Below are 115,075 nucleotides of genomic sequence, written 5' to 3'. Positions count from 1 at the left end.
CCGTTGTGATCAAATTCTACCATACTCTGTGCTGCCTGAAGTTTTCTGGCCGGTCCTTCCGAAGCTGGCCCAAGCCTCTCCCACTTCTTTCTGCTGAACTCTCTCCAACTGTACTCCCCACAACCGCTTCTCAGGGCTAACCCGGAATTTAACAAAAAAGGAAAACAGAAAACCGCAGCTCTTAAAAAAAAGAAGAAAAAAAAAAAGCTTGAAAACATCGCTGGCATCACGCAGCGCCATTCAACCTAGCCCCACGTTCTCACCAACGTAGTTGACACCCAGTATAGTCCGACGACATAATCCACACCCTAATCCCCGCACGTGCACCATTTCCACTTTTGTTACTCGCCGAGCGAAGGAGCGAAGTATTTTCGCACGAAAAGCAAAATGTTTCGATGCGGCCACGTACGCGTAGTGCTCACTTTAGAAATCCACTTCTGGGAAGTAAAAAGAAACAATTTCGAGCGTCCCAAGAGACAATTTCGATCCCAAAAAGAAAATCAAGTCTGAGAATGATCTCGGGTCGCTTTTGCAATCTCAAGTTGGAATCCATTCAGGAGTTTCTCCAGGGATTGCTCTCCGAGCAGATACGAGCAGATACGAGCAGAAGATCGCATTCGTTCAGCCTTTCGCAGAGTCGTCTGCTATTTTATTTTCTCTGTCGTCTGCTATTTTATTCTTTGTGTCGTCTGCTTCGCTTGTTTTCTTTTCGGCTAGTAACGCAGTGGACGTTGGAGGACCAATCGCGTTCTTGTCTTGAGTGCCGCCTTACCCAACTCTTTCGAAGCATCTTATCTAAGGAGAGCCTGTCCTAATACCTTGATTAGGGTGTAAAGGCCTCCGTCCCATAACATTGGGAGAAACTTCGCGGAATGGCGGCTTGTTGTGTGCGATAGTGACGAGAAGAGGAACTGTAAAAGCCTGTATGCGTTCGTCCGTACAGACGCAAAGGGAAACAGGGCGGATAATTGGTGTGCAATGTTCCATAAAGTGGGTGACCGTTGGGATTTGTTGCGATAATAAACGAGAAAAAAAAAGAATGGGGGATACGAAATATTGGGTGTATATGTCAGGCCATCAATCCGGCGGCTCATCACTTGGTTCATGAAGTAATCCTCCCAAAGAGGGAGAGAGAGAGAGAGAGAGAAATACGTGATGACGATGATATGGGAGGAACATGGGTTTCTCCGAAATTGTTTGTCGCCAGTAGGTAAACTGCCGGACGATGTTTGGTCGGCGAACATCCTGGAGGCCCTGAGGCATCCTGATTATCAAGGCGACTTACTTATATGACGTTACGTGACTTACTTATGGCTCACTTAGGCCACTCTCTTCCCCAAGGATACCCTCCGGAATGTGTATAAGAAAAATTGCAATGTTGACGAAAACGATGGGAGCCATGAAAAACGCTAAGGATAACAACAGATTTTCAGGTGACAGTCTCGTCTAGCTCTGATCTTTCCAGAAACCAGTTACGTACATAATATCCAATACTAAAAAGATCCACATCCGGCTAATGCTAGTAACTGTATAGTATATACAATTCTCGCGCAGGTGCTCCACAAATATTCTCGCATATGTATTACGTGAACGTGACGTTCACGTAAGTACGACGCGGTTTTGGTTAAATAAGTCAGGAAATACACTCGTGATGTATATGACACGGTGTCCATAATGGTCATCATACACCATCACAGACATCATGGAGGATGATGCGATGTTGAGAGTTATATGGGCTGCTTATGTGATATGATGCTGGAGTGATTGCTATATGATGGCCTGTGAGGTGATGTCCAAGCTGAAGTTGAATTATGTGTTTTTGAAGTTGATGTCCTATTATGGGTTTTGAAGATAGTCGGTTCTATGAGGTTGATATCGAATGATAGCATTTGGAGTTGACGTCATATATGGTTATAATGTTCATGTCGAATGGTGGATTATGATGTCGAGGTGGTGCGATGGGTTGCAAATAAGGCACGAGGCGAGGCAGTGATGCTGACGACGGTCCATGTGCAGGGGTGACATATATAATCTCTAACACACACATTGATGTGACGTCGAATTAGTTTCTACAAATGCAAGTATGCTTTAGACGGTGCAAAGCATGGACGGGTAGTGCGGCTTTTATGCGGGTAAAAAGGTAACACGACAGAGACGAAAAATAACTGAGTGTGAACTAGCGTTTTTATACCGGGTGTCCCACCGAAAAAGAACCAGGGGCTAAAGAAAAACGGAGTGCTGGACACAAATGGAACCAACTGTACGTGTTTGGCAGTTGTGTGGTCTATCCAAAAATATTTTTTTCATCACCCCTTGTTAATTAATTAGCGGTAATTAATTTTCTAACTTTTTAATTATAAAAGCTACGAAGTTGTTGCAATGAGAATATCTGATCTCTTCGGTCGCCTGATACCAAAGCCGTTTTCAGAACAAAAACTGTTCGATAGATCGTTCGCAAAAAAATCGTGAAGGAACACAATTTTTTCTTTATTTTGTTCATTGCGCATCTTCGAAGACGCGTCTTTCTTTCACCCCCAGTGTGAGAGAGTAAATGAGCACAGTGCCGCCTCATGCCTCGTAGATGAGTTTTAATTTGCGGAAACAACAAATGTATCGGGTGACTCTATCGCAACTGCCCTTATCTTGGGTTGCATTTTCTGTTTTCTTTTACTCTTTTTCCAGGACGCAAGAGGCGATTTTTTGCGAACGATCTATCGAACAGTTTTTGTTCTGAAAACGGCTTTGGTATCAGGCGACCGAAGAGGTCAGATGTTCTCATTGGAACAACTTCGTAGCTTTTATAATTAAAAAGTTAGAAAATTAATTACCGCTAATTAATTAACAAGGGGCGATGAAAAAAATATTTTTGGATAGACCACACAACTGCCACACACGTACAGTTGGTTCCATTTGTGTCCAGCACTCCGTTTTTGCTTTAGCCCCTGGTCATTTTTCACCCTGTATGATGTGGACACCCTGTACACCCTGTACAGGACACCCTGTATGATGTGCGCGTGAGTGCATCCCGCGGACAAGCTCAGCGGTACAAGTTCACCCCGCAATCACATGCACAAGTAGTCACGTACAGCCTCGGTCAACCTTAATAATAACAGTGGAAAAAATTTCGGTCTCACTTCCCAGCGCGATAACAGCCATCCTTGCGTTAAACTAACAGAATAATTTTGTTTAATTAATGTTTCCTCGTGTCCCTTAGGGTTACTGCAATCACGCTCCGGAACAAGACCACATTTTTTTCCCAGCGTTATTATTAAGGTTGACCGGAGCTGTACATCGTTCCGGAACAAAATCCTCGAGCTGAGTAAAACTATAGGACCGCGTCCTTCGCGAATGCGACGGGAATTGGAAGACAATAGAGCCACATTCCATGTCCGCCCCTTTCCTCCCTATAGTTTCTACATTCCTATAGTACTTCCTTATACGTGGCAAGGGAATTGTTTACGACATCGACACAGGGAGAGCACTTTGGCAAATAAATTCCCCCGACAATCGCTATGCTCTGAATAGGAACGCCCGAAACAGAATGAGAATGACATATTACATTTCACGTTTTTTTTGTTTGGTCCGCACGTACCGCGCATTAAACGGGAGAAAAGGACGCCCGAACTCTTTTTTGGGAAACGCCTTATATCGCGATATCTCATGCGCGTTCAAAACAGGATACAGGAAGAAGTAGAAGAAGAAGAAAATATTTTCAGCGTGCCATCGTTGTCAAGTCAATATATCCTTACATAAAGTCCTTCGGTGCACTTAACGGCGCTTCGCGTTGGTTTTCTTTCTTTTTTTTTTCTTTTCTTGTTAAATGTGAAACCGGATGTTTTGATCGCGCTGAATAGCGAAGGAATTCCCGTTGGGAACAGATGGAACGGGTGGAGGGGGGGACTCAGAAAAATGGGGAAAACACGAAAGAGAAGAAAATCGCCAGACACGTGCGGTGACGTCTTGGAAAATGGCCCTGCGAGATTGTATAACTTTTCTGCTACCGGCCTCGATGGATTTCAGATTCAGATTCCAGATTTTTGTTATTATCCCAAGATGTTTACAGCGTACATTGATAAGAAGACTGAGAGGGCTAGCGTATTTGTCAAGAAATGAAAATATACTTCGATATCGGCTTTTAATTTCTTCTCTGATGTACTGAAGGGATACTGTGCGTAATGACGTTTCAGGTCGTGCAGAACGAATAGTGCTCTATACATTACAAAATGAAGCATGTACACATTGCGTAAAATAATGACTATGATGTGGTTGATGTATATGGATCACAAGTTTCATCTTATCGTTCCATCGAAAAGATGTAGTGCTATCACGCGAATACGAAGAAAGAGAGGCCTGGGTGAATCGGTTAGTTATCTTTTTGTTTTCCACGGCGCTGTTGATAATCATATAGGGGACTCGTGACGTCAGGTATCTTTTCTGTTGTTAGGTACGGTTAAAAGAAAAGATACACGAGGAGGCAGAAAGGTCTTGTGCGAAGTATTTCTTTTCAGTAAAGCGTTGGCTGTATTCACACGAATGAATGCGCACACACAATGGGTGCGTTAAGTAGGCGAGCCGGAGCGCGAGCGTTTCAGACCCCACTCACTTAACGCGATACAAGCGCCACTCGCGCATTCAAGAGTGTGAGACTTCGTGCCGCTTTTCGCGTTCCCGTTTCAGATGGGTGCATGGAAGCAGACGACAAGCACCCGGATGCTTGAGATTTCTGTGACGTACTTCCTGTTGAGCGCCGGTAGGGCGACCTTCGAAGTGTGGGCTCGGAAGCAAAATATGGACTTCCTATGTTGCGCCATGCTTCCATTTCGGGAAACTGTAATATTTTTATAACTGTTATCGTGCTTTTCTATTAGTGGACAACTTCTACACGGATATCGGAGGTTATTCGCTGGAAATGCAGTGCTTTAATGCAGACGTCTTCACGTCATATAAGGTGATCTTCAGAGAAAACAAAACAAACACAGGTACGGAGACTTTAAGAGATTGATTGGTACTGAAAAGAGTAAAAAGACTTCTAGCATGGCATATCACGTTACTTTGTCTCGTCAAGTAAGAGTAAAGAAAAAGAAAAAGCCAGCGGGCATTTCCAGCACAGAATAGTGTCCTTCGAAGCCAGCTGCACCACAACGCATATCAGAAGTAGAGATAACGGACAGATACAGAAGCAAACCACACACAGGGAAGCCCACAGTTCGTCATTCACAACGGCTTTCATCTGAAAAGTCTTTAACCTTCGAGGCATTCAGCGTTATCTGTGATATTCGCGCACTTTAACGAGACCGCACAGATCATGCTGACAACCCAGTGAGTTTCTCGCTGACTTGCCACAATTTTTGCGCCAACACTGCGTCTTCAGATCGTGCACTCGGCCTGGCGACACGGCAATCCATGAAGTACTTTCCAGATACGTTCTGGACTTCGTCTGCGACCGCCAGGTGGATGGATGTTTGTGCGCCCTCTTGCGGTGTCTATACGATCAAAATCAGACAGCCAATGAAAACAAAAAACGGATGTGTGACATCACTCTGACTTACTTTTCCGAAGAAGAAGAACAAAGTGTTCATGACGAGGTTGAAGAAGCCCATGTAGGTGCTATTAATGTCTGTCTTGACGGCACCAGGGTGCAGGACATTGGCTGTGACTCCTGCAAGATGAACAAGGAAATCGTTAATTAGGAACTTGTTAATTAGGAACTCGTTAATTAGGAACTTGTTAATTAGGAACTCGTTAATTAGGAACTGAGTAGATTCGCGTAGCCACGCTGTACAATCTCACCCGTTCCTTGCAACCTCCTGGCGAGTTCCTTCGTGAAAAGAACGTTGGCCAGTTTAGTGTCGCTGTACACCAGCATGGGAACCCTGTAGTCCTGGTAGTGCAATTTGTCCAGGTCCAAGCGACCGAAGTAGTGCAACAGGGAGGACAGCGTTATGATGCGACTGGGAGCACTGGCTTTCAGCTTGTCTGGAAACAATGCAATGTTATTATGTGATCGTCTACCGCGTGAAAGGTCACGGGAATATGTTGATGTCTATCCACTTTTATCCGCCGAGAAACGTGTTTCCAAGCGCGATGTCCTCGTGGAGGAAAAGTCACGTAGTCAGGCGTTCGGTATGTACAGAGCGGCAGGGCGCTTTACGCTGCTTCCTTGCGCACGATTTATGTTGACGAGACGATTTACAACACGAGAAGTGTTGGTGGTGGTTGTCGCAACCACCACCAGCGATGTGTTTGATTACAACGACTAAGGGCCACGACGCCCACGTGTGTTTTTGCGGTCGTCCACTGTAGCGGAGCGCGCACCTGCTGCCTACAACTCTTCCGCATTACTGCCTAACACCAGCAGCGTTTTCAACGCCGGAGCAGCGAACTCCGTTGAAGTTGACGCGGCCGAACCTTGCATGTTGAGTTGAGCGTAGCACTGCAGAATTCCGGTCTCAAGCCTCGTAAATGCGTGCACATGTCTCCGTCGGAACACAAATTTGGCCAACAGAGAAACTGATGTTCTGAGGCTGGAACAACATAGAAGGGACAGATACAAACAAAGCCTCAAATTGCCTAAGAAATCAACGAAAAGTTGGTTTCTTAGACGTTTCTCTCCAACGTTTCTCTCTTGTTCAACAGGTGCCGCTTGCGTCGATTTCCGTCGTATGAATGTGTGTATGAGTGAGCAAAAAATGTAAGAGTGAAAGGAGGGTGAGTGAGAGTGAGTGGCTGATTTGTCGTCCCTTCAGATGACGCACCCCGAAAGTCGCTGGAGGGGCGTGTTAGCTTAGCTCAATTGGTAGAGCCCTGGACCGGTAATCCAGAAGATGTGGGTTCGATCCCTACAGCTGGCTAACCTTTTCAGTGACTTTCATCTTTCATCATCTTTCAACAAATTTGGCGTCCGCAAAATAAGTACACACGCGCAAAAGATGAGTTTCATCGCCAGGGGCGATGCTCTACACCATTGCTGGTGGCGATGTGGGGAGTGAAATAATGAAATAAACTACGAGCGCATTTCGGAAGAAAATGTATAACGTAAGTGAACTGAGGGCTCAAGCTATGGAATAGTAAATAATTCTCTCTTTTTTTCCCCTTTCTCTCTCTCTTTCTTCTTTTTCCAGATTGCACGTCTCTTGCTTTATGGTACCTTTAAGGAGACGGTCACGTCCGGAAACCCATCTTTGAAACCGGTACCACCTATGTTACGGCACCGGCAGAAAATCTCTCCGGCTAATTTTTTTTCGTCCGAAAAGCGCTTAGATATTAACTAGACAAATTTTAGAGGTCAATGCTGCTTTCGCGGAAGCCTTTTCTTCGTGCTTTTTCTTCACTGCGAGGGATTAGAAAGGTTGACTTACCGAGAAGAAGATTTGTGAGCAAGAACGGAGCCAAGTGGTTAGTCTGGAAGGTCTGCTCGAATCCGTCTGCCGTCTCCACTCGGTCGGGGAAGGCTTTTTTTTCGGACAAAGAGTAGGACATAGTAAGAAAACACCTGATACACTCCACTTCAAGTATAGACGAACAAAGAAGAAACTTTGAAATAAAAAAAAAATTGTCTGCGTCTGTAATGAAGCCGTGTTCCAGCTTCTGTGATTCGGTCGTTCGCGTAAGTTTTCAGCTCGTCGTTAACCAGCTCAGACAAAAATTTTAATCTTTTGCTGACTGTCACGTCACAGCACGGTCATATCAAAGGAGGTCACTTGCACCCCTTCATGCGAGTGCTCCGATTGACTGGGATGAAAAGCGTTCGCGGATCCGCGCTCGAGAGCTGCAGTGAGAAGCGGGTTCTCGAGAAGCGGCTGGCAAGTCCTCGCGTCGGCGTCCGCCTCTTCGCGTCTGGGCTTCCATCAGCTCCTGTGGCATAGTGGTTAACATGGTCGCACCACGCCGAGACTGTAGGGGAGGTGGCACGGGTTCGAGTCCTGTCAGCGGCTGTGCTGTCTGAGGTTTTCCCTGGGTTTTCCGAAGACTTTCCAGACGAGTGTCGGCACAGTTCCCCCTGAAGTCGGCCCAGGACGCATACTAACCCCCCTGTCCCCCACTCCTTCTTGCTGTCCTCTCTCCATCTGTCCACATCTGTACGCCGCTCATAGCCACAGTTGCTTCGCGGCGTTAACATGGAATCAAATCAACATTTGATTTGCCTGTCTCCCGTCCCCCGCTACGCGCTTCGACATAGAACCCGCTCGCCCAGAAACCGAGGGTCTGGATCCGCCTCTGGCGCCCCCTAGACCAGAGCCACATATTAAAAGGGAGTCTGGCCATTGGGAGGAGTCACAAAAAGAGGCTCGACCTGTCAATCACAGTTTCGCTCCTCTGATTGGTTTGCTTTTTACCAAGGGGGTCGCCATGACACCATACTGCCACCCAAAGTGGCGACGAAAACAAACACAGTGAAGCGGGGATTTCGTGACAAAAAATTTTCACAGACTAACCTGATTTTACGCTGCAAATGTACATCCTAATATAAGTTTCTCGGAAATCGGTTTCAACTTATGCTCATCCATCGATATCTAACTGAAAATAATACGTTTTGTCGCCGGTGTTAAGCCTAGTGAACACGGCGATCACGTCGAAACCATAACAAAAACGGCGCTGTGCTGTACAATCTTATATTTAATTGCTGGATTTTATGGATATAAACATCCTTGCCTCTTATATTCCAACTATTCATGTGGATTTCTTTAAAAATCATACCGACAACAGAATGTGTCCCAGCTGCCGGCAGCGGTACAACGACAGAAGCAGACGACAATTCCCGACGTGCCTTACGCTCCCTAGGTGGCGCTCATCAAATTTGCACCAACAATCCACTACTTTTGCAGATTACGAGAGGTATCCATGTCAATCCCATCCAATCCACTTGCCACCCAAAATGGCGCTGCCCATGTTGGATAAGGGGGCATTTAGTGGGGATAGGCTGATTGATAGTGCTTCATATTTCAAGACTTTATTGGTCGGAAAGCTGAAAAAGTGGGTGGAGCTTCAGGTATAGGCATGACCCATTAATGGCCAGACTCCCTTTTAATATACGGCTCTGCCCTAGACGTGACTCTAGCGCCCCCTAAAGAAACGCATGTGTGAATGAGCCTTTTTTTAACAGTTGTTCCTCGTTCCTTTTATCTCTCTCCCTTGTGTCGCTGCACAGAGATGGAACACTCTTACTCACGGACGATTCCAGCATTGTTGATGAGGACATCGAGTCGTTCTTCATTCGCGATGACGTCATCGGCAAAGGCTCGCACCGACTTGAAGGAACACAAGTCCAGCCTCTTGACGACAACGGTGCGTCCCGTGTCGTCCAATATTTCCCGCGCTGCTACGGACGCCTTCTGCATGTTCCTACACGCCAAGATGACACGTGCCCCTCTCTTGACCAGATCCTTCGCTGTTTCTTTGCCAATGCCTGGAAATAAGGGAGCCCAAACTATATTATTCCTAGCGAAGTCGCTCAGATCAGTCATCGAATCACTCTTTGCCGAAGATCGAACTCACGCACCCGGTAATATGGCGTATACAGGGTGTTCAAAATTAAGATTTCACTAGCACTTTATAAATAGGCGAATAAAAAGAAAATTGGTGCTATTTTTCTGTTCCTTGAGTAAGAAACAGGTGCTACATAATTAGCAGCAACTGTTTCTTACGCAAGTAGCGTAAAGTTATGATCCGGCTTCCTGTCATCGCTGTGTTTAAGTAACGCTCGTGAAAGCTTAATTTTGAACACCCTGTAGACGCAAAAAAGCTGGTGGACGAACGACGAACTCCACGTTGAAATAGCATGAGCGTGGGCGAAGCAAACAGGGACGACACAGATACAGACATTGCATCAATTTAGAACGCGGATTTTCGTTCAAATGCATATTTTTTTTTTTTTTTTCTCGACATTTTAATCTCGATATGATATCTGGACGATGACAAAACGCTTTTGGTCTTGGTTTGGGGCCTATTAGAGTGCACATAAATGCGTGTTTTGCATATTATGGCATAGATCGCACGTGCAGTGCTGGACAAAAATTTACGGAACACGCTCCGGCGCCTTCCTTCCTCAGAGTGACATGCCACCAGCGAATGGGACCGTACGGACTTGCAAACACGTGACTGGGTTACCTAGCCGCATGTCTGTAAGTCCGTCGGTCCCATGCATTCGCTGCAAGCGTGTCACTCTGAGGAAGGAATGAGCCGGAGCGTGTTCAGTAAACTTTTGTCCAGCACTGTACATTACATATTTTGTAAAATTTTCATATGGCCAGGTGCGAGAGCTTTCGTCCTCTTTTTATTTATTTATTTACTTATTTATTTATTTATTTCAAGGAAGGTATATTTCAGGTTCTGGGAAGACTTCGGGTCCCCTTTCGCGGAAACTCTTATCAGAATATAGGATATTTTAGTTGTTTGCGGCGGGTGTGGTGTTCAGCCTCCACCCCGGCTGCTCCCCTGCACTCTTAAAACTGAACTTCACCGCATTGCACGCTCCGATCCAACCATCATCTCGAATGATTACGTTATCTGCCATGATTTGTTGAAAACGGGAGGCGTACGCCATTTTTGTGACAATTATGACCAGCATAAGTGTCACAAAAATGGCGTACGCCTCCCGTTTTCAACAAATCATGGCACATAACGTAATCATTCGACATGAGGGTTGGCTAAGAGCGTGCTATGCGGTGAAGTTCAGTTTTAAGAGTGTGTGCGAAATACGGGTATGTTCAGCATCAAATCAGTGCTAACCGCACGGTATTCACAAATCTTCCAGGTTTCTTTTTTTTTTTTTTTTCGGCTCGGCGCTCAAGGATTGCTCCTTCGCCTGGCATGGGAGTACACATGTATACGTTCGCTGCATGTATGACAGGCTGTACTCTTCGCCTTGAGCAGTTTCTTTACCGTTACGAAGACGGCCCCCTTTCGCATTTTTACTCCGCTCCGTGATGCAGTGCCGAAAGCAGAGCTTCACTCGCATAATTTATGTCTCTTGCGCAGGCAGTGCTCTTTGTTGTCTGCCTCTGAACGAAGGCGGCTTTATTTTACCGTGTGACCCGTAATAAAATGCTCAAATTTTGTCAAATATGCATGCGACGCCTGGCTGTCATATACGAAGAACAAGAAAAAAAATATTACAGATATTCGGGGTTTTTACTGCATATTTTGAAGATTCTTCGTGCATGGTTTCACGCCTATACCTCGGGAGATTTTTTAGTGCATGTTTGTCCCCGTTCTATTCACCATATAGAGTTCACGAACTCGAGCTCAATTTCACTGACAACTAGGCAACGGTGCTCGTCCCACTCAGGGGTTGTCGACCTTTTCATAAAGGTGTTCGTGCGAGGACACAACCTTGTCCCAGTCAAATGACAGAGAGCCTGGACGACGGGTAGTAACGTAGTTGCAAGCCACTATACATACTGAGCAATTAATCAGTAACTGTAATTAATGGCTCTTCTTCACACACACACACACACACACACACATAAATGGGATGATGATGTGGTGGGTAACAGAGTAAAATTCGTGTGCATTAGACAAAAAGGCATGATGTTCTAAATCAGTGTTTCTCAAACTTTTTCCAGTACGTGACCCCTTTGAGTACTATGAACCTCCCACCGTTATCAACCTTCCGAAAATTAACTTTTTTTCAATGACGCAGATACATTTACATTCTAATTTATTTAAAAGACATCAACCACAAAGAGAGCTACGAAAAATGCTTATTAATGTTTTTTTTTTTTTTTAAACAAGGTTTGATTTAATCGTTACGGTGGTATGTGTGGCTCAATAAGGCATATCGCATGTCTGCTTGGAGTCTAGAACCCTTCACGACCTCCAGCAAAAGGCTCATGCGACCCATTTGGAGGTCATGACCCGCAGTTTGAGAAACACTGTTCTGAAGTAATTGTATCTAGACAGCAGCTAGTTACAGCTGCTTCGTAATTTCGTGTTTGTCTCTCTCATTTTAGAAACTAGTCGCATTTTCCTCCACTGCCCATCGCTGACTGGTACTCAACATGAATGTTATCCCCGAAGAAGAGTCATTAATTACAGTTACTGGTAAATTGCTCAGCAAGTGGTTGCTTAAAGGGGTTGTGACACTTTGATAGATGTGGTTTATTACATCACGCGCACTTTGAATTGCACACCAGAGTAGTGAGGGGGAAAAATATTTTTCTACGGTGTCGTACTTGGGGAGATAAGCCCTTCAGCACACGCCCACAAATCCGAAGGCGCCCGTGACTGGCTTATACTGACTATATGACTGTATGGCTATAATTGGCTCATACTGGCTCGTATGCCCCCCCTTCAATGTGCGGACTACATTTTCCACTGGCGGAGACATACCTTTCTGATTGTATAGCTCTTAAATGTTACGCGGCTTAATCTTAAGCGAAGCACGGAGGTGATGTGTCAACCTACCAGCATTGGCCCCAGTGATGACGACTGTTTTTCCCTTCATGTCTTTCATGGACGTGCATCGTCCTAGTGTTAGGCGGCTGTAAAGCTTGCAAAAGAGACACACCAAGAGGAGGCAGGACACGATGAAGCATAGCGCCCCGATAACGATCCAGAGGCGGATGTCCCGTTCCGACTTACTCAGAGCTGTGTCCAGCAACCTTGAGTAGCCAGCCTGAAAGCAGGTATTAGAAAAAAAAAATACAATGATCGGCTTAGTTAATGGAGACCACGTCGTTTATTTTGCTGTATACAGAGCGATGCTGGAGGCAAAGAACATGAAAACCAGCGACAGAGCAGGAATAGAGAGTTTTAGAATCGTCAACCACCTGGAGTCCCAGTCTGTGATTAAAAGGTAGTTTTAGCGTACTTTCGCATATAATTTTGTCGCGGTGAAACACCCCATCTCATCGTCATCATCTATTGTTGTTGTTGTTGTTGTTTGTGGAGGTCTCAGGCCCATAAAAGTACTGAACACCCTTATGGGGGCTATTCGTATGAGAGGTCCATGAGGGATTTGGACGTAGAATATCCTTGACCAATTTAATTGACATAATTTATTTAATTAACTGATTTAATTGACAAGCTCTAATTAATTACTCACATTAATTTCATTTGATTAATTAATTAATTAACTTTTTTGTCGAAACTAAATAAATACAATTAATTTACACCTACAACCCGTAACGCCAAAACCTTACATAAGATTTTTTTTAAATTGTTGGGGAGATGCAATTAATCTTCTCGGCGATGGTTGGTGGTTTTCGTGGATGGGAGATTTTTCACAATGTCTTCTACTTGAGGCCACTAGATAATAAAATATATCTTATGCGCGAAGAGGGCGTTCATCTCCTATATACTATAAACAGCTCCGGCGTTAATCGATTTACGCATATTTCAGATTTGACGCTTTGTGCCTGAGCTTTTTCATAACGACAAAGGTGAGGCAAACGTCCAGTGTTGCCATGGATACACTCCAATATTGATCCTGGGTGTACGTTCACCGTGCGTTTAACAGCGTTTGCATCTTTGTTTAACTTTCGTTTCCTTGTGCTCAGCCGGCTCTGTTCATTCATGCAGTCTCCGGCCCTCTTGCATCAGCACCGAAGGCAATCCATCCGGTGATAATTCGATTGGATCCAATCTGCATACGTCCTGAAAGAGTGCCGTAGCATGCGAGCGAGAAATATCTCGGTCAGTGAGCTGCTAAACATAGCCAGGGACATGAAAATCGAAAAGCAACAGCTGCCGAGGGTGTAGGAAGGGTTTACTTTCCTCCAGGTAGGAAGCGGAACAGTGTTACGGGCGCTTGCTTATTTCCTTCTCGGTGTTGCGTCTTCTGCTATGTTACGCAGTTGCAGACGACGGTTATTTCTGACTAACTGTCCGATCTGTGAATGGGATCGGGTTAGATGTCCGACTCAGGTAGATCATAAGTAGATCACCGTGAAGATAAGCCTGATAAGCCTCAACCATTTTGTTCGCCTGTTTTCGTTTAATTTGGAGCTTTCTTGCCTCGTCTGCAATGTGACGGTGGTAGCAGACGACAACATTTCCACGTTAGTGGGCGATCAAGAAGTGGGAGTGAGATTACCTCTGTAGTGACGCCAGTGAGGAAGGAATTTTGTAATATTTTAAGAAAGGCAACATGCGGTGTAATAACGTCGGTTTTGTACATAATTATTTGTAGATGCGCCTCCTGTCTAATTCGAAATGTACTCTCGTGGAGTACCAGTACATGTGAAAACGTGCCAAGGCTGGTTTAACATCCGGTAATAAAAAACGAACAGTTGTCACAGTTGGGAAGCTACTTTGTTTGTCTTACGAGCTCAGTGAACGAAAACGCTTCCCAAAGAAAGCTGACACACTTTTTCCGGTTTAAAAAAACCTAGCTAACTGATTTGACCTGTCCTTCCACTTTCGATAACCGCTGACAAATAGCTCACTAGCTTTTGACAATTTCCACCGTCAGAAGAGGATCGACGATGGCAATTCATCATGGCTGTCAACCAATGACATTGTTCTCCATCGGCGCGTTTAACAATGCAGCATCTTTATTGGCATTTCAGTCGATCACGTGACGATCGAGTGACAGTGAGTGACAGTCTCCGAAGCTGTTTGCGTCCTTGTAAACTTTCACATATAGTAAACATGCGTGAAGTGATCTCTAGGTATCTGAAATGTATCGTCTGAAACTTGATCCAGGATTGTACTCGCCAGGACATCTGCGTGGCGCTAACTAGATGTTTTTGTTTTGTTTTTTCATGCAACACATCGCAACTGTTCTTATAGCGTACCGGCCATGCGAGAGGGACCGATAACAATGAGCATCGTACGCATGATGCATTAAACAGTAAGAGACTGACAGTAAAATAATGGTACCGTGATATTACACCTAAGGTTTGTCTGCGCAGTGTGGCGACATGTTGCACGTGCCACAGGGTAGGACTGCGGATAATTTGGACCACAGTAAACTTGTCAACTTGTCATCATTACGTTTTAGAAACAAAAGGAAGCTAATCAGTAATCGAGCACACAACCAAATGTTACGTCATGTTTTAGAATATCTTAGAAAATGATATCTACACCTACCTCTCTGAAAAACCCATCCGCTGGGCAATAATCTAATCCGACCGTGTCGCGAGTCCTCCGTGCAATCAGATCCATCCTCGCCGACGCAGAAGCTCACCAACGAACCTGTCGTCTGCTATAAAACCCGGTGTCGTCTGCTAGCTGGAATTCATTTGCGAACGCTGTTCCAAACCCACGTCGTCGTCCGAGTAACGTCCAACCGGAGATTGTAAAACGAGAGGAAGTGTTGAGTACTTCCCTTCCTCAGGAAGAAGGAAAAAGCTATAGCGTCACCCTCTGACGAGGCCCCACCGGTCCTTTCACTTTCAATGACCTGCAGCCATTACAGGTGAGGGCAAGAGAGGGAGAAGGCCCCAAAAACTTCCTTGCCGGGCGATTTTTTTTAGTCGCATAGAAGAGCCATCCGTTTGCCTTCAGGAGGCTCACATGTGTGAGATTGAGAGTGTGCAAATTGTTTTAGAAGCGTGGGGCTACAGGGCGTAACGATGCATTTTATAAAGGGACTGTCGTCTGCCAACTTTTGTTAGCAGACGACACTGTAGAAGTAATCGCTCAGCTATGGGAGATATTGCCTGTCAGCTCGTCCAATTTGAGTCACACTTGGCCAAGAGATCAAACCGAACTGACAGCGCTTATACCATCACCTTTCTGAACGCGTATGTGAAAGAGAAATATATGGGCTTATTAAGGAACGGCCATGCAATGCCGCTGCAATGCGACAGTCAGAATTACCCGCTACATCTCGTACAACCGGAACTCGTGAAAGAATAGCGACCAATGTCGCCTTGTTGAAAACTCATCAAAGCGTGCGCACTTGAACAGCAACAGTCAAATTTTCAACCCGACTCCCCTGAGTAAGACTAATAGGATACTAAGTAACACGATAAATATTTGGCAAATCAGATTACCAGACTTCGTTGCCGTCAACAACTCCAACTTTCACAGATCCGCGAAAAACAAAAGCACGAACTTGCGTCTACTCCGAGAACGTGTGCACACTATCGAGCCCACTGCACAACAGCACTGAGACAAAACCACAGTTAATCGCACAATTGCAGCCCCTTTTCCTTACATTATACCACATTTGCATGACATTATGGCAGGGAGGCAGGAGACCTTCCAAACTTTCATGAAGGCCATTTCTGTGAACGGTTCAGCTTACCCTGACAAGATCAATCACTTCGATGCAGCGTCCATTGCGCGTTCATCGTTTCAAGTTTGCTCTCAAGAAGAAGAAGAAAAAAGTAAAAGTAGATGTCTACTTGAAATGACGTCGGTCGTGCTCAACGAAACGCTTGGCACATGAAGCACCGTGTCTCTTGCAGTTTGATTAATAATGTCTTCATGGGTTTCTGTGGAAATCAGGGAAGCAAAGTATATGCCGCCTACAATTATTGATTTGCACGCATTGGATTCTTTTTTCCTGAATATTCAGGAGTGCAATGCACGCATGATGTAATGGGCCATAAATATCAAGGTATCATAACCCCTTTAATGTGTCCACAATTATAGTTTAAACACAGTTACAGTATGAAATTTTACCTCACTGCCCCCCCCCCCCCCCCCCCAGACGACGCATATATAGACGCATGGTTGAAATGCCGACACTATGCATGGGAAGTGAACGAGTCTAACCAGAGTGCGATCAAACCGTGCCAGTGCCTTCGGGCGTATGCATATTATAAAATAGCCGGCTGAGCGAATGACAAGGAAAATGTAATATATTCCAACATCTTCCTCTTCCATGACGAGATTCAGCTTTTCAGCTTCAACGACCCTATATTTAAATGTCCTGAGTCGGCGTCTTCCGCTACATTACTAAGCCCTAGTTTATGAAACGGAAACTGCGCAATAAAATCTAAACTTGGACGTCTCATAAATGGAATGCGACGTTTATTTTACTGCTAGCAACATTAGAATATGCGAGCACATATCAAGACTCCAGTGCCGTCCTCGGAGAACGTTTTTTTTATAAATCCTATTGCCGCAGAGCATGGAGTCCCAGAGTACGTCTTATTGGTGAGCTTTAGTATACTGTATACACTGTCGCCTTTTACTTGTGTCTTGCGCGGCAGAAGCACCAACGCTATCCGTTACGTACGCAAAGGCGATAGCGTATGAGATACTAAAACTCACTATTACGATATACGTCGGCTTCAACGGTATCACTTCATACCAAGGAGAAAAAACGGCAGTCTTGGGAAAAGTTACTGTAAAAATGTAACTATGCTCCAGTTCCAGCTATACTGCACCAAAAAAGTAATTAGTTACAGATAGTTACTCCGAGCAAAAAGCAACTAGCTAAGTTACTGTTAAGATAACCTCGTTACTCCACAGTTATACTTTCCTTATTCTGAAGCACTCAAGTCCAGTACTTTTATTCCAAGTTATAAGCTAGGTGGACATGTACGGTATAGAGCACTCTAAAAAAAAAAAAAAAAAAAAAAAAGGTGTGTGTGAAAATGTGGTAACTTCTATAGTTACCACCTAGGTCCAACATAGCGTCTGATAGCTGCGATTCTGTAATATGGTGGTAAAATCAACTACCATATATCCAAATTGCTAGAAAAAAGGCGTACGCCCCCATCGCTCGCAGAATCAGAAGCGGTAACCGTATCATTCGTAGGTATAGCAGGTAGGACTTTGCAACCTTTTAGGCGCAACATATGCGAGAACTATCACCTCCTGAAAGGTGTAACTGCTTCAAACTTTTTTCTAGGAGTAAGCATGTTGACCGTGAACAATAACTGTTGCCCAAAGTTTGTGTCAGTAAGTTCGCCCTGCAATACTGAATGACGTCCTTACCTGAACTTAAAGGGACCATGAAATGATTTTCGAGAATTCTGAGTACTCTGCAGGGAACCCATCACTGTCGTACACACATCGACTTTTAACCGTATTCAGTACTTAACTGCTTAACTGCTGCAGAACACCAGAAAAAAAAAAATAAAGAAAAACGCGTTTTCCTGGTGATTTTCCTACCCTCAACGCCAAGTGGGTCAAAAATAACATTCCATCATCTACCTATCTACCTGTACTTACCAAATGTTTGTTACCACAGGAAAGTTACACTTGGGGTACCGACGAATAAAATAAATAAATAAATAAATAATTATCGCGCTTCGATTGCTTCAGTTCCACCATTCAAATTATTCAATCACTGACGCCATGTCAAAGCTTTCGGAACGAATGTTGTCGCCGCCGCGACACGCTGTTGTTTCTGAATAGTGGTGATATGCCATTCCTTTCCAACTACGCGAGCAGTTACGTGAGCCAGAAATACCGGTCGGCAACAGGCAGTGAAAGGAAATGGAAATAGTTCCCAAAATTAGAGAGAAATATAACTTACTATATATACTTATATATATATACTCTCCGAGGGAGCATGACTAATTGCAGTTAGAACTCACTTTCTGAGTACCTAACTATATTAGTTACTTGCAACGACGGTACTTCCAAAGACTGAAAAAGACGTCTCTTTTCTCGTCTCGTGGTCTTTTAAAGCTGGAACATGAATAACATGGAGATCGTCCAGCATGCAGAAGAAGCAGCGACCATTCACTTTTTTATATATAAAAACACACACCAGGTTTGAACTGCGGAATGAGAAAAATGAGGTAAAAAGTTACGATTATGTGAGAATAGGAGATGATTACATTCCATCCAGTCATCCCGGCGGTCGACAGGATCCTATACTGACAGTGATAAGTGAATGGGTGCCCCCTTATCCTTTCTAATATCGTGGGTAGCTGATCCACCTAAGTGAAGCCAATTTCGCTGGATCTACCTGCAGTCACTCACCCAGGAGATTATATAAGAAATTTTGCTGTTGATTACATCACGTCTTTGTGGCTCAGCGCTGTCCGAACCTCCATATTTTTTCATCGCCATCGCTGTCACGTTGTGACGTCTTTTAATGTTGTTTAACCGAAACATACAGCACGTGGCGATGTGATTCCTACTATCACCATCATCATCATCATCTATGCACTCGTCCACAAAGGGACGTAATTCCAACAGTCATGAATGCTGTTCTTTTTTCCCTTTTTTTTCCCCCCGCACGATATGACATTTCCCCCCAAACCTTCACGTTCAATAAGTCAAAGATCGGAACGATTTCCCCAAGACCTCAGAGTTGCTGAGCCGTTCCAATCTGTGGGCGTATCCCTCCGTTTCATGTGAAAGCAATGGGAGTGAGCGTCCGAGGCGTCCAGAGAAGATGTGGGTCAACGAGGCCAGTTACCCAAGCAGAAGATCAACTTTCGCTTTCCGTGCGAGGCTACCGGAGAAAGAGCGACGTTTTTAGCTCTCACCGGGCCGAATGAAATGGCTATTCAAAGCCGAAGGACAAGAAGTTTCATTAACTGTCATTCTTTAATTGAAGTGTCTGTGTTGCATTGCCTCAGCTGCAACTAGAGGTGCGAGGACCCGAAAAAGATAAGTAAACAAATGGCAAAAAAAAAAGTATTTTCCTATTCGTTCCCTGTTCGAAGAACTGCTCGATATTTACAATCCCAATGCTTTGTTAATTTTTTCCCCTTTTTTATTACACCGTGCAAAATATAATCCGCTCTTTACATATATGGTACACTTATGGTATATGGTATGGTATGGTTCGTACACTTATGAGTCTTATTGTCACAACAATGAAAAGTTATGTAGTTTTATCTCTAGATGTTATTATTTTTTTCTCGTGTTAATTCATCCTGAAAAGAAAATCGGAGAAAGCCGTTAATCCACGTCGGTAGCCCCAAATTACCTGGAATATTGCGCCCCCACGCGCATAAACAAATTTATGCGTTTGCTAGTTGTAGATAAGCTTGACGCAAATGGTCAGATTGACGTAGACTCGCTATATTTCGTATGTATGTCGTCAATAAACAAAATCTATATTTATAAGCTATATTACAATGCGATTTGTTCTCTAATGTTCGCTAATCAATCTATGCTAGCGTGAAAATTTCGCGTTCTGTAATGTTTCCGAGACCAAGTTTTTTTTAAATAAGCTTTTTTTTCCCAGCAGTTCAAAATGTTCAAGAGAATTCGGTCGCAACTATACAAAGTCTCAGTTATCTCTGCAGCGAAATATGTAAAAATGGTGACAGGGCACATCTTCTGCTCACCCTATTTCGCCTGTCCTCCATCTCGTAAACTGCAGGTTAATAGTATATGAGAAATAGAATGTACACAAACTAATCTTATGAAAAGCTCAGCAGGGGGAGCCTGCAGCGCCACTGTACAGAGTATAGGTATTGAACGACCCTCGAGGAAAACGACGTGTCTAATGCTAGTATTATGACACCAAATCTCCCCGCGTCTCCGCCGGGATACGAACACGCAACCTCGGCATTAGTAAGGGGAACATAGCTTTTTACCATTCATCCATAACGTTTGCAGACGCGGTGAGACACAGAAAGAACGACAAAGTAGAGCTCATTTTTTGAACATTTATCGAAGTTCAGCAAAGTGAAGTAACTGGAAAGGATGATGCCGGATTTTACGGGGCAATTATAATATGCTTTCAGGTGCAGACCAAAATCAAGGAGAAGCACAGCTCTCCGAGTATGATATTTAGTCCAATTTATGCATCAAGAATATCACGCATACCTCAGTAGTATTTCCATTTTCGGATGTCCAGTTCCCCAGATGCGGTGCCATGATTCTCCCGACTGTCTCACGACGTTCACTGTGAGGTACCCACAGACTGCCTCGTTGCTTGAACCGAAATCCTTCTGGTATTAAAACTGAAGGCCATTTCCTCACCACGCGAGACACAATGGCACGAATTATGTGTTTACGCTGACTCTTGTTCAACTCCCGCAGGGCTTCCTCGAAATATGCTGCCCCTGTAGCGTAACCTTGGAAGAGGTCCCTGGCTGTCGCACGAAAAAGGATTAAAATTGAGCAGACGACAGAGACACGTGGTTTCATACACCTCAAGCCACGTGACCACCACCGTCTGCTACTACAGTGGTGGACTTCGTTGTCGTTTCATATCGCAGATGGGCTGATCCAGTGCATTGCAGTGGACTACATCATTGATCAATTTGGGGGGGGGGTGTATGTATGTAAAAAAGAAAGAAAGGAAGAATGATCAATTAAGCTTGCATCTAGCACACTAGGTGATGGGTGCCGCTACGTCCACCATTGCCCGGTGCGTCAGCAATTTGTTGGTAGGGTACATGCTGCACGGGTACACATTACCAGCGCAAAAGTAATGTACAGGCTGACCATTATGGTCACATTTATTAGGGCCACCTGGAGCATTCCAAAGAGGAGCCGGCTTGTTCTCACAACCTTACCCTCAGGGCAGCAGCACAGATACACGAAGTAAACGATGCATGTCGGCGTTATTCTACTTCGGGAGAAAGAAACCACAGATGATTGGACTTCGCGAGCTGTCATCAGTGGTTTTGTGACTGTGGCATGAAGCTGAAGGACAAAAATGTCGCTAGTGTGCCTTTGATTGACCTTGGCGTATTGCTCCCAAAGAGCTACACACTGCACTGTTCTATGAGCAAATAAAAAATCGCTCTCAGTCGATATTCAAACCCGACAAAACAATATTCAATGCTATCAGCATTTTTCCGCTCCTAACTTAGGGCACAAGTTCTGAACCGATAAAACCTCCAGACACAATACATCAACTGAGCTTCACAACAAAGACACTTTGCTGGAACTTTCTTGTTTTAAACAACCCTGTTGTTACCTCTTTTCTAATTTAAAAGAGCAGTGAAGACACCCTCCATAATCTTTCATTTCTCAATGCGGCGTGTAACGCAACATGCGATACTGCGCAAGAACGATGATCGCGCGCGCGAAGTTTGAATGAGCGCTCTCTCGGAATCCCTCAGCATAGAATCCGTAGCAGACGGTGGGTAATGAGACTTCGCGGCTGTTCCTCACAAAGCACAATGTTCGACACCGTGCGACGCTCTATTTGGCCATTTTTCTCTCCCCAAAAGTACTTACATACTAAATAAACGAGTTTTATAAAGTAGCATTGCCTCTGCAGCTGAGGAAGCCACAGCGGCAAAGGCACCATCGTGACGTACGTTCGAAGGGCGAATTAGGGAGCAGCGCGCAGACGATCGGCATTCTTCCCGAGTTCGTCCGCTCCGCTTGCTAGGTGACTTGCAGACGCTCGCCGCTCAAACAGCACAATGTCGTCAAGATCATTCCTCATTGGTCGGTTTTATTCTGACGTTTTCTCGTATTTTCTGAGAGGGGGTCCAGCCATACCCTCAACATTTGGCGTCTGCTCTTGCTATGGATTCTTTTATCGACAGTGATCAGCGAGGAATAAAATACTGCCATAGTTGATGGTCTATGGCGACCATCCCTTTAAATGTTTTTTTTTTTTCGGCTTGACACTAAATGCTTAACTGGTGTGTTCAGGGCGCTTTTTTTTTTTTTTTTTCAAATCTATGTGTGCGGTGATGAGGCACCGTAAACACAAACATTGTGCCAGCTGCATGGTTACTGATAGACAGAACCAGGGTGTCGAACCGCAAAAAATACGGGTACGTTTCGGGTTCGCGTTGCTTGGATTTCGTTCCGGTTCTGTTCCGGCTTGGCCACGCCAAAAATCGAACCCGTTGAAACGCTTCCACTTCATATGTAAACTAAAACCGCTTTTATCAGGCAATGCGTGGGTAACAGCTTACTGCTGCCGTCTGCATTGACGTTCTTCGTGGCTAAGTACTCCCCTTTAGCGAGAGAAAGGAAAAATGGGTGAACACTTGCAAATATTGTCCACGCTGATGAAGCGTGTAGTCATGCTACTTTGTCCACCAGATCTTTTTTTTTTTTTTTTTTTTTTTCACGCACAGTGCCAGCAAGATACGCTTATAGGAAGCCTAATAAGATGGACTGCATTTTACATAGACGACGGTACTTTCCGGCACACTGCATTCGCAGCGTGAATCGATCTGAAACCGTACTGAAGCATGTCCAAAATAAGTCAGCAGCCTTGTTCTGCCCGAGCTCACAGCAGTGTACCAATTAATGCACAACACAAAGGCTATGTGTCACGACACAATTGCATTACCAGTAAGCAAAACTACATTTACTTTTGAAACCCCGACCAAACAAACACGCACCATTCTGCGTACGCTCCTTCTCCACTTCTCATGTTTCTTACTTGTTTCATTTCTACTGTTCACGTGTAAAGAGAAATGTTGAGCGCTTTCTTAATCGCATATTCGTCCTATAGAGCTACACAACTGGCCTACTTCATTCGTCTGCGTTGCGCCTCCTCTCTGAAGAGCAGACGCCGCAGCGCGTGCGTGAGGTGCTAGCAGCTGCGCTCACAAGGACGACTGCACTTCAACGCGTTAAAAAAGACGCTCAAAGCACACTTACTATACGTCCTCGTTTGACTGCTAGGTGAAAACTTGCAAAATCTATGATATGGAGACCAATGGGTCCTCATTCGGGGATTGAGAGGCACTTGAATTCTTGTGCTGACTTATTTTATGTCTGAACCGTTTTGGTGCGAACCGGTTACATCTATTATTTTTTCCAGTTCTGCTCCGGTTCGTGTTCAACAGACTCCTCAAAATTTCGGTTCGAGTTCGGTTCTACACCCTGGATAGAACGCTTGATCGATGGAGCAGAGTTACAAACAATGCTCGAATAAGACATTTTGATTCATGTTAAGTGCACATTTTGTGTGTGCACGGCACTGAAGCAATGGCGTAACGTGTGCGTGGGGGGGGGGGGGGGGGTACTTCCGAGTGCAATTTTCGAAATAGAAACAGTGCAACTGTTTATCACTAGAAAAAATCTCAATTTTCTAACAGTGGGCACTGCTGGAACGGTCTTCTGGGCGCCTCAGAGATGGAAGCGATCGAAGCGAGGCTCGGTATACCGCGCCGTTGTAAAATTCTATCCTGTGTGCTTCGGCAGTCGACTGTGTGCACTGAGAAAGCAGCACATAAACACAAAGCATTTTCTACTGGATGGGGGGGGATAGTACCCGATGCATTCTTGTTCGGGGGGTGCAATTCGGATCATTCCTGTTATGTGTCTTGCTTCGGGGTGCCCCGGTGGCACTGAGAACCCATGCTATGCCGCTGCACTCTACAATTTACCAGTTTCAAACAAAGAATGTAACTGGCCCAAGTTCTTTCTCTTTCTTGTAACATATATTTCTTTCATATCCAATCCAATTCAATCAAACTTTGTTACAGATCCTTTATTTGACTGTACTTTTTTTTTTTTTTTTTCACACAGCAGGTGAGTTTCCCACCACTGTCGAGGGAAAAATGAGAGGGGCAGCAAGATTCGACTGCACTAAAGACAGAGAAATTGCAAAATATCACTCTGACGAAAACAGCCTGGGAACATACACCGACAGCTCCACAACTGGAAACAAACCACCTAAAAGCACTAGAGAGATAGAGAGAGAGAGATGCCGGACACCATCGAAATAACTTATTGCTCAGTTTCCCAAATCCAGACACCTCTGCTAGGGCTTGTTACTGGGAACAAACTAAGAAGAGTATATTATCCTATCGTACCATCTGTGGAAGAAGCTGCAACCGTCCACCAATCAAAAATAGAGACTTCATCTGGTCGAGAAAACGTTTTTGACGACACTCGAATTATCAAACTTTTGCCGAGCAGAGGGGGCATTAGTGCAATACAGCTTCGGAGTATACCTAACCGTTTGTAAGACACCCCTCCATTATGCAGATCTTTATCGAAGAGAAAACTTGCACTTAACTGAGGTAGGTTCCAGATTTCCACTAACAAAAGTTGTCCCACTGCCGTAATACCGAAACAAACTTGCGTCTAATATATACTGTGGAATCCGAAACAAATTATGATAACCTTGTATAGAGTAAGAAGTAAAACCACCATTCTCTTCTGCTACAAACCCTGGTTCCCACTGACAAGAATAAAGATTTCCTCCACCCCTATCTCCATATTATCACATGAGTAGAGGGCTCTTATGTCTTTCAACTGTGCGCTTTCCTCCTCCGTAAGGGCCTGTGGTGATGGGAAGTATGTACGGTGACGGTAACGGAATCTTTGTTTACGGCGCCCCGTCCGAGGAATTGCCTTCGCCGAAGTCGCCAAAGAGCAGCTCGAGGGCGGCCTGGACGTCTCCCTCGGTCGCCTGCAGAGCGCGGAGGCTGGCTGGGCTGTCAGAGATTCCCATGTCGCGGAGCTGCTGCAGCTGACTCTGCGTGAGGAAAAGACTGTTCTCTCCACAGTTCACCTATTACCTATGTTTAGAGCCTGAAGTTTTCGGGAAATATTTTTATTTCAGAATTCGAGGGGTAAAAAGCCAGGTAAATAAACATAAATTCATGCAATTTAGGGTGGAAAAACTTTCACTGTGCTAAATTCGGGGAGAAATCGGGCTCAGTTACTCAAATTAACTGTACTGGTTTGGTACAAACAGTGTATGTAACTGCATTTGCTGCCAAACACGTTGGTGTGCATTCCTACAGACGTCTCAGAGAGGGCAATTTGCCGGCTAAAAATCGGGTTTCACCCTAAAGAGGCAACCTTCAGTTCGGGGTGCAAATTTGGGGTATAGTTGGGTTAAACCCTAAAACTTCAGGCTCTACCTATGTTATGATTCACATACAATGAAGACCTGTCACGCTGTCGTCATAGCAGGCCGTGCATTGAAGGGTGATGTGGATGATGCCACAGGATACTGACAGGTAATGTCGGAAATCTGGACGCGGGAAGAGGATGCGCTGCTTACTCGGCAGAACAGAAATATAAACCTCATTGTAAATGATTGAGATGTGCGTGAAATTTTTTCCAGGTCTCAGGCATGCAGATATATTTTGTAAACAAATCGAAAAATGCGAAGTGAACAGCTGTTAACTCTTTTTTTCCTTGCTACCTGCAGTAGTGGAAGTTGATTATCTTGAAATAATGTTGCATTTCATGAAATCTGTGTACTTTGCTTAAATGAAACTTCCGATAAATGGAACAATAGTTCCATTCCCTTGGAGTTCTGTTTAAGAGGAGTCCACTGTACTTCCGATACTTAAAAAGTCGAATGAAAGATAAGTTCTTTAACGTGCACGAAGCAGAACATTCGGTTCTGGTCACGCGCAAATAAGCTCCACCTTCCAGACATTCTTTCGACGCATGCGCCATGTAGGGAACGGCAGATGACCTTCATTGCCTTTGTGTAGTAGAAGCAGTACAAAATATTGGGAGTGGGGGGTACATTCTTCCGCCAAATTTCTGGCACTCGGGAAGCGGTATAAATCCTAAAAGCAATGCATGTTTGAAGCGAATTGGAATGTCCCAATTTTTCGAGTCTGAATTATCGGTCGGCGACTGCGCTACCGAAGGTCTCCTACACCTGCCCGATACTGATAGGCATCGAACTTTACTGAGATCGGTTTTCTGTTTCTTTCTGGTTTGACACAAGGCGATGGTGATGCAAAGCGTCGAGTAAGAACAGGCTTTACTGGGTGCAACTGAAAGACACATGGCGCCAATAAATAGAGCCTGAAGTTTCCGGGAAATATTTTTTTCTAAATTGAGGGGGGGGGGGGGGTAATACAGTAGAACCCCTTTATAGTGAAGTCGTCCGGACCATGAAATATCTTCACTATATCAGGGTCTTCACTATATCAGTAGTTCACTTTTTTCTGGCATGTATGACCCACAGAATGCATGTAAGCAGCAGATATTGGTTGTAATGCAATACACACACTTTATTTACACGAAAACACATGATAGTGAATACATTTGGAGCTATTTGAAATGTTGCAGTAAGGTGGTCTGCACAAGATTTTGCCTGGAGAATGTTAAGGAACTTTCAATCCTGCCCAACATTTTGTACTCATCCTCTCCAACATCCTTAGCATTTAATGCTCTTCTAATCACATCAAGTGCTGCTACAACCTCATTGTAACTAGGGGGCTCTTGAGGCCCTTCACTGTCTTCCACTTCCATCTCACCCTCAGCTTCTGAGGCATCTAATACCTCCTCACAGATCTCACTGTCTGACAAAAGACCTGATGTTGGCACTTCCTTGTCAATATCCACAAAGTCTCCAAATGTACAAGGCGCATCCAGTTGCAGTCGTGTGGCCAGCAGCACAAAGTCTTCGTCATCACTGATGGTAACATCACACACAGGTGCTGCTGCACAATCATTGTTTACTCCCGCTTTCGAAAAGCATGCCGCAATGGTCCCTTGGGTCACAGCGTCCCACGATGATGCGATGTAGTGCATGGCTTTGAGAAGGTCAACAGTCGCCAGCTTTGTAGAATCCACGTTCTCCAGACGAAAGAGCAGGTACTGAACCATCTTCCTCCGAAAATGAACCTTCATTGAACGAATAATTCCCTGGTCTAGTGGTTGAAGCATACTCGTGGTGTTCGCTGGTAACAGTTGCAGCTTTATGTTTGCTAGTGGTGGTGATAAAGTTGTAGGGTGTGCTGAGCACCGATCGAGAAGCAGAAGTACGTGTCTGTTCTTGAGCCGCAGCTTGACGTCCCAGGCACGAAGAAATTCCACGAAGATCTGCGACGTCATCCATGCTTTTGCTGAGCTCTTGTAGTGCACGGGGAGGGACTTTATGTTCTTGAAAGCTCGCGGTTTCTTGGACCTGCCGACCACGAGGGCCGGTAGCTTTTCGCTGCCATCCGCGTTGCAGCACAACAGAACCGTGACACGGTCTTTGCTGACTTTTCCACCAGCGCTTCTGCTACCTTGCAGGTTGTAAGTCTTGTTTGGCAGCTGCTTATAGAAGACTGCCGTTTCATCACAATTGAAAACGTCCTTTGGTGCATATCCTTCCAAAATGGTTGGAAGCATTTCTTTCCACTCAGCGACTGTCGCGTCGTCAACCGCATTTTCTTCACCGCATATTCTGTGGAACGATATTCCATTGCGTAATTTGAATCGTTCAAACCATCCGTTCGAAGCTTTGAAGTCTTCATGTCCCAGCTTCAACGCGAGTTCTAAGGCCTTCTCTTTCATCAGTGGGCCGCACATGGGGATGTTCATTGCGCGGGCCTGACAAAACCACTTTAACACCGCCGTGTCAATGTCCTCGTAGGGGGATGCCCTCAATCTACGCCTCTTTCCATTGCACCCACCTGCAACAGCGTCTTCGATAGCTGCTCTCTTCTTCACTATGCCGGACACTGCCGCTTCAGAAATTTCAAATTTCTTCGCAATATCTTTGCGCTTCAGTATTCCGGCGTCCACGTCGTGAAGCAGCTGCTGTCTTTCGATGATGGTGAGAACTTTTCTCTTTGACATGCTTGCAACGCTACACTAGCTCAAAATGCACCGCAATGCACGGCACGTCTGACAAGACAAAACAAAACAAAATGGCGAGCCTGGCTGGTTGGGTGTTGGGTCATGACTCATGACCACGCCTTTTATCCTACGTCATTGATCACGCCCAACTTCCGGAGCACGGCGGCGCTACGTGAGTTCCGTTTTCGACCGCGATGGCGGAACGAGCAATTTTTTCGGGGAAATTTCGGACTTTCGGCCGACTTTTCTTCACTATACCCGGTTCTCGGGCAGAAAAGTCTTCATTATAAACGGGTTGCAAATACATGGGCGTCTATGGGCATTCAATCGGGACCGAGATTTCCCTTCACTACATCCGTTTCTTCACTACATGCGGGTTCACTATAGCGAGGTTCTACTGTAATCAAGTAAATAAACATGTGCACTATATTCATGCGAATTCGGGTGAAAAAAACTTCCAGTACGCTAAAATTTGGGGGAAAATCGGGCTCAGTTACTCAAAGTAACTGTAGCGGTTTGGCACAAACTGTGATGTAACTGCATTTGCTGCCAAACAAGTAAGTTATTGCATTCCTACAGACGTCCCAGTGAAGGGAATTTGCCGGGTAAAAATCGGGTTTCACCCTAAAGCGTCAACCTTCAACTCGAGGTGCAAGTTCGGGGAAGAATCGGGTAAAACCCTAAAACTTCAGGCTCTACTGCTAATACAGAATCAGGAGAACCTGCATGCTTCGCATAGATGGAAATTTTGCAACGTATTAAACTGGTCGATCTTTATGTTGAGCAAAATGCATTTTCTCATGTGTTTCCTCGTGCGACAATCACATTACCTGATATGTGACTGAAGGGTCTGTATCTTCTGCCGGTGGAGGTGCAGCTGCCACATTTCCGGAACTTGCAGGTGGCACCTGTAAACGACGGAGACAGATAAAAATCAAGATAAATCTGCGCCCCGGAGACAGGAAAGCGTGAAAAAGAATGATAAGCACGTACCACACAAAAGAAAAAGCACATCTATCTCTGCAGCGGGAAACAACCCGGGCGAGCTAGGTTTCTCCCCTCCCCCACTTCATGAACGCCACGCTCGGAAGTACCAACAAAAGGTTAATAATGTATGACTAATGTATGTGTTACATCATGAAGCTGCGAATCTACCAAATATTTACATGTAGGGGAGACTGGGGAGAGTTTTCACACGACAACACACGACGAACACTAAAGCTCTAAAGAATGCAGGTGTTCATAATGTTTATTCAACTTTCGGAAATCTTTTCACAGATTTTCAGCAGAATACAGTGGACTCCCACTAAACAAAAACTCAGATAAACGGAAATTACGGATAAACGGAACAATAGGGCCACCTTTGGTTGGTTTCCTATATATGCAATGATAGAAATCTTCGGATAATTGAAACAACCCGCTTTACGTACTTCGGGCAAACGGAACAAAGTGTGGGGTAACCGAGATGCCGCCGAACCTGGAAGATTACCATTCACGTCTGACAACCCGGGCGGAAGTCATAGCCAGTGCAATCCAATCCATCAGTCACTCACTCATACAATGTTAGGCTTAGCTCGCGTCCATATGTGTTTTCACGAAGTCTGTCAAGAAACAGCCACATGAAGGGGTTTCGCTTGCGTCAATGTTGCGGATAATTTGGGGACATGATCGCGAGAGCAAATCAAAAATAGAAACCGTGAAATTTGATATGCCAAAGTCAACGCTGTCGCCATAGCAGGCCGTGCATTGAAGGGTGATGTGGATGATGCCACATGATACAGACAGGTAATATCGGAAACCTGGACGCGGGAAGAGGATGCGCAGTTTGCCCGACAGAACAGAAAGCTAAATGTCATTGTAGACGAATGAGATGCGCATGAAATTTTTTCCAAACAGATATATTATGTAAACAAATCGAAACATGCGAAGAGAACAGCTGTTAGTTCTTTTTCTCCTTGCTACCTACAGTAGTGGAAGTTGATTATCTGGATATAAAGTTGCATTTCATTAAATCTGTGTACTTTGCTTAAATTGAACTTCTGATAAATGGACCAATATGTATTTCCATGTTCTGCAGTTAAGTCCACTGGGAATGGAAGACGTAGGAAGCATCCTGAAGCCTCAAAGCTCGTAATAAATCTCTAAATTTTGGATGCTTCCTACGTCTTCCATTCTCAAGCATACCTTTGTGAGTTCGACATTCTTCATTGTTTTCTTCGTCTACATTTAAGTCGGCTTTTGAGGTAAAGTCGCGGCGAGTGTCGTACGGGTCAGTTGTCCCGTATGAGGTGGGGTAAGTTGTCACGTGCTTCAACTGGTAGAGGTACTGGTATGGAATGCCAAAAAGCACGCTAACAAGAATTCTTCTTGAAAATTAAATGGAAAAGTTGCGTGATGCCTTTAGTGCGTCACGGTTTGGAGCCCAAAGAAAAAGGAGGAACTTGAAAAACGCGTGGTAGTGTAAATAAGACATGCCCGCTGTCAGAATATCTCAATCAATGAACCAATCATTTGTGCAAAGGCGGAATAAGGCAACTCAGTAAACAGAACCTCCGATAAACGGAACAGATTTTCCTGGTCCCTTCTTGTTCCGTTCAAAGAGATTCCACTGTACTTCAGTGTCAGCTACAGGTTTTATCCACATTATCCGAGAGTCTATCCAAAGCTGCTCACCTGCAATGTCATAGGGCCTGCCGAAAAACTCTCCAGCGCGCTCTGCATCGCGTTGCTGAACATCTCGGACGTGATTGGGTTCCTGGGAGTAGGGGGAGGCGCCCAAAGCCTAGGGGACGGAGGCACACGCGGGCTGCCAGTGGTTGCGGGAGGTGAAGATGAAGACGGACTCCCGGGAGTTGCCGTTGCAGCCGCCGCCAGGGCTGCAGCCAGCTGCTGTGGGGTGATCCGGTTTGGAGATAGGCTCCCAGACCCACTTGCCATGCCCTGGGTTCAAGAAGTGTTAAGTGTTTGTAAATTGTGTCAAAGTCGAAGGGACTCAAGGGCCTTAATGCTCGCAGTGAGAAGAAAGTGAGCAGCATAACTCGGTAAAGAGGTAACATGTTTTGGAGCTCAAAACTGTTCACTGTGCTCATGGCTGGATGAGCAACATCAAAACCATTGTGACATATCCTACAATACTGTGCAGGGAGGTGAATAAGATTGTTGGATTGTGCTTGAGTGTTGGATGTGCCTTCTGCTATCAGTCACACCATCCAACTAACCACATAATGTAATACATAATGAGATAACTAAATCAGACAGGTACGCTGACAAGCTCAAGGCAGCCGGCTTGTTGCAAATTTCTGTCAACCGTTTAATAGAAACCATCTACTACTATGAAAAAAAAACTAACAAGCAAAAATGGGAAAAGTCTAGCACTCGCAAGTGAATAAGATAAGATAAGTAAGGAATATAAATTATTTGAATGTTTTGATCTCTTTAAATCCTTATCTTACTATGAAAAAACTACACAGTAGTTGCAAACTTCGTATAGCTTTGCACGAAATGCTGAGTTTGCATTAATACACGGATTTAGTTTGCTTAGTATGTGCTGACACCACCAACAGGAGTCTGAACATCCATTCGTTTGTTTCATCATCGGTGTCATAACCATTAATTAAAATATTATGGTCCAGTAAGATGCATGCTGGATGACATTCGGTAATAATGCAACATGCCTCAAACAAGATTCACCAAACATTGCACATGAAAGATATTTGCACACCTGTTCCATTTCAGCCCCACCCATGTCGTCGTCATCACTGAGAGCGTCCAACGAGTACGAAATCGGCGGGGGGTCTATCCCGTTGTTGGCGGCGGGTCCGCCTGACGCCCCTTCCGCGTGGAAAGATACCGCGATCTGCGTCGCGGCCTCAATCAACGCCGGGTGTTTCTCCACCATTCTGGAATTCCAAATTTGTTTACAGCAACACGAGACACCTCAGCTCGGTACCTAAGCAAAGGTGCTAAGGTACGGAGAGCACCTACTTCTTTAGGTGAGCAGGACTGGCAAGGAGCATCATCAATTCCGGATCTTGCAGGTACCCTTTTCAACATGCAACAAAGACGTTCCGTCAACCTCCCATCTCTCCTGGAGCGTGACTTTGTCACAGTACTCAATAAGAATGAGCTGTTGGCAATCACAACAATTGGCAGCACACTGCAACTCACCGACTGCGATAGGATCGTCTGCCAATGCAGGTGTAGCTGCCATGACACCTTCCAGGACCTCCGTTTTCGTGAGGCTCTGAAGCTGCGAATATGTTACAATAAATTCACCGGGGCTTATATTCCGGTGTTGCTAGACACCAGTTAATCATTTGCTGGTACAGCTACTAAACACTTAGTAAATTTACTCAGGATGCACTAAAATTAATTTCAATAACAGTATGCAAATGTAACGTACTACATTCCTGAATGCAGGCTTGGCTATTGCTGTGCGAAATGCCAGTAACATATCTTCCGTAATGTTGAAATTCGTGTTGATCTTTTCTGAAATATAAGCGAACGTTTCATAATTGCGTAACCATTTGGTCGATGCTTTCATGACCGACATTTTTGTTACGAAAAACAGTTTGAACAAACCTGGTTCATGATGCGGATAAACAAAAACAGTCATTCCGCTCTTAATACCGCTGTCTTCCAAGGTGTCATCTCCATTCAAGCTCCTGCCGAGGAACACTAAATCTGCAAGTTCAAGTGAAAATGAAGTAGTTGCTTAGGTTCATTTGTCGCTGTTCTTCGAAACATGTGCACTCAAAACGAGGACACGAACCAGCAATTAGGCAATGTCAAAACGCTATATCATCCTACCGACGACATATGCGTAGTTTGTTTTTCAACATTTGCCGAATGAATCAACAGTACGCCATCGCGGGAGTTAACAGCCTTCGTCACAGTCACAACGCAATTAAATAACACACAAATAGTAAAGTTGCGGGGGTTTCTTACGTAAGTCTTCCTTTTTCTTCTGAAAAATCTCGGCAACTTTGGTCTGCAGGGATAACACTTTCTCCTTCAAGTTGACAGACGACAGCTTGTGCCTTTCGAACTTTGCAGATGTCTCCGGCACGAACGACACATAAATAGCGCACTCGTCCGCCATGGTATTTGGAATTCGGGCAAGACCTATATATATAAGATAGCGAAATCTCAAGAACGCGACGCAAATTCAGACACACAAAATGCTCGCCGCCGGAGAAAACACAAACACAGACGGCCTTGGCCGTGCGCAAAGGGCAATGCGCCTAGATGGCAGCACCGGCTCATACCATTGTGTTGTGTTCACCGTGGTTGTTCCCTGTTCCGTGCCACCAACGACACCCGGATTTTGTATCCAGATAATATGGCTCATCTTGTTTGCATCTTTGGCAATACAACGCAGCAGTGGCACGAATAAACTATGCAGCAGTACGGTGTACGGTGTCAAATCCAACTTTTCTTTTCTTTTTTTTTCATATGGGTGCGCATGGTTTATCTTTCATCACTGTCAAGCTGAGCAGCGACTGCTGTTCTTAAACGGAACTTTGGCTCAGAACACTTGTTTACCTTGCGACGATCGAAGGATGGGTTCGGTCCAAGAAAAATTGAGAAACTCTGCGCACAAGACGGCGCGTGCACTGGATAGTCGCTGAACTATACCTCGAGCCTTATTTGCAGACAGCTCATGCTATTTTAAGATCATTATCACAGCTACCTTTCTTGTCCAGGCTTGTCCTAGCAGAAATTGTAACTGTGCATGTATATATATATATATATATATATACACCGAATGAGAAATAGAATATCCATTTCATTTTTTCTTAAAATCAAATCAAACAAAACCAAGCAATAAACATCCTAAAAAATCCTAAATCCTTGCTGACACTGATCACACTCTTTCTTTCTTTTTTTAACTGTGCGTTTCAGCGAACGTTCTGTTTGACACGAAGTATTTAAACGAACAAGCACACAATACATACCACAGAGAGCAAAGTTACAATTCCCTAAATGATTCTTGTCGACCGCAAAGTCACTTCTGGGCATTCTTCTGGAAGATTCTCATGGCCCGATATCCCTCTGCAGTGCCTTTTTTTTTTTTTTTTTCGGAACCGCAGTGCATTCGCAGGAGAAGTGATATATTACCTGAAAATAGAAGTCGCCTGTCACGTGGACTTTCCCTTCTACAGTGTTGTTGAGTGAGGAACAATTGAGGGCAAAAAATTTTGCTCAGAACGCATCAAATGTTCTTAGCGTGATCCCTTCATGACAACCGGTCAGAGATCGAGACGCGGATACCCATTGTTATGGGTTTCCCCAGCACCCCCCCCCCCCCACCCCCAAGAAAAAAATCTTGCAACAATCGCCCAAAGTACCTTCCAGAAAGGCAAAAAACGAAAAGAAAAAATGGCGTAAAAGCAGCAGATATGGGCGTCACGAGATGAAATTCTTGGGAATAACCCTGCTTGTTACCCATTTGAAACGGTTGAGCAGATGTCAACTTTACGTGCAACATCACGGTACAATTACCATTACCAGGTGTCAAAATGGTGCACAGTCAAGTGACCAAGAGACCGTGCCTCACAGACAGGCCTCTCACTATCGCCTCCTCTATACACTGTGGATCCCGTGAGGGCCACAGGGAGTCCAACGGGGAGCCCATGACGTCACTTTGAGAGCCCACAGAGAATCGAATATCATTTGAATGTGATTCCTTTCCGCGATTTCGCGATGTATAGCATGAAAGATGGCCACACAGCCGAGTAAATCTTGTCTGCGATAAGCAATAACCTTTTCGAGGTGAACGGCATTACCTACGGCCCTTCGAATGCTCCGTGGGAGATTTCTAATTGCGCGCCTTGACGCAGTATAATTTCTGTCTTGTACAATAATAATCTACCCCAACGCCGAAACATTCGGTTTAGGTATCGATCACACTGCTGAGGGTCTAACAGAGTCTATAAAAACCTCGATCATGCTGTCAGATCGCTGGCCTTCACGAGTTTGCCGTCGAAGTGTTGCCTCGACGTGTCGTCTGTGGATCTATGTGAGATCCGTATTTAAGGCCTAGTGAGATACACACTTCGAGATATAGAACGAGAACCACACTCGTTGGATGGCAGTTCGACACATGGCATGTACGACCGCACCCATTGGACAGGATTGGACTGCAGTAAGGCTCGCTGACGTGCTCCGAGGCCTTAACTAACCGGTTTTAACTAACTTAACTACTGTATAACTAATAGTTTCACCGCTTACCAAGCAGTCCAGCTTTTCACGCTCTTTGTCCCTAAACAGATGTCAGTACTCATTTTTTATTGGACCAGAGATGGCAGCTGCACCCGTTTCTCAGCGTTACAGTTGTTCCCTTGTCTAATCAGCTCGCGTGGCTCAGTGGTTAGCAAGCTGGCCAAGTCACGTCGAGACTGGGAGGTACCCGGGTTCGAATCGCGGTGCCGGCCTGTGCTGTCCGGGGTTTCTCCTGGGTTTCCCTCAAACGCTGTCAGACATATGTCGGAACGGTTCCCTTAGACGTCGGCCCAGGACGCACATTCCCCCAGCGCATCAGTCGTGACGTTGCCATTGCGACTTTGCCGACAACGGCAAGACCTTTCACCAGCACTACAACAAGTCGTGACTTGCTCACCTCTTTCACCACTACCGTTACCTTGTCTTGCAGAGCATCGCGAGGCAGGTCACCCACGACAGCAGAATCACAGTGCACGTCCGTAGGAGATCTATAGCAGTGCTGTTCCTGCCCGTTGTGCTGCACACAACAGCAGGGCAGCAGGGAAGCATAGGAATAGCCTTGTATAGAAAGCGGTAGGCTGCTTGCAGTTTTCCAACCATTTAATTAACCATTTAACCACATATATCTTGGGGGACCCAACCGGTTGAAAGACGCGTTCTCCGCGATCCAAGCACAGCTACCCTGCGTCCAGAGCTATCAGTCACAAGCTTTAGCTGATTTACTCAAGGTGGCTTTCTAAATGGGCATTTGGAAGCACGGGTCCTAAGCATAGGCAGTTGTCTTGGCAGAGACTATTCGAGTGCTCCGGTGTTCAGGAGCTCTGCCTCCCTAGCCTAGGTAAGAAAAACTAGGACACACCGAGTCAGTATTAAATAATAAATATATTTCAATGTTCAGTATTTTCACCGCATAATGTCACAAAACTCGTCGCAGGACGATGATCAGCATGCACGAAAATCTTCGTACATCCTTGATAGGTGCCTACTACGTTGTTTTCCTGCTAGTTTTGAGACGTGGCGCGCAGTTAGGATCAAATACGTGCTTCCTACAATACGGCGAAAACATGACTTTTGCACGTTCATTTTTGCATCTTGAGACCTGTGGAATCTTGTGGCAGCTGATGTTCCTGTCGAACTCAATTTGGCAGGGCTCGACGAACCTTAGCTTGCGACGGACGGGCGGTGCGATTTTGAAAGCTCGAGGCTGGACTGATCTTGTAAGGTCCACCAATACATTCCTTCAAAACAAAACAGAAAAAGTTATGAGCTTATTGGTGTACTGAGCTTATACATTGGTAATCCTCCATGCCGGGTTGTTAGTGCTCTGGAGACGCAGTATTTTGAACTGTGCCCGCCAGTGAACATTTCACCCTTCCACGAATTTTCCAAAGAACCCGCAATAGTTCGTAGTTTCGGATTCTCCAACAGTGGGTGACGTCATCGACAGCCTTTTAGCGACAAGCAGCTACGGAGGACACGGAAATACGACCGTGGAGGAGCAATGTTGTCAGAGGTGTGGCGCGACCTACGACGTCATACTTCTCAAAAATATGAATTTTATGATACTTGGACGTAGACAAACAATATTTTGAGAGAATACAATTGCATTGAGCACGCGCTCGTTTCGAGTGTACGGACTAAATCTCGTGTCTTCAGAATCATACCAAAGTTGTTACTGAAATATATTTTCTATAAATATATTTTCTATATATATATATTTTATATAAAATATACTGAAATATATATACCGGGTGTTTCAGTTAAATCCCCGGGCTAAATAACTCGCGAACGGGTGCACCAATCCACGAACTTTCTTTTGTACAAGTATCTGCCCGATACCACCTACAAGCTGCACACCGTGTGAATGAGTGGGAGGCGCTCATTATTAAAATACAAATACAAACGAGTTTCGTAAAAAGCGTAACTTCTAAAGCAGGGCGCCGTCGGCATTAAAATGGGTACTACCCCTATTGGGACCTTCAGTGGACACATTTTTGGGAAAAATATGCCACCGAAGCGGGTCATTTGTTGCAGTAATTAATTGGTTTCAGTTTACGTATTTTTGTCGCGGCTGGTCGCGGCGAAGCGCCAAAAGGACGCTGTTTCACTCCCTTATCCATAAATGAATTACGTCCTTACACCAATGAATTACACCAACGAAATACGCTCTTCGGAAGTTCGTGGATTGGTGCACCCGTTCGCGAATTATTTAGCCCGGGGATTTAACTGGTGTTAACCTGGTATATTAACCCGGTATATACTTCGTCTCACTTTACATTCCTCCAAAATATTTTTTGCTCTACGTGACGCGAAAGCTAGAGAAAATTAATTTTCATTTTCGAGAACGTCATGTTAAGCGCCGACCGAACGCACAGGGCTTTCGTCCGGCAACGTCGTTGCCCTTCGCGTCTTCCGAGCGGGTTCACTTTTTGCACGCCGTTAGCGGAGCCCCACGTGAGATATCTGACTGCTCGGACCTTCGAGAGAACACGAAACAGGGAGAAGACATCTCTCCCATCTTCCTCTCTTTCAATCAACCTCACGTGACTTCTCCACCACGTGACGCTTCCCGGACGGCAGTGTTGTTGCTAGGAGACGAGTGCCCTCTCCAGAACTAGAGTCACTAAATAGGATCTAGTGACTCTATCCAGAACAAGACATCATTGCAATTTGTGGGCTTATGATGAAGTCACTCGCTCGTCGCGTCATCGAACCTTGTGAAGGATCAGCAGATCTTCAAAAATGCACAGCGTTCGTAAACAGGATTGAAATTTCCCTTATGGAATCCTTGAGGCACCTTTTCATGGACTAAGAAAACGCTGAGGGTTCCTGGAAGCGCAGGGATCCCCCAGGGCTGCGTGAAGTGTTGCATATTTTAAAATGAAATGCCTCATTGTTCGTACCACCTTCAGTAGTACTTACTTTTTGAACGGTATATCGCACGACTCGTAACACGTGATGTTCGTTAATATGACAATTCCCTTTATGGCCAAAACCCCCGGGAACGGCCGTGGTCATATATGAACGAGTTTGGTCGCGGTCTAGTATAAGATTTTCTCTCCAGGAGCGTGTGCGAGACAACTCACTTTGGAATGCACTGCATTGCTTCCATCTTCGCCTTTTTCTTCTTGAGACCCTTCTTCTTGGCTCGGTAATACTTGTCGTACGCCCTCTGCATTGTCCCGAGGTCGCGCACAACGTCAGTAGCCAAGTGGCCCAGTATACACAATACGAATATGACGATGAAAATGAGGGCGGACATGAGCAGAGTGTTCCTCCGCACTTGGCCGATCGCTGCATCCACACAGTTCCGGCTGTAGACGGTGGCCAGGGCTTCATCCCGCCCCATCGTCAAGACACCTTTGCCGCAATACTGATGTTTGAGAACAGCCTCGGCGGTGTCCTCGTCTTCCGGGACTATACAGCAGGAGTCAGGAACGCTGCACCGTTCAGGGCTTGGATTGTCTTGGCTGCAGTTGAAGTACATGTTCTGGTTCCAATCGCGGAAGCCGCTCCGGGTGATACCGCAGCATCTGAAGCTACTTTGCATCTTGTCAACGATAGCGCGAATTTTTTGGTTGGTATTGTAGTGCTCCACGAGCTCGATGCTTATGAGGCCTTCGACGGTCTGCGAATGGAAATTTTCATTATTAACTCTCGCATTTCGATCTGTGCTGTAGATGCAAACTGCGGTCAACACCGTTTTCACTGAACGAGACCTGGGGGCTTAGTCGCTTCATCGTCGTTATGGTCGTTACAAGCTAACGAGTGGCGGGAAATTCAAAAAGGTGGGCACGTGACACACTGCGCGTGACGTGTAGCACGGCCTCCACGTATCGCGCAAAGAGCGCCGTGCACGTGTTTTATCACGTGCCTACCTTTTTAAATATCCCGCCCGCCTTTTTGAATTTCCCGCCACTCGTTAGCTTGTAACGACCGTAACGACGATGAAGCGATTAAGCCCCCTGCTCTCCTTCCTCTAACTGGTAACATAGAAATGACACAGAAAGCGTTCGACTAGGAATGCCAGGACGGTGAGAGACCCAGCGACGTGGGGAAATCAGATCGAAAGTATCTGGTTGAAAACCGCCAATATCCCGAACAGAAACCACTGTTCTACTGACAGGAGAAGGACAACCTCTGTTCCATACACATGTGGTTACGTGAGGACTTTGCTTAGGTGCCTATGAGGCTGAAGACGGCTAACGGTTTTTGTATATGTCGAACAATGAGCAGGCCTTCCTCATACCCTCGTCATTTCCAACACATGAGATTCATGCTGAATATATTTCCTTCGCCACTATTAGAGAGACCAAGTAAAGCCGGCAGAGGCCCGGGAAACGGTTCTTGCGGCTTCGACGCTGTCTTTTTTTCCACAGCACACTCTTTCTCCACAATGATGGACCCTTCCCATTCATACCGTAACAGGTCCAATGCACCGCGGCGCGTCTGGCGCACCGTCACATCGGAAGCCACCACCATTCTGCTCCATTGAGACACGTTATTATAACGTCCTTCTGATCTGGTGCTCGGGTTCAACGACAGTAACTTTTACGGTAATACGAGTATCATAAGTACTAATGTGAAATCTCTTTCGGCTCACCGATGGGGATGCGACGGGCGTAACGATGAACACGAGGCCCGTAATCAAAATCAGCCACATCATCGCGCACAGCATGTAGCCGTACACCTTCAACAGTGTCATGTTCTCGCGTAGAGTCCCGATGAATCCAACAGACGCCGTCAGGAAGCACAAAAGCCCCAAGCCGATGCAAGGGATTTCTAGGTTGACTACGATGGTCAACGCTATGTGGCCGGGGACAACGATGACCTCGTCCCAGTGGAGCAACAGTGAGATGGCCTAACGAGGAGAGGGCGGTAATTAAAGTACGTAATATGAGATGTATATGCTATAGGTACGTAATATACATTTAACTGGGATCCCATCCAAGCCTTCCCTTTTTGTGTGTCCGTGACACATTCACCCTGGACCTACCGAAAAAAGTACAAGGACATATACACGACGTTCTAATTGTGCGGCGGCCCAAGCCAGTGCGATAACTGGACCTTTTATCGTCCAACACTACCTCCCCCTGGCCAGAAACAACTGGTGTCGGGTCGTACAACAGCGCCGCCAACCTAGTAGACTGGAACAACTACTATAGACAAATATCAATAAATCGCAAGAATGCCACGTTTAAATATACGAAGGGAGTTGCCTCAGAACAGGAGGGCGGCTCCTGTCCTGAGGCAACTCCCTTCGTGCTTCTCTACCGGTTCGCTGGATTTCTACCCATCTATGTTTAAATATAGTTATTCCTACAAAAAAGGAAGAAAGAAAAGAAAAAGAAAAAGTCGAGTATGGTATTGTCTGGGTAAGAGTTGAGCGTGGATCAGTTGAGTGCGGTATGAGCGTGGTCGCCCACGTGGAGTCTACAAGGCAAGCGCGGACTAAGTCGTAATAACGAATCACACTCCGCACGGGATTATGGTACAGTGAACCCTCGTTAATATGACCCCCGATAATCCGACATACGCGTTTTACGACCGTATCCCGGGGAACAATGCAGTGAAACCTCTGCAAATCCCTCCGTTAATATGACAATTCGGCATAATGACCAAAATTTTCTGGAACGACCATGGTCATAATAACGAGGGTTCACTGTATTGACTCTCAAGACGATGCAACCCTTGGGTGGAGCCTTCTTTCCTTTCCGCGGTGGACTGGGAACGCGAATGAAGACACCAAAGGGACTAAACAAGTGACATGATTTGTCTGTACCAAGAAGCGACCTTCGTGAAGGAATACGAATACGTCTGTGCGAAACCGCGGTGTTCTCCGCCCGCGCTGTTTCGCGGTTTCGCTATGTCTACCAACGTCACGATTACGTCATGGTGGCCCTGGCCAGAGTCGTATATAGAGTGAGTTTGGACATCTTATGATCCTTTGCCGCTTCATGGGAGGAGCCTAGCTGTTTTGACGCTAGAGTCGCCGTTGCCCCGCCAAAGCAGCCTGAATCCAAGCGAAATCCGCCTATCAGCCAGCAGATATCAGCCAGCATTTTGATGCAGTCCACCGCCTAGTCGACAGGTGCTTTTATCGCGCTCAGTGTAGTCTACCGTAATCGCCGGCTTATGACCCACAGGCGCCTGTGGCAGGCCTGTGGTAAGGAGGGCTTTGCCAAAATGAAAGGATTCAAGGGCGAAGGGTTCTCGAAGGGCTCTGGCGCTTGCTGCTCGCCATCGCTATCTTGCGGACCCCACTAGAAGCACTCAATGATAGTAACCACAGCAGGGGTGACATAAATACGTCATTTTTGTAACTACTCTCGAGCGGGTGCTTTTTGCAAAACCGCGACTTTGTCCTGGCCACACGTCATAGAACACGTCATTTTGAGGTGTTTACATGCCGTTTTTTTACTTGCCCACATATTCCCGTCGGAATAAAGCCAAGGAATGAACATATTTTAGCAGCGTAAACCATACGATGCTTCTTCCGCGGCATAGTAGCCGATTTCTCCGTATAGTGTAAGTTGATCGCATCGGCACAGTGTCTCAGTGCCGAGTCGCCGTCGTATCTTTGGAAGTGGTGACATTACGAGTGGAGGCATTACGAGCACAATACTGGGCATTTAATGCGAGATTATCAACAATAATAATGGACGATTTCCATATTCGCGTCGCCTCTGGCGGCGGAATGCCAAACGTGATATTTCCGCCCAATAAACATAGGGACGTTCGGAATGGCACGTTGCGTGGTAAAGTAGCAAGAGAAGATCGTAAGAAGAATGCGAAAAGAGTGAAGGCGTACTGTACTGATTACAAGTACAAAGCGTCGTCAAATCTCGGCCTCAAACGTTCGCGTAACCTTGAAACCGATTATCCCTCCCCCCTCAGCCCAATGAACGTGGCAGCCGTCCCCAGGTGGCTGCGCGTGCGCATAAGCTTACCCCGAAAAGGTCCATTATCGGGATCGGAAGACGTTCAAAACCGTGCACAGAAACAGTACACGCTTTGTTTACAAACGATTTGGCCACCGATCACGGGCGCAGCCATCTTTAAGGTCACGTAAGGGAAGTGCCTGCCCTCGGTGTCCTCCTATTGGCCCGCATCCTGGAGGCGGAGCCTCCCTCGCTCCTAATCAGCAAACGCAAGGATAGTGCACTTCCTTCCCTCCCATGTCCCTCTTCCACGAGCAACATGCCGCCAGCTTAGGTAGGCAGACCGCTCGTCTACTCAACGGTCCCCCGACCCCCAGGACACAATGCGGACAAGAGAGTCCGCAGACGGCAACTTACACATCCTGCAGCAAGGACGCCTGATGTCAACATGACGACGAAGTTGCTGATGAGCAGTGAGTAGCGGTGAAACCGGTCGATGTCTATGACTAATGTGGAGCCCTCGTCGTCGTCCTGTTCCTTTGACCCATGCGGTTGTTTGGAACCTTCGGGCAAAATGAGAAAGTAAATGGTGAATACCTCACGGACAAACTGGCGCAAAGGACCTCTACCCGAGAAGCGACATCATGACGTTGGTAGACAGACTGAAACCGCAAAAAAATCGGAATGGGAGGGCTGGGTTCCATAAACGGGCACTTCCCCCCCCCCCCTTGCCTGACAGTGCCTTTCGGGCGCGACCTTGTTCGCCCCTAGCGTCGAGCGTAGTTCAACTCTGCCAAAGTGGTGGCGCTGTCGAACACAAGACGTCGTTTGTTTACAGACAGGGAGAGGTCTATTAACCAATACAGCATAGCGACAATTCCGACCCAATCCAATAGACGTTGTCGCAAACTCTTATGATGCTGAGAATCACCGTGGCAGCGTATTTCGCAGCCGAGCAAACAGTCCCCAGTCTCTCATTATTGCGACCACACGCCCCCGTGACTGGCGGAAAGGTATGGTAGCTATCGGTGACGCTACTGTAAAAACGTACCGTATCCTCACACCCGGTTTGTTTTTCTTGTTATCTAAAAGACCAGGACGCTCCCTTGCATGCTGGGTAAAATTTCGCTTACGCGGAACACAACTAATCCCGAAATCAGTAGAGGGAGTCAGGCCGTTCCCACTGTCAGTTTGCTGGTCTCCGTGTCTCCCTCATCGCGAGAATCGCGTGACAGTTTGACGGTTCTGCTTGTACACCGCATAATGGTACTCCGTTCCTGCTAACCGTCTCCTCACTGGCTTGACATTGATACTGGCGACGAGATTTATACGACACTTCGAAGTGTTCAACCCGAAGTCATCTGGTTTCACCGTGTCTGTTTGACGCGTCTCACAGTTCGTACCCAGAGGCAACTGGTCGTCATGAGTGGAACTACAGATTCTCGTCGGTCAGAGAATGTATCGTTTTTATATTTAGTCTAAAAGGGCAGTAACATTTGATATTGAACTACACGTTACCTTGCGCCGCAGGACGACGACCCTCCATGCTTGGAAGGAAATTGAGAACAGGTCTTCAGCAAAATTGTTCCTGGTTCGGACCAGCTTGATCGGTTTGCTCCTCGTGCCGACTGAATTATGTCCATCTATGTTCACGCAATAACCATGCATAACGAGCGACCACGAGGGTCACGTGCTCGTGCCCTCGTCCTTTCCTTCTTCTTCTCCTACCAATCAAAAGATTGCTTTCCGTTCAGTGAATTGCATAATGTCATGTTCCATGTGTGTCCTTCTTCTTCTTCTTCTACCAATGTGTCCTCTGTGGCCCAGGGATTACCTTGGCCAGGTCCTCCTTCACTGAATGTACTCCAAATATCGCACGGTTCTCGTGGGGTTGCCGTTTTTTTTTTTTTTTTTTTGCGCTCGTGTCTATTTTCAGCCATAGCTTGCTTGTTCCTTCCCATGCTTCAGGACCGCGACTGCACTCATGCTCTTGGTACCGGCGAATAGCTGTGCAGTCCGGTGCCATAGGCCCGTTTCTCTCTACTTAACTGTGAATGCAAACTGTTGTACACTCGATGACGTGGTCAAGACAACGTATATTTTCCGTAGCTCGTGACAGTATGAGTTGATACTCGCGAAAGGGACAGATATGATAAGTTGTCCATCAGTACATGGACGCACGCGCGGACATAACAATTACGTACTTCGAAAAGTGGCCAACAACTCCTGGAAAGCCCGAATAGCAACTTCTGCAAGTGTCCGTCTGCGTGTTCTGAACTGAAGTCTCGTGTCGTTGGCGTTCACAGGATTTTTTTCTAGGGGAGAGCAAAGAGCTCCCAAAGGATCGCAAAGCGTGCAACCAATAGACATTAAGCAATAGAAAGACGACGATGGAAACTTCCGATATGCGTTGGCTGCGGTGGATAAGATTCATGTCGTTATGGCGATATCTGAGTATAAATGATGTCAGCACGCAAGTAAGGATCTCGCAAGTTTCACAGCTGGTCCTGGAGCGCCAGAAGAGGGCCACGATGCTCCCTCGCCTCTTCGCGGGACACCCATGACCTTGTGTAAATAACACCATTATTATAAGCGCGGCTCACTTCCGTGGCAAGCGCATCCTGTCCCACCTTCATATGGACCCATTGAGTAACTCTCTCAAAGAGATTTCTCGGCATAACCTGTATCTAAGTCGGCACAGTATATCCGTGTACTCACACGAGCGACATTCCCCGCGGAAGACGCGAAAAACATCATGGCTTCTGAGCGCGAGCGCTCAACGTCCAGTGTTCACGTACACTGCTGACCGTGGGGAATATCCTGCAACACCGCCGCAAGATATTCTGTAGCAGACGACAGGAAAGACGCTGACGGTGTCGTCTGCGGAGTGTCGTCTGCTAACTGCGCAGTACGCCACTCCCGATATTCCGCACCGTGTGAATACTCACGTAACACGGGACGGAACTTCGTTTCTGTGAGCAGTGGTTCCGCTTTTCCTTCCACTAGAATCTTCCGTGCGGATGTCGTTCGTGTGAATACACAGTACGCACCACTATCACCGCGACAAAGGAGGACGAAATAGACGAATAGCACGCTGTTTCTGCTACCGCGACGCTCGAGGCACGCCGCTCGCGGACGCTTTATTCTGTTCTCGGCAAGCGCTGGACTCCATGCATTCTAGAACCATGGATTCAAATGCAGGTGGCTCTACCGAAAAGTCGGCAAAGAAAGGTAATTCCTTGAGCACAGTCCGACCGTGAAGTAAGCACTGCTCGATCGTGTAGGCAATATAGCGCAAAAGTTTGCTAAAACCGTCACGAGGACTAACGATTGCTGCGTATATATCAAACCGTCACTGTCTAATACTGTTGAGATGCGAGCAATATTGCCATTATTTAACGTTAAACCGAGCATTTTCGTTTATATCTACCAGTCAGTCTTCAGAATGCTCTTATCTCGTATCCTGCACATGGAAACCATAGCCAAGCGCCCTATCTCCAAAATGTCTGGCGTAAATGCCGTTTGATTCGTGTGCGTTTCGCCATGTGAACTGATACACGTGCATCTATAGTAGTCGTATGAACATCGAGGACGCGCTGCCGTAATACGTATCGTTACCGTAAGGCATCGGCGCTCGATCATAATGAATGGAGATGTGCGCGGTTGCAGTTGAATCCGAAGGTTTGTGGATAGAAATGCGACGTCTTGAACATTGCGCTGGTGACTCGCGGATAACAGCGCGTATCCTTTCGGCCCGCGCAGACATCCGCATTTATAAGCCGATAAGATATCCGCAAACAAGCATTAAAGGTACCGTGCACAGTACCGCATTAAAGGAATAGTGTGGTAAGGTAAAGGGATGCGACCTTCGGTCCTACTTCGGTCGGAGGAGGCAACAAACAAGTGCTCATTCGTGGAACCCAATCCAGCCCTCCCCTTCCGATTTCTTTCGGGTTGTCTGTCTACCAACGTCATGATGACGTTTCTCGGGTAGAGGTCTACTTCGATCTTACTGCAGCTCATCACGTTTAACGTTTTGATTATCTTAATGGCGCAAGCGTCATGAAATCAAAGTGCAAAAAAAAAAAAAAAAAAGCTGTCACGACAACGGCGAAAACAAGTAGGCGAAAAACGAGAAGGCGTGGTTTCGACATGCCTCCTCATTGGCCAAGAAGACAACGCTCTCGGGAGCTCTCGCGAACGCCGCAAAAGTTCGAGAAAGTTCAGCATGCCGAACTTTTTGTCTCGACGTCTCTTCTCTCGGAACGCCGGATATGCGTGTCTGCTTCCGGCGCCTGCAAGCGTTGTCCGCAAGGTGGCGATGGCGAGCACCCAGCGCCAAAGCTGTTTATAGAGAGAGTTTGGCCACTAGGAGGAGCCTAACTTGAACCGCGTCATGCGACGTCACGGCTGAACGACCTCCCTCGCACGTATTATTGTTATCCAGTCATCAACTGGTCGCCGACGCCATGTTGATGCAAAGCCTTGTTCACGATACATAGGGAAGACACGCGCGTATCGCGTCCCTTCGAGAGCCCTTCGTCCTTGAATCCTTTCAGTTTGGAAACAAAGCCTCCATATTGCAGGCGCCTGTGGGTCACTCGTAAGCTGGCGATTCTGGTAGATTACATTGAGCGCGACAAAACGTCTACCGGCCGGTGGACTGCATCAAAATGGCGCCTACCTGCTGGCTGATAAGCGGATTTCGCTTGGATTCAGGCTTTTCTTGACTCTGACATCAAAACAGGTTCCGCCCGTGAAGCGGCAAAAGATCAAAAGATGGCCAACCTCTCTCTATATAAACCGTTTTCCCGTGGACGCCGCCATATTGAAAGCACAGCGCAGTCTAGCCGGGGGAGCATGTTGGAAACTGTTTACCGCGCATGCCAGAGAGAAGGAAAGCACACGTGTCGTATGCTTCCTCCGTGGTTTCCTCCTTGCTGGAGTGTGCTGGGTGCGAAAGTGCTCGGAGCGAGGCTGGCTGGAAAACGGTGTATACGGCACTGCTTCAATCTCTGCCAACGCCCCCTAGGCATCACGATTGAGAGCGCGCGCAGTACGTTGGATCCTTGCGTTACCGTTCCATAAACTGCTCTTACTGGGCAACTATGGATGGCATAATTTTCCTGAGCATTTCATACGCAGTTTGTACAATTCTTTTCACGTAGGTTCTTTCCTATAAGTGCTTTGGCCGTAGACGTGCTCATACAGATTTATTTCAACATGCGCGGTTGCGGATGCAGTTGCGGCGGATCACGCATGCGCGTGTACAGTGCGGATACTGTTAACGTTACCCGCGTTCTCCTCTAACCATGGTCTTACACAGACTGTATATTTCTCATACTTCTTTTTAAGCAGCAAAGCGTTCTAAAAAGGAGAAACCTCTGGAGGAAGTATCAACACTCATAATCGACATCAACCCCTGCCATCGCTACACTCTGCTCGTCCTCAACCTCATCATCATGTTGTTCTCCGGCATCATTACTGCAGGATCCGTAAGTTCTCATATTGAAGTTGCAGCTCTGCAAAATGAGTCCTAACATATATCCCTATTGTTATCCACATTCCCTTCTTGCCTGAAATTGCTCGGGAATTATGGACGCTTCGATTGGTTCACACATCACAGTAGTTCAACTGGAGTCCTTGCACCTAGTCCTTGCACCTAGTCCTTGCACCTAGTCCTTGCGCCTAGTCCTTGCGCCTAGTCCTTGCGCCTAGTCCTTGCGCCTAACCCGTGCACCTAGTCCTTGCACCTACTGTGCTTTGCGCTATTTCGTGGTGCTTAGGCCTTACGCCAATAGCACGTGATGCGCCGTGTATATTCCATACTTGCGACTGCCAACAACTAAATGTATATTTCCTTCCGCTTTAGGTCTATTCCCTGATCATGCGGTGGAACGATTTCATGCTGATTAGAGATCCCATACTCCTAAACCTGCTGGTGAACCTGGAGATCCCTTATTTGATCCTGGGATCTTTGGCCTTCATCATGTCAGCGATCGGTTTCATTGGCACTCTACGCGAAAACCTCGCGCTGCTTCAAACGTACAACAGTATTTTGACCTTTCTCCTGATCGTTGACCTCGTGCTCGGATTCACCTTCGTCGGTGTGCCATTCTTCGCCAGAGGGGTAAGTCTGTCAGTGACGAGCTCGAGACACTCCGGCAATATGAGGGGTACAGAGTATCGCATTCCTTTTCCGCGCCGTTCGGAGTCCGCGATTGGGCCCAATCGTGTCACGTGGTTTCTCCTTACAAGAACTCGACGTCCATGTTGAGTCACCTCCATGCAAAACCGGTTTCCTGGGTTGCGAGCTGGCGTTCGCTACCGGAAAAGGGGGAGATGGGGGTCCCGTATACCTCTACCCGAGAAGCGTCATCATGACGTTGGTATAGACAGACTGAAACCGAAACAGATCGGGAGGGGAGAGCTGGGTTCCACGAATGGACACTTGTTCGCTGCCTCCTACTGAAAGAAAAGTAGGACCGAAGGTCGCGTCCCTTTCAAGAACCATCGTAATCTCCTGAAGACCGTGGCGTTCGGGCGCGACCTTGTTCTCCCTATAGCGTCGAGCACAGTTCAACTCTACCAAACTGGTGGCGCCGAGGCAGAGGTATAAGTGGACATGTAAAGGGTATATAGCTGGGGAAATGTACATGGAGGTAAATTATATGAAATTGAAGTAGTCGAAGGTAATTAACAGCAAGGAGGTATATAAGGCAGACGTATTTAAAGGCAATAGAACTATACCCGAGAAACGTCATGACGTTTCTCTGGTATACAGGGTCTGTGCAGAAAAACATGACCCGCATTTAGGCACATAGCTTGTTGCCTACCTAACTAACGAACTTCCGGTGGCGCACGATGGCGCATTTATGCGTGCGAAATCTGTAGAAAAATTATGGAAGCCATACTCAGCTTAAAAAATAAACGGAACAACGAAAACGTCGGCTTCAGAATAGGGCAACATGGTTGACAACAGGGTGTATGTGAAAGGGCAACATGGTGCATGTAGGGGAGTTGTGTTCAAGTACCGCTAGGGGAGCTATCGGTGCATAAATCGAAACGATGTCCCACATGGATGCTCATCGGCAGTACCCCTAGCGGTGACTGCACATAACTCTGAGACGGAAATGCACTACAATGCACTGTCATGACCGCCCTATTCTAATGCATGGAAGCCCATGTTTTCGCGCTCTGTTTATTTTTTTACACTGAGTATGGCTTCCAGGATTTTTTTGTAGCTTTCGCACGCATAAATACGCCGTCGTGCGCCACCGGAAGTTCCTCGGCTAAGTAGACAACGAGTTACATGTAAAAATGCGGGTCATGTTTTTCTGCACACACCCTGTAGTTCTATTGCCTTTAAATATCGAAACAAATCGGAAGGGGAGTGCTAGGTTCCATGAATGGGCATTTGTTCGATGCCTCCTATTGAAAGAAAAGTAGGACCGAAGGTCCCTTTCAGGGACCATCGTAATCCCCTCAAGACCGTGGCTCTCGGGCGCGACCTTGTTCGCCTCTAGCTTCGAGCGTAGTTCAACTCTACCAAATTGCTGTCGCTGTCGAACACTATGACGCCATTTGTTTACAAACAGGGAGAGGTCTATTAAAGCAAGAAAGTTGAGTTTAAAGGTAAGACATATGCAGTTAGGACAAATATGAAAGTAAATTAAATGTGATTAATGATAATTAACGGCAATTAAAGGGGAATTAAGAATAATTAAGGAAAACAAACGTACTTAAAAGAAATTAATTGAAATTCAAGATTACCCCAGGTATCCTGCGTTTACCGTCGGTAATTAAAGGGTAACTGAAAATAATTGAGGCTAATTAAAGGTTAATTCAATGGTCTTCAATGGGCTCCTGGAAGTCCAGTATAGACCGGAGGGGAAACCAGAAGTCGGGTTAGATCGGAAGTGGAGGCTGGAAGTCAAGTACAAATGGGAAGTGAACAACCGGAAGTCTGGTTTAGACAGGAAGTGGACAACCGGAAGTCTGGTTTAGACTGACACCCGGATGCCCGGAAGTCAAGTATGGTCTGGAAAAGGCGTTTAATGCTAACGCATTTCTCTCTCATTTACCTCTAAATCGCCACCGATTTTTTTCATTCTGATAGTTAAACATTAACATCTGACATTAACTAAACGAATTTTTAAGATCAGCGCTGCCTCTGCGGCTGCAGAGAGGCTCCAGCGGCGTGACGTTGGGCCTAGAGAAGAGACCTCCTTCTCAAAGCGGTGCTATAGGCTGTCGTCTATATGCAAGACATGCTGAAGCATCTCAAACTCCAGCTATTTCCTGTATGGCAAATTGTAAAGATAAACAGGACCCATAATGTCCATGCTCCTGCTGGACACCTAGCGATGTAATTTCTTCTCGTCCAACAGAGCATCAAGGGCCTCTTCAGTACACAGCTCATCATTCACTACCGAGACAACGAAGACTTCCAAGGCCTCGTCGACTACGTTCAGGCAAGGTTCCAGTGCTGCGGAGTCACCACGAAAAACTTCCGCGACTGGAACATGAACGTGTACTTCAACTGCACCAAAGATAACCCGAGCTCCGAGCGCTGCAGCGTACCGTCATCGTGCTGCAGGGTGTCGGGTGACGACCCCGCCATCAGCGCACTGACGCACCGCTTTTGTGGTGGCGGTGTCCTGGCCATGACGGATTATCAGGCGTGGAATGTCGTCTACGTTCGAAACTGCGTGGACACCATGGTCGCCGTGATCAGAAAGAACGGCATCTTCTTGGCGACGATTGTTATTGCCGTGCTCATGGCTTTAATAATAGTGGGCAGCATGGTGAGCAACGTCATAAGCGAACTCAATACGTTGACGAAAGTCTATAAGAAATACTACAAGGCGGTTGCCAAGGGCCTCAAGAAGAAATTGGCCAAACTGGAAGCTATGGAGGACGCACCAGAGTGAGTAGATGTAGATTTTTTTCTTCTTTTATTCATTATTATTTTACGCTCAGTGTTGGCAACTTTCCCCATTGCACCATCTTCTTTTTACGGCCGTGTGCGCGTCACGACGTCGTGACTTAATAAAACGCAGAGCCTTCATGCTCTGGACTTATCATCTAGGACAAATTATCACCATGTCACATCAGACAGTAATCAATCGCAAACTTGAGCAAATTCGTTGCAAAACGGACAGGTTGTAACACTTGTTGAAAACGAGGGACAGCATGTCAACGTCCTGCCACCCCTCGAAAGAACACGGGTCAGACCCGATACTGATTTGCGATGTTCGTCGCCAGTCGTGCGCTTATCGGAGCAAGGTCACGGTAACGGGAGATTGGTTGGAAATTGCGTATGCCGTACACAGTGCCGGAACAAAGGGGGGGGGGGGGGCGATCGCCCCAAAAACGTCGGTTTATACATTGGATTTCCTTTTCTCCCTTCCCCCACTACGCGCTTGGACGCAGCAACCGCCCGCCCCCCACCCAAACCCAAGGGTCTGGAACCGCCCCTGACTCTACATATATTAGTACGACGTATATGCAGTCCCCGAAAATATCTAATGAATTTTAGGTAATTAGTCGCTTAGTGAGTTGTACAAAATGTCAGTTTGGCCTTGTTCCTGAAAAAAAAAAAAAAAAGCGTTTTTCGTAAAGATCTCTCACGCTTAGAAAACTCTCCGCTATAAGGGCACGATATCGTAAGTCTTTACGGTTCGGCTCGACTAGTAGCGCTAACAATCCTTGTCAGATAAAACAACGAGCACAATCTTGCAGAGGCTACTTGGTCGACCTGGGATCTCCCGGTCGAGAACGCAAGAAACCCGTTGCGGTGGCCTTGCCCAAGGATCGGAAGTGCGTCCAACCCTGCAGGACTCCAGGAACTGAATTCGACAGGGCGATCAGTTACGGCGCCATTCCACAGATCGGAGCCTTCTGCAACGAACGCGCCCGACTCTTGGCTTCGTGGGACTGTCCCAGGCACAACGTGCGGAAGTACAGCCATGTGTACGACCCAAACTGCGCCGCGTGCTGCAGGATGGAGGGACATCATACGCCGGGCACCCCGCGTACGCCCCACAAAGGGCATCATGTAGAGCACGATCCACTATAAAATAGCTTTGAATCTCGCGCGATTTGCCTTTTCTTGTGATAACTGGAACTGTAGCAACATAACGTACGGTTCGGCACACGGAGTTCCCAGCATACCAAACAACAACAACTTTATTTTGAGATGGAGAGTCGGGAGGTTCATCACCAGGGGCGATACTCTAACCCCATTGCTGGTGGGGATGTGGGGAATAAAATAATGAGCCCCTTCACAATAACGATCGAAGTCCGATGGTGTCCAGAAATGGCGAAAGAGCTTTGAGCGCAGATCGTTGTTGGGCTGGATTGGGCCAGGGACCAAGCAATTTCGACAGGGAGAAGGGGCGAGAGTCCAGATGACTAAGGCTCTGAGAGTGCGGTTCGGGAAGGTTGGTAGTGGGGGCAATGAAGAAGAATGTGCTCCAGATCCTCAAGAGCACCACAGTGGCAGCAGGTGGGAGAGTCAACTTTTCTCAAGCGGTAACGCCCCCAGCGTACCAAAGTCTGTGGCGTCCTATGGAATGTTGGGAATGATGTGCCATACATATTCAGAAGGAGCATGGCACACTATGTAAGATTGGGATTTGTCCGACTATTCATGATTATTTTTTAAGGTTAGCTTCGCATCCTATACCCTAAGGTTAAGTTTACTCTGAAAGAACTCCAAGGAAACTCTTCTTGCTGCACGTATGACGCCCCCAACATACTGCTTCGTGAACCGTTGAATATGCAAGTCACGCAGTAGTTTACCCACCCAGAACTGTAAGCTCTGGGTGGGGAGGGGGGGAAGCAAAACAATTGGGGGTGCAGTTACGTAACAGTGGTACAGTCACGCATACTGGATGCTTGTTCCTTGAACGGTAACTACCGGATCGAATCAAAGCCTTGCAATCAAATATTTACGAAGACTCATAACGCGCACACTATCGATTTATTACCACGCGGGCGCGTGCCATTAATTGGACAAAAATTACTCCGACGCACGATCGATCACTCTGCGCCCAAATTATAGGGAACAGGCGTGTCTGGCCCGTTCCTGTGAAGAGGGACTTGCACAGTTCTTTTTTCTTTTTGTTTCCATGTCTTGGGAGTGTTAGAATTCCGTAGGGGGCTGCTGTTTTCTTTTTCCTTTTTGCGCAGGGGGGTAGGGGGGGGGGTGATTATCTGGTTGTGAACGAGGCATCCCCGCGTGACCACGTTGCAATACCATCAGAGGAGGTATAGCATCTGTATTGTGGACTTGTGTACAGAACAGTACTCATCGTAAATGGAGGCCACTACAGCGTTGTTACAGTTGTCTGTTTGGTCTCCACTATCACTGTTCGAAATAAATGTAACCGGAAGCCTAACCGGAAGTGGACGGCAGACGGGAGGGGAACTCTGTTCCATCGCCGCCCACGAGCTACTAGCAACGCTGCGGTACAACGTACGACCTACAGAAAGGACTCCAATGTCACAGTAGTTTTGTCCGACACCTAAAAGCGAAACGTTCCCCCCAAAACATTATTCTCCACCGGCAAGATTTCCGGTGGACGGGATCAAACTTCAGATTCACGTCTTTCGGTGTACTGTAAGACCCCTTTTAATGTGTTATTATTAGGAGTGTCAAAATGAAAAAAAAAAAAAAAAAAGAAGCTATGTATGTCTGTGAGGTATAAGTGGACATGCAAAGGGGATATAAATGGGTAAATGTAAATGATCCGAAATTGAAGTGGTTGAAGGTAATTAAGAGGTAAGAGTAACTGAGGGTAATTAAATTAATTGAAGATAATTAACGTCAATTAAATGGAAATTGAGAGTAATTAAGGCAAGTAAACGTAATTAAAGGTAATTAAGTGAAATTCAAGATAAACTCAGGTGACCTGCGGTTACCTTCATTAACTAAAGGGTAATTCTAAGTAATTGAGGATAATTAAAGTTTAATTAAATGGAGTTGCATGTAGTAATTGAAAGTATCGAACCGGTAGTCGAGTTGGACCGGAAGTGGATACCGGAAGTCAAGTATAGGCGGGAAGTGAACAACCGGAAGTCTGGTTGAGACCGGAAGTCAAGTACGGATCGGAAAAGCAGCTTAATGCTAACGCATTTACCGCTAAACCGCCAATGATTTCTTTTTTATTTTTCCCAACCGAAATTTTCTGTGTACCAGAGAAAATACATATACTCGCATCCTGTAATCTTCGCGAAATCTAGACGCTAAAGTTCGTAGCTTGTCTGCCGTTCTTTGTAACACGACTGAGATTGCCCTTACTACGTTTAGAGGGACTGTAAATTGAAATAGAACGACCATGTCTTAAGCTGCCATCGTGTCAAACTTGGCAGCGTGATAACAAACGCAAGTCATCACTTCTCAGTTCTTCATACTTTTCGTACTAGTAATTTTTGACACTTCCAGAAACTGAAAGGAAACAAACACAGAACCAACCACGAGCGCCTCAACCTTGAAATGGTACCCCCCCCCCCCCCCCGCCCTAGCTCGAAGAGGGCCCAATGATGTCGCTCTACGTGCAATAAGGGAAAGAGGAAAACGGGGGAGCTGCGCAGACAGGCTCTCGATAACGGGTTTCTGCAGGGTAAGACTTCGAAGAAAATGATGTGTCCACCTGTGTTCATTTTCCACCTGCAACACATTTAAATGCGTGCTCTGTAGATGGTACCGGAAGGACCTAGTTCATGTTTAGCTCAAAACCGCTAGAGGGTGACTAGAGGTCTGCGCAATTTTCGCGCATGCGGTGTAGAAATTGTCACTTTATGCGGGTCGCGGGTACACCAGCGTTTCCCGCATCCATGCCTTGTACGAGGGTGATTCCATACGTTTCCGGCCCAAGGTAGAAAATGCGCGCGAATTTGAAAATGCGATTAAGGACGCGTGGCGCCATCTGTTGGAGGGCCGGAGCACCACCCTCAACCCTCTCCATGCTTTTGTCGGTTGGAGAGCAGCATTTCAAACAGCCAGGGTGCACTCTTCAGTTAAAATGGAAAAAATCGAGTACCGCGCTGTGATAATATTCTTGACAAAACGCGGCGCCGCAACAAAGATAAAGTCTCCACACCTTCCACACCGTCTCCTTGGCGTAGAGCGCAGAGCCAGCTTCACCACCGCCACCACGAGGAAAAGCTATAAGTGAAAACAAAACTCATTCTGTAGAGCTTATACTATCCACCAAATGTAACCTCTTGTCCACATCTGCTTTGGAGGATGAGTAGCGCGGCTCTATGGGTGCCGTAAGGAGAACGTCAACTTTTTCTCATGTAATATACGTGCTGACGCACATGTATTTACATACTGAGAGTGTTAGCATGACACCATTGGATCCTCTAGGATTCAGAGAGGTAAGAGTAACCTCATGTCGGTACATCTGACACCCTGCACAGACAAAGGCACTGCTGTTCAATTATACAAAATTTATTTATGGTACATATTTACAAGGAGATAACCCAGTTGGGATGGGGAAATGGGGGTGTGTGGTTGGGGCTGCAAAGATAAAATATAGTACAGCTTTACAAGATCATAGTAATCCGTATAAATTAACTCTACAAACATAAACAACGCCTTGTTGGAAAGGGACAATTAAAGCAAGCTCCTCACTCGGCTAACGTAGGGACAAAGGCTCTGGACAACAAAAACACACTCTACAAGTTGGCTGTGTCGCACGTGGAGATATCTGTTGACGTCTGCAATACTGCTAAGTGCTGCAGGAGTATACTGGTGTGCATGTATATGTTTACTATCAAGAATTCCAGTAGGTTTTTTCAAAAAGCAGCGCTGCCTTGGCAATTGCGGCTCTGTTAGAAGCATCCAGTCACACGTAGCTGAAGCACACCAGCACAGATAGCCATTCACAGCTACTTAGAAGTACTTCTAATGCGCAATTACGTTGTCCGAATGCAGTCGCACATGTTCAATGAATGCGCGTGCGGCGCCAGCTTTGCTCATGTGTGACATGTATCTGATTCTGACCTTCTACGACTGCTTCTGATGAATGAACACTGTTAATCCCTACTTCAGAAGTAGTCATTACTTCAGTACTTCGATTACTTCACAGTACTCCATAAGACATTAAAGTATGTTTCGTAGAGCACAGAGAAATGAAGCAGTGATCACAGCCGTCCCATATATATGACTCTCTGAGTGCTTCCCAATTTGGTGCAACTGCGCACACGGCATTTGACTGTAAAGCGCTCGAAACAGATAGTGAGAAAATAAAATTACTAGAAAGAAAAAAGATCTCTATCAAAACACAGATCATTACACCTTGAACTGGTGCAGACTGATGTGCAGAAAAAGAAACAGACATGAAATCCAAAAATTCACTTTTACACTTCAAGCAGATTGCACCGTGGACCAGAACTTCCACGTACGACACAGCCACCACTTCCACTGCTTCTCAGCAGTGGCGCCACCAACTATCTCGATGTTACCGGCTTTGGCTTTGGCTTGACTTGGCCAGCGGCTCGACGCCTCCGCTTCTGTTCCGCCGGGTCGAGGCAACGCAGCAGAACGAGGCGGTTCCTAGGAACGACACAGGGGGGAGACCGCAGCAGCGTCGTCACCCTTCTGTCTCTTTTTCCCGCTGGAATGTGTGACGAATTTAGCGGACGCTTGGCTGGAGGCAGCACCGGGGCGGCAGAACCTTGCGCCGGTCGCTTGACGGGTGCGGCTTGACACAGAGGTCCGACACTGTTGTCAACAAGGGTGCTGGTCACAGCCTCACAGCCTCCAGTCGACGCAGGAACGACTACGGGTTCTCTCTGCGATACACCGGTGTTGCTCGAAGAAACCCTCATTTTCTTCCCAAATTTGATTCTGGCAGCCCTCACGTCTCTACTTGGTCCAAATGCGAGCGCTTTACCGCGACTGCTGTTCGGTGGCGTCCCACCCCTGCTGGGTGCCGATATTCTGATCCTTTTGGGGCAGCTCGGTTGAGGTGCGACCATGTTTCTTGCATGACAAACTGCTTTGACAGCCTTGAACACACTCGGGGGCAGACTGCGTTTCGACAGACCGTCCCTTCCACTACCGGCTTGCCTACTTGCCACGGCGCTCACCGAAGCCTGGATATATTCTTGGCTGCCGCTTTTCCCGCAGCAGCTATGTACACTGTTCCGACTGACTGTCCGCACAGCGCTGCCTCCAGCTATGCTTGCAGGCGGAAGCTGACCGAGAGAAACCCTGTCCCGGAACGGCGTCGAGCAACTTGCCGTATCGGTGTCCGCCGCCGCCGCCAAGCTGCTACGACGGGCCGACATCTTCCCCGCTAATACCGTAAGCAAAGATTCCAAATCCAAGCCACAATTATTCGCCGGCAGGCTTCCCATCCCGGAAAGGAGTCCCCTCAGCAGACGCTGTCCAACTTCAGCGGAAAGCATCAGCTTGTTCTTTGTGTTGGAAGAGGTTATGACTAGGGTGCTCTCGACTGTAGCCATGCATATCCTTCCGGGAGGTATGTTCGACGTGCTGCCATCGTCGCACACTCCGTCGCCCCGGAGGAGCTTGCAGATGGCAGCGATCATGGTCTGCTCGAACTGCGAACCCGTCGGATTGCGGAGTTGACAGGGTAGCAAAGACTTGGAGTTTGTGCCGTGGGATAGGGTCCGTTGGAGGATGTGTTCTGGCGTCGAGAGGGGGAAAGCGTGCCGTCCGTTTGTATTGGAGCTGACTAGATGAAGGTAGGATCTGGCAAGGCCACACACGTTGGAGCCAAAGTAACAGGTGAGTTGGAGGTGCTCTGTGGGAGCCGGAGAAGGTGCGTCGGAGATTGGTAGGAGGCTTGCTGTGGGACCCTGGACGTCGGGTATGCTGCGGACAAAAGGGGGAGGTTATCTGCTTGAGCAATTCTTTGCAGCAGCATAAGCCTTTCCTACTGCAAGATATTTTTTAAAAATGTTTTTGAATGTTTTACGTTTTTAATGTGTATATTTTATTTTGTTTTGATCTCTTATTTCTTCACCCAGCATGTACATTTTTACCATTACGTGCGTTGAGAGCCCTAGCCCTGGCCTCTGGAAAGACAAGCCTATGTCCATGCTAAAACTGCAATCACAGTCAAACTTTGAAAATGGTTCATAGGTAGCACCCTGTATTTTAGGGTAAAGCCCAATCTAACCTGTTTTTACCCCCCCATCCCCAATTTGCATCATCATCACTTACGGTACACCCCCCCCAAAAAACCCGAGAATGAACTTTCGAATTCGAATTCAGCCACCAACACGGGCATTGGCCACTCAGCACAGCTGTTCCGCATATTATGTTCATTTAAAATGTGTGAAGTGCATTTAAAAAAATTATTTTCCACCCAAAAATCAGCTTTTTCACCCTATGTCACCCGATTTTACCATTTTATGGCTCCTGAAATAAAACCAGATTTTTACCCCCTTCCCACCGATTTAAAGACAAACAAACATAAAACCCGAAAACACAGGACCCAATGTTGGTTGCAGCAATGACACATTAGACTATGATCCAGTAGGTGCCATGTCGGCCATACCAAGAGCTCCGGTGGACCAAATTTGACCTGCCACTGCTTTAGCGGCACTGTTCGTAGTGTCCCTGTAAGCCATAGATTCTCAAATTTTTCACTACACAGGACCCGTCAACAACTTTTAAAATGTTTTTTTTACTTTCGTTACAACCCCTTTAAGATGAGGAGCAGACCAAAGTCCCAGCTGCAGCCTCAGAAGCCACGTGGACAGCAAAAAGAAAACAAACAAAAATATTATGCTACAGATAACACTGAAGAGACAACAGAGGTAGAAAATACTATTACTACAGTAGACTAACTGGTAATTCAAACCTGATGAGATCACAAAATTAGGTCAAATTATCCAGTGGCTGAATTAGAGGAACGGTATGAAAAGTAAACTCGCGATGCAGATGGAGGTGAAATTAATGGCATTAATGAAGGCAGCTTTGTGGTGTAAAGGCAAAGCACCCATACGCTGTGCAAGTGCGTCTCTGCGCATGAGAGGAGGCAGTGAGAGGGAAGAGGGAGGGCGACGCCTTAGCCAATGGGGCTTCCCGAGTGGAGTAACCGGGAGAGGAGATATGCGCAGAATGCTTGGTTACTTGCGGAGTGTATTGCAAGTAACTGCTGTGAATCTGCAGATTCACAGCAGAGCATTTCGGACGTGCGTTGATAAAATTAATACTGGTGTGTATTTCAAGAGTAGGACAACGGACATACACACAAAATGACACCACAAGCATGTACCTACCATGCATGCGGCACCCTTGCGAACGAAGCATCAAACACTTCGGGGGGCACTGTAGGGCCAAAACACATCGCCGACGTCTTCGGGGTGTTCCGCAGACCCGGAACCACCGGGAGCAGCCACAGTGGCTCGTTCATCTTCAACACTTGCATCAACCTTCGCTTCCAAGCCGTACCCCTCTTCGCTTTCCTGACACGACCTCGCCGACCTACGCACTGGCTCCCCAACGTCGTCGTAACCGTCACTTCGTTTGACGGTGCAGCGGGCAAAAACTTTGGCTCTTCAAGATCTTCCACACTGTACACTGGTTCAACGAGCGTTGCACAGGACACAAAATGATTACTTGTCGTCACTTCTTCCGCCTGCGGGTCGAGGCTAAAGTCGTCCACGACGGCGTCGTGTCCGTAACGGTACAAGAACCTTTCAATCAAGACTTCCAGCGCGAGGACCTGTGAGACCTGGTTCGAAGACAGGTCTGTTGTCAGTTTCTTCAGCAACCTGATGAGACGAAGCAGAACGGCCCGCTTCGAGTGAAATGCTTCTTCGACCAGACGTCGCGTCTGATCATCGGATGATTCCAGCATGCTGAAGAATTTCCCTAGGTGCGTGACGTAGTCTTCTATGATGTCGTGCACGGTCGCCCTTCCTTTTATGGTCTCGATGATGCTGAGCGCCGTGAACAGGTCTATTTCTGCCACTGTCGTACGATACATGTGTTCACAGGCTCGTGCGTTTGGTAAATTAGAAGCTTCTGTACATGGTTCGTTCGACGAACTGATGCTCTGTCGTTCAGACTTTGTCTGTTCCGGTTTCAATGTGCATGACTGGAGCGATGGGTCTTGCTTTGAATAACCGTGGTCCATGTGCGTGCTGTGCTGGACAGTATTTTCTATTTTCACCGGGATTAGTTTTATGTTTGTATGACTTGCATGCTCAAATGTGCTCTGAACACCTGACATTTCGTCTTTCTTGATAGCAGGGCTCGGACACTGAATGTGTGTAGGGGGCTCCACTGTGCTCTTGCTTCTCCGAAGCATGTTGAGGGATTGATACGGCACTGCGTTGGGGCTGCTTGTATCCGGAGATGTCAAAGACTCTCTGCCATCTGGCACACGAGGAGGTGTCCGAGCAGTATTAAGAAGCAGCCGAGCGGAACACCGCTTTGAAGGCGACGGACTTCTTGATGGCGACTCGGCAATCCTTGCGGCAGATGAAGGTCTAGACTCGTCTGAACTCAACAGTGCAAACTTCTGCTTCCCGCTTGCAGTGACAAACTTCTGAATATGAATCACAGTCGAAGGGCCATTTGGAGGCGTGGAGTTGTTTTTTGTGGGAGCGGACCGAACGCTCTTAACTGTCGGATTTTCGAGCCTCGCATCTGTAGGTGGACTTTCTGACGGTCCAGTTTGCTTTAGCTCTGGACGTCTTGTGCTCTCCTCTCCGGATGGGGTAAGCACGTGATTCTCTCTAGCTACGTGAGTCCTACCACTGCTGCTCTGGGAAAGTTGCTTCGATGCCAGTGCACTGCTGACACAGTTTGTATCATTTGCCGTGGCATCGTTTGAAATTTCGTGTTGGCCATTTTCCACAACAGCGGGGCTGCAATCCCTCGACAGCCGCCTCTGCTGAGATTCCAGGATGGTTTTTCTGATACGAGCAATGTTCTTGATACTCTCCGCGACGTCTTCCCTGTTCTCGAACAAGATCGGCTTCTTGGATGAGTTCACCTCTTCCACAGCCTTGCTCGGCAGGGATGACGCCCCTTCTGGGTGGGGCTCCATGTTTTGCTGTTCCGTGCCTGGAAACTCAAGCCGAAACACACCCGTCTGGTTGAGCTTCGGCAGAATCTCCATTTCAGCCCCCTCGTTTGATGCGTTCTTCGGCGCCGCTGACGGATCCTTCGCTGAATTTTCTGCCTGGCTCTTTGCAGGACATGCTGCTGAGGACGGCAACAAACAGTGCCGCGATCTGTCCAGATGTGACCGGCTCGCTGGTCTGGCCACCAGTGTCTTTCCCATCAGCCGACTCCGTGTGTGATCCTTCGAGGATGCATGGCACCTGTCCTCGGAAACCTTCTTGTCCCTCGCACACTCTTTCTGCGGCACCGCGTCCGCTCTTTCTGTCTGCGTTGAGAGCTTTTGAGTTTTGCTCCTCCCGCTCGACTTCTGTGATGTCGCGATCTTCTCGACGACTTTCATTATTTGTGATGACGACGAGCCTTTCTTTCCCTTCAGCGCTGACGCTGATGTGTCAGATTTTTTACCTAACGATCCACCTGGTGTTTGAGGAACCTTGGATGTTTCCTTCATGGACAGGTTCAGGACTTCCTTGAAGAACTTGCTCTTTTCGGAGTCGCCTCTCTGCTGTTCGAAGGCACCTTTCGACGCGTTGTTATTCCAGGAAGATGGCGCATTTGTAGTCTTCGGTGTCTCTTTTAACCTCTTGTTGCGCGCATGTGCGACGGTCAACGGTATGATCGTTGCTGGGTTTGGGATGTACTTGGGGATGATGAGTTCTGTCACCGCCTTCTTTGGTGTGCTCGGAGGGGAGGCCTTGACCCTCGCGGGGCTGGCCTCGCTCGTCTTACTGGAAGTAGCGCAAGCCACGACAGCAGATGCGGGCGTCGACTTTGCCGTCTGTTGAGCTTCGACTGGTGCTTCCAGTTTCTCGATCTTAACAGGGTTCGATCGCTTGCGCCCACGTCGCTGGGTCGTGCCTTTCTGCGCTGGATCTTCCGAACCGTCAGCTTTCGGTGCCTGGTCCTGAGGGGGACCGCCCTGGCGGTCCTCAGTGCATTTTACCTTGTCCACGCTAATCCATTTGTTCTGCTCCTTCACCCAGTCCTCGACCGATTTTCTCTTGCCCTTCCGAGATTCTTTTCGTTGTTCGCCTGGCTTTGTGGTGACGAGCTGCTTCTCTTTGTGATCTTTCAGTTGTGACACTTTCAAGGTGACCACGGTTTTCTCCTTGGCCCTGTCGTTCTTGCCCGCAGCGTCTCTCCGAACTGGCGTGGCTACTTCCGAAGCTTTCTTGACGGGCTCCTGCACTTGCTTTGAATGATGCAAAGCCCTCTTATCTACCTTATCCTCTTTAACCTTGGAATCACAAGACGACGGCGACTTATCCACCGTAACGTCTTCGCAAAACCCCGAATCGTGCAGACCATCCGCGGGAACCGTCGTCGCAGGAGCACGCTGCAACTTCTCCACCTTGAGCGTGCAGGTTTCGTCCCGTGTGACACGGAGGGTGATCTTCTCGGGCGTTCCCGAATTCCTCGGCGATCCCAGCGGCGAATCGGACGTCGTGGAAACCTCCTTCGAGTTTGCCAACACACTTTCGTTTCCAGTTTTCCGGCGCTTGCTCTTCCGCCTCCCCTCGTCGGAGTCGGACCTGTCGCCGGGGTGTGCCGCATCGGTTACTTTCGGAGGAGAGTCCGTCTTGGGACTCTTCTGTTCCGCTTTGTCCGAAGGAGGGAGTATGGGCTTTATTCGCAGGGATGTTATCACAGGGATCGCTGGCTTTGACTGGATCTCCAGGGCAGCCTGCGAGGCGAGCATGTGCGCCCGCTCGATTTCCTCGTTGAGGCTGTTCACCGTGGCCAACTTTGGTCTGCCACGCTTCTTCTGCGTACCGTGGAACAGGGACGGGTGCGATCGGCTCAGGGTGAGGTAAGTTGGAAGAGTGCTCGCAACGGTGGTGGTGGTCGTCGTTACGGGCTCGGCAGCATCGGACGACGAAACTGCTTTTTCAGACGGCGTGGCATCCGCCGGTTCTTTTGTGACGCTCGGAACATCAGAAGGCTTGCTCAGCTGCTGACTGTTCTGATTCACATTGTTCTGCACGTGCACTGCAGACGTTGTGCTGACGACAGGGCTGCTTTCCGTAACCTTAACTTCCTTAGGCACCGTTTCACTCTTAGTCTTGTTGAGTGCTGTCAAGGCTGCAGCCCTCATAGCATTCAGCTTCGCTTCAGCCATGTCTGCGGCCCTGCTCACGCAGGTCTTGACAGGCGGTGTTTCTCGCTTGGTATTCTCGGTCTCTCTCGACGTGTCCTTACTGGTGCAATTCAAGGACTGCTTCTTCTCGTCGGCGGAGTGTTTTTCGGTGGATAGCCTCCTCCAAGACTTGAAAGTGTCGCATCCTACCCCATTAACGATGGCAGTATTCACGGGGGTCACCTTGCTCTCGGTCACTGTGGTGCTCGATATCTTTTCTGTACTACAAGGTGTCGTGTCCTTGACTTTTACCAGCGAAGGTGCAGGCATTGCAGTGGTTACGGCAGCAGGGACGGCCGGCGCAGCTGTCACTCTTTGATTCTTCGAAGGTTGTTCATCTTCTACGTCGTCGTCGTCGCATTTCTCGAGAGTAGACACTATTTTTGCGATGTTCGCCTTCCAAGAGTAGCTGCCAGAAGTACGAGCGCATCCAAAGTTGTCGTCTTCCACTAAGCTCACTTTCTCAGACGTTGACTTCTTGGAAGGAAGGGCAGTTGTTCCACCGTTATCCGCGACGGATTTCGCTGGCAGCTCTTCCTTGTTGCAACGCAGCAATTCCGGGCTGTCCGCTTTAAGGTTTTCACAAGTGCTGGGTATTGCTTTGCACTGCGCAGCAACGGGTGCTTGTGGAGCCTGCGTTGTGGTCCCTTCTGGCATGTCGCACGTCGCTGCTTCATGCTGAGCACTGGAGCTTTGTACTTTGTCGAGGTGCTTGGTAGCAGGTTCCACCTCCGCTGGCTTCGCCTTCGGGGCACTGATAAATGCGGGCTTTGGGGCTTTTATAGTGTCCGTCTCAGTGTTGTCACTTTTGCTGCGCTGGCTACCGCACTGACTTTCTGTGTTGACAACACTGAAAGAAACAAAAACTTGTGGTGAACACTGTGCTCTTCTCGGCTTCTGCAGTAAGTAGTACTACTGGCTGCACAGCAACTTTTGGGACAGAACGTCTCACCTGTTGCTCAGGTACGAAGAGTTTTTCGACTGCTCGCAAGCATCTGTGGAAGACGGTGCGCTAAGACGGGGTGGCCCTAGGCTTCCACCAACGTTCGCCCCTGTGAACGGCTGATCCAACTGCTTCGCGGATGGATCCCATATCCAGAAGGACAGCTCAAGTGGTGCGTCCTATCATTAAAAAAAGAAGAAAAAAAGAAGAACAACACTGACGTCAGTCATGTCATAGATTCCCAAAGAGCGGAATCTGGGCAGGCGGGATGGCCTAAGTGATACGTTAGAATACAGCGCAATCTCCTTGATTCAAACGCTCTTTGGTGCCCGTTTCGACAACGTCAGTTAAGGGTTGATCCACAATCAGGCGTCCCTTAACGACTCGACCCTGTTTCTCTAACGTTGGCTAGCGTTACTGGAACTCACCTCACGTCATCAACTAACGTTACTGAAAAAAGAATTGGCGGCTAACATCAAGTTTAAGGGATGCTTGATCTCGGTTTAAAGTTAATCGGCATTGCTGAAACCAGGCCTCAATATATGAACCTCCAGGTGACTCCAACTAAAGCTTGGGTACCGTAAAAATCATGCGCATGTGAATTGCACGCGTAATTCGAACGCACAAACGTGCGCTACGGTTTATGAGAAGAGAAAGGAGCGAATCACCTTAATGGTGTGTGCAAAGCAAGTAAGCCTTCCTGTTGACTACATAGCCAAAAAAAAAAAAAAAGGCATGGATGATGTCAGACATTTTTGTGGACTGGGATCATGCCGGAGCTTGTGAGTAAGCTGCAGACGATATTCATAGAGTCTGCTGCTCAAGAAAGTGACGCAAATGTGTATAACAGACTGCTTTCGGCTCTGAGGTGTTTATAATGCTTGCCTCTAAATAAATATTTTGAAGTATGAATGGGCCTCTTATATTTCCGGCATATATGACTGCAAACGTACGGCAGGGCCTGGTGAGCCATGATGTCTGTCGGACGCAGCTAACACAGTAAACACTCATAACTAAAACAAAAAAACTGAAAAAAAAAATCTATAGAAATCTATATAGAATTTGAATAGAATATTTGCATGGAATACAAACAGCAAGCGAGTGGGTGCTTGCTCTTTGTTTTCCATGCAAATATTCGATTCAAATTTTATATAGATTTCTATAGAACCTTATTTCTTTTTTTTTTTTGCAGTTTCTTTGCCTTAGTGAGCTTTGTCTTCTTCTAAGCGAGTGGGTGTGAGTGTGAGCGAGTGAGTGAGTGTGAGCGAGCGTACGAGTGAGTGTGAGTGAGTGGGTGTGAGTGAGTGGGTGAGTAAGCAGGTTTGAAACAGGTGCATTTCGGCCAATGCAGCGTGAGGCTTCGAGTGAAGCAATAATAGGAATAAAGGAATTTCATTATGATTAGAGCCTGAAGTTTTAGGGTTTAACCTGATTCTTCCCCAAATTTGCACCCAGAATTGAAGATTGCCTCTTCAGGGTGAAAACCAATTTTTACCCGGCAAATAGCCTTCAACGAGGCACCTGTAGGAATGCACACTAACTTACTTTGGCAGCAAATGCAGTTACATCACCATTTGTACCAAACCGGTACAGTTAGTTTGAATAACTCAGCCCGATTTCTCCCTGGAGTTAGCATACTGAAAGTTTTTTCACCTGAATTCGCATGAATTCAGAGCACACGTTTATTTACCCAATCCCCCCCCTCCCCCCAGTGGACTCCCTTTACCTCAAACTCCACTTTATTCGATTATTCGAACAAATCTTCAGTCCCCTTTGGGTTTGAAATGATGGGATTGCACTGTCATTACACGCAATACAGAACGTGTGCCTCACCCTTCTCCAAGAGTAGATGTATGCAATATCCATCAGTGTGTACTTGCTCCAGAGAACATCATTCATGTAATAAATGTCCACCTGGAAGAGAATGTCACATCAATGCAAGATGTCATAAAATAGCTAATGGTAAGAACCCGAAAGTTTAAAGGAGCACAGAAAGCGCTTCAGTCACGACCATTTTTTTCAAACCAAGCAGTTAGCCCGACTGCTAAAACGCACCATCCGAAGTGATTCATATCGCGGAATTCGATTTTGAAAGTCGCGACAGCGCGCCACGGTGGCAATGCCCGCAACTACCCGCCGGAGTCGTTTTGACGTCGTCGTGGTGCAACCCACTAACTGGTCTGCTTGTTGGGAGAAGCGTCGTCTGCTACACGGAGAGAGAACTGGGGGTAGAAACGAAAAAGAAAAGTGCGATTGGAGCACAGCCTCTCTTGTAACCAGGTCCCCCAAACTCACCTCGGAAAAGTGTGCAACGAAGAAGGCTGCCACTAGATACCCCACTGTTGCCGTTCCGGATCACTTCAGCATGCTAAGTTTAGCAGCAAAATGTTTTTGTTGTTTCTGCGAATGAATCTAGTCATTATATGTCCAAATAAAACGCGTATAACAACTTTCTGTGTCGTGTTTCACTTTTTGGTCCCGTTTTTAAACGTGTTGAGCGATCGCAAGGGATCTAGTGCACGGCTGCGTGCATCACATAGCATACCTGTCGTACCAGGCGCCGCAGGCGCAGTCGTCCGTTTCTCCTTCGGTGACTTGGCCTGGCTTGGATTGCTCTTCAACTGGATCTTTAGCGCGCTACAATCCAACACAAGCCAACGTCTGGTAACAATGGGGTATCTAAGGTTGGCCTCCGGCATTGCACGCATCGGGATAGGAACAAATACACGGGAAAATGGCGACCTTGGGGGACCTGCTTGTAACCCTGATGACATCACAATCCTCCTCCTCCTCGTTTCGGCCTGCAGAGCGAGTCGAGCGGGAACGCGCGCGTCGATGTTCGGGGGCGTTTTTTTATTCCAAGAAAAATACTGCGTACAGAGAATTTTTTTGCGTTAGTCGTCACGTCAAGTTACATCCTTTCGTAATTCGCCAGAAACGGAAAGTCTTTTGGATGGCTTTCTGGGCTCCTTTAAATCGCTGAACCCCATTACAGTTGAACCTCTCAATAACGAACGTCGATTTAACGAAATCCTCTGTTTAACGAAAAATTTCCGTTGCACGAACGCATCCCTATAGACGCCAATGTATTTTTGCATTCGATTTAACGAAATACATTCGTTTGGTCACCTCTATTTAACGAAATCTCTGGGCTCTTCTGCGCGTGTCTTTCCCCTTCACCACGAAGAAAAGGAGGAGAAACCTTCCCTCTCTGTTGTCCTTACGCAAGTTTTCGTTGGTTACTTCGGTTGTCACGTGCCGTAGGCACGAGCGTGCCGACATGTGCGTCTCCGCCGCCGGTAATCGTTGCGCCGACGCTGTTTCGAAACCGGCGCGAGGGTCTCTTCGCAGCTGTTTTCGGACAAGAAAACACGCATTGCTGACATCTCGCGAAGTCTAATTTGCTTGTGTTGATGAAGACGACAGTACGTTGCGGTTTTGTGCCTTTTCATTACTTGTTTTTGTTCGCGCCGCTGATGCTGACGGTGGTAAAATGGGCATGATGCCGCTGCCGTTCAAGGTTCCATCGGCGCAGACGTCTACGTGACATGTACGCGTTTCTCGTTCTTTTCGGCGGTGTACGGTTGTTCTTTCCGGACGTCATGAGTGAAAGTGAATCAACCAAGAAACTTCGATACGCGATCGCGTAGGAGAAAGCAGTCGAGGTCATCCGGAGTTACGAAGGTTATGAGTGCTCAGAACGATATTGTGCACAAATTACGCGTTACCTAGCGTTATGTAATGAATAAAGCTTGATATTTTGTGCCCTTCTTACCTTAGTACCTGTTTTATGACAAATGACGTTTTGCGGTACGCGCGGCGCTGGTAGTGCGGCGGCCATCTTTGTTTAACTTGGCGTGTTCCATTTAACGAATATCTCCATTTAACGAAATAAAGAGCCAGCATTTACAAATTCGTTATATAGAGGTTCAACTGTACTGACCCGGCACTTAGACCCAATGCTGTATTTCATCCTGAGAAACTTCTGCAGCAGAGCAATCGTCACGGCCGCCGGACAGTTGAGGTATCGCTTTGGAAGCTCCTGAAAGAGAAAGTTCCCGTACGTAAGCACCTACAGAGCGGAAACGCGACAACTTTCTTCTCACTTTGAAGGGTGGGTCTTGCTTTTCAAACTTAAGCTTGTCACTTTTGAACATTTGGTCGCTGCTGCAAGAAAACCGACCTTGTTCGTGATCACATCATTATTGCACAAGATTACAATTGCACGCAGATGGTGTGCGCACAGTTCTGCATGACAGGCGATATGATGACTTACAGATATTTGTACTCCAGAGAGAGACTGATCGCTTCGTCGGGACTGAAGATAATGCGTCCCTTGCTTGAGTCATCCATTTCACCACGTTCTTCTGGTGTCAGCGTAGTTTTATCACCTGTGACGAGCAACACTAGCATGTCAACTGAGGATCAACTATGATTAACATGGCCTTCTAGATGCCGAGACATTCCCATACCAATGAGGGCTGTTCCAAAACCAATCTTCCGTTGAAAGCATAGAAAATTGTGTCACTTAGAAAGCTACATACATAACAGCGTCAACAGTGACCACCCAAGGAGTACGCATTTGGCGGATCTCAGTTCTACAGCAAAAAGTAAAGTCTCTTTGCAAACTCCGCATGGTATCGTTGTAACATTATTCTGGCTCCTGGTGCCCTCAATTAGGTCAATATGGTTGTCTCACAACACTGCTGACAGTCGCTAATTCAAACTGCAGGGGACCACAGATTTTCGTTTGAATTACCAAAGTAGTGCAATTAACAGAAATTTATCTACACACAAATTGCAAGACAAAATTATTTTGTGCATCACAACACATCGTGCTCCCAGAAGAAGAACCGTCTCTGTTCGAAATATCGGCGTCTCTCGTCCTGAGGCACTTGCCTTCACATTTCCTTTCCGGTTCACTGGTTTTTCTACTTTTCCGAGACAAAATTATGGTTTCTTATGTGGGTAGTTGCATACATACAAAGCATATTTTTAACACCCCCGTCAGTTTGGCACATTTAGAGCACGAAAATGCCGAGGCCAAACCAGAAATTCGAGACAAGGTCACGCAAGGCTACAGCAATACGAATAAACAGCAGCAATGACAAGGAATCTTGGCAACACTGTGCTCTTGCAGAAAATGAATTGCACCATAAATGTAGCAGCTGGCAGGAGCATCAGCAAACGCAAGTGCCGTACGCATGCACATTTGCTTGGGAACTCCACACGTAGGTCTGAACAAACTGTCCAGCGGGGCGGCGTTTAGTTAGGACCTGAACCCCCTCCCGGTTCAAATCAGCAAACACAGGGTTTAACCCGACGTTTCCCCCAAACCGGCTGAACCAGGGGTATATGAGGTCATCACAACTAACACAGAACATTGGAAACTGTGTTGTAAATGCATAAATATGCTCATACAAACTGTCAAAACAGAGACCTTGCTGCCTCTTTGATGCATGGACTAAATACATATTGATACTCTGTCTACTTGTATGTCACGTGTATTATGCAGAGTACACCGAAGATTTACCGCCTGATTCCATCCAAATCAACCAGAATTAGGTTGAATCAGGTTCAGTTCAACCCGATTACACCCGAATTATTGAAGCAAAATATGACCTGATATTTACCCCCCCAATGTTGCTGAAAAATACGTCCCGAAAAAGTCAGGCCCTACATACAGTATAACAGCCTACATACAGCTGCAGCCACCATTTTGCTGGGGCAACCAGTTTATTTTTGCCCCTCAATCGAGGACTGATTTTGAAACAGCCTTTGCATGGAAGGATTCAATCAAAACAGAAGTACCGTACCTTTGCTTCTGGAGCTGTAGAAATCTCGTCTCCGTTTCATCTCCCCTGCAGAAACATATCATGTGGTTAGTCACAGTTTCGGTGCTCGAGAAGGACATGCCGAGGATGACCTATAGGCATAACCTACTTTGATATAAACCAGGAACAGCTTTGTAGACTATGTTTTGAAGAACATCGTCCTTCCTGAAACAGCAGAAGAAGAGCGTGCAGCTGGTGAGAGGAGATACAAGTCCGCAAACGCATCCAGAGCAGATGAAAACAATGCCTGCATTACTTAATGGGAGGAAGATAGCAAAGTGAAGACAGAGTAGGATAATCCTAGGATAATAAAATAGTGATAAGGAAGATGGATTTATTGTATGTTTGGAGAGATAACGGCAGTATGAACTCTGAGTTTAATTTACAGTCGTAAAAATGTTTGATAGCAATTGTGTCTGGTGTGGCTGCAAAGGTGTGTGTCTTTCATGTGGCACTGTATGTCTATGCAAGTATTTGTAAGTAACATTTGAACCAAGACCAACAGTCCCTTAATCCCTTAACTTGAATAGTATAACACTTAACTCTGCTTCACTAAATGGAGTTATTGCCACTGAAACATTCATCACGTCACCGACTAACATTTGTAATCCAGAATTGAGTGCTAACTCGAAGCTTTTGGCGACCCTCGATCTCGGCTAAAAGTTAACCAGCCTCGGTGAAGTGGGGCCTAAGTAAAAGTTCACTGAAAGGCTGTTGCAACCAATGCCAGTAGCACACATAAGATGGCTGCAGGTCTTCACCACAAGTCACGCGAACGTTCCCTGCTCACGTCGCAGAGTACCCTCCTCCTTCTCTTACATGCTCCTCCAAAGAGTGGAGGTTTTTTTTGAAGTTGTATGGAACGGAGGCCTCTCTCTTGCACACAGGTCTCGACATTCTTTCGCAGGATCGCTTCTTGTTTCATGAAGGACATGTCACAGCGAAAAAGAAGGGGAAAAAAAAAGAGAAAGGGCCACCTCGCTGTCCCTTTAAGAGGACAGTTGCACCCATACCAGTCGATTTCGAAACTAAAGTGTCATTTCATTCCTCGTGGACCATTGACGGCGGTATCAAAAATGCCACGCAAAACAGTGGCGTATTTTGACTGTTATTCAATGGAATACACGACAAGAGCAGACGCCTGATGTTGAGAGTATGCAGGAATTCCTCCTATGGGAAAACGAGCAAACGTCACTCCCTAAGGACCAATCAGAACACGGCCTTGAGAAAAAGAATGCTGCGGGAGTACGGGCGTGTTACAGAGTTACGGCGTGTCTGGTTGGCGCCTTTCCTTCTCCAAGCACCGCCCTCTCACTCCTCCGCTTAGGGAGCGGCATCCCACCGCAGGAGCCTCTGCAGCTGCGGAAGCAACGCTGCTCTTTAAAATTTCTTCCCTTAATTTCTACGCACTTTTGCGGAGGAAAAAATTTGCCAAATAGATTGTCGGCCGATGCTGAACACAGTGGTATTTGTTTTCTGGATGCGACCGTCCCTTTAAAGATGGGGTGTCCGGACAAAAAAACGCAGTTGAACTGAAGGTGCGATCGGAATAGTGGGTGCCTGAAATACGTGCAACTGGAATATTTCGTTTCGGAACGGTCGGAATCTTCAGAAAAATGAATTTAATCGGATTTTGCAGCCGGCCGCGCTCTCCCGGATGAACTCGGACAACAATGTGCGGCCCGACGACACTGGAGCCGGTTATGAAGGCAGGCTGTCTGTCACAAAATGCGGTATTCCGACTCGCAATCTGCCGCCGAACAGTTGCTAGAAACAACTCTGTTCATGCTTTCAACAGTGCCGGATTGCCTTGAAGCATTACAAGATGGCCAGAGGCAGACGTAGGAGAAGAACAACAGCAGCAGCGTCGGCCGGGGCAAACCATAACCAAATCAGACGACAGAGCAGTGTCCCTCAAAGTTCCCATGCTGCTTTGCGCCGGGCGCTTGGTGGCACACACATCTTTTTAAAATCATCTATCGGGAGTCTCACTGGCAATGCCAGTTACATCATCGGAGGCGAAGCAGGGAAGAGCTGTTTCAACCGGAAAAACAAATTAATTTTGAGAACCATTTTTGGTGTTTTCTTCTTGGAAGGCATCTCCAAGTGGACACCGCATTAACTTTATAATTCCCGATTCTCCGCGGCTTGCTTCGGAACATTTCAGGCCACACGTACAACATAATTAATTTCACGTGCTGAGACGGTGATTTGTTAGGATGTTGGGAGTTAAGGGCATAGGCGCAGCTCAAATGGGATACAATTTGGACAAATCAAGTGAATGGGACCCAAAACCTTACAAAAGGCTAAGAACGAGAAAAATTCTAAACAACAAAAGGCTTCAAGATGCCAACGACGCAAGGAATGCCACTAGTCACGCCGGGTAACTTTTTCCGTCTGCCTCTCTGTCTCCGACCTTATGCACGAACAGGTTGCGAAAACTACGACCGTAGGAAGCAGTCGGCAAAGGACTCACTTCAAATGCAAATCCAGCTTCATCATGGAGATTCGGAGGTCGCAGACAGGGCAGGAGCTCTCCTTTTTGATCCGCTTCAAAATGCATGACTTGCAAACTGCATGAGACGAAGCACACATTCAGTTTCCTGGCACGCAGATTACAAAAAGCTCCTTTCAATCGACAGCATTACTTAAAATAACATACAGGGGATTGTAACAAAGATAAAACAAAAAGAACAACATTTGGGAGCTAAACTATATGTCACAGGACAGGTTATGCACTAAACTTGTGCACAAAAAATGCTGCTTGGTCCAGTCTTTCTGTAGAAAAATGTGAAAATGTAAAAAATACTGTCATCTTAACATTTCCCATGGCCTATATGACCTGCAGAGAGACCTGTGGGAATTTGCATAGCATTGTAGCTGCGTGCACTTTGTTACGATATTTACTTCAATATTTCCAATACAATGTTTATACTTAGGGAGTGACTTTTTCGGGTTAAATGCCTTTCTCAGATTTTGGGGGTAAAAATCAGGCGCTATTTTTAAATCTGTAATTCGGGGTGAAATCTGGCGATAATTGTGCCTTTCGGGTGTTTTTCTTTCTCTTCTTGTCTATTAAGTCCTTTCTTAATCTCTCCTTTTTTTGTGTGTGTGCTTTTTTTTTTTTTTTCGGGATCGTGACCTTTCAGCGGTAATCCCCGAAGGCATAGACAGTGTTGACATACATGGGTGTATTGCTGGGAACGTAAGTGACCCATACATGTCTTACACGTGGCGACCTTTGTTCATCTTCGGTAGAAACATCACTTGAGGATTTCATAGTGACTGGAATTCGGGGAGAAATCGGGTTTAACCCGAACTGGTCGGAGTTCGGGGGGGGATTAACCTGGCGGAATCGGGTTTAACCCAAAAAAGTGGCTCCCTATTTATACTTAGCTGCTCTTGGGTAACTTCAAGGCATGACATAATCCATCATGTTTAGCAAACAGCCACAACGATTTCCCCGCAGCTCAGGGAAATGCCGGAACAGTGTACTGCCAATGCAGCATTTTAATGAGCTGTCAACGCAGCAAAATTTGCGCTACAACTCTTAGCATTCCATACGACCCACAATGACGTGGGCCAACAGTATTGTTAAAATAATTAAATAAACACATAATCGACAAAAGTTTCTGCAGCTGCAGTAACAGCGGAACTTTTTACGGAGCGGAAGAAATGCCCCCCTTTGTCCCGTTATAACACCGTACTACAGCTGACGAAACCGACTCACAGGAGTGTAGGCATTTGACGATCGTGACGGCGTCGATGAGGTATCCGTGGCATAGTGAGCAGGTGAGGCTACTGCTGAGGCTGGCCACGGACGGACGCTCAGCAGCCGCTGCCCTCTGATGGGCCTGCCTCGCTGTCGCCATCCGCTACTCCACTTGCCACAACCTTTAAAGGAAAGCAAGGCAATCTTTTACAGATAACAGATAATCAAAATACAAAAGGTGAATACAAAAGTACAAATCAAAGAATACAAAAGGTGCACCAACTGTGTTTTCAAATGCCAATGAGTTCTATCCAGCATGGGCTTGTCCTATCAGTCTGAGTAAACACTGCCTGTTTCAACACAGCAGTCTGATTTGTTTAATACGAAAGCCTAGGAAGTACACTGGGGTCAAAATAACCCTTGACGATTTTCACAGTAGTTAAAACACACAATGCGCTGTTTTGTGAAGCAACTGCATTCCCCAGCATACACGGCTAGAAACAGACGCCAAGTTAATCTAACGATAGCGACACTAACTGTCTAATTCTTTGCTTTTTAGTACTGCACGCGCTGTTGATTGGCTATGAATTCGTAAAACATATAGATTATACTGAGTTAATACAAACGCTTCAGAGACTACGTAGCGACCAATACCTGTCCGACTTAGTTGCGACCCTCACTAACTGCAATATGCGAAGCGAAGGCTCTTTCCGAAAGCTACCAGGCCAGAACAAGTAATAACCTGCCGTTCCATTCATCGTAGCATTCCAACCACAATGTCAATCATTTCTTTGACGTTCAACTTTAATGAAACGATCATACACAGCACACAGAAACGACTGACTGCCAATTACGACGAGTGTAAACAATTTAATTAGGCCAGCTTCAACCCCAACATACAAGTAGTAGACATTATGTAGCACACACGCAACTGCACCTATACAAAACCCAATATCATTACATGGCGACAGTATGATGTTGAAGGCAACACATGCCGGTTTAATACAGGAAAGGTCGAAATCAAAAGCGCCTGCACGAAATCAATACATTACCACGTCAGCTATGGTGCTGTATTTTGGCCGGTATTTTGAGCATGTACATACGAACGACCGGTTTAAGCGGGCAGAAGTGTTGTCCGGGGATTGGTATTGCTATTCAACACGACATTCGGGTACTTACCTCATGAAAAATGAAGCGGAAAGAGACAGTCCGTGCGCTGAGACTGCCGTGGGAAAACAGCAGCCATTGGTTCGCATCGCTAGGCCTAAGCTACGACTTCTCGATTATTTGCGTTTTGCGAACTGGAATCGACGAAAAACTTGCCTGCTTCTTGCCACGCCGGAGCGGCTCACTTCAAAGCGTCCATTTCAACAAATTACGTTGAAATTCGACCCGTTTATCGTCAGCCATAGCTGTTTCAAGCCAAACATCAAGATCATTTAATTTCCTTATGGCAGCAGACGGCGCTGCTGACGCAATATTTTCTTCTCTTTTACTTTCTGCAATTAAAAACGTATCAACATCCACATGTATTTTTAGACCGCTTTCGCGCATTCAAATAACGGCAATATTATTTAAACAGACCAAGAAAACCAATTTGATGTTGTTTTCGCCAAAATTACTGCACTTTCGTACCTCTCTCGTGTAATGGCATTTTGTACACCTTGTTGCCATGGTTACAGCGTCTGAGCATCGATTTTCTCGAGTGGGTGGCAAGCATGGGCGGTGCATTCATTCGCTCCCGGTGGAGATTCCAGTGCAGGGGATGGTTATCTCAGCACTGAATCATCGGCTAGCCAAGGGAGTTGGGGATCTATTGCGCCAGGACGTTGCTGGCAACGAAGCTAAGCCGGGCCATTAACTTTGCATACGTGTTCCATTTCTTTTTTATGAGAGCTAAAAAAAGAAGAAGTTAGAACACGTCACTTCCAACAAGCACACGCTTAAACTCACAGTGAAAGAGGACTATACAGAAAAACTTAGTTATTTTAGGAACCAGTTGTCGTCCTGAGAGCAGGAGCAGATTTATACCCCGATGCTGTAGGCTCGATCGATATTTACTCAGCTTTCTCAAACAGACGATAGAATCCATGCATGTAAGTGATTGCGTTGTTGTAAAGTGTGTATGTACAGTTCGTTAGACGAAGAAATGGCCTATACAATATTCAAATGTAAAAGTCTTAACTATAATGGTGAAACTATATCTTTCTTTGTCTTCATATGCAGGATCAAATCACATTTTTAGCAGAAGAGGTCCACATCAATCGAAATGAGCAGATTTGTTTGCTCACGTTCAACAGATTCCTTTGAGCGCCTTTTATGTACTCTATATTGCCTTCAAAACAAATGTGATGTTGATTGGCAAAATTCCGTCGCTTACAAAACAAATTTTGTCCTTTTACTCCTGAGTGTGTCGTCTGCTTCTCTTTGAACATCCATCTCTCACACGAGACCATACAATCTCACTCCCATCGTCAACCTCCATGTAGCATAAAACGCTGTCGGTATACCTAAACCAACCGGTATAGATGCCACCAGGAAAGGTCACACGAACGCTATATCACTCAACGGCTGTCGTAATGCCAAGCATGCATCTCTCAGCTTTCCATACTCCTCTTGTTACCATGGCAACCTTCCGCATGAAAACCCTCCCGTTCTTCCTTACATCATTTGGAGGCGATTTTTCTCAGGGCACTTCACTCTCGCCCAGCTCACACACAATACCTCATTCACCCTCCCCACATCACGGATTACCTCCTCTCCCTCGAGCATGACTTCTAAGCGACACGCGGGAACCTCACAGCGTCTTTGTACGCCGATTAAAGAGCAAGAAAAGCTCCTTCACGCATGGCGTACTGCAGCTGTCGGGGTACCAACGAACTTTTCCCGAGATACTTGAATGGCACCACGAAGGTGTTTTTTTGTCCGATGGACTTCATTCTTGAAAGGTGAAAGGAAGTGCAGGTTCCCCGGTCAGTGCAGTGCGAGAGGAAAGCAGACGAAGATGTTGGCCAATGAGAGCGTTGAAAGCGCTGCGCGCAGTTTCGAACGCCGATTTGGGGGCTGCTGATTGGCTGGCGTCAGGTGCATGTCGTCTTTTAGTTAGTTCATGGAGCGTTTCGGGGGGGCGACTGTTAGCGTTGATGCGTGGCGCAATCCGAAGTGAATTGTGGGAGGAAATTAAAAGGATGGGATTTTTATCTGGGGAATGGGGTTAGGGGAGAATTGCTGACGCAAGGTGAGGGAGGTGGAGGGAATGAGATGGAATTCGGTTTGCGGTGTGGGTCGCATAGGGGGAAAAAGGAGAATGGTGTTGCAGACAAAATGCTGGCTTCTCACGAGCGCACGGAGCATAATACTGAGGAGAGAAAGAAAGAGCAAAAGGAATAGCATATGCACAGCCATAAGCTATGTCACAGCATTGTATACCTACGCCACCTACGCTTGATCGTTAGCGAATGCAGACGACACACGGGACAACACGGTGGCACCCGATTAGAGCCTGCACGCGCCGTCTGACTTTTTCTTCGTGCGGGTGCGGCAACATTGGTTGTACAATATCTGTGACGTCAGCAATTCGCGAAAAATCAGTGGCGGTGTGTACGTGCCCCCTGGAACCTGAAGGTCACCTGTGGAAATTGTGCGCTCTTTAGTCATAGGTTGTCATGATATTTCCCAGATGCCATCATATGAACCGCTGAACATCTGCACAGTCCGCAGTGACTGTCTCCAGCAAAAGAGGTGAGGGGGTTGCATGTTTTGCCCCCCCCCCCACCGGAAAAAATTCTGGGAACGCTCATGGTGGCCAGCATTATATGCTGGGCACCGGTGCTACCTCAGAAAATGAGATGTTTGTGAACACCGTAATCATATAACCAGCCCCTGAAGGCATGTCCTCTGAGGCTCTGACGGGCCGGAAGTGTTTAGTGTTGGGCTAAAGCGTTCTCAAGCAGTGGCGTAGCCAGACCTCAAAGGTAGGGGGGGCTCGATACGAAAACTCCCCCCCCCCCGCTAATCCTGTATCGACAACACACACATACTTGTGCACACTGCAAACTGAGGATTAAAAAAGGGAACGAAAATAGTTGATTTAGACGTTCACAGTACGATTACATGTATAGGCTGTCATGACCAATGAAGTGGTGTCACGAGATTGGAAGTATTTTGAAAAGCTCATACTTTGAAAACCATTCAAGAGTGCTTCTTAGATAGACGCCATGAACTGCAAGAACTTTCGCGATAGTCACACTGGTCCCCCCCCCCCTCCATATATTATGTTCTCGAATTTGCACGATTTGTGTGGGTCGCTCCGTGGCAGGTAGGGGGGGCTCGAGCCCCCCCTAGCCCCCCTGTGGCTACGCCACTGTTCTCAAGATCTCGCAGTACGGGTGTTCTCGAAATCAAATGAAAATGGGTTTCATTCACTAGCGTTAGGTCAGCACTGCATCTCGGTATATCCCTCCATATACCAGTTTTGAAAATCATGTGGTTATGGCACCATATTCTATAGAAAGACATCACACCCAGAATATTGCTTTCTCTGAATGGAATGCTGAATCTCAACTCCCGTCTGACCACTTTTCGTGCTATCCGAAGACATTGTCGAGCCCGTTGAAGGCTACAGTTTCGCGTGTCTTTCAAACCTGGTGGACGATCCCCGCCATGATCAGCACGTTGTGCAGAGGATCGCGGAGTCTCATTTTCGCTCCGTTACGCTATGTACTGACATCGAAGTGGAAGACCATCCCAACAACACCGAATGTCCTCTGGATGTCTGAGGGATATCCATCGGACGTATGAATTCGTTAGGACATTATCCTTACATCCGGAGGATATCCGGTGTTGTTGGGGCAGTCACAGCACGGACGCGACACCCCCATAGTCTGTAATGCATGTCATCAAGTAGGGAAGCTACCCATAGAGGCCATCCCTTTTGCATCGACGGAAACTCCATTTCTCATATACGGAACAGCAACGCTCTCACAGGGAAATCGCTCTTTGTACGTAAAAAATGCATTTCGCGCACAAGGGGCATATGTATCGCCAACGGTAGGATGGTACAGCTCCGGTCAACCTTAATAATAACACTGGAAAAAAATTTCGGTCTCATTCCCCAGCGCGATAACAGCCACCCTTGGGGCACTGGGGGAATGTCAAATGAACGAAATCCTTGCGTTAAACTAACAGAATAATTTTGTTAAATTAAGATTTCCTCACGGCCCCAAGCGTTACTGTAACCGCGTTCGGGAATGAGACATTTTTTCCAGTGTTATTATTAAGGTTGACCGGAGCTGTACGAGGCACAATGCTCGGCCACATGGGCATCGTTGTATTGTTCACTGATCAGAGTAATCACAAGGATAGTGAGCCAATCTTCCTTATAGGGACCATAAATAAATAGGGACCATGTAGAGATCCCCGCAAAATATAAGTTCCCGGTGAAGAATGGGACTCAAGGAAGATTTTTTTCTGTAATATACCCGAATTTTGCCATATTGCATAAAAAAAAAAGAGCATCGAGCGAACGGCCAACTGCCCCCTACAAGCGGCCTGACGTCACTTACATCATTCGCTATCTCCAAGGTTGCACCAAGCCAGTGCGCCAGCGCCGCAGACTTGTACACGCGTCACCGAAAACAAAATGAACCAAATACGTTACTCGTTATTCAAAAGCGAAAAGGAACGCGCATAGGACGTTGCAAACAGCCAAATTTAGAAAATATTTTTTATCTTCATCAGTTTAGTCAGCAAGATTATCCACACTGAAATTTAATTTCAGTAGCGGTAAGTGCTCCAAGGGCCTAACGGGCATTTTTGCGTGGTTTCTCGAGCGCATATCAGCAGCGACACTGTATACAGGCACTCAGCAGAAGCGCTCGAAGTAAGGGACATCTTCGTTGGACGCATATTCTGCAGGACAGAAGACACACGTGTCGGACGATCCTGTCTAAATGGCAAACAGACAATGCGTCTATCAGACTCTTCTAACCCAGTCAGCAGAGAAGACACTGGTGCGAAGCACTATGCTTCATTTCGCCGTCAACCAGTAGGTGCATGTAGGCATAATCGGTAGAGCCAAAAAATATATGTGCTTACCTTTAAGCGCTTCTTTGAATAGACGTCTACCCGAGGAACGTCATCATGACGTTGGTAGACAGACTGAAACCGAAACACATCGGCAGGGGAGGGCTGGGTTCCGCGAATGGACACTTGTTCGCCGCTTCCTATTCAGAGAAAAGTAGGAACGAAGGTCACGTCCCTTTCAGGGAGCATCGTAATCCTCTCAAGACCGTGGCTCCCGGGCGCGACCTTGTTTCCCCCTAGCTTCGAGCGTAGTTCAACTCAACCAAATTGGTGGCGCTGTCGAACACCATGACGCCATTTGTTTACACACAGGGAGAGGTCTATTCCCTTCATACTTACTTAGAACCCCCGTGTCGGGGAACAAGTCAAAAGACGACACAACACACAGGCACAGACTGACGAGCAAGGATTTATTATTGCCAAACCTGTTTTATATCCTGAACCAACAACGCCCTCTTCCGCAAGGTTCCCAATCACACCCACAGCATGTCTAGTGGCTTTATCTTTATAAAAGCTCAAGACTTATCTTGCGTCCCTCCTGTTCGAATCTTCCAAAAACTTCTCGACTGGAGCAGTTATCAGAACTGAAGGCACACTAACGCACTTGGACCCCGCATTTTTTGTATACTTAAAGCTTCACGATATAATAAAGCACCGCCCTTATTACTCTTACATAAAATTTTTGTCTCATGGAATTTAGCAACACAACCTTGGCAACTTTTTAAATGTTCAACCAAGTTTCCATACCCCCTGCTAACCGAATAACGATGTTCCTTTAACCGAACATTAATGCACCGGGATGTTTGCCCAATATATTCACGCCCGCAACTAAACGGTATGCGATAAACAACCCCAACTGTACAGTCCACAAACTGATTTTCATGACTTATAGAGCACCGAGGTATCTGCTCCTGATTTACCTTCCTATTAAGACGTTTTTTTTAACGAAAGACTACTTCAACACTGTACTTGCCGAACAGCCCAATTTGTAACCATTGCTTATATTTATATATTTATTGCTTATGCACTTATACAGGGTGTCCCACAAAACGTGTCATTGAATTATAATAAAAAAACTACACCACCTAGAGTCATGCGGTCAATGGCATTTGTTCTTACTGGGTTTTTGCCACCTCCTCATGTGAATGTCGTGTAACGTAAGTTTAATTATGTAAATTTTTGCGAGCTTAAGTCGGAAATTTGCCTAGTAAAGGTCACGTTTTTACCCCACCAATGTGAAGAGCGTGTCTAATTTAGTTAAATTAATGATAATTGACAGTGATATTCAGGAGCTGTCCCATCGGAAAAAATAGCCGAACATCATGCTCTACGGAGGTCGCACAGAATAGCGCACGATGAATTTTTCAGCGCAATCTTTGTCAGTCCGACGAAAGGAGGTTGGAAACCCAGCCCTCCCCGACATCACAGAAAGAGATAAAACAGGCACGGCTTATCACGTCCGACTTTCGCTGGGATAATGCTTTCCCTCTCCCAATTTTTGGAACTGTTACTTTTTCTATATCGCTCTGTGGGCTGGCTTCGGAACCTCCTTTCGTCGCACTGAAAGCGATTGCGCTCAAAAAGTGATCGCGCGCTATGGTCCGGTGCTCCGAAAAGCATGATATTCGGCTATTTTTTCCGATGGGATAGCTCGTGAATATCACTGTGAATTATCGTGAATTTGAGTGAATTCGGCACGCTCTTCATTTTGGTGGAGTAAAAAAGTGGCCTTTACTTGGCAAATTTCCGAGTTTAGTTCGCAAATATTTACATAATTAAACTTGGAGTACATGTACGTGTGTGTTTCACATTAAAACTGAAAAACTTATGTCCAAGAGTGCGCGTGGTTATTGGTTAATGAAACTGTCGCGGGCCGTGGACAACGACGGAGATGGTCACGCGTCTGGAGCACCAGTATCAGTTACACCGGGAGGGGGGAGCACTGCTCCAGGCGCGTGGCCCTCTTCGTCGTTGTCCACGGCCCGCTACAATAATGCAGAGGAGATGGTGCTCCCCTACATGAGCCCCGACCGGCGATGACGCTGATATGCCACGGACAGGCGATGACAGTGGTCTATCTCCAAGGCCGCGCCGGAGGAACTGTGGCCGGCGCTCCAGGCGCGTGATCATCTTCGTCGTTGTCCACGGCCCGCTACAAAACAAATAAAATTAGCATTAAAATTGCACGATATGATCCTATTCACTTGTTTTGATATCCTTACTTCTAAGCACAAAAAATGTAACCCAAAAATTCTAACACGATAATTTGTCTTTCAGATTGCCTATTTATTTGGAGCGTGCCAAAAGCCGAGTAGAAGCAATCTGGACAACGTGAAGGTGGCGTTGAAGACGTCGTCGAAGAACGAGATGCAAGCACGTTGGTTGTGGCATTCAAGGACGGATGAAGAAGAAGATGGCCCGTCATGCATTCATTATGCCCGCCATACATTCATTTACTGTGCGCTGAAATCCTCGTAAAGTGGTCTCTTCTTGCATGTTGACGCCTGGTCCATATGAGAATACAGCTGCTTAGTGCCTCGGCGGGAGTTCAGCGAAGTCTATGCTGCAGTTCGGAAGACTCGACCGTGTCGGGCTCACGTCGCAAGTGATCTGCATAGGCTAGTATACCTTATGTGCTTCGAAAGTTCCTTGAAGTTGCGCAGACAAGGACTACTAGATCCGTCGAGCAGTGTATGTAAGTCCACTGCACAGTGTGGAATGACGCTACCTAGCATCCATCCTGGTGTTGTTATATTCCAGCTGGGGGTAAGTCTCCCTGGGCACTCGGTTGCCCTGCGACGTAAAACCACGGAGGTGGCCACCAAGAGATAAATCTCAAGGAATATGTGGTATCATCCCAGTAGTGTACTCATGGACGGTTTCGTTGGGGAATTTGTTCCCGATGTGGTTCACTTGTACCCTTGTTTTGACGCCGCTGAAGATTTTGAAGCCTTGTTGTAGCCGCTGAGGACTTGCTGTGAATAGTATCATGTATCGATATTGTCACCATCGATTTCCTCCTCTACGAACGACTACTATGACATGCTCTGTTTACTGAAGCTGGTGTAGGCAACTTGGATCATATTTTCCGATTTTGGAAAAAACGGGGTTGCCAGCTCGATACCTCAGAGATGTATATGACGAGGCAAAAGCCGTTGTAGTGCAGACAAGATAGACTCTGGCACCCTGGTTTGACGCTATCATCAGCGTTGAAGCTGTCGAAGAGACTTGCTGAGAACAGTGTCCGGGTCGTACCCATACCGTCGTCGTCGATTTCTTTTTAGCAATACTTGCTTGCTGTTCTCCCAGCTATGCCCAAACAGCTGACTCTGTTTTCCGATGCTAGTGGTTACGGCATGCACCATATTTTCCGAGTTCGTAGAACTGGGGCTGCTATATAGCTCTGTTAACGCTGGGGCGGCATAGTAGAGGGGATGTTATAGTTTCTGGTATCCCGATCTGACACCAGAACAGTGTTGAAGCTGCCGAAAAAGTGCCGCGAACAGTATCAGGGCACGTCTATACTGCTGCCAAAGGTTCTCATTTTCTTTTTAGCCGTACTTGTGCGCTGTTCTCTCAGCTACTTCTCTTTACAGCCAGGCCTGTTTCCTGAAGCTCATCTAGGCGGTGTGCACCATATTTTCCGAGTTTGTAGAAACGGGAGTTGCTCGATCAGGTACCTCTGATACGTATGATGAAAACATTGCAGAGTGGAACCCTGACTTGACGCCGGAACAGTAATGAGGTCGCCAAAGACTTCCTGCTGACAGTATCAGTTCGTATCCATTCTATCGCCATAGATTTCTTTTTAGCAGTATTTACGCGTTGTTCTCTCAACTACCCCTGTACAACTGGCTCTATCTACTCAAGACGATGTTGACGGTGTGTCTTGTTAACTTGTGGCAGAAGTCTCTGAAATGCTCCGTGCTCTTTGTTGTGGATTGAAGTATGTTCCATATGCGGCTGCTTCTGTGGTAGATCTGTCTTCAAAATAATGGCAGCGGTGAAGGCAGGATGGCTCGTGAGAGCCAGAGCCTGCAATTAGTCCCCGGAGACGGAGACCTCCGGGGTCCAGGAGCGCCGCGTGGAGGCTGCAGGTTGGACTTTCGCCCCCTTGACTGCCTTGTGGAAGATGGGAGGGTGATAAGATGGAAGAGATGATTACACGAAAGGATGATACGACCACAAGGCAGACATCAAGCGAGCGACTAGCGGATGTAGAAGCCCGCGACGTCCCAGATACGCGCAGCTGTAATGTCGTCTGCCTTGACCAGTAAGCGCTGCGTAAAGCCGGCGGCTGCCATTCGGTCCAGGAGGAAGACGTCGGTGACTAAACGACGTATCCTCCACTCGACGTCTTCGTTGGGAGGCTCGCACAGAAGCAGGCAACGGGTGATCCTGCATACGTCCATGTAGCCGAGCTTCTTGGGGTAGCTGTGCAGGACTTTGGCGATCAGTTGGAGGCAGCCTTCGGTGATGTCAGGGCTCGGGCTCCCGACGTGCTTCGTCAGGAGGGCTACGAGTTCTTCCATGCAGCCCTCCGTCTTGGAGAAGCGGCGCAGGTTCTTACGGACTTGCGGAAAGACGTCCGCGGCGCCCCTCTCCAGGTTCCAGGCGATGGCCTCGAGGATTGCGAGCAAGACGCTCGGGTCGATCGGCTTGCGGCGAAAAATGCGCGAGAACAGCCCCATTGTCTAACAGAGTCAGAGTTAGGAGAAACTATAGCGGTTTTTAGGGTTGAGTCGTACCCCGTACCTCATCATCGTTTCTTGCGTGACTGTCACTCACTGTTTTCAATGCTTGGAGTCCCTGCAGTGCGCGGGATGGTTTATTTTGAAATCGTAGACATATGAGGTATGTAGATTACATAGATGAACGTGACGGTATGAACCGCCACCTGACTGAAGGGGAGTGAACGACGACGATGTTCATACGGCGACCCACAAGGAAAGCTCAAAATCACGTTTTCTTCTTCTTCTCCTTTTTTTATTATAAAAGCGACACTGTTGTTCTCGCATGTTCCCTTATCACTGCTTCGTTGTGGTACGTACACACACACACACACACACACACGTGTGTATACATACATATACATATGTGTACGTGTGTATATATATATATATATATATATACACATACATATAGATGGAGCTCCTCTACACGAGTCCCGAACGGCGACGATGATATGCCACGGACAGGCGATGACAGCGGTCTATCTCCAAGGCTGCGCCGGAGGAACTGCGGCCGGTGCTCCACGTAGAACGAGGATTTTCCACAGTTTCGCATGTTATGACTGCACAGTGAAGTTAGGTATCAGGCACATCTTTCCAGTACCTCATCCTCATGTTTGTGAACCGGAACACACGATATCACTGATCAGCAAGATTGCTTCCATGTCCCAATAACTAAAAAAAAAAAGTTATTCCTCACAATTACTAGTGCATGCATCGATGTTGTTGTGATGTTAGGAACCTCTCCGCACCTTGTCTTTGTGCTTTTTCGGTGCTGGGCAATGCCAACCTCCCCTAACGCTGCTGGGCTATCCAGTACACTTAACGGTCCTTCTTTCTCTTCTTCTTCTCTTTTTTTATTGATAGAATTAAAGATTATGGAATGGGGTTGCCAAGCCATTCCAGGAGTGGGAATTGATCACAGCTTTCCATTCCGAGGAACTGACAGAAAAAAAAATTCACGAATCTCCATTCCACGGAATGGAATGAAATGGGTGGCGCCTATTCCGCAACCCTGCTAGGGTTAATTAAACACCGCGTGAAGACAGAAATTGAGGAGACTGTAGAACATCCGGACCCCCGTCTAGATCCGCGTCTTGTCTGGTCACATCATTGCAAATATCGACGCGCACGTGACCATATAAAGGTGTCCGCGCCCAAACTGTTTGTAAACAACGCTATTATTGTTTCTGCGCGTTGTTTTGTAGCTTCTATCGACCTCTGTGATTGATCATACGTTTATACGGCAAGTTGCCAATGAACGATATTACGAAGGGCTTCTCAAAGAGGGGCAAGTGGTTAAAGGCGTTTTTTGTTCACTTAACCGTTCAGTTCCCGGCGGATGTCAGTTTTTTTTATGTGACTTTTTGTATTTTGATGCCGCCGCACTTTTCCTGGTAGGGTTTTTCTACGTGTGCATTGGACGTTTTTGCTGTTAATTACACATTGGTTCTTACGAAATGCTAAATATCGATAAAAGGAATATAGAAGAGCATACCGATAGGGCAGCAATGTTACACGGGCAGTCGTGAACGTTGTTTCATGGAAATATTTGTCAAGATCAACAAGCTTCACACGCAGCCCTATTGAAGAGGAGCAAAATTAATGAAGACGTCATGTGGATCATTGACTTATCGATTGTTAGTGCGTATGTCATTGCCAATCTACCATTCGGAAAGATTCATGTCACTAAATCACCGTCTCATTACACCGACGAGACAGTCTGTTCAAGGTGAACACATTGTAGGAAGACACCCAAGAAAGAGCTATGAGAAATGAGGCAATAACACGGGTTTGCACCGGGCTGTAGTGGTATGCGACACCAGTCACACCCTGACACCGTCCTGCATTTTCGCATGGTGTACGGGAATGGGTATGCCTATACAGGATGTAATGGGAAAATGCATGATTACGCTGCATACATCCAATCTGTGTGTCACGCCACCTGGGTATATTTATATAGCTTTCCTTCCACTCTTCCTCTCTATAAACAGTTTGCCGAAGAAGGAAGGGCACACCATATAGGTACAACCACTACCGTACAAAACGATTTTCATATCGGGAGTGTAAGATGTACTGTGAAACTGAATGAGATGCAGACGCATCGCTATCGTTGAGTGGTGGCCTGTAGCCCGCGGCGCGAGATTCCATCGCCTTTGCTGGTTAGCATCCCCGGCGATCTGACGTACCCAATAAAGCTCTCACAGTTTGGTGGAGATGCGCCTGATCTTCGCCTTTACTCCTAATCTTCTACCCTGGAGCTTCGCTCGCGCAGGATAGTGCCTACAATGTCGCCACCGCCTTCCGCAGTCGGTGACCACCCGACACCTTCGGGCGACTCTGCTGGGCCTTCATCACCATTCCTCAGGCCCCGGGACCCACCGTCCTTTTCGGGAACTGACTCTCTCGATATCTACGAATGGCTCAATACCTACTATCGGGTCAGTCGGCACAACAAGTGGGATGATGCCACAAAACTTAACAACGTCGTGTTCTACATAACCGACTTAGCGGAGACGTGGTTTCTGAACCATGAAGCGGATTTTACCAACTGGATGGCTTTCTCCGCTGGCATTTGCGAACTCTTCGACCGCGCTGCCTATCGCAAAGCCGATGCCGAACACAAGCTTTCGCATCGAACGCAGGGTCCGGACGAAACATATACTTCGTACATCGAGGATGTCATCTCTCCTTGCGCCAAAATCGACACTAACATGCCCGAAGCTGATAACACTGATCACCATACCCTTTGCTGGCTCTCTACCCTCAAAGACCCCTGCAGACGTCTTGGGCGCTGGATACTGCGGCTGCAAGAATTTGACATCACCATTAAGTTTAAGTGCAGTCGCTTGTACTCGGACGCTGATGCCCCGTCCCGTTGTCCTCTGCCACTATCCACACCGCCTGCAGCACCCGACATTCTCCCGGACAACGCAGATGAGTCGCTGTCTCCCCCCTGCTGACCCCTAACCACGTATGTACGACCCAACATTCCTCCGTGCGGAGCAAATGAAGGATGCCTCTTCCTCCCGCATCATCTCCCACTTGGACGGCAACCGTCCTTTCTCGGACCATGCCGTCATCCGCAAGAGCAAGAACTTCACACTTCTTGAAGGCGTTCTGTACAAGCGGAATTTCTGCCCCGACGGCAGTCGATTCCTATTAGTCGTCCCAAAAAGTATTCGTCAGCAAGTTCTCCGTAGCCTTCACGACCATGCTACGTCCGGTCACCTCAGGTTTTATAAGACGTACGAGAAGGTTCGAAGTCGGTATTTTTGGCCTCGCCTATACACTTCCGTCAACCGCTACGTCAATGCATGCATCACATGCCAGCGTCGCAGACCCTCCCCTCCACCGCCAGATAGGTTCCTTCATCCCCTCCCGCCTCCCGACCAACCTTTTGAGCGAGTAGGCATCGATCTTCTCGGCCCACTACCCGTCACCCCCTCTGGCAACCGTTGGGTCCTCGTGGCAATTGACCATGCCTCCCGGTACGTGGAATCGGCTGCTTTGCCGTCCGGCACATCTGAAGAAATTGCGCGCTTCTTTATACTCAACATCCTTCTCCGTCATGGCGCGCCACGTGTTATTGCCAGCGATCGCGGACGTTCCTTTCTGGCCACGCGGCTTCAAGACGTCTTCTGCGCCACCTCCGTGGTCCACAAACCAACGTCGGCGTATCATCCCCAAACAAATGGTCTCACAGAACGATTTAATCACACCCTTGCTGATATGCTTGTCTGCTACGTGTCCGCTGCCCATACTGTGGTGTCGCGCAGAGCCGATAGCGCTCGAGTGTAAGAAGCACCATGATGATCGCTATCAATAAAGGATTCTGGAATGAGATGTCTGGCTGAGCGGACACAAGACATACCAACTGGGATGCCAATCTACCTTACGTCACCGTCGCCTACAATTCTGCTGTGCAAGCAACAACTGGATTTAGCCCTTTTCGGCTCGTTTACGGCCGCGACCCTGTTTCCAAACAGACACCCTGTTCCCGTACACCGCGGACACAGACCACAATAGCACTCTCGCCGACGCTGTCACACGTGCAGAACAATGCCGACAGCTAGACCGTTATCGAACGTTCGACTGCCAGGCCCAAGCTAAACGGAGATATGACGAACGTCACAAGCACGTTGAATTCCGTCTGTGCGATGAAGTGTGGTTGTGGGCACCAATCCGTAAACCAGGGCTCTCCGAAAAACTTATCTGCCGCTACCTGGGCCCATACCGATTCCTATGTCGTGTTTCGGAAGTCAACTACACTGTGGGACCTATCAATCCACCACCCGACCGTCGCCATTGGGGCACTGAGACCGTCCCTATCCCACGTCTCAAGCCCTGCATCGCCCCTGACGTCAGTTCGGACCTTCGCCAGGATGGCTCCGTCTCAGGCCCGGGGAAGATGTGAGACTGAATGAGATGCAGACGCATCGCTATCGTTGAGTGGTGGCCTGTAGCCCGCGGCGCGAGATTCGATCGCTGGTCAGCATCCCTGGCGATCAGACCGACTCAATAAAGCTCTCACAGTTCCACTATACGAAGCAGTGATAAGGGAACATGCGAGAACAACAGCGTCCGCTTTTATGATAAAATAAATAAATAAGTAAATAAATAAAAAAAAAGGAGGAGAGGAAAACGTGATTTTTTGCGCTTTCCTTGTGGATCGCCGTATGAACACCGTCGTTGTTCACTCCCCTTCCGTCAGGTGGCGGTTCATGCCGTCACCGTTTCTCTCTGTAGTCTCCATGCTTCATGTTGTGTCCACGATTTCAAATAAACCATCCCGCGCACTGCGCAGAAAGCGACGGGCTGTCGTTTATTCTTTTGTGGTATATTCGTAATACGTCTTCTTTTAATCTATATTTTACAAGCCGGGTCTCCAAGCGTTGAAATCAGTGAGTGACAGTCACGCAAGAAACGATGATGAGGTACGGGGTATTTCGACCATAAAAACCGCTTTCTCCTAACTCTGACTCTGTTGCACAATGGGGCTGTTCTCGCGAATTTTTCGCTGCAAACCGATCGACCCGAGCGTCTTGCTCGCTATCCTCGAGGCCATCGCCTGGAACTTGGAGAGGGGCGCCGCGGACGTCTTTCCGCAAGTCCGTAAGAACCTGCGCCGCTTCTCCAAGTCGGAGGGCTGCATGGAAGAACTCGTAGCCCTCCTGACGAAGCACGTCGGGAGTCCGAGCCCTGGCATCACCGAAGGCTGCCTTGAACTCATCGCCAAAGTCCTACGCAGCTACCACAAGAAGCTCGGCTACATGGACATCTGCAGGATCACCCGTTGCCTGCTTCTCTGCGAGCCTCCCAACGAAGACGTCGAGTGGAGGATTCGTCGATTAGTCACCGACGTTTTCCTCCTGGACCGAATGGCAGCCGCCGGCTTTGCGCAGCGCCTACTGTTCAGGGCAGACGACATCACAGCTGCGCGTATCTGGGACGTCGCGGGCTTCTACATCCGCTAGCCGCTCGCTTGATGTCTGCCTTGTGGTCGTATCATCCTTTCGTGTAATCATCTCTCCATCTTATCACCCTCTCATCTTCCACAAGGCAGTCAAGGGGGCAAAAGTCCAACCTGCAGCCTCCACGCGGCGCTCCTGGACCCCGGAGGTCTCCGTCTCCGGGGACTAATTGCAGGCTCTGGCTCTCACGAGCCATCCTTCCTTCACCGCTGCCATTATTTTGAAGACAGATCTACCACAGCAGCAGGCGCGTAAGTACTGCTAAAAAGAAATCTATGGCGATAGTATGGATACGACCTGATACTGTCAACAGCAAGTCTTCGGCAACCTCATTACTGTTCCGGCGTCAAATCAGGGTTCCACTCTGCAATGTTTTCATCATACGTATCAGAGGTACCTGATCGAGCAACTCCCGTTTCTAGAAACTTGGAAAATATGGTGCACACCGCCTAGATGAGCTTCAGGAAACAGGCCTGGCTGTAAAGAGAAGTAGCTTAGAGAACAGCGCACAAGTACGGCTAAAAAAAGAAAAGAAAAGGAGAACCTTTGGCAGCAGTATAGACGTGCCCTGATACTGTTCGCGGCACTTTTTCGGCAGCTTCAACACTGTTCTGGCGTCAGATCGGGATACCTGAATCGATAACGTCCTCGCTACAATGCCAATTTCATCATACGTCCCGGCGTTAATAGAGCTAGCAGCCCCAGTTCTACAAACTCGGAAAATATGGTCCATGCCGCAACCACTAGCATCGGCAAATAGAGTCAGCTGTTTAGGCATAGCTGGGAGAACAGCAAGTAAGTATTGTAAGTATTGAAAAGAAATCGACGACGACGGTATGGATACGACCCGGACACTGTTGTCAGCAAGTCTCTTCGACAGCTTCAACGCTGATGATAATAGCGTCAAACCAGGGTGCCAGAGTTTATATTGTCTGCACTACAATTGCTTTTGCCTCGTCATATACATCTCTAAGGTATCTGAGCTGGCAACCCCGTTTTTTGCAAAATCGGAAAATATGATCCAAGCTGCCTACACCAGCTTCAGTAAACAGAGCATGTCATAGTAGTCGTTCGTAGAGGAGGAAATCGGTGGCGACAATATAGATACATGATACTATTCACAGCAAGTCCTCAGCGGTTGCACACCTCCCTCAGAAAAATCCTGGATCCAGCAGTGCCAGAACCTGTCGCATTGCGTTCGCCCGGCACGCTACCGTCTAATGACTGGTATGTCATACTGCATATCCGGTACCTCTTTGCAGATGATAATGGTTCCTGTGTGGGATTCCACCCGCAGAGGAAGACCGCAGTAGTTTGACTCAGAAGACGCCTTCCTGTTGTGTCTGTCGGCAAATTGCAACCGATGTTCGTACGCTGCCGCGTAGGTGACGTCCATGAATCGAAGCCCTGTTGGTAGCCATGACAACATAACGCCACCAGTACAAGCATAACATTTACTTCATCACAAAAGTGATTAGGAGCAGACACAAAATGTCCCTTAAGATGACCTTGCTATAGCATATATCTGCTCCCGTACCGAAGCAGCAGTGAGCACACGCAGTATTGAAGCGAGACCATTTGCTTAACCAATGAATTTCTGAACTTCGCACAGTAAAATGTGAGCATGTAACTCATGGTATTAGTACCAATGAACGTACATTAATTAATTAGATAAATAGTATAAATTAAGAACGTTTACTTCTGTGTCGTCTGCCCCGTAGAAAATGATGCTTTCGCTACTGTGGTGGCTGCAGTGCCTTTTCTTCCAGGGGCAAACATTTTAAATTCATTCGTTTGGAAGTGCCCTAGTTTGAGTAAAAATGACAACGGAAAGCGGAAGAGAATGACACATTATATTTCGGCACGAGTTAAATTCCACGGGTCAGCTCTGTAATACGAATCTGAAGACGTCTGTGATTGGCTTATTTGGACGCATGATTCCTCCGAGTCACATCGTAATGCGCCTACATGCTTCAAACTGTTCCTTGTATACACTGATCATGTTGCGCAAACACACATGTCGGGAACGACACAACAAGAGCACATTTACATGATTTTAATAAAACCATGTAAAATAGTCGCGTTAACAAGACATGTGAATTCAATTTCCCGTCAGCCTGGCGCCCGCCATCTTCTTCCGTACTCTATCCTCAACGTGCGGTCTACATTATCGGTTGGCGGAGATAGACCCCTGTGACTGTAGCTCTTATGTCGTCTCGGGGTACAAGTTTAACGGAAACATGTACACCACAATGACGTCACGAGGCGTAGGCAAAGGAGGCCCAAAGAAGGCATTACCGGTACGGCTACTGTACTCGAACACGTCATGTGGCGACAGTGGCGCTTGTGAATGACACTTTAAAGTCGCCCCCCGATGTTTGTAAACACATGAAAGAGGGTGCGCCCGAGGCGCTTCCTGTTCGTAGAACCTCAGACGCGTGTCCATGTTGGCGAGGTTGGGGGAAATGGGCTCATTACTTCCGGGTATATGTCACAGTCCAGGATCTCGTGCAGAATATAACAGCGCCATCGCTTCCTTTTTTTTTTTTTTTTTCGACGTAATTGCGACGCGATATTATATGTCCCTCCACAGCATAATTATCTTGCCAGGGGCTATAGTATAGAGCAACGACAAACAGAGTCAGGAGAAGACACAAAGAAGACCCGAAGGAACACTAACAGCTTTTCGTCTGGGGATGCTGTGCGAAGGCGTGGTAACGCGTTTTTTGTCCCACAGGGCGTTCTTTGTTAAGCCACGAAGCGAGACGCTGATGACCGGGGAGCAAACCGCTATCGTGGCCTTCGTCAGGACAATCAACTCCCCTTGTTGTTTCAAAAAAAAAAAAAAAAGAATGAAAGAAAGAAAGAAGAATGTCGGAAAAAGAAGGTATCCGAGAAAGGTCGCCCAAAAACACAGCCAGACGGCCAAAGGACCGTGGCAGACGACGCGCGACGTCGGCGACAGTATCCCTGGTGGCTTCCCTGTTGTGGGGGGCAACTATTTAAATGTAAAAAAAAAAGAAAAGAAATCAAACAGAGAGCGAAAAAAAAAAGGACGAGCGTATAGTCTGCAACATTGTCCTGTGTCCCTTGTGGCGGCTTTGTTGTTCGAAACTCTATTCTGTTGCTTTGAGGTTACACTGATGATCGACTGCAAATTACATGCAGGTGCCACATTGAAAGTTTCATCCAGCGGTCCGTCATAGTTTTTCGGGGTAAATGAAAAATAAAAAGAAAAGGAACAAGAACAGCACACGCACACACACACAAAAGAAACAAAACATCAAACAAACAATCAACAAGAAAAAAGAAACAAACGGCATGATCACATGCACTTTCGGTTTCTGTATTAAGAGAAAATAACCCGTAATCAGCAAATTCTAATCATAATAATTGTGAGAAATCAGCAAGTTCTGGATCGTTGGATCGTTGACTTGAATGTTTGGCAGAAACAACAAGAAGCAGTCATGTGACAGCATTTTTTAGCTTTTGCTTAGGCCCCGCATATTGTTTTTCTTATTTTTGTGTAACTGCGTCTGCTACAAAGGACGGAGTGTCGTCTGCAGAGAATTCACTTTACGGATGGATCATACCTCATGCTGAAATGCACTTATCAAAGAGATGTATCCAAAGTACAAGGCAGAAGACAGAGATACAACTAATTTTCTGATGCTAACGAAAACCCATTTTCCTTCCAAATAAAGGTACGCGAACAAACTTTGTTTTAAAAGGCGTCCGCTATCACAGTAGCGCAGTCTAGACTCCACGTCTGCCATATAACAGTAATCTTTCTGCAGCGCTTCGTATCGGGATTTTCATATTTCGGGACAGAAATGATTGCGTATCTTGGCATATCTTCAACCTTCAACTTTTACTTTACTTTACCTTTAGATGTTGATTTGCTCCTTATGACGACGGCTATATCTCTGAAACATGCATCTGTTCTCAAAGCCTCGACGACAATGTATACATTTTTTTGCAAAAATTTTCAAGAACAACGTTGCCGGTTTACCACAGCCAAGCGATAGGTGTTGTCACGTGAAGTTGCGTCCGTCGCCACGCCGCTCGCATTCTCGAAACAGAAGCCGAAATCTCTTTCCCTCCATTATCTTTTCGTCTGCAACAATCAACTGGTATTTCCCATATTATGTAGTGACTCACACGAATGATATTGTCGCCAAATATTCGTCAGGTAAATCCCTATCCCAGTTTATCGCTCTCATTTCTCTTTCGCAACCTCCTGTAACCTGTGCTCGTGCAGGAAGTTACCCATCCCATGTGTTTCCCCGCTCCCCCCCCCAAAAAAAAAACACACACACACACGCATTGTTTTTCTCACGAAACTTCACCACCTTCCCCCTTTCTCACTGCACATAAATGCGTATACACGCGTGACAAAGCATCTGACGAGAGTCACACGGGGTGCACGCGCATTCCGCGGGGTGTTCGAGAGTGAAGGTAGCAGCTATTCCAAAGCTTTGAAAATAATCTCCTATTCGTTATGGAGTGTGCGCGGGTTTTTGGTGTTGTCCTGCTGGTCAGCGTGGCAGCTCAAGCTGGTGAGTTGGGCAGTGCATTATGATTCTTTTTCGGTGTTATAGAATATATATATATATTTTATGATCTCGCAAGCCAACTGCCTTTAAAGGTGCAATAATAGTGCAAAAGTTTCTCCTCGCAGAAGGAAAGTTGCAGCTACCTTGACACTAGCCCAAAAGGAAAGGGAATCATTCCATTTCCATCTCCTTCATAAGAAGGCTTGCAATGCGGAGCTGGCCGTCATTGGTACACTCAAACGATTCCACCAATCATCACGGGTGATCGTTTGAAGAGACCGATCCGAGGCATATCCGCATTGTCCCGCTTCTTTCAGAACGTGAGGGAAAGCCTAAAGTGCCGTTTCTCTCGCTGGGACGACGCAACGAATGAATACCCGTTCTTTTTTGTGATCGTGCCCATCCCGATATTTTTTATATCGCAATCAATCAATCGATCGTTGTGATCGTGTCAAGGCAACGCCATCTTTCATTCTCGAGGGGAAAGTTTTGCGTGTTAATGTTCCTATAAAATATATGTTTACGGCGCATACATTATTATTATATTTGAAATATTGTGAAGGCATTTTATATATATCGTACTGCTTTGTGCATGGAGATGGATGATAAATGTGATTTCACTGTTGCTCTCCACATTTCAAAAGTACCTTTAAACTGTGCATTGAAACTGTGCATTTCGTATGTAAAATGTTAACATTTCCACAAAGCACAAGACGACTTTGCTCACTGCATACTCTTTGGGCATATAGCGATTGTCAACGAAATCTACGTTAGAAAAATATTCACTGTGGACACGTTGTTGGCTCGGCTGCCAGTGTTGCTTGGGGTAATATGGAAACCGCGGCAAGCAAGCAAGAAAAAAGAAAAAAAAATCTTGAATTGAATGAAAATCCTGTACCAAACTTTTACGTCAGTAACGAAAACGAAGGTCACAAATAGTCCGTGACTGTGTTTTTGTCGGAGGATATCCTTATGCTGACAGACTCTTGTTTCTTTGTTTCTGCGATGAATATCGGCAATGAAAAAAAAAAAAAAATCTCGTTCCGGTTGAACAGATGCAGTTTTTCCCCCTTGCAACGGGTGCCCTATGAGACGAGTGGTATTTGCGGCGCCATCTCTTGAGACCCATCCAAAGCTCATGCAGAGAAGTTCCAATAGGGTCGAAATAGATGGCGCGTCAATACACTCCTCCCTAAAGCCCCTAAAGTCCCTTCCGGTTCCTTCGTCTCCTCCTTCTGCCTTGCGACGACGTTGTTGTTAGTAACAGAGAGAGGGAGATAAATCTTCCTAGACAACAGCAAATTTATTTTAATGATGAATGTGGAGTTTCATCGCCAGGGGTGACACTCTACCTCATTGCTGGGTTTCCTCGTTTGCGAGCCCTTGTTGAAAAAGTCCAAGAGTAGACTGTTCCAAAACCTGGCTACGAACATTCAGTTGAATGTGTTTTCGTAATACAGTAAAAATCAATAGCACCTACCCTTTCGAAAATAGCAATTAAAAAAACAATAGCAATGTAAAATAATAGCAACCGAACGCAGCACAATACTGCATAGGTAAGGCGGGGCTGCGTCATAGGTAAGGTCAGTCTTCACACAAGGGCGTGTATATAGGTGTGTCACATAGGGCGACAATATTAGCGAGGCTATAAGCTCTATTTCATTCGTCATGCTGTCTATCGGTGGCCTCCATCCAAAATATTTTCGCAGTGCGGTGTATATTGTCCCTGCGGGACCAAATTAACAAAATCCAAATTAACACAAATAACACATTAACAAAAGCACTTCGACAAAGCAGCCTCGGACGGACGATTCCGATCGTAACCTGTGACGTCGACAGGTCCTCGCACGTCCTACGTCGAGAGTCACGTGATCGGCCCTGCCAGTGAAACAGGTGACGTCACGACCGTGGCCCTCTTTTCATTCTCTCTTTATTTTACGCGCTCTCCGAAGGGTGAGGGATTTTGGAAAGGTGTAAGGAACGGAGACCACACGCACGCGCAGCAAGTCACCTGCACTCGCTAATATAGCAAAACCGTGAGGGCCACCTCAATGCAAATTTAAAGGGGTTGTGAGACGCATAGTTGCAGTTAATTGGATCGCGCATGCATTCTACTGCACGGCAGACTATTGACGAAACGAGAGTTACTCTTCCACGCATCGTTGTTGGCGAGACACAGCTAGGAACGTGAACACATCTTCACGCCGAGCTCTGGCGTAGGAGGAGCAACAGCCCCGACAATTCCTATTGGTTCTAATAAGCGCGTGACCTCCCCCACGGCCGTCACACCACAGTCGGATGAGTTTATTATTTTTTTCTACGGTTGTATTACCCCGCTTTTCTCTAAAACTCGGAATAGAGAACATAAAAGTAATATGCGTGCGAACTAGTGTATACCCCACGTTGGGTACATATCCCCGATCTTGGGGGAAAAAACAAACGAACAGAATAGAAAACGTAGAGTACGCGACAAGACTACAGGTTCAACTCGATGCAAATAACCCTACCAAGTGCAGGAACGTCCTTTAAAGCTCTGCATCTTCTTCATCAGAATCATACATACATAATCTTGTTGTGTTCCAGCCGCTCAATGCCCAGGTGTAGAAATCGTCCCGCGCAGCGGGTGGGGTGCCAAGAAAGCCACGAGCGTGAAGCGCATGCCCAATCCTGTCGCCAGATATGTTTTCATCCACCATACGACGGGCGCTGGATGCAACAGCAAGGCCAGCTGCAGCAGACTGGTACGAGGATATCAGTCTTTCCACATGGGAAAAGGTACGGTGCACTCTGAAGCTCTTTCGTGGCCGTGGTCTGTGAGCTTGCATGGTTTCCGTCTCTGCCGTCTCTACCGAGACAAGCCATCTTCAGCCGCATAGGCAGCCACTGGTAGCCAGTGAAAGCTTACGTTTGAAATCGTCTGCGGCGATAAGCTGAAGCAGACGAGATCGCGAGCAGGCCTTGTGTATCTATAGTCGTGTTTAACATAAGAAGGAAAAGAAATGTAGTCCGTCAACTACATATGCCGTTGGAGATCAGGAGACGGAATAGCGCGCCAGGAGAAATACTGCAGCGCCACCACGCGCCATCAGTAGTGGAGCGCAATTTCTGGCATTACATTATCTGGCGCAGGGAGAGAGCGTGAACCCCCCTGTGTCCAGCCATCTTATCTGCGGCGCAGTAATATTTTGAGAGCTGGCGGACAGGTGGCGTAGCCTGGGAAAAAAAAGGGCCTGCTTATTTCCTCCTCTCACTTAGCTACGGCCACCGAAAGCACTGTCGTGATTGGCGGGCCCCTAATGACTACGTCACGTGGCTTAAGCGATCAGGCTTTGTTAATCTGGGTGGCGTTGTGCAAGACCATAAACTACGTCACACTGACGCATTGGCTCTGATAGTTTCGAGATCGCATAAGGTAGAGCCGCCTTGTTGCCTCTTGGTGTGCTGCATGATTGACGGCTGCAACGAGTAACTAATTACGGGCTTGTCTTGGCTATTGTTTTTTATAGGATGGAGCGATATAGGCTACAACTTCCTGATTGGCGGAGACGGCCGAGTGTATACCGGACGTAGCTGGGGCGTCGTGGGAGCACACACAGTCGGCTACAATAGCAATGGGGTTGCCTTCTCGTTCATCGGAGACTATTCTGGGAGAGCACCCGACGCGAAAATGTTAAACACCGCCAAGAAATTGCTTGCTTGTGGTGTGTCAAAGGTAAGAAAACGCACTGAGTACCACGCAATCGCAAACCGTTCTCAAAGTTATTGGTAGCATTGACACGGAAAACATTGCCATGGTACGACGGAACAGTCCTTGTTACAATATCCTGGTGCAATGGCGTAACATGAGGCGCAATCATACCTTTGGTACTGCATTTGGGAAAGTGAAGTTCTCGGAAAAACCCTCCTTTTTTTTTCTGACTACGTTACTTTTCGGGGAGACCCGTCAAAAAAAGAAAAAGTTCATTCGAAATGATGTTTATGACGCTGGCTCAAGCAAGGGGGAAAAATATTGTGGTTCTTTAATTGCTTAGCACGTTGTTTGTACGCAGGGTCATATCAGCAAGAACTACAGCTTGCACGGACACCGAGATGCCAACCCAACGTCGTGCCCCGGCAACAGGCTCTACAATATCATTAAGACTTGGCCAAGATTCAGAGGGAGTCTACGGAAGGGATAGATAAAGTTACAAAGCCATTGCTAAAATGGCTCATATGTAATGAAACAGGTAGGAAGGCACACAGGCATCACAGGCCGTCGGGCTATCATCGGGGAGTGGGCGAGGAACGGTCCGACATCGTCGGCTCCCGGCGCTCCCGGTGTCGGTTCATACGACACTTTGCAACAGGGTAGCGCAAAATTAAGGTAGCGCCCCGATGATGTCCCGACGGACATCCTATTCACTCCCCCCACTGCCGGTATTTAAAATATACATATACATAATTTAAATAATCACAACATGTTCACAGTGAAAAGTTTTGTTGATGACACTGAAACAACTGTGAACTTCGCGTGTATCAACAAGATGCCTTTTCTTACATTGGGGTGCTTGCAATGGGAGCTTGTTATTGATATGGATATCTGAAGTTTTTTTACACAAAAACAGCACAACATACCACATTGTACTTCTTGTAAGCAAACATCACGGCGAGATATAGGTTCATATAGGGAAGTGCGGGGTGGATTCTGAAAGATGAACGTAGCTTGACGGGTCAGGATTACACTGTTCAAAAAAAAAAAAAAAAAGAAAAGCACCACACCAGACAACACACACTACTTTTGAGCACTGGCCAATAGACTTGCCGTTGTCAGCACAGCATGGCATGCCTCGGTCTGCTTGAAAAATACCACCATCACTGAAAGAAAGGCTCTGAAGCAGAAATCTTGCGGTCGACCCTTCATCGATACCCTCGATCAGACCATTGATTTCTCTCCGCATGGCCTGTAATATGACCATTAGAAATAAATTGGCATTATGCGTCATATCACGCGGACGGATTAATGCAGAATAGTTTATTCACTAACGAATTTGATTTTCTTTTAGCTTTAATATTTCACACAACCACGAAAACTTATCTTGAGCTGAAGAAGTTCATGCTCCCAGTTTTGTAGGCACGCAGGAGTTTCAGTGGCAGGCAGAGCAGTCAAGCTAAAAAAATGGTCACATTTCGTAGTCAAACACACTGTACATGCGCTTCCACACTTTAGTGAACCGAATTTTCCTCAAAACCTAACGTGTTATCCGAAAAGCAATGCAAAAAGCAGAATGAAGCACTAAAGCGCATGTCCCTATAGTAACTCGCAAAAAAGAAAAGAAGAGAGATTCAAAACATGAAAACTGTAATATTCAGCGTTTCTTTTTCATTTTCTCTCGGCTCGACTTGCATCCCGGTAGCGATTTCTGCGCCGAGTGGTGCAGCGACACTGGCAAATGCAAGACGCCAAAGCAACTACCGAATCCGAGCCCAGACAATCCAGTTCTGTGATGTGAAACAGCACGAGCGCACAAGTTGCTGTTTTCGTTGTGCCTATTGTTTATTTCTTCAGTTGATCTGCGTTTTGTTGTGTCGTCTGTTTGTGCCATGTCGTCATACCGGAACTTCTCTCAGCCTGTGGACTCTAAGAAGGAGGAATTCAGGAAGTACCTCGACAGCAACGGTGTTCTGGACGCACTGACACAAGCCTTAAAAAGCCTGTTTGAAGAAACTGAGCGTCCAGCCGACCCTTTGGAGTATCTCAAACGTCACTTGGCAGGTGACACTCCACCGATGGAAGAGACTGTGAGTGCCCTGAAACAGGAGCTCAAAACCACAAGGGAAGCATTGAATGCCCTGCAGGAACGCTGTGAGCAAACCAAAGCGGGCGACGCGTGATGTTGCATGTTGTGGGACTCTAATATGGCAAAAATAAAGCCACTATTGTTCCGACAGAGAGGAATGGACGTCCACAATGATTCCGCGTGTACACAATGTAGCTTCAGGACAACCAGTCGCATACCAAGTTGAGAACACAGGCAAGCAGATGTGTTTCACATAAGGCGGAGTAAACTGCATGAAAGTGCCTTCCGCCCTTAGTAGCATAAATGTATGATAGAGATTGAGAAAAAGTGTGACAAAATTTTATTCAAGTGACATATGTAACGAAGTGAGAGCACGCATATGCTTCACAGGCTTTCAATGAGTGCTTATGAGATTAGGATCCATATATGTACTGTATTTAATATGGATCACTCGGTAACGTATCCTCCCAGGGTTATGGGTTAGAACAAGGCCAGGGTTGCTAACAACCAGGTGACATGGTAAAGTCGTTTATGCTCATAGTAGTTATTGATGCATATTGATGGGATGGTCTTCTAGAGTACAACCGTTACCCTGAGCACATATAATTGAATTCTCTGTCACCGATGATGCAACGGTGCAAATTGTCTTGCCCCAAAATGCCATGGGTACTAAATTAAGAAATTCAATCAATAAGAGCTGCATAGCTTCCTGCGAGCTGTGCTGGCAACGACGACATCCACTGTTCCTTCCGAAATAGTACTTGCTGGCTCGTCGTCGGCTGCCATTCGTCGGAACACTGCTCCGACGTTGGTGAGCCATAAATGTCGACAGTCTCAGGACAGACACACACACACGTTTGAGATGTTGTGTGTGTCTGTCCCTCCTCGTCCCTCGTGTTCGGGTGTCAAAATGGGCGACATACGTGACGATGATGCAAATCACGGGGTAAAAACGGGTCTTACTGGTTTGAACCCTAAAACACAAGGCCCTATTTATGATGTCCTCAGGGTTTATTAGCGGTTTGTTGGTCTCTGTGTGAATGCGAGAGTTCACGGAAGAAAATGTGAGAGATAATGAATGTGACGAGACTGAATGTGTGTCCACGTCTTTCTGAACGAGAGCGCAATGTTTGCATAGTGTACCAGTGACACACATTTTTACAGGCAACAGAGAGGTGTACGGTCGATTCCAGTCACCAGCACTCACGGGCTTATCGTTAGCTGCAGTTCTTCACAGCTACCTGAGCAGAGAGCTTAATGCTTGTTACCAAGAACTCATTACCTTGTGTGCTTTGCGTGAAGCAAACTTAGTATTAGTAAACTAGTAAATTTAGTAGTTGAGAGTTACGGCCTGTCGCGTGTTTTCGTCCTGTTCTTTGTTGCCATTTGCAAGAATGAAAAGTAGGCATGTATATACTGGGCACTACATTCGAGCAAAATGCTTTTCTGCCGATGCAGACCTGGAAATAATTGGGGGGTCAGTTCCGGTACTGTCGAGTTCTGAAGGAAAGAACCTGGGAAGGTGAACTGGAACATGACCATTCGGATCATCTTGAATATTGAGGTATGCACGGATGGAGAAATGGATGTGTGTCTTCCATACAAACTCAACTTGTCTGTGTTGTCGCTTTTCGTCCCCGAGTCTCGGGAGTTTAAGTTATGGATCTACACCTTGCTCATCGCTCTACCTACACTCATCGCTTGCTACCTCTTTATCCTCTCGTTATCAATTTAGGAGCCTGCATGTTGTGCACTGATATGCATACATGCTTTTAAAGGTGCTGCAGGCTGCACTTTGTGCATGGAGACCTCACACTGCTGCGGAAAATTGGATGTAACCTGACGGGGGCTAGAATTAGTACAAGGGTTGTGGTTGGGAGGATTGATGTGTTGTACATAAAAGTTATATTTATTAATAGAAGGTTATGAGCCTGACGATGTGCTGCAAAAAACAAAAACAAAATTCAGTGTACATACAGGGTGAATGCTCAAAGTGAACAGCTCATAATACATCACTGGCTCTAAAGTAGTTCCATATAAGTAGGGTTCCGCATTTTTGGTTTTAACAGAAAAACACTGAAAAAATGTACGCAGGTAAATTTGTTCACCATTCTGTTTTTACCGAAGAATACAGGGTACAAATGAATGTCCGAGAAGAGATTGAGGGATGAATCGCTGCACACGTTCAATATAACGAAAGAAAATTAGCTCTCCTTTCACAGTTTAGGTACCACCACCTCACTATGGAGCAATAAAGTGTACCCTTTGTGATGTCTCACGCGGGCTATTTTTTAAATTGATTTCAGGGTGGTAGCCAGAAAATATTTCGGGGGGAGGGGGTGTGGGGCTTATATGCGCACTTTACATGGGGGAGGAGGATTTTCCCCTTGTTTCCCTCTCCCAAATGCACTATCAAAGGTACGGTTTTGGGGGGTTGAACAACCTAAACCACCCCTCTGGCTACTCCCCTGATATATATGTTTTTTTGTTTTTGTTTGAAGGCTACGCTGAGACACACATTTTTGAAATTACGTTTCGATTTATATTCGCCGAAAACATACGCCGAATCGCACCCTAAAATAAAAACCGAAAGCGCGAAACCCTGCGCATGAGCCACATAAGTAAATATATTAAGCACACGGGCAGACGAATCCTCTGATCACAGAACATCTTGCAGGAGGTGGTGTAAATGCATTAAATCTCGGAAATATTGGTGTGGGTTTCCGTAATAACAAAGTAAAGAACGACATAATTTCAAGTACCACAACCTGCGCAGGCTACCGGATAACTAGCGCAAAGTGACAAACACGGTAGCACCCACCAAAGATCGCCAACGAAGGTGAGTAACGTATTTGTCGATTCCGTAGTGTATATTGTGCATGCTGCTCCGTAACATTAAAATTCCGAAATACACGCTAAATAAAATTCTTAAATGGGCACCTAGCGCCATCTTCTGGAATGGGAGCCAGTTTTGAACGTACGACTTGGACAGCTAACGGCAGGTGGTGCGCGTTGTCCCCCTGCCTGTGTAAATATGCGCCCATCGCGCTTGTTTTTCCAACAACTTGTGTTTGTTGAAACATTTTCCAACGTGCTTTGAGGACGCAGGATACTTTCTTCCGGTTCTTTTTAACGTACCCGTTTAGTGTGTCAACTAGGGGAATGCACATGCGGGCTAATGAACCATGCACACGGCCCAGGGCCTGCACAGCCTGTATATGCCGCGTGTTCTGGACTGGAGCTTACAATCGTGCCCACAGCTCCACAGGAGCTAAACTAATCCTAAACTAGGTGCGGAGGTCTGAAGGGAAGGGAGGTGTTAAGGACGTGCATCGTGCAAGCGGGCCCAGATGTGCATGTGCGGCAATTTTGTTGACACAACCGCGCTGCTGCTTTCGTTCCCACCGTTTGGTACGGAAGTGACGTACAATTTTGAGTTTGTTCTACAAACCTGGAAAAGAAAAAAAGCTGAATGTCAAAATGCGACTCCCACGTACGGAGTAACAAATGTATCGTTTCATTCGTGAGTTTCCGATTTCTGGTTTCAAAAGTACGCCATGTATTCTTTCTGTGAGCCACAAAGAGTGGAGTTCCCTGGACTTATTGTGTTCTCACTGCTAGCAGACTGGACTGTGTATTTTTCGCCCTTCAACGCCCACATGTATTCTGTGCATGGGACAGTTTCTTTGGTCCTCAGTCCAGTCAAAAAAGGTTGATATCAAAGACACTATCACTCGTCTCGCACTTATGGTTCCCACGTCAACGTCACACGCTTTCATTTCCACTGCTTTGTCTTACACTCGCTCAGTGATTTCCCCAGAAATTCACTGCGGGAGGGGTATGCTTGGTGAAGGTGAAGGTTCTTGTTCACGGAAAGAATCGTGGCACAATGGTGACATCTTTGCACAGCTTTCCCGTTTTATTTGTACATGTTATTACGTTAGAACACAGTACATTAGAATGCATATTCATTATGACCGGCATTTCTACATTAAGATGCATAATCACACGACCGACAAAGAAAAAAGGCTAGCACCTTGTCTCACGAAGCTCAATGAATGTCTAGCACCCTTAGACGAAAAAAGCAGAATTCCTCGCTTGATTGAGTTGGGCGTAAATGGTTCTTGATGATCCACATTGAGTTTGCGTGCCCGCACGCATTTTTGCTCGTATATGCGCGCAATATATGCATTGAACACTCACTTTCAAATATTTTTGAACAAATGCATGGTACGATCATCTGCACGACTGTGGTCCTACAGCCCAAGTTTGACGGTACAGGATTCGCAGGTTCGCTGCGCCGGACTCTCTACCAGAACGTGTTGGAGGCCGAGCTGGGTGGGGTCACCTGAGAAATTTCAGGAGGGGTGGATTGCAAACATGCAGGGGGGTGTAGGGAAATCCCTGCACTCGATGCTAGGCTGAACAATATTTGCAATGACATTGCAGATGATCGAAAATAGGCTGTCTGACATCTCCGTCAACAACAAATCCTTCTTGTTGTTTTCGTTTTACTTTTATTTAACGGCGAATGTGAAGGACCATCTTGAAAAGTTTAGCAACATTCCGCACCCGTCGTTCGCTGGAGACAAGGTTACTTCCGGTTCGAGACGACCCAAAATTTCTCCACCAGCAGACGACACGAACTGACAAGCAGACGACAGGAACAGGCGATCTGGAATGCAGTGAATTAGCACACTTCCCCTGAAATACACGCCTCTCTTTTTTTAATAATTAAAATCATTACGTTTTGTGTTGTATCAGTGACAGTTACAAGATATTTTGGGGCACGACTAGAGGCGAAGCGAGAAATGAAAATATGGACGCATGACAGTTCGTCTGCTAACGAAGGCGCGGAGCTGCCTGTCATCAAGTTGACGTTGCGATACGGTAGAACGGGTTCTAGAAGTATGAGAAATCTATAAAAAGAGGACTTTGAACGACAGCTTCTGTCACTTTTCGCCGACCAAGTACGTGAAACCGTCACATTTTTCATGTTTTGTATATTGGAAAAAAGCAGAAGCACAACCGGCGCTTGTGACACAAATACCACGAAGAATCAAGGCAGACTAAGTATAGACTCCATGTTTGATTAAGTCCTAAATAATTGTGAAACCGGTATGAAATGTAAACAATCGTGTCTCCGATAAATATTACAGCTGCTTATGCACGTCGGGACAGGAGGACTTCTTGCAGACAGACAACTACACACCGACTACTTTCGAGTCAGCAAATTGTTTGCACATATGCTAGAACTGGTAGAAACGAATATTGCTGTCAGTCTGCCCATCGTATCGCTCCCGAAAACAACTTCAGAGCTAAAAGAAAGCAATAAACAAGCAGTAAAATCTAGTAAATATATGCATCTAGGCAAGACGAAAGTCAGAATATCCATGCTTCTATGTGGAAGCAGAGTGGCAGGAACTACATTCGAAAGAAACCCGTCTTTCATATTACCTAACAGACGTTAAACAACTCCGTCTAAAAAAAAAAATCCAAAAAACCCACCTGCCCACTACTTAATCACACCCTCACAAGGACCAAAAGCAACGAAACATAAACCGAAACTAAACAATAAATCTGCAGACACAATATCCGCCATCTTCCATCAGGCTCTCAGCCAATTAGCTTCGAATCACGACTGGCAAACCTAATCCGCGCATCGCGCCATCCAATCCGCGGCATGCTGCTCTTTGCTCCTTTGTGTACAGGCTACACAACCCCGGATCAAGAACAAATAATCGAAGAGCAGAAGAAAAACCAAAAGCTACACGGCATTAGGCTCGTCTATACAACGAAAGAAGCGAGTGCGAAAGGGAATTGAGCTGTCCTCGCCTGCTTGCTACTCCGCCCACAACAGGATTGAAGTTTTGGTTTATCAACCACAGAGGTAGCAAAGAGAGAGAGAGAGAGAGAGAGAGAGAGAGGGAGGGAAAAGAGTACTGAGAAAGAACCAGCTATGGGGGAGGGGAGATGCATGCGTATGAAGGGTACGGAACAAAAGACGTAACTTAGGCGCAAATCCTCCAAGAGGGCTGGTAACTTTCTTCGGACGATTGCAGTCAATTTTTCCAGATTAGGCTTAATGCTCGTGAAATGTGCAGGTGTTAGCTTGAATTATGCGGCTGCAATGGAGGTTCAGATCGAAGAGATTGCCATCAAAATAAAGTTAGTTGCTCAGAACATAAAGTTCATTGATCTTGATGCAGGTTAGCACGCGTATTGAACGCTTCATTGATTTGTCTGATTGTGGCACTGTGCCAGCTTTTACCGCGCTCGGGAACGACATTTAACTAGTACGAATTAACGTGCACCAGTTTGTTTCCCATTGGCATACATGGAGGCATTCTAACATATCCCCAAGCTACAATGGTATCTTCAAGCCATTTTGCTTTATATCTGTCTATTAGCCACATCTTTCTGAAACAAAACAGATTCAACATGATTGATCTTGAGTAGGGTACTCAAGATACGTACGTAAGTAGCCTGCCAGCCAGGAGCTGACTGCCTGCTCCAGTACGATATGAACGCTATTACAACTTCAACGAAAGCCCACACCATAAAACCTCACACATCACAGAAACTAGATGTCTGTTTCCACACCATCGCAGAAAGAAAATAAGCAATCTCGATGCGGGCACGCACGGCGGGACTGTCGTGACTCAGAGTTACGCTAATCTCGACAGCAGTCACTCCATCTTGCGGCAAACAAACGAAACAACAAACGGGTGGAAGAGCAGATGTACAAAAGCAGACCCAACAGAAACGAATCCGGACAGAAACAAGCATAAAGAAAGCAGACGATATAGGTAGGAGGAGGAGGAGGAGGAGGAGGAACGCCATTTTCTTCGCTATTTAGAATCGTGTTTCTGCTAACGCGTTCCGTGCCAATTCTGCGTGTTGCAGAAGACGGGATTGAATATGTTTCGGGTGCAGAGGTGCACACCAGAAAGGAAGAAGATACGTTTCGCGTTGTTTCGATCGTCTGCCCTGTACAGTGAGAGAAATCGTGATTGTTCTTCGAATCGTGACAGTGGCTTGTGGAACGTGAAACACGTGGCGCGTTGCAGACAAGGTTGCCATTGTCAGCTAGCGGCGTACAATTATAGTTTGTTTGAATGCGAAGTATACGAAGGTTGTTACTACAGAATGGGAAACTGCCTAATGTTTTGGATTAGTTCAGCAGGAATGAGAGGGAGAAAGGTGCTGTGGTGAAAAATGCATGATTACAGTTGTATCCGAGAACGCTATATCGCGATGTGGATACGTATCAATGTACAAGCAGTCCGAGGAAAAATAATGGTAGTACGGATACAATGTACAGGGAGTTCAGGGAGAGCTGTTGACGTACCTCAGGTTACTTCCAGCATCTCTGCAACGGACGAAACGAAACTTATCTTTCTGCCGTGTTTCAACGTTACACAAAGTGAAGATACATAGCTTCATCCGTGGACACCCTGTAGTTGCTGTTGCGGGACTAGGATTCCGTCATAAATGCAGAATTGGTTGTTAGCCCAGCGGCACTGCAGGCGCTATCTATCCTATTCCAAAACTCCGTAATGATAATTCGTAGATTTGTTATGACAATTATGACCGTGATCAACGTCGCAGTGTTTTATTGCGCCGTCTGGCGTTAACATCCATGCTTATCAGCGCGGCCCATATTTAACGTTCTCCGTTTATAAGGCAGCGTGTCCCAACAATTTGTGTCGTGCTGACAAACCATACCTGGGTAGTAATGTCATTACTGTAATCAAATTACAGTAATGAATTACTTTTTCTGGTAATTTATAATGTAATGCATTAATTTTGACATTATGTAATTTGTAATGTAATTTAATTACATTTTGCGCAGTAATTTTAATGACATTACTCATTACATTTTTACAAAATAATCGAGTCTGGGTTCTGTGTTGGCACTTGGCAGAAAGAGAGTTGGTAACTGGCGAGTTAAAATGATTCCAATCGGCCACAATATATTTCCACATCATCAACATCGTTACGATTAAGCTCGTAGTAATGACTTTGTAATGTCATTACTTCTTCGTAGTAATTGTAATGTAATTTCATTACACTTCAATTGCAGTAATGAGTGATGTAATTTAATTAAATTCTAGCTGGAGTAATGAGTAATGTAATTTAATTACAATTTAGAAGTAATTTACCCAGCTATGTGACAAACTTACTGTCGGTATTGGGCAGATTCGATCCCGCATTATAGATCTATCAGCGTTAGCAGCTGTTTCCAACCAGTTCCATTCATTTGTCACGAGGAAATTCCTGTTATGCACGCGGCTTTACAGCTGATAGCCATTTGTCCGAGGCTTCATTGGAATTTTTTGCAAGCGTTATAGTCATGTAGAAAGAAAACTAAAAATTAAGCAAAATCTTGCCTCATGAATTTTCAATGCCCTATCGCGGCAGAAACCCCGCCATTTCTTCTTGTGTCTGCTTCACATTTACATCACCTCACACAGGCGGCGCTGCCTATAACGATACGACATGCCCATGCTGACGTTATGCACTAATCGTCTTCTTCTGCATGTTGGCGCCACCTCTGCGTGGTGAAATGAAAGTGAAGCGCACACAGGAGAAAATGGCAGCTTTTGAGTGAGATTGGCCATAGAAAATGCATGGAGTAAGATGTTGCTTCATTTTTAATTCTTCTTCTACGGGACTATAACGCTCACAAAAAAATCATAAAAAGCTTCAGATAAATGGCTACCAGTCTGCAAAATTTGCGGTTGGTGAAACCCCGTCTGCTATTCTTACGATGCGATCGAAATGTGTAACGTTCGCTAGGCTACCCCTGTAGAAATGAACTACACAAAGTCTGACGGAACCTTAATGGAGCATGGAAGGTCCTTCGAACTTGTATTTTTCTACCGCGTAATATGGACATACTACGTTCAAGGGCTGTCACGCAAAATACCTTTGGGAAGTGCGAATTTCCAGAGAAAAATAGTTTGTGAGAATACGTGCAGCTGCGGCGATCTCACCCAGGTACCCTCGCGTGTTGTGACGTCAGGTCAGCCGAGCAATTTTATTGGCTGCCGAGGACCGTTTGCTATGGCGACGCGATCGGTCGACTGATTGGGACGGGCGACGGCAAATACAAAAGCAGAGAGATAGAGAGAAAAAAAGAAAGGAGCGCACCACACTATTGGGCGGATGACGTGACGTCACAGACTGGTAGCCTATAGGGAAGGAGCTTTTCTGACACGCAAGATTGAGAGCTCTCATGTGCTGTACCAACACCACCTAAATTGAGAAAACCTCTACTCCTCGACGTGACGAAGCAACTAAGAATCAGCCAATCAGGATCGAGTTTTCAACGGTCGTAGCCAATCGCGAACGTGCTTTCAGAGGTCGTAGCCGTGGAGACGAGCCACCGTCAGCCGTATGGGCAGCCACTGTCGTCTGCGAGTAATGAACGTCCCTGCGTAATAAACGGGAAAACAAAATAAAACGCAAGACGGTCCCATATTTTTCTCGAAACTGATGTTCTGGAAAGCGTGTTGCACTTTTAGTGTACAGGTTCAAATTTGCGAAGTTAGCTGCAATCATTTGCGAGTTCTTGAATTCGTAGAACTGCGAATTGCGGTAGCAGACGAATTCTGACTTTGGTATGTCCACGTATAGAGAGTGAGGGAGAGGGGATATTAAGCAGGCTTTCTCTCTCTAGGTGGCGTTGGCTGTGCTCGTGTTTTTGTGCGGATATGTATCCCAAGCTTGTATTCCTAATTTCTGCTTCTCCTGGCGCATTTTCCTCACGAGTCCTTCGATGTTTCTTTCAAAAGAATTGCGATATTATGCCCCAGGTTATGTAACAGACAGTTAAATGTACGGACGGTGATTTACACAGACATGAACTTTCACTCCCACTTTTACACGTGGATTCTCCTTCACGTATGTTGTTCCTGAGCTGTTCGCTGGGGGCAGTGCACGTATGCCTCACTGCACGTCGTCCACCGCGCAGAACTTCATGGCATCATCCATGTCTTGGGCCATCTACAACGATTCTAGACCTGGGTTGCCTTGCAAGCAACAGTGGGTGGTTCCACAGGCCTTGCTCCTCTGGTACATGATGCTATTGTAGCTTCATGTATCAGAGTAGCAAGGCCATTTAGTATTTACCATTATTATTCACGTGCAGCGAAGGGACGTGCCATTATTCTGCAATAGACCCATGGGCGTTCCGGCACACATGGGAACGAAGCAACGAACGCAGCAGCGTCCCGGTGTCGGTCCCGGTGTCGGCCCGTACGTCCTCGTGAGTCTCGGTTAAGCAAACTAATGTGAAGCGACCTTTGACTTGGTGGAACTGCAAGCGGATGTCAGAGCTAATGTCAGAGCAGGATAGATCCAGAGCCGACATATGTTGTATACCTGCGTCGCTTCCTCCGGCAATGGCGACACTATTCCACCGATTTCAGCTCAACGTCCCCTATAACGAACGCTTCTTACAGCGCGCGCAGGAAAGCAGCCTCCCCCAACTGCTGCCCTACCACCTGTGTGGTGCTGTGGCGTTGTAATATCCTGCGAACGCCACAGCACATGATGACGCATCCTTGGAAGTCGCCGGGGGGTTGTCTGTTAGCTAGCTCAGTCGGTAAGAGCCCTGGACTGGTAATCCAGAAGATGTGGGTTCGAGTCCTACAGCTGGCTTGCCTTTTCAGTGACTTCCTTCTTTCATCGCTACAACAGAGTCCGCCGCCTTTTGCTGTCAGAGTTGGCAGCACTGGACAGGCGACTTTTTTTTTTAGCGTTTCTATAAAGTACTCGGGCCGCGGCACTCCGAAGTCATGGAACGAGAGTTCGGCCCCGTGATAAAATATTTCGGCGATATCGAAGCGGACAAAGGGTTTCGACGCGCGGTGTCAACACAAAACTGTGGCGACACATCTTGCCGCACACACGCTACTTTACTCAACTCATAATAATTTTCTACTTGTACATTCTTTATGTTGCCGTCACGTCATCATCCCCACCAACCCCTGGTGGACTGTGCTATTAATCACATCTTAGCGTTACAAGGGACCTGGAGTAGCCTGTTCCACACCTGTGGAGCCACAATCTTAAAGTATATTTTAAATCCGATCCAATCCAAGTTTTACAGCAACGGTTGTAATAGACGCGAGTATCGGCATCACGAATACCGAAACTGATTCGACTGTGGCATTACGACGACCAGCTTCGCCAATGAGGGGACACGGGAGAGATCACGTGCTTACGTGAACCAATGGGCATGGCGTAGGCCTCTGATGCCAGAGCTGGTCGCGGAAGTGTTTTCAAGGGCTTGCATGTCACGAACTACGACACATTGAAAATTATTATTTTTTTTTCCTGAATGCTCACAATGTGTGCGTGATGCAATCAACCGCATCTATCAAAGTGTCACAACCCCTTTAACGGCTTATTGCATCCTCACGTTCGGTACGATACAATTAATTACTATTACGAAACCCAACAACGCGAAACAAACCTCGAGGAACCACCGGCACCCCAAAGCAACCAATCCTGTTGGCAGTCCTCGGCGCAGATAGAAAGATAATGTTTCTCCGACGCCCCGCAGTCATGCACACAAAGAGAAACGATCTCAGACACCACAGAGGCCGCTTCATTGGAAACACAAAATGGCGGAGGTCACTTCTCCCCTTTTGTTCTTGCAAGCTCCAAACTTCATTAGGCAGCTGCACGACGATCGACCCTATTCACTTCCAAACGAACAAGTTCATTTGCGATCTCCGCGTTTAGCAGAGAGCCGCCTCGCGGTTGCAGAAAAAAGGAAGTCCCCTTAACGAGCGAATAACGCGTTGTTTTTTAGTTTTGGTTTTTTAGTTTTCCGAATGGCCAAAGAGACGGCCGTTATCTCGCGATCGCGTATATCGAAGTGCCTTGCTGTTGCTCCTTTTGTAGAAAGAGGAGGTGGGATAATGTGGACGTGTTTTATGGGATGCTATTGAGCAACGCGAAATGAGGGTATCTGTTCTTGCGTAATGATTATTAAGTTCGTGCCTGTCACGTGTGGGTTTCTCTGAGAAGGTGAAGTGGGAAGGCTTTTCCTGGTCGGCGTCACGTATATTGGTTGCAGCATCACACGCAGGTTTACTAGCTGTTTCGGTCACCAGAAATGGGATCCCTCGCACGTTAAACTGAGTTAAAGTTCAGTGACACGCTCCTGTGGCATAGTGGTTAGGGTGGCCGCTTTCCACGCCGAGACTGGGAGGTGACACGGGTTCGAATGTGGCTATGAGCGGCGTACAGATGTGGACAGATGGAGAGAGGACAGCAGGGAGGAGTAGGGGACAGGTGGGTTAGTACGCGTGCTGGGCCGACTTCAGGGGGAACTGTGCCGACATTCATCTGGAAGTCTTCGGAAAACCGGGGAAAAGCCTCAGACAGCACAGCCGGTGGTAAGATTCGAACCCACCACCTTCCCAGTCTTCAGCGGGACCTTGGCTACCAGCACGAACGAGCGGGACGCCTTAAGCCACTCGGCCATGCCGCTGGAAACAAATCTCACGTAAGGTTCGATGGGTTCGCATTGTCGTGATGGAACAGGACCCCCTTCTGGAACAAACAGCGACCTTCGGCCTCGATCGCGTCACGTTTCTCCACGTATATAGTAGCCCCCGGTGATGTTCTGCGCCAGCACCTGCAGCATGAGCATCACCCAGAAAACAGTGGCCATTTTCTACTGATGGAACAGACGGAGCCTGCTTTAGCGGTTTGGGAAGAGGGGACATCACTGAAGGAATTGGGCGTTGCCCCTTGCGGGTTGAAAGCGGTGGACTCTGCTTTCGTCCGCGGTCCCGAACAGGGCACGGAAGTCCGCGGGATCGGTCCTGAACAAAGTCCATCTCTGAACAACATCCAGTCTCTGTTCGAAATATCGGCGGCTTCTGTCCTGAGGCAACTCCCTTCCTGAACAAATGAAGGTAGTCCCTGGATGTGGTGGAGCACGTGCGTTTTTATTCAGGCGTGAGCGGTCTTGGAACCCATCTTGCAGAGGCCTTGTGCGTGTCAACATATCGGACCAAGACGCGCTGAAACGCGCTCTTAGATATGTCCGTGACCTGCGCGATAGTCCGGATGTCTACCGAGCGATCGCAAGGTGCACGCAGTGGATGCTTTCTTGCGCAGTCACTTCCGCAAGTCCTGGCAGGATGGGGGTTGCCTTGAAGGATGTCCCATCCTCGCTTGAAATCGGCAGCCCACTTCTTCACCGTGCCGTAGGATGTGACCTTCCCCCGACGTCGTCAGCATGTCCTGGTGGGTGGCTGCAATTGTTAGGCCCCTCTGAGACAAATATTCGATGACCGTACGTGACTTCACTTTTTTTCATTTTAGCTCAATTGCGCGGAGAGCCACGCGCTGGCGGCAACCAGGTGAAAATCGTGAGTTCCGCCGCGTGCGCCACTTCTGGCGGTGGCGCCAATCTTGAAGAGCGTGTATGCCGTACGAATATGCCGTATTTGTGTGCGCGCTCCATGTGGAACTTTGTTGCAACAAACTGGAGTGTTAGTGGGAAGCGTGTTGACGTAGCCTGAACAGCTAGTGCGCGCTGGTAGATCCTTTTCCCCTCTCCTATTGCTCTCGCACCACTCAGACATGACAGGCGACCAGTCAGCCAATCGGATTCGTTCCACAGAGTCACTCTCTTTTCATGAATCCGCAAGATGTCCTTTCTCGCTACAAAGTTTATCTTGCACCACATAGGTTCCATCGCATTACAAGGACCTGGGGCAGGATACGAAGCACCGAAGGCAACCTTGTGTCTTCGTCACGCTATGCAAACCTTAGACAGTGATCAATTCGTTCCCCTGAAGCACATATCATGCCGCAAGCACTCTAAGCACCTAACGACACGAAACCGCAGGGCACAGTCAACGCACGCGCCGCCACCCACAACACGCGCTATCGTCGCAGCCAATCAGCTAGCTCCACGTTCTCTCACACAAGCACATTCCGAGCTTCGCACCTCCATTACCAGATTTCCCGCTCTCAACGTCTCATAATACAAAGGGCGCGCCAAATAAATGATGAAGTACAAACCCTTTCTGGAATATTCAAGCCTCGCCGTAGGTTTACCGCACGCGCGGAGGTGGCGACCCCTATCGCAACCCGAAATCCTTTTTCGAAAATTAAGGCGCCCCCTCGCGACTGCAAAATTATTTACGAGCTGGTGACTATCGTCAGGAAGGTGTGTCGACATTGAGTATAAAAAGGAGGAGTAACGAGGTACTTGTTTTGTTTCTTCGCGCAGTGTGGAGGTGCGAATTCAGTTATAAGAACATGATGGGC

At 46.9% G+C, this 115,075-nt stretch overlaps 6 protein-coding genes and 2 long non-coding RNA genes across 12 annotated transcripts; 3 read left to right on the top strand and 5 right to left on the bottom strand.

The window, feature by feature from the left end:
• Nucleotides 1-5,033: 5,033 nt before the first annotated feature.
• LOC135398229 (retinol dehydrogenase 11-like) lies at nucleotides 5,034-20,735 on the bottom strand. 2 transcript variants are annotated; one of them, XM_064629648.1, is made up of 7 exons: nucleotides 20,641-20,735; nucleotides 12,406-12,616; nucleotides 9,170-9,406; nucleotides 7,359-7,451; nucleotides 5,791-5,976; nucleotides 5,550-5,659; nucleotides 5,034-5,483 (listed from the first exon to the last, which is right to left on the bottom strand). In XM_064629648.1, exons 1-7 carry the CDS (start codon nucleotides 20,689-20,691, stop codon nucleotides 5,304-5,306), a joined length of 1,068 nt encoding a protein of 355 aa, XP_064485718.1. In that variant the 5' UTR covers nucleotides 20,692-20,735; the 3' UTR covers nucleotides 5,034-5,303. The 2 variants fall into 2 exon arrangements, with proteins under 2 accessions (XP_064485718.1, XP_064485717.1); XM_064629647.1 differs by lacking the exon at nucleotides 20,641-20,735 and adding an exon at nucleotides 15,034-15,603.
• Nucleotides 20,736-24,214: 3,479 nt separating this feature from the next.
• LOC135397093 (ubiquitin-like protein 7) lies at nucleotides 24,215-33,530 on the bottom strand. 2 transcript variants are annotated; one of them, XM_064628429.1, is made up of 10 exons: nucleotides 33,238-33,530; nucleotides 32,872-32,973; nucleotides 32,693-32,778; nucleotides 32,458-32,539; nucleotides 32,275-32,332; nucleotides 32,012-32,189; nucleotides 30,964-31,230; nucleotides 29,121-29,198; nucleotides 25,637-25,729; nucleotides 25,138-25,225 (listed from the first exon to the last, which is right to left on the bottom strand). In XM_064628429.1, exons 1-9 carry the CDS (start codon nucleotides 33,389-33,391, stop codon nucleotides 25,649-25,651), a joined length of 1,086 nt encoding a protein of 361 aa, XP_064484499.1. In that variant the 5' UTR covers nucleotides 33,392-33,530; the 3' UTR covers nucleotides 25,138-25,225; nucleotides 25,637-25,648. The 2 variants fall into 2 exon arrangements, with proteins under 2 accessions (XP_064484498.1, XP_064484499.1); XM_064628428.1 differs by lacking the exon at nucleotides 25,637-25,729 and having other exon boundaries at nucleotides 24,215-25,225; nucleotides 33,238-33,529.
• A 2,847-nt stretch (nucleotides 33,531-36,377) lies between these two features.
• On the bottom strand, nucleotides 36,378-44,100 carry LOC135398228 (tetraspanin-33-like). The gene is made up of 5 exons (XM_064629646.1): nucleotides 43,914-44,100; nucleotides 42,813-42,958; nucleotides 40,118-40,375; nucleotides 38,601-39,142; nucleotides 36,378-36,752 (listed from the first exon to the last, which is right to left on the bottom strand). The coding sequence occupies exons 1-5, from the start codon at nucleotides 43,939-43,941 to the stop codon at nucleotides 36,500-36,502; spliced, it is 1,227 nt and encodes a 408-aa protein (XP_064485716.1). The 5' UTR covers nucleotides 43,942-44,100; the 3' UTR covers nucleotides 36,378-36,499.
• A 1,407-nt stretch (nucleotides 44,101-45,507) lies between these two features.
• On the top strand, nucleotides 45,508-52,493 carry LOC135398226 (tetraspanin-33-like). Of its 2 annotated transcripts, none has more exons than XM_064629645.1 (5): nucleotides 45,508-45,626; nucleotides 47,754-47,890; nucleotides 48,268-48,525; nucleotides 50,786-51,324; nucleotides 52,140-52,493. In XM_064629645.1, the coding sequence occupies exons 1-5, from the start codon at nucleotides 45,566-45,568 to the stop codon at nucleotides 52,474-52,476; spliced, it is 1,332 nt and encodes a 443-aa protein (XP_064485715.1). In that variant the 5' UTR covers nucleotides 45,508-45,565; the 3' UTR covers nucleotides 52,477-52,493. The 2 variants fall into 2 exon arrangements, with proteins under 2 accessions (XP_064485715.1, XP_064485714.1); XM_064629644.1 differs by having other exon boundaries at nucleotides 47,751-47,890.
• A 3,348-nt stretch (nucleotides 52,494-55,841) lies between these two features.
• LOC135397092 (uncharacterized) lies at nucleotides 55,842-75,608 on the bottom strand. The gene is made up of 13 exons (XM_064628427.1): nucleotides 75,327-75,608; nucleotides 74,166-74,329; nucleotides 72,912-73,008; nucleotides 70,545-70,600; nucleotides 70,418-70,462; nucleotides 68,878-68,992; nucleotides 68,708-68,768; nucleotides 68,545-68,643; nucleotides 66,435-66,515; nucleotides 64,611-64,780; nucleotides 59,667-64,508; nucleotides 56,874-58,251; nucleotides 55,842-55,926 (listed from the first exon to the last, which is right to left on the bottom strand). The coding sequence occupies exons 2-13, from the start codon at nucleotides 74,305-74,307 to the stop codon at nucleotides 55,858-55,860; spliced, it is 7,155 nt and encodes a 2,384-aa protein (XP_064484497.1). The 5' UTR covers nucleotides 74,308-74,329; nucleotides 75,327-75,608; the 3' UTR covers nucleotides 55,842-55,857.
• A 6,325-nt stretch (nucleotides 75,609-81,933) lies between these two features.
• Nucleotides 81,934-94,505, bottom strand: LOC135397090 (uncharacterized). 2 transcript variants are annotated; one of them, XR_010423587.1, is made up of 5 exons: nucleotides 94,321-94,505; nucleotides 91,688-91,842; nucleotides 86,460-86,544; nucleotides 85,371-85,524; nucleotides 81,934-82,383 (listed from the first exon to the last, which is right to left on the bottom strand). It is a non-coding gene; the product is annotated as an uncharacterized LOC135397090 (long non-coding RNA). The 2 variants fall into 2 exon arrangements; XR_010423588.1 differs by lacking the exon at nucleotides 91,688-91,842.
• On the top strand, nucleotides 82,600-84,003 carry LOC135397091 (uncharacterized). The gene is made up of 2 exons (XR_010423589.1): nucleotides 82,600-82,926; nucleotides 82,992-84,003. It is a non-coding gene; the product is annotated as an uncharacterized LOC135397091 (long non-coding RNA).
• Nucleotides 94,506-94,816: 311 nt separating the features above from the next.
• On the top strand, nucleotides 94,817-99,756 carry LOC135397089 (peptidoglycan-recognition protein SC2-like). The gene is made up of 4 exons (XM_064628426.1): nucleotides 94,817-94,994; nucleotides 97,575-97,766; nucleotides 98,498-98,703; nucleotides 99,041-99,756. Exons 1-4 carry the CDS (start codon nucleotides 94,937-94,939, stop codon nucleotides 99,167-99,169), a joined length of 585 nt encoding a protein of 194 aa, XP_064484496.1. The 5' UTR covers nucleotides 94,817-94,936; the 3' UTR covers nucleotides 99,170-99,756.
• Nucleotides 99,757-115,075: the final 15,319 nt, after the last annotated feature.

The sequence above is a fragment of the Ornithodoros turicata genome, chromosome 6 (genome assembly GCF_037126465.1).
Source record: "Ornithodoros turicata isolate Travis chromosome 6, ASM3712646v1, whole genome shotgun sequence".
In the NCBI taxonomy this organism is placed as follows: Eukaryota; Metazoa; Arthropoda; class Arachnida; order Ixodida; family Argasidae; genus Ornithodoros; species Ornithodoros turicata.
Note: the sequence above shows the minus strand (reverse complement) of the source record. Positions and strands in the feature narration are given on the sequence as shown.

Bases quoted from the DNA above. Each gene is read 5' to 3' on its own strand.
- LOC135398226 (XM_064629644.1), top strand. From the start codon at position 45,566: ATGCATTCTAGAACCATGGATTCAAATGCAGGTGGCTCTACCGAAAAG. The intron at 48,526-50,785 runs GTAAGTCTGTCA...CTCGTCCAACAG, and splicing joins TGCCATTCTTCGCCAGAGGG to AGCATCAAGGGCCTCTTCAG. The intron at 51,325-52,139 runs GTGAGTAGATGT...ACAATCTTGCAG, and splicing joins GCTATGGAGGACGCACCAGA to AGGCTACTTGGTCGACCTGG.
- LOC135397093 (XM_064628428.1), bottom strand. From the start codon at position 33,391: ATGGCGGACGAGTGCGCTATTTATGTGTCGTTCGTGCCGGAGACATCT. The intron at 31,231-32,011 runs GTGTGCAAATAT...TCTTGAACCCAG, and splicing joins GTGGGGCTGAAATGGAACAG to GGCATGGCAAGTGGGTCTGG. The intron at 29,199-30,963 runs GTGAGCAGCTTT...CGTCGTTTACAG, and splicing joins CAGGCCCTATGACATTGCAG to GTGCCACCTGCAAGTTCCGG.
- LOC135398229 (XM_064629647.1), bottom strand. From the start codon at position 15,108: ATGGATCTGATTGCACGGAGGACTCGCGACACGGTCGGATTAGATTAT. The intron at 5,977-7,358 runs GTAAGTCAACCT...CATTGTTTCCAG, and splicing joins GCTCACAAATCTTCTTCTCG to ACAAGCTGAAAGCCAGTGCT. The intron at 5,484-5,549 runs GTAAGTCAGAGT...TTGATCGTATAG, and splicing joins TGTTCTTCTTCTTCGGAAAA to ACACCGCAAGAGGGCGCACA.
- LOC135398228 (XM_064629646.1), bottom strand. From the start codon at position 43,941: ATGGAGGGTCGTCGTCCTGCGGCGCAAG. The intron at 40,376-42,812 runs GTAAGTTGCCGT...TCTCCTCGTTAG, and splicing joins GCGTCCTTGCTGCAGGATGT to GCCATCTCACTGTTGCTCCA. The intron at 36,753-38,600 runs GTGAGTTGTCTC...TTTGTTTTGAAG, and splicing joins GCAATGCAGTGCATTCCAAA to GAATGTATTGGTGGACCTTA.
- LOC135397092 (XM_064628427.1), bottom strand. From the start codon at position 74,307: ATGGCGACAGCGAGGCAGGCCCATCAGAGGGCAGCGGCTGCTGAGCGT. The intron at 70,463-70,544 runs GTAGGTTATGCC...ATGTTTCTGCAG, and splicing joins TGTTCCTGGTTTATATCAAA to GGGAGATGAAACGGAGACGA. The intron at 68,644-68,707 runs GTGAGAAGAAAG...TTTCTCTTTCAG, and splicing joins AGCAAGACCCACCCTTCAAA to GAGCTTCCAAAGCGATACCT.
- LOC135397089 (XM_064628426.1), top strand. From the start codon at position 94,937: ATGGAGTGTGCGCGGGTTTTTGGTGTTGTCCTGCTGGTCAGCGTGGCA. The intron at 94,995-97,574 runs GTGAGTTGGGCA...GTTGTGTTCCAG, and splicing joins CAGCGTGGCAGCTCAAGCTG to CCGCTCAATGCCCAGGTGTA. The intron at 97,767-98,497 runs GTACGGTGCACT...TGTTTTTTATAG, and splicing joins GTCTTTCCACATGGGAAAAG to GATGGAGCGATATAGGCTAC.